The sequence below is a fragment of the Aegilops tauschii genome, chromosome 6, assembly GCF_002575655.3.
Source record: "Aegilops tauschii subsp. strangulata cultivar AL8/78 chromosome 6, Aet v6.0, whole genome shotgun sequence".
Taxonomy (NCBI): domain Eukaryota; kingdom Viridiplantae; phylum Streptophyta; class Magnoliopsida; order Poales; family Poaceae; genus Aegilops; species Aegilops tauschii.
The window spans coordinates 106,918,219-107,062,397 of NC_053040.3; the positions used below are offsets into that span (position 1 = coordinate 106,918,219).

Below are 144,179 nucleotides of genomic sequence, written 5' to 3' on the forward strand. Positions count from 1 at the left end.
AATGCTTCATAACATGCTCATGTCAACATTTTCATAAAAATTGCATAAACTTGTATATGTCATCCGCATCATGATAACAACATTTAAAATGTTTAAAAATTGTGTTTGTATTAAATTGCTATTTGACATGAGGATTTATCGGAATTGTTGTTTGATATTTCCGGCCTCATTTAAACCTGCCTAAATAGATAGTTTATTATGCTTCACCTCTTGCCATGCTTAACCACAGTTAATTTATTGGGTACATAAACGGGAGAGAACAAAGTAATTGATGTGGTGTTTTGTCAATATGCAACTCGTTGCATATTGAGCTCCACTTAAATTTGTAGTATTGTTTGTTGCATTTTCCCATGCCATGCCTCATTTAAACCGGACATGCATCATACTTGACTGTGCATCATGCCATGTTTATGATTGTGTGTTTACCATGTTGTTTGCTTCTTTCCGGTTTGCTTCTCTCGTTAGCTTCGCTTTCGTTCCGGAGTTGCGAGGGTTCGTTCGACTACGTCTGTTTGTCTTCTTCATGGATTCGATCTTCTTCCTAGCGGGATCTCAGGCAAGATGACCATACCATCGAAATCACTTCTATCTTTGCTTGCTAGTTGTTCGCTCTATCGCTATGTTGCGCTACCTACCACTTGCTATATCATGCCTCCCATATTGCCATGTCAAGCCTCTAACCCACCTTTCCTAGCAAACCGTTTTTGGCTATGTTACCGCTTTTGCTCAGCCCCTCTTATACCGTTGCTAGTTGCAGGTGAAGATGAAGTTTGTTCCATGTTGGAACATGGATATGTTGGGATATCACAATATCTCTTATTTAATTAATGCATCTATATACTTGGTAAAGGGTGGAAGGCTCGGCCTTATGCCTGGCGTTTTGTTCCACTCTTGCCGCCCTAGTTCCCGTCATACCGGTGTTATGTTCCTTGATTTTGCATCCCTTACGCGGTTGGGTGATTTATGGGACCCCCTTGATAGTTCGCTTTGAATATAACTCTTCCAGCAAGGCCCAACCTTGGTTTTACATTTGCCACACCTAGCCTTTTTTCCCTTGGGAGTCACGCATCCCGAGGGTCATCTTTATTTTAACCCCCCCCCCCGGGCCAGTGCTTCTCTAAGTGTTGGTCCGAACCGAGCAGCCTGCGGGGCCACCTCGGGGAAACTTGAGGGCTGGTTTTACTCGTAGTTTGACTTATCCGGTGTTGCCCTGAGAACGAGATATGTGCAGCTCCTATCGGGATGTCGGCGCACTGGGCGGCTTTGCTGGTCTTGTTTTACCATTGTCGAAATGTCTTGTAAACCGGGATTCCGAGACTGATCGGGTCTTCCCGGGAGAAGGAATATCCTTCGTTGACCGTGAGAGCTTATAATGGGCTAAGTTGGGACACCCCTGCAGGGTATAAACTTTCAAGAGCCGTGCCCGCGGTTATGTGGCAGATGGGAATTTGTTAATATCCGGTTGTAGAGAACTTGACACTTGACTTAACTAAAATACAGCAACAGTGTGTGTAGCCGTGATGGTCTCTTTTCGGCGGGGTCCGGGAAATGAACACGGTTTGGGTTATGTATGAACATAAGTAGTTTCAGGATCACTTCTTGATCATTACTAGTTGACGACCGTTCCGTTGCTCCTCTTCTCGCTCTTATTTGCGTATGTTAGCCACCATATATGCTTAGTGCTTGCTGCAGCTCCACCTCACTACCTTCTCCTACCCATAAGCTTAAATAGTCTTGATCTCGCGGGTGTGAGATTGCCGAGTCCTCGTGCCTCACCAGATACTTCCAAACAGTTGCAGGTGCCGATGATACCAGTGCAGATGGCGCAACCGAGCTCAAGTGGGAGTTCGACAAGGACCTTGGTCGTTACTATGTTTCGTTTCCTGTTGATCAGTAGTGGAGCCCAGTTGGGATGATCGGGGATCTAGCATTTGGGGTTTTCTTCTTTTCTTTTGGTTCCGTAGTCGGACCTATGTGTGTACTCTGATTGATGTATGATTTATTTATGTATTGTGTGAAGTGGCGATTGTAAGCCAACTCTTTATCCCATTCTTGTTCATTACATGGGATTGTGTGAAGATGACCCTTCTTGCGACAAAACCACAATGCGGTTATGCCTCTAAGTCGTGCCTCGACACGTGGGAGATATAGCCGCATCGTGGGTGTTACAAAGGGTCACCCACGCCAGGGAGGGGCTGGAGCTACCGCGACGACCCGAGGGGATCGCCGGCGAGCTCGAGCTCGGGGACGGCGGCCCGCGGCCTTCCCGGCTAGGCTACGGTTTCCTACGAGGTTGTGGAGTGTGTGGGAGTGGAGGATGATGCTCGAGGAGGCTGGGGAGGGCTCCATTTATAAGCGAGCACTGAGGGGGGTTCGGACTCCGCCGGTGGACACCTGGACATGGCGCCCGGTGACGAGCGGCGTCAGTGAGAGAGGGAGAAGGCGATGCAACTCACGCGGGAACTGTGGGCGAACGGGGACGAGCACAGGATCGAGAGGAAGGCGACGAGCACAGTGCAGAGCGCACTGTTGCGTTGGCCGGACCGCGCCCGTGCTCGCTGTGGCGAGCTCCGGCGTTGGCGAGTGCCAGGGGGGTTAAGGGGGTTGGGACGAAGATGGTGGCGAGGTTTGGCGCGCTTTGGCAGTCGGGGAAGCGAGCACGCGCGAAACAGAGCGCTCGGCGGCACTCAGAGCGCGTTGACACGCAGGCTGGCATCATGTACACGCGTGGTCACCGCGTGAACTCTGCCCTCAGGCCGACCTACGTCCAAAGTTCATGTCTGGCTTGTTGTTCGTGGTAGTTTTGAAGATTACCATGCTTTGGTTTGGATCCAGAAGTAGTAGAAAAGATTTCACAAGCCAGGTAAGTTTCTGATCAGTAACATTGAGAGGTTACTGAGGTCAAATGGCTGGGAGTTGGGGGCTGTGCTTTGGAGGCTAGCAATCATCTACTAAGATGATGATGCACAAGAGAAATCAGCCACAATGGAGCAAGTAAAATGGTAGTTGCTGTAGAAACCACCATTTCTGTCTAGAACAAAAAATATTTTTTATAGCAAAAATATTCCAAAAAGTGGTGCAATATTTTTGCTGAGGAAGGTGCCCTAGGGTTCAAAGAATATTTGTGAATTTTTTTCAGATTTTTCTGGGCAAGAAAAATTGGGGTTGCTTTGGAGCACATTGAGCTAGCTAGGGTTTTAGAGAGGAAAATGAATATTTTTCATTAAAGAAAAACATTCCAAATATTATTTTGGGGTGAACCAGAGAGGGAATGATGATTAGGGAGGGAAATGAGGCACTTGGGTGAAAGCCAAGGGTACCCAAGTGTTTAAGTCCATATGAAAAGATTCAAAAACTCCAAATTTCAAAATCAATCCAAATGAAAATCAGGCAAATAAAGGAGGGCAAAAACCAGGCTGTCACAACACATGAATCGGAATTTATTAGAATACTGTATGTGCTTCACTTATATCTTTTGAGCTAGATAATTTTTCTCTAGTGCTTCACGTAAATCTTTTAGAGCACGGTGGTGGTTTTATTTTATAGAAATTATTGATCTCTCATGCTTCACTTATATTATTTTGGGAGTCCTTTAGAACAGCATGGTAATTTGCTTTGGCTATAAAATTAGTCCTAATATGATAGGCATCCAAGATGGGTATAATAAAAACTTCCATATAGAGTGTATTGAATACTATGAGAAGTTTGATACTTGATGATTGTTTTCAGATATGAAGATGGTAATATTAGAGTCATGCTAGTTGAGTAGTTGTGAATTTGAGAAATACTTGTGTTAGAGTTTGCAAGTCCCGTAGTATGCACGTATGGTAAACGTTGTGTGACAAATTGGAAGCATGAGGTGTTTCTTTGATTGCCCTCCTTATGAGTGGCAGTCGGAGACGAGCGATGGTCTTTTCCTACCAATCAATCCCCCTAGGAGCATGTGCGTAGTGCTTGGTTTTTGATGACTTGTAGATTTTTGCAATAAGTATGTGAGTTCTTTATGACTAATGTTGAGTCCATGGATTATACGCTCTCTCACCGTTCCATCATTGCTAGCCTCTTCGGTATCGTGCATTGCCCTTTCTCACCTTGAGAGTTGGTGCAAACTTCGCCGGTGCATCCAACCCCCGTGATATGATACGCTCTATCACACATAAACCTCCTTATATCTTCCTCAAAACAGCCACCATACCTACCTATTATGGCATTTCCATAGCCATTTCGAGATATATTGCCATGCAACTTTCCACTGTTCCGTTTATTATGACACACTTCATCATTGTCATATTGCCTTGCATGATCATGTAGTTGACATCGTATTTGTGGCAAAGCCCCCATGCATAATTTCATACATGTCACTCTTGATTCATTGCCCATCCCGGTACACCGCCGGAGGCGTTCATATAGAGTCATACTTTGTTCTAGTATCTGTTGTGGAACGTAGTAATTTCAAAAAAATTCCTACGCACACTCAAGATCATGGTGATGCATAGCAACAAGAGGGGAGAGTGTTGTCCACGTACCCTCGTAGACCGTAAGCGGAAGCGTTATGAGAACGCAGTTGATGTAGTCGTACGTCTTCACGATTCGACCGATCCAAGTACCGAACGCACGACACCTTCGAGTTCAGCACACATTCAGCTCGGTAACGTCCCACGAACTCCGATCCAGCAGAGCTTCGAGGGAGAGTTCCATCAGCACGACGGCGTGATGATGGTGATGATGATGCTACCGATGCAGGGCTTCGCCTAAGCACCGCTACGATATGATCGAGGTGGATTATGGTGGAGGGGGGCACCGCACACGGCTAAAAGATCAACTGATCAACTTGTGTGTCTATGGGGTGCCCCCCTCCACCGTATATAAAGGAGTGGAGGAGCGGGAGGGGCCGGCCCTCCTAGGCGCGCCCCAAGGGGAGTCCTACTCCCACCGGGAGAAGGACTCCAACCCTTCCAAGAGTAGGAGGAGGAGAGAGGGAAGGAGGAGAGAGGGGAACGGAAAGGGGGGCGCCGCCCCCCCCCCCCTCCTTGCCCAATTTGGACTAGAGGGGGAGGGGGCGCGCGGCCTGCCCTGGCCGCCCCTCCTCTTCTCCACTAAGGCCCAATAGGCCCATTACACTCCCCAGGGGGTTTCGATAACCCCCCGGTACTCCGGTATTTGTCCGAACTTGCCCGGAACCCTTCCGAAGTCCAAACATAGTCATCCAATATATCGATCTTTATGTCTCGACCATTTCGAGACTCCTCGTCATGTCTGTGATCATATCCGGGACTCCGAACTACCTTCGGTACATCAAAACACATAAAATCATATTACCGATCGTCACTGAATGTTAAGCGTGTGGACCCTACGGGTTCGAGAACTATGTAGACATGACCGAGACTCGTCTCCGGTCAATAACCAATAGTGGAACCTAGATGCTCATATTGGCTCCTACATATTCTACGAAGATCTTTATCGGTCAAACTGCATAACAACATTACGTTGTTCCCTTTGTCATCGGTATGTTACTTGCCCGAGATTCGATTGTCGGTATCTCAATACCTAGTTCAATCTCATTACCGGCAAGTCTCTTTACTCGTTCCGTAATACATCATCCCGCAACTAACTCATTAGTTGCATTGCTTGCAAGGCTTATAGTGATGTGCATTACCGAGAGGGCCCAGAGATACCTCTCCGGCAATCGGAGTGACAAATCCTAATCTCGATCTATGCCAACCCAACAAGTACCTTCAGAGACACCTGTAGAGCACCTTTATAATCACCCAGTTACGTTGTGACATTTCGTAGCACACAAAGTGTTCCTCCGGTATTCGGGAGTTGCATAATCTCATAGTCATAGGAACATGTATAAGTCATGAAGAAAGCAATAGCAATATACTAAACGATCAAATGCTAAGCTAACGGAATGGGTCAAGTCAATCACATCATTCTTTAATGATGTGATCCCGTTAATCAAATGACAACTCATGTCTATGGCTAGGAAACTTAACCATCTTTGATTCAACGAGCTAGTCAAGTAGAGGCATACTAGTGACACTTAGTTTGTCTATATATTCACACATGTACTAAGTTTCCGGTTAATACAATTCTAGCATGAATAATAAACATTTATCATGATATAAGGAAATATAAATAACAACTTTATTATTGCCTCTAGGGCATATTTCCTTCAGTATCGAGTTGTAATCTTTGAGTTGTAAAAAAATAGAAGTGTGATGATCATCATTAATAGAGCATTGTCCCGAAAAAAAAGAAAAAAAAGAAGAAAAAATGGACAATGCTACTATCCTTTTTCCACACTTGTGCTTCAAAGTAGCACCATGATCTTCATGATAGAGAGTCTCTTATATTGTCACTTTCATATACTAGTGGGAATTTTTCATTATAGAACTTGGCTTGTATATTCCAACAATGGGCTTCCTTAAATGCCCTAGGTCTTCGTGAGCAAGCAAGTTAGATGCACACCCACTTAGTTTCTTTTGTTGAGCTTTCATACATTTATAGCTTTAGTGCATCCGTTGCATGGCAATCCCTACTCCTCGCATTGACATCAATTGATGGGCATCTCCATAGCCCGTTGATTAGCCGCACCAATGTGGGACTTTCTCCCTTTTTGTCTTCTCCACACAACCCCATCATTATATTCTATTCCACCCATAGTGCTATGTCCATGGCTCACGCTCATGTATTGCGTGAAAGTTGAAAAAGTTTGAGATTACTAAAGTATGAAACAATTGCTTGGCTTGTACTCGGGGTTGTGCATGATGAGAGCATTTTTGTGTGACGAAAATGAAGCATGGCCAAACTATATGATTTTGTAGGGATAAGCTTTCTTTGGCCATGTTATTTTGGGAAGACATAATTGCTTAGTTAGTATGCTTGAAGTATTATTATTTTTATGTCAATATTAAACTTTTGTCTTGAATCTTTCGGATCGAACATTCATGCCACAATAAAGAAAATTACATTGAAAATTATGTTAAGTAGCATTCCACATCAAAAATTCTGTTTTTATCATTTACCTACTCGAGGACGAGCAGGAATTAAGCTTGGGGATGCTTGATACGTCTCCAACGTATCTATAATTTTTGATTGTTCCATGCTATTATATTATCTGTTTTGGATGTTTAATGGGCTTTAATATACCTTTTTAAATTATTTTGGGACTAACCTATTAACCGAAGCCCAGTGCAAATTGCTGTTTTTTGGCCTATTTTAGTGTTTCGCAGAAAAGGAATATCAAACGAAATTCAAACGGAATGAAACCTTCGCGAGGATCTTTTTTGGAACAAACGCAATCCAGGAGACTTGGAGTGGAGGTCAAGGAAGCCACGAGGTAGGAGGGCGCGCCCAGGGGGGTAGGCACGCCCCCACCCTCGTGGGCCCCTCGCAGCTCCACCGACCTACTTCTTTCGCCTATATATACTCTTACACCCTGAAAACATCGGGGAGAGCCACGAAACACCTTTTCCACCGCCGCAACCTTCTGTACCCGTGAGATCCCATCTTGGGGCCTTTTCCGGCGCTCCGCCGGAGGGGGATTCGATCACGGAGGGCTTCTACATCAACACCATAGCCTCTCCGATGATGTGTGAGTAGTTTACCACAGACCTTCGGGTCCATAGTTATTAGCTAGATGGCTTCTTCTCTTTCTTTGGATCTCAATACAAAGTTCTCCTCGATCTTCTTGGAGATCTATTCGATGTAATTCTTTTTATGGTGTGTTTGTCGAGATCCGATGAATTGTGAGTTTTGTATCAAGATTATCTAAGAACAATATTTGATTCTGCTCTGAATTCTTATATGCATGATTTAATATCTTTGCAAGTCTCTTCGAATTATCAGTTTGGTTTGGCCTACTAGATTGATCTTTCTTGCAATCAGAGAAGTGCTTAGCTTTGGGTTCAATCTTGCGGTGTCCTTTCCAAGTGACAGCAAGGGCAGCAAGGCACGTATTGTATTGTTGCCATCGAGGATAAAAAGATGGGGTTTATATCATATTGCTTGAATTTTTCTCTCTACATCATGTCATCTTGCCTAATGCGTTACTCTGTTCTTATGAACTTAATACTCTAGATGCATGCTGGATAGCGGTCGATGTGTGGAGTAATAGTAGTAGATGCAGAACAGTTTCGGTCTACTTGTCACGGACGTGATGCCTATGTTCATGATCATGCCTAGATATTCTCATAACTATGCGCTTTTCTATCGATTGCTCGGTAGTAATTTGTTCACCCACCATAATACATGCTATCTTGAGAGAAGCCACTAGTGAAACCTATGGCCCCCGGGTCTACTTTACATCATATTAGTTTCCCGTCAACTAGCTATTTCTGTCGCCGTTTATTTTGCAATCTTTACTTTTCAGTCTATACAACAAAAATACCAAAAATATTTATCTTATTATCTTTATCAGATCTCACTTTTGCAAGTGGCCGTGAAGGGATTGACAACCCCTTTATAGCGTTGGTTGCAAGGTTCTTGATTGTTTGTGCAGGTACTAGGCGACTTGCGTGTAGTCTCCTACTGGATTGATACCTTGGTTCTCAAAAACGGAGGGAAATACTTACGCTACTTTGCTGCATCACCCTTTCCTCTTCAAGGGAAAACCAACGCATGCTCAAGAGGTAGCAGCCATTCGTCCCGGACGCTGTGTTTAAAGGCCGCGAGGGCTTCAGCGTCCATACAATCCACAATTTGGTTCTTTTTAATTAAGAATCTGGTCCATAGCTTCCGGGTTGCTGGACTATGTGACTAAGGTCATCGGCGTCTGGAGGCCGGACATAGGTACCTTGAAAGTTGTCTCTAAAGGCATCATCCAAGTCTTCCCAGCTACCAATAGAGTTTCCTGGGAGGTTGTTTAGCCAGTGTCGTGTTGGTCCCTTTAATTTTAGCGGGAGGTATTTGATGGCATGCAGATCATCACCGCGGGCCATGTGGATGTGGAGAAGAAAATCTTTGATCTATACTGCGGGATCTGTAGTACCATCGTATGATTCAATGTTCACGGGTTTAAACCCTTCTGGGAACTGGTGCTCCATCACCTCATCGGTGAAGCATAAGGGGTGTTCAGGGCCTCTATATCGGGCGATGTCGCGGCGCAGTTCGGATGAAGTCCGTATGCGGTTTTCGGCTCGGGTGAGGTTGTGCCTGTCGCGCCAGGCCTGATGGTCGTCCTCTCGCGTTGGAGCATGCCCCCTTGATCCATAGATTGATCTTGTCTGACCGGCTCTATTGTCCAGGTCCTTGCGTAGGTCATAGGTATAGCCCGGGGCCGCTGCCTCCTTGCCTCGACGGCGGGGTCGCGCGGGCTGGTGTTCGGCGTAAGTAGCCGGTCTGTCCCGTCCACGTGGTGGTCGGCCAGGTTCGTCAGCGGGTTTATACTTTGGCGGTATTGGCTCAAGGCCCTCGTCGTCAAATTGCGGTAGCAGCTTGCGCTTCGGGTAGCTCTTGGTTGGGCGTTCGAGGCCATATTCCTTGGCTGCCAGGACTTTAGTCCATTTGTCATTGAGTGTATCCTGTTCGGCTTGGAGTTGTTGTTGCTTCTTTTTTAGGCTTCTCGCAGTGGTGATTAGCTGGCACTTAAAGGGCTCTTGTTCGAGGGGTTCCTCTGGCACGATGAAGTCTTCGTCGCCGAGGCTCACATCCTCTTCGGAGATCGGTAGGTAGTTACTATCCTCCAAGTCCTCGTTCCCGACTGGACGTCGGGGTTAACTTTCCCATCCTCCCAATCATCCTGTTCGGATGTTGGCTCGACAGGGGCTTCGGGGTCTTCGGCATTCTCCGGAGTGTTATTGTCTCCGTTGCCGGTATTGCTGTCTTTTTCGTGACGGGATTTTGAGCGGCGCCGCTGACGTCGATGCTTTGGAGGTGCTTCAGCAGGCTTGTCCTCAACCGGATCCTTCTTGCCGTCGTCGTCATCCTCTTTGGGTGTGTCCACCATATACACGTCATATGTGGAGGTGGCCGTCCAACGTCCGGTAAACGGCGGGTCTTGGCCTTGTTCATCTCCGGCATCGTAGTCCATGTCGTCGATGTCTTCGGAGGCGTAGTCCACCATGTCGGTTAAATCTTCGACAGTGGCTATGAAGTGGGTGGTGGGTGGGACGTGAAATTCCCCGCTCTCAGCCCCTAGTCCGGGCTGGGCGTAATTCGGGAGCGATTCCTCTGTAATAACGAGGGATCTCATTAAGTCTAGAGCCTCGTTTAAGAGCGAGGTTTGGATGGGGAAGTGAGAGTCCGCTGGGCTGGCCGGGGTGAAAGCTTCCTTGCCATGCTCCCTTGGCGCGGACTTCGAGAGTTCGGATCTGGAGTTCGGGGGCGAGTCCGGCTTCGCCAATGACGCGGTCCCCTCCGGATCTCCGGTAGTGAGCTCCATAATTGCAGATAGTCCGGCAGGCTCTAAACTCCCATCTTCGGACCTGGTAGTCTGCTCTGGATCTAGGGCCAGAGCGGTGGTTGGGGCCGCGAACCCTTCGAAGATCAAGTCTCCTCGGATATCAGCGACATAGTTCAGATTTCCAAAACTGATCTGATGACCTGGGGCGTAGCTGTCGATCTGCTCAAGGTGGCCAATCAAGTTGGCGCGTAGTGCGAAGCCACCGAATACGAAAATTTGGTCGGGGAGGAAAGTCTCTCCCGAAACGGCATTGTTGTAGATGATCGATCGAGCCATCGAACCTTCTGTCGACGGCACGGTGGAACTCTCAATGAAAGCACCAATGTCGGTGTCAAAACCGGCCGATCTCGGGTAGGGGATCCCGAACTGTGCGTCTGAGGATCGAAGGTAACAGGAGGCAGGGGACACGATGTTTACCAAGGTTCGGGCCTTCTTAATGGAGGTAATACCCTACTTCCTGCTTGATTGACTTTGATGAGTATAGGGGTTACAAGAGTTGATCTACCTCGAGATCGTAATGGCTAAACCCTAGATGTCTAGCCTGTATGATTATGATTGCCTCTACGGACTAAACCCTCCGGTTTATATAGACACTGGAGGGGCCTAGGGTTGTACAGAGTCGGTTTATAGAGAAAGGAATCTTCATATCCGAACGCCAAGCTTGCCATCAACGCAAAGGAGAGTCCCATCCGGACATGGGGGAAGGCCTTCTATATCGTATCTTCACGGCCCACCAGTCCGACCCATGTCACATAGCCTGGACGCCCAGGGACCCCCTAATCCAGGACTCCCTCACTAGGCAATGAAGGGGTAAGGAGGGACGAAATGGGGATACAAGGGCAAAGCCCAACAGCCACACGCAGGAGGCCCCGTGCGCACGGGGTAAGTGGAGCCCGTGTGCACGGGCTAACGCTAGGGGTGTCAAGCGACCTGACGCGTTAGCCCATGCGCACGGGCTTGTACCGTGGGCATGGGGGTCCCGTGTGCACGGGGTCCAGGGGCCCGTGCGCACGGGGTATCCTGAAGCTTGCTGTCAGCCTTCTCGTGGACGCCCGTCGACGCATGTGGAACCTCGCCTTCTCCTTGACGGGTCCTTGTCCGTTTCGAGGCTTCTCTCATGGATGGTGTAGGCGCTCGCTTGTGGATGACCTCCTCCATGGCACGTTCATCATTGGCTCAAACCTATATGGGCACATGTAAGATGGTCAAGTAGTATACCATCCTCGAGGGAACCAAGAGGGCACGCATTAAGGATGGAATTCACCTTAGTATGATTGAAGTAGGAGTTGGGCATGCCTCTTACCAATGGAACTCTTGACATGATGATGTTCATAGGATGCTCCGCATTAGGTGATCGACATCGTCGTGCAAAATCATCTCATCTATGTCGGAATCATCCAACGAAGACGACGACGAAGAACTCCAAGCATCCATCTAAAAAAATGAATGTGCGCCTATAATTTTTCTTAAATCTCGCCGCATCTAAGATTAAAACAACAAATTGCCTTTAGCTTACCTTCAGCGGAAGCAATTACGCCAGTCGGAATCAAGTCAGCCGCCCCTTTCTTCTTCGTCGCCGACCGAAGCAAATCGAGCAACCTCTTCTTCACCATGACCCCAAATCCGCGGCGCCGGCGCGCGCGGCTGCCCTTCGGGCGATTCCGAGGCTCACCAGCCTCGGAACCAAACTGGATCAGCCCGCTACAAGGTCACATGGCAAGCTCCAAGGTGGATGCATGGCGCCGGTGGCAGCCGCTCGCCCGCTGAAAAAAATGGGCACCCCCGTCCTCCAACATTGGTGGAGAAGGTGGAGCGGGGGGGTGGTGGAGTACTTGACGGCGCGGTGCAGCGGGGGAAACAAGTGACAGCGAGGGGATGCGGCAGCAGCGGCGGTGGCCAAACGGGCGAGAGCTAAAAGTTCCTTCACGCCAAAGAGTAAGAGGAATAGGGGAACCGACAAAAAGAGGGAGGGAAACCGTAGATATGGCAGACTCGTGTCAGAATTTGCAAGATCCCCCAAAAAGAATTTAGTGAATGGCCGATTATACTAGATCTGTTCCGGGCAAAAACTTGTCCACGTCCGCTATATCGGCGATTATTATAGCAAACGGGATATTTAGCGGATCGGCTAGACTTGCTCTTATGGGCAACCCCAACCACCTGGTTAGAGATATTCCTTTTTGGTTGGGTGGGTGAGGTTAACCCATATTTTGTTGGTAAACGTTTTATGCCAGCGCACCGGCCGAAACGTTCGGCCGGTCGCAGGCGCAACGCTCGATGCCACCAGATCGTAGCCCACATCTCGCTGCTTCCACCCTCTCATTTTTTTCTGTCTTATCCTCTTCTCCACCTCCCTCCCTTATCCTCTTCCTCTGTCACTCCCATCCCCTCCATCTCTCTCTCTTTCTCCAGCGAGAGAAATTCCTCCATGAGATTCAGCAACCGGGAGGAGTGCGCAGCTATGCCCGCTCATCGCCATGGGCCGCCCGCAGCTGGGTGCGCCGCTCTCCATGGCATGCGCAGCCGGATGCGCTAGTCACCATGGTTGAGCTGCAATCGACCTCGTCGACGCCGAGTTTTCGCTACAACCATGGTTTGGTTTGTTGGAACCGGCCCATGTTTTTCTGCCACCCACCCCTGCCTGAAATCTGCTTCCATGGTGTTTTTGCTGGAACCGGCGATCGATTTTGCTACAATCGTTCTGTTTTTCTGTTACTACTGTTGTTTGTTAATTTTTTGTTACATCCCATCTGCATGACATACGAGATCGGTGACTGTGTTTTTGATGTAACCTTTGTCACTTTTTGTTACCACAGGTGTTGACGTCTGCTACATTCATTCTTTCATGAGATGCTACATCTCCTGTAGTTTTTCGGTCGAGTTTTTTGCTACAACCATGTTTTGATTTTGCTGGAACCGAAGACATTTTTTGCTACATCCATGTTTTGATTTTGCTGGAACCGCACCCAATTTTTGCTACATCCACCCACGGCGGTGTTGGTCGACGGCGGTGATGGCTATCTTTTGCTGCAACCGTCTCAGAGTTTTGCTACTACCGGAGATATCATTTGCTACTACCAGAGTTTTTTTCTGTACGAGCGATTTTTTGCTACAACCATAGCTTCAATTTGCTGGAACCAGGTTTTCAAAATGATTCAATAGGGTGCGGCGACATATAGCTGTTTTTTTGACAACTTTTTTTTGTTGCGAGCATCGGCAGCGAGCACGGCATGGCGCGAGCATGACACAGAGCTGCAACCAGCGACTGGCGTTGCCGGAGCCGCGACCATCACCAACGAGGAAGCTGCATCCCACGGGGCGAAGTTTTTGCTGCATGCGTGGATCTCGGCGAGAAACATGAGAAGACGGCGGCGAGCGCGGCAACCGGTGGCAAGTGCGGCATCCAGCAGCACGGGGGCGGCGGAGAGAGGAGGTTCAGGTGAGGGGGTGAAGGCCGGCGGCCGGGAGGATGTCCAGACGACGGGGCTTTGTGGAGAGGAACAGGGAGAGGGGAAGTCAACGTGGGGATAAAGCGGTGATCGAACGACTCGTAGTCGCTGGATCGGGCGGCTGGGGCTAGTCCGGCCCAACTGTTCGGCCGGACTGCCGGCACCTATCACTGCCCTATTTTGTTTGGTTTAAATGATGAAACATGGTTGGGAATAGTCATTGTAGTGTTTGAGTCGAGGGATGAGTGATGAATAAGAATTGTGGTGACTAGTGAGATTACCCAAGTAATTTGCAATTTTTCAACGTAAGGGAATAAAATATGATATGCAAAATAATAATTATAAAATTTAAATATTTCACACCATACCACAACAATAGTACAAAGTAACTTGAACTTCAACATATCATCATATTTTGAGGTTTCAAAAAATCTGAAAACAATACACACCTACATAGAGATGTATACCACATTTCTATAATTTTTCATGATGAAATTTGTTTTGATATGAGCTACGCAAAAATACATCATGGACATATTTCATCATGAAAGTTTACAAGAATCTACGTATATTTGTATTTTTTCAGAATTTTTAGAACTTAAAAATCTATTTTATTAAAAAAAAATCAGACTCCATGGGGCTTAGGAGCAGGAAATCCTCTCTCCATTTTTTGTTACTTCTTTGATGCCAATTATTCATAGGCCCTTGCCAAATTAATTAAATGTAAGTACACTGAAATCATCTATGCACTTACATAAATTTGGAACTGACATTTCACAAAACATGAAATAATTATTGACGAACAGATACCAGTTCTTTCCACCCAAACAGGATAATTTGATCATTTCTCACACTTTACTCCACATTTCACTCATTTACTCCCCAGTGAAACTTTCATGTAGGGTCCGGGTCCACCTTCCAGCTGACATAACACAAGACAAATCATCAAAGTACAATGAAAAGCCAGGACGTATCAAGCCGCGCGAAAGGATTCCACATGATTCACCCGTCCAGAGGATTCACCACGTGCCCAAGAAAGAGAGCCACGCCGGTCCTCTCCTCGACAATGGCGAACAGGAACGGCCGGTCCGCCACGAAATCCACGGGAGGCCGGCGCTTGCGCACTGCGACAAGCACACGGCGGTGGCGGCCGCGGCCACGGTGCCCAGCTCGTCCACCTCGACGGTGGCACTGTGGCACACCCCGGAGATAAACAACCCATTTCCGCCGGTCACCATGCCGGAGAAGTCGCCGCCTCCGAAAGCCCTGGCCACCCCGAGCTCCTGCATCTCCCTTACGCCTCGAACTTGAACCTCGGGACCATGAACCGCCCGACCGGAACCTGGTCCGCCGGCGTGTGCCTCCTGATAAAGTCCGGCGTCGAGACGGCCTTGTCGTAGAGTCCGGCGAGCCCGAGGGCGGCGCTATGATCCGGGACGAGGAGGAGCATGTAGAATAACGCGGCTTGGTGGACGTGTAAGCCGCCGCCGTTCCCGTAGGGAAGCTTGAGGGCCTGGAAGCCGGGGAAGGCGGCGACGTGCTGCTGAAACAGGCTCGTCGTCATGAACGATGCGCGCACGGTGGTGCCGTCGGCGAGATGGAACGGCGCGCCGAAGGTTGCCGACGGGTCGAACGGCTGAGCCCACGTCCCTTTGAAGTAGAGCGCGTTGGCAAGAACGACCACCGTGGACGAGTCGACGGAGCCGACGGGGAGAACCTCGTCGATGAGCTCTTTGGTTTCGTGTTTCACGAAGGTGTTCACCTGCTGCCTCGCCTTTTCCGGCTGCAAGAGAGTGTTCAGAAACGTTAGTCAGCAGTCAACACGTGTTCTTTTTTTTCCCCATCTCAGTCAGCACGTGTTCTTTCATTAATCGGCATGCGTTCTACTCCCTCCGTTCCTAAATATAAGTCTTTGTAGAGATTCCACCATGAACCACATACGGATGCATATAGATGCATTTTAGAGTGTAGATTCACTCATTTTACTCCGTATGTAGTCCATAGTGAAATATCTACAAAGACTTATATTTAGGAACGGAGGAAGTAAAAAATTTAGTAGCACACGTGCAAAAGCACATCGGGTTAGGAAAAATATCAGGTGATACCCAGGGCCGGTCCACATATATACGGGGCCCGGGGCAGGAAGACAACAAGGGGCCTTTTTTTTTTCTTGACACACATGAACTGGAAATATTTTGTATGTCAAAACTCAACACCAAAGTAAATATTCAGTGGATGGAGTATCATAGATGCATTATCTTTTAAATCTAAAACTAACCCTACAATTTATTTATTGACCAAGAGAACTTCAAGCATTTACTATACATTGCCGGTTGCAGTGATTCCTGGAAGAACTACTCGTGCGGTAAAAAATTGTCAACCGATTTTTTTAGGAATTCTACTTGTTCATCTCTATATTTTTTTCTCATATTTTCATCACTACTACTAGAGAAATGCTTTTGACATGACATGTCACCATATAAGGCGCGTAAAATATGTTCAATACCGATCACAAAAGCACCAGGATATCATATGGCAGAATGTGAATTTGTACATGTGCCACAATAGTCAGCATAAATGAGAAGCCAACACCATAAATTGAATTAACTTCTCCCCTTTTCCTAATCTCCTTAATGCTTTCTCAGAACCGATGAAGAGCAGAAGATTGTAAGATGACCATGCCAGTCAACAGATCTGAAGGAGTTAGAGCCAGAGATGGAGAGCAAAGCTATTTGTAATTGAATCATTAAATTAAGGAAGAAAATTACAGGGAGGATGCAGATCTTTGTCATTGGAAGGATCGATGATGATCCGTTAATCGCTTGTCGCGCCCTTGGAATCACCGAAACGGCGGCGTTGTTCACGGATTGTGGATTTAGGTAAAGTTGGGAGGAGAGGAGTCACCGAACACGGAGGAGAACGAGGGACTTGTTTTTTTTAGGGGAAGAATGAGGGACTTGTGGATCCAGTGGAAACAGATTTGACTTCTTCGTGAGTTTAATGGGCTTTACACTTGCACGGTTGCACCTTGGGCCCTTTTTTTTTCTCTCTAGATTTATTTGGCCTGAGACAAAAACACACTGTCCAGGAATCTACCTGGGTCGGGGCCCCTACCTCCTGGGGGCCCAGGGCGGGCGCCCCGCTGCCCCGGCCTATGGGCCGGCCCTGGTGATACCAGCCCTTAAATGATACCATGATACCAACATGTAAAATTCAAATTTAAACATGTAATTTTTTTGAAAAAAATCATGTATGTTCACAATACATATGTTGACAACCCCTAAAAAATTCAGATCAAAATTCGAAATAGAGAAGGAGAAAGAAAAAAGACAAATCCATCATGAATAGTGTTAAAAGAAGACAAAAGTTAGAATGCCACTATTCACATATGAATTTGTCTTTTCTGTTTCTCTTTGTGTATTTCGAATTTCGATCTGAATTTTTTAGGGGTTGTCGACATATGTTTCGTGAACATCCATGATTTTTTTTTCAGAATTTTTTGACATGTTTCAATTTGAGTTTTTCAAGTTGGTATCATAGTATCATGTAAGCAATGGTATCACCTGATCAAAAGTCATTCAGTTTCCAAATATATTTTTCGTTTGAATATATTTTTCAAGTTGGTATCATAGTATCATGTAAGAGGGGATAGAGATATGAATGAAACTGGAGTGGGTTCGGTCGGATAATGATCAAAAGTAATTCAGTTTCCAAATATATTTTTCGTTTGAAAGCGAGACGGTTACATATTCAAATATCGGGTTATGTGAATCCGGTCATGGTATGGTAATGTATTGGGCCCGGATCAAAAAGGAGACATACAACACCTTCATATATCAGGAATATAGACATGAGATGGACATACACCACATGCACAGATCAGAATATACATGTTCCAAGTCGCAAAAAAAAAGAATATACATGTTCCAAGCTAACATTACACATAACAATGAGCAAGTATTAATACATAATTGCATCCTCTCCGGGCCCCGTGCGAGATCCCTGACGGCATGCACCAGTCGGAACACACAATCGCATCCGAGGAGGTTGAATTAGATCGCCGTGCCGTGTGAAAACTATGATCGGCCGGGGCGGGTTAGCCTTTGGATATAGACTGAACTGGTCAACTCATATTAGATATGGTTGATTAGTCTGATTTGCCATTATGGTTAAGTAGTTGTGATGCTTAGCGATTCCTGCAAAAAGACTGCTCGAAAAGCATAGATGCACATGTTTTACATAATATAGTCCTTGCTTGGCCTTGCTCTCAAGGGTGAAAACATATGATCTAAACTTTACTGGTTGGACCTAACACGATGACGCTTACGAGTCATTCCCTTCCCTGGGACATCACTGTTGGAGGGCTTTCTCCTGGTCAAAGAAAGGTGGTCAATTTTGATGTTTGTTATCTAAGGCATCCTTCCCTATGACATTTGGTGAAATGTATTTTATTTTTCTTTCTATATATGTGCATCAGTTTGTCTAATTCACATCTAGATGTTTTTTAAGAATGTCACATCTAAGCTCCTACAAATATATAATGCAGCAACAAAAAAATAAGAAAAAAAATAGACCACAAACAGAATGAACGTCAGCTTAGATGTCACATCTAGATGTGTCCTATATGTGTATAGTTTGATTGTTGCTTTCTTAATATTTGGACGGGCTTTTGACTTAATTCTTCTACACAGGCTTGGCGCATTTGATATCAATTTAATATTAATATTTTTTTATTAAAATATATTCATATCTAGCTTTGAGCTGTTAGGTAGGCGTATACAGCACGTTACCTCTGACCCGAAGTCAACGGATTCCGCGACGGCGGCGTAGACAGCGCCGGCGACCTCCAGGAACTCCGGCCTGAGTGCCCGCCCACGGGCGACCCAGACGCCGCACGCGAAGGACGTCTGCTCGAGACCACGGAGCATGCCCACCAGTCTGATCGCCGGGTCGCCGTGCAGCGCGGCGAGCGACGACCCAGCTGGCCCCACCAGGAAATCCAGCAGCTCCCGCTGCGTCTCGCCCTTCGCGCTAGCGGCCACCAGCGCGAGCGCCGCGTGGAGCGACAGCGGCGAGACGATGAAGTTGCGCCCCCCGCCGGCCGCCGTGCTCCCGACGCTCGCCGCCATGCGCAGGCAGCCTGCATTAGTCGCCGCCTTCCCGACGCCCGCCCCTGCCGTGTCGCCGGAATAGTGGCCACGGGTTCCAGTCTCACGTGGGACCATCGCATGGGCACGGCCCAGGATGGGAAGCTAGGACGCGGCGGAGCAAACGTGGGCGGCCACGGCGCGGTGAACCTGCTGGCGGCGTCGGCGGAGCGGCGATGGCGAGGAGGGTGGTAGGCTTCGGTGTCCTTGATGGGTGGTTGGCGCGTGTTGGCAGCAGTCTGGAACGAGGCGAGACGTCTCGCGATGGCGGCCGCAGGGAACATCTGGGCAGCCTGGCTACCGGGGAAGTGCGGCGGAGCGGGAAGGGTTCCGGGGTGGTCATCGTGGCGTCGACCCCGGCGAGGTGGGGAGCCGTGCGAGCCGGTCGGGCGCCAGAAGCTCATCGTCCGTGGCTACTAGGTAGGTAACGGGGCAGCGTTGTGTGCGAGCCAACGAGTGTGCGATATGCGATGGTACCTTGATAGTTTTGTTTCTTATAAACGATGGTACTTTTTTTTTGTTAACGGGGTATAGAGTACAGACACAGACACTCATGCATGCATACATACACCCACCTCTACGAATGCATACTCGCGCATCGTACCCCATGAGCATCTTCGAGTGATTGAGCCAGCACATTATCTTGAATTGACGAAGTCACGACAGACGCCTTCATAGTCGACGGAAAACGTTTCTTCCCACTGAACGCACATCGCCAAAAAGCCTGAAACAAATTCAAGAAAATGCGAACACCAAGTCTAGGATTTGAACTTTGGTGGGCTACGTTTACCACTATCCACGTAACCATCCAACTACATGTTGGATCGCAAAACGATGGTACCTTGGTAGTTGATAGTATCATCACCATCGTTCACATCATTAAAAAGGAAATTCGGTTTTGCTAATCATTAGGTGCCTAATTTTTTTCCCCACGTCAGTCGCTTTGCACGAGGCCGAAGGTGGGAACGACGTGAGGAGCGACATCGATGAGCGTCGACCAAGCCGAGGCCGAGCCAGGACCTCACTAAAGCCAGGGACGATGCAGCGAGCGGCAGCGTCCCAGGTGGAGGCGAGGAAGAAACTTAAGGGCGAGGGGTGCAGGGTCAACACAATGAGGTTCCTACAGTCAGGTGGGTTTAGAGGGATGGCTAGGGCGGCAACCAACACAGCGGTGAGGGAAGGTCGAGGGGACGGAGGGGCGGCGATAGCAACCGACCACTAGCAGTGATTAGGGTTGTGTCGGGGAGCGGCTACGTGAGGAAGAATATGAACATGGCACACTTGAGGAGGAAGAAGGGACATGAACCGTTGGATTTCATTCTGACGGACAGGAAACAAAGCGACTGAAAAGGTCCTCCTGAAGAAATCAAGAATCCTTCAACTCCAATGAAAACTTCAAACATCCAATAGGAGAATTCAAGCATTTTTAATTAGATTTATAAAATAAAACTTTCAAAAAGTAGCGGATCTATACAGAACTTGCAGGGCCGGCCATGCTAAAGGAAAACACACAAAATTTCAAAATCTGAACCATACTACTTAGGGCCTGTTCGGAAGTGCTCCGCCTCCACGCTTCTCCGGAAGCGGGCGAGGAGCTGGCCGAACCGTTTCCCTCCGTGGAGCCAGCTTCAGAAGTGCCGGTGGAGCGTAGTGCAAATCGGTGGAGCGCCAGAAGTCGAGCTTCTCGTTTTTCAGAAGTAGGAGTTCCTTCATATTACATCCCGCTGCCATCCCGAAGTGATGAACGAACCGTTTTCCTATCTGTTCAAAGCCCAGCCTGGTGGGCCCGAACACAGCGGTTGGCGCAGCTCCACGACGCTGCTGCCGAACGCTCCTGTCTCCCCATGGAAGCTGGCAGCGCTCCATCGAGAAGCTGGCCCCGTTGGGAAGCTGGAGAGCTTCCGAACGGGCCCTTAGTATTCCTCTATTCCAAAATACTTGATGTTTTAAGTTTGTCCTAAGTCAAACTTCTTTAAGTTTGACCATGTATATAAAGACATATATTAATATACATGACATAAAAAATATACAGTATGAAAATGTTTTTATGATGAATCTTATAAAACTAATATGATGTTATAGACGTTGTGGTTCTCCTGTTGATATCCTCAAAACTGGGTAAAAAAGAAGTCTCATATTGATAAGTTTCAATGTTTGTTTTACACAAGCCATACTCCCCCGTGACAATATATATGTACTCCCTCCCTTTCTTTTTAGTTTGCATATAAGATTTGGTCAAAGTCAAACTTTGTAAAACTTGACTATGTTTGCAGGAAAAGATATCAACATCCACACTATGAAATCAATAATATTAGATGCATGATGAAATTAATTTTCATATCATATAACTTTAGTACTGGAGATGTTAATATTTTTCTATAAAGTTAGTCAAACTTTACAAAATTTGACTTTGACCAAATCTTATATGCGGACTAAAAAGAAACGGAGGGAGTACTTCTGTTTAGTGCATGTGAACCTTTCATGTGTGTGTGTGTGTAGTTTTGGTGTTTCTATGCGCACTTTCGGTGTTTTTGTGTATACTTTTCAAATCAAATGACTTTGTGTTTGCGTGTGCATTTTTGGTGCAGTGTGTCTGTGCCTGCGTGCTTGGTTTTTGGTGTCTGCAAGGGAAACACCATGGTACGCTCCGGTACTGGTGCAAATGATATGATTTTTTTTATTGGTTACATAAAAAGTATAATCCTGGGAAAACGATTGCTTTCATCCGGATGATAACGCGCGCGCGTCCGCCGCCTCCCCTGCCAACCACGTGTCCAGGTCAAGGCCCACCGTTGTTTCCTTCCACTTTTCTGAGCGCGTGTTGGCCTTTGAGACGGGCTCACGTGTTTCTCCCTCTATGCCCACTCACTGCATGGCTGCATGCCTGCATGCCCCTGACGAGTAGCACCACTCGTACTGTTTTGTTCAATATTAGTACTATATGGTTAAATTGCTGCCATGCACCAGTCGTAGCTAGTAGTACTAGCTAATTAATGTCCTCAACAAGACACTACGGCTCTCCCGTTCGCGACCTTGGTCAGTTAGTACAAATAGTTGTGCATGCTGAATGGTTGTTGTTGGTTTTGATTTGGTACTATGAAGCTCATGGAGTAAAGGTTGCTTTGGATGTAGCGTCCTTGGCTGCTTTGGCCTTCAAAGCATGCCATAGCAGCAGCATCGGAGCAACCGGGCCCCGTCGCTGCATTGCTGCTCCCGTCAAAACACGCCGTCGCACCATCATCGAAGCTGACATGCATGTCCGTCATCACAACAGTGTCTCGTCCGTGAAACACGTCATTGCAATCATCGAAGTAACAGGGCATCCGTCGTAGCATCGCCGCGGTTGTCGAAGCACGACGTCGCAGCATCGCTATGACTGTACGAAGCACATCGTCGCAACATCGTCGTGGCCGTCGAACCACACCACGAGCACTTGAAGCATGTCGTCGCCGCATCGCTGCTGCCGTCGAAGCACGCCCGCCGCACCATCATCAAAGCTGACATGTCCGTCATCACAACAGTGTCACGTCCGTGAAACACGTCATTGCTGCATCATCGAACTCAAAGTAGCCGAGCATTGGTCGTACCATCGCGGCGGTTGTTGAAGCACAACGTCGCAACATCGCCACGACTGTACAAAGCACGTCGTCGCAGCATCGTCATGGCCGTCGAAGCACACCACAGAAACTCGAAGCATGTCGTCGCAGCATCATCATGGCCGTTGAAGCACATATGGGCATTCAAAGCATGTCGTCGCAGCATCATCATGGCCGTTGAAGCACATATGGGCATTTGAAGCATGTCGTCGCAGCACGCATCATAGCATCACCACGACCATCGAAGCATGCCGTCGCGACATGGTCGCAGCCGTCGAAGCCCGCCACGAGTGTTCAAAGCATGGGCTTCTTTTTTTTCTTTTTCTTTTTTTTTTTGCGGGGAAGGGCCGGCTTCTTTGACGAGCCGAGTTACATATAGGCTAGCTACTACCAGCGGCATGTGAGGTGTGAGCGCATTTTTCTAGCTACTACCAGGATGGATGCCCACGTGAGGTGTGAACGCATTTTCTAGCTACTACAAACACGCGTCTGCGTGGAAAAAACGATTCAAGGTCTTAATCCAACGATCAAAAGCAGCCTAATCGAGCGGTGGGCGAGGCGGCTTACTTTTCCTGGCATCAGCCGGGTGATTTGTAGCAGACGTAATTCTGTTTTCTAAAACAAACTCGACCTACTTTTTTACCTGTATAATTGTTTTAGCGCAACATAAACTCCCGTCTACTCCAGGCAAACGTTTTTTCCTAGGACAAAAACCTTATGAATAGTAACTTATATATAGTGAAATGAAGGACCTTTCAGCTACCGGGCAACTAGTTGGAGAGATCAAGAGTTTGCTTAGGTTTCACCAGGAGTTTAGGGTTGCTTGAGTGTGACGCTCTGCGAATAAGGTCGCACATATTCTAGCTTTTTTTTTTGTTGGTGAGCACATATTCTAGCTTGGGAAGGTTGCTGTAATTTGTTATGTAAAACTTGGTTCTGTGCGGCTCCGGAGTGTGTGTTCTCGGAAATTAGACGCAAATGAAGCTGTGAACTCTGAATAAACAAACAAGTTCCCCTAAAAAAAAGCAACTTATATATAGTGTTGAATTTGTTTTTTTTTCGTTTAGAGCATGGTGGAAAGCATTCCTTTGCAAAAAAAAATTGTACGAATACAACTTTTGGTCATGTATGTTTCCAGATTTTTTTCAGGATTTTTAATTTTTTTTTCCAATTACTACCTTCTTTTTCTAGTTTGGGTGCACCAGCAAGCCACACACTCACGTCCATGTCTGCAAGCTCGTTCTAAGATAGTGTGTTTGCTTATATTTTTTTTAATGTTTATGTGTGTATTATCAGAGTTTTTGTATGTACTTCTGACGTGTGCCTTCATGCGGAAGTTGACTTCCATGCCATGTTTCGCTGCACCCACGCCCGTGAGCTTTGGCGAGTGATGGACTGATGCACCAAGAATGGAGTCTTCTTGAAGAGAATATTTTCACACCATCAGGGCCGGAATGGCTCCTACAGGCGCTGTATGTGATGACAGAACAACAGCGGGCCATGGTCTTGATGGTTCTTTGGCGAATTTGGCACATTCACAATGAAATCACGCACAACAAACCTGCGCCTACAGTGGAGGTATCGACGAATTTTCTGATCAGTTACCTAAACTGATCCCTACTCATCCAACAACACCCGGTCAAGATTTTTATGAATTTTTAATGCGCTAAAGTCGACCGTACCGGTAGGACTAGGAGGCATTTGAAAATACAACTCATTATATAAATTGATGAAAACCAAAATACAGAGATTGGAAAGAGGAAAAGCACCAAGAAGGAAAAAGGGAAGAACCTGAAAAGAAAACCACAGTAAAACTGAAAAAAAAAAGAAAACCAGGAAATAAAAAAGAAGTATTAATATTTTTTGAGGGGAATAAAAAAATAATTAACATTTTTTGAGAAAATACAAAAGAAGTTTTTTTGAGACATAAAAAAGGAAGAAGTAATAACCCGAAGCAGAGCACGCTTGGCAGATCACAATTTCCTGCTGTTGGGCTGCGCGGCTGTGGCCTGTGAACCTCGCCACTGGGCCAGCCTTCTCCCTCCCTCTCTCGCCGCGAGATGAACCGAACCACGGCACCGGCGAACGGCGGCCACCGCCACCTCTTCCTGGAGCAGCCGCGCAGTGATAAAAGGTCAGTGATCACCTCGGCTCGCCCCCCTTCTCGTCCCGCTTACCTGCACAGGCTGACTGCGCGGTGTGGTGCGTGGTATTCGTGGTTGGGGAATCGGGATACTGCCCTCCATGATTACTCATCGCAGATTTCCCAACCGCTCAAGGATTGGCCCAGACTGAGCTCTGGAAATTGTAGACCAGAGCGAATTTAAGAAAACTCCCATGTAGGCTTCAATTCAGAAATCCGAATGCCGTAGAATGGCCATCCCTTTGTCCTCATGTTGACGTTTTACAGACCTAGGCCCTCTAGGAACCCTAACATCTGGGGAAATTTTCGGTGTCTTCCTAATTTTTCTCAGTATTTTTATCTTCCTTTTAAGTGCTTCTAAGAAGCATGTATTATATACTTGCGGTGGTCTTTACATTGCTGATGCGAAGCTCGGTGCTCGGTGTTCCGGTGTGGTTTATGTATACTAGATGACCAGTTGCGCCAATGACGCAAAGGCCGAGAGCAAGCCATGTATTGAAAGAGTGTACATTAATATTATTCGGGCGTGAACAAACTGCAGAATTATATGTATGTATGCAATCAAAACAACACCATATTTGTAGCAATAAAATGGCAACACCATATCTGTAGCAATATATGTATGTAGTCTTATAGGACCTTGTTCAACCAACCGGACTGATGACAACCAACTATGAGCTGGGACAACCGGTGTAATATATGTATGTAGTCTTATAGGACCTTGTTCAACCAACTGCAACCTATCATAGGTGTAGTCCTGTAGGACCTTGTTGTAAAAGGCTCTCAAGTATTTAAGAGCTTCATGTGCCAATCGAGCCTTCTTCGAGTTTTCCATAGACAGATGGATATTGATTTCTTTGGAAGTACCTTGAAACAAAAGCAGAACAAAAGTACAGACAATTCCAAGTCAAATGTAAACATACTATATGAACCGGAGAAAATAGATACCAATGGATTAAATAAGCAATGGATGCAAAAATATGTGCTCTAGGGCTGAACTTATTTAGAAACCTAATAACCGAACTCTATGTGTGAGCTAGTAATCTCTCCCATATAATTTCAGATATACTGAAAAGGAAATATTCTACCTCATATCTTCTTACTATAAACCTCTAAAACATAGGAAAGAGACAGAAGAATATATGACTTACCGAAGGAATTTGATGAACTTGCTTACGCTTTCAATCTTTCAACAACTTTGAAGACCAGATACATACACATGGATAAAATCATCACATATACAATCAGAACAACACCATATCTGTAGCAATAAAATGGCAACTAACATGAGGTTGTGCTACCTGTAAATAAAGCTAAGTATTAAAGTTCCAACCATTAGCTAGTTGCATAATCTATAAGAGTCTGGAGTACATATGACGATTCAAAGAGATAGGGTAACTCTATAATAACAACATGCCAGCAAAAGCTGAACCCAAGAACAATCCCTCAAAAGCAAAAAATATTGTGCATCTCTACTTTTCTTTGATTCTTTTACATCTCCTTTCAGATTTTACTATGATTGAGGTGTGTGTTAATTTGATCAGTCATACAGAACCAAAGAAATGTAGGTGCCCTTAATACTCAAATAAGGATAAATTGGAGAGGTAAGAATGAGCTCCTGGTATTCATTTTAGGTATTAAGAAATAAGCTATTGAGAATATGTAATGAATATAAAGATGGTGAGGACTTCAATAAACATAATGAACATCAGAACGGGAAGGGCCATTTTCATTGACAAATCTAAAGCATACTGTAGAACTTCAATCGTTAGTAGAAAACAATTATTCTAGCCTGAATCATAGATAAGCAATTCCCTGTTAAATAGGAACGCGGTGTCTGGTAGTGCTAAAACAAACAATAAGTTACTCATATGGTCACATACTTATCAAATAAATCAGTAAAATGGTACTGAAACAAACAATAGGTTACTCATGTGGTCACATATTTATCAAATAAATCAGTAAAATGGGACAACAATGCATGTCAATTCCCACAGACCAACCTAGGCGACATATGAAGGACAACCAAATAAGCAGGGTCACGGCTGTCATTGTCAAGGTGCTTACTGCCTCTCCTGCTGCGTCCTGCTCCTCCCAGTCAATAACAATCCCGACGTCTCCTTCCAGGTAGTGTCTGTGGCCTGCACCACATCCAAATCCTAGTTAAGAGAAGCAAAACGACATGGATCTGAGAATAAACAGGGCTGCTATTAAAATTAACAAAATACGACCACTAAATCTGCTACTATCCCTCACACCGGCAAGAGCACAACAATGGCGAGAGCCATTCATAGCAAACCAAGTAACTGAGATAAGCACTGACACAGCCAGAGAATATATGAACAATCAACATGGTGGACATGCTCATTTCGACATAGTCAGTACGTGGTTAACCGAGCAGGTGTGAAAAACCTTCACCACCAAGCCACACATCTCATAGATCAATCAAGTACATCCTACAATCTACATGTGCATCACAAAGGCCGATCGCAAGCCCCAATTCAAGCATGCAATTCTACAATCCAGATCGCACTGAAAAAATCAATCTTCAACAACAAAAGGAAATGAAAACACATGGAACATGGCAAAGTCGATAAGTTCAATGAATATACCTATACATCAGCCAGTACGTCCTACAGCGCTGCCAACCAGAACAATAAATAATTAAATATATTTTTTCGTTTCTTTCTTCCGTAAGCAATGTCATTTCATCCTATTCTCTGTTGTTAGCCAAAATTAATGCGTTCTTGCCGCATTAAATCCCCTGATCAATAAGCTAAATCAACAGACAGTAAGAGAAGCATAGAATATTGGCTCAATAGAAGGAAGCTTCCCAGCAGCAACATGGTCAAAACCATACGTGATTGCAAGTACACGTAATTGGTATGTGCAGATCAGTTGAACCGGTATTTCAAATCCCCTTATTAATTTAACCAGGCAATAAAGAACGCCGCTCTTAGGCTTTCCGATAATGAAACTATGCTAAACAGAATCCCCTGATTAATCCGACGCAGCCATCAGCCCACCAAGTTCCAAACAGCAACAGAAGGAGACAGAGAGAGAAAGATATAGGCGGCATGTGAGTCTTCACCGTGAACTGGTTGAGCTCGCAGCATTATCTCCAGCGGCACGGTCAGAGCACCTGGCGACGACTCCCTGCGACTGGCGTCGATGCAGGGAACCTCGCCGCCTCAGGATCCTTGACCATGCCGCCTCCTGCGCCCATCCACTGGAGCACCACCGCTGTGTGGTGGTGCCGGCGCCGCCCCAGACGGTATCGAGGTCGGGGGAGACAAGGCGGCGACCAGGCGAGCAAGCAACATCGCAGCGCGGTGGTTGGGGGCAAGTGGCAAGCCCGATGTATATCCAACATGAACTCACCATCTTTCCGTACATGACATAAGCCTGGGATAAACATTTGCCAGCTATGATGTTATATTACCCTATTATATTTACTGTGATGTTAAATAATTACTTAATAATTCTATATTTTTTCTATGTTGACACTATGTACTTGTGCACTACTCTGCAATTTCGTTGCTAGCAGATGTACGCTGTCTAGAAGAATAGAACTTCCTCACCCACCTCACATATGTAGGACAAGTCAGGTAAGCAACAATATTTATGAGGATGAAAAAAATGCTTATCAATACACGCCAAAGGATCCAGAGTTAATACTACTGGTGTGAACCATATTGTAAAAAATTATTCCCTGGTTTTTTTGTTGCCAATTCTCATCTCTGTTCCACCGACTACACTGGTAACACCAAAGCCATAACTTAGTTTTTGTAAACTGTAATAAAACTAAGGACGGTCACCACATTGCAGTGTAGGTGCAGATTAGCATTTCTCTTAAGCTAGCTAGAAATCCCAGTGTGGTGAAATCTATATAAGAAGGCTATGCTACAGACATTACATGGCTTGGCAATACCAACGAAATGTAGCATAAAATGTAGCAAGAAGGTCAAGTTTCAGACACCAAGCCTGCCCACTGAGTTGTGCAATTAGATTTATGGTAGCAGGACCAAGTTCCATCACAATTACACCAAGAAACTTTTCGTAATAGTCTCTGATGACTGATCTACGTACAACATTGAGAGCCCCAGTAAAGTGAAGTACAAAGGCAAACTCAAACCAGATTTAGTAATTCAGTGCATCTAGGAACATGCAGCATTCCTTCTGAATGATTAGATCACTAAACTGTTGACAGAAGGATGTAAGTTCAGCGCAACTGTAAAAGGACCACTAAGGATCAATAAGTAGGTTTATCCTTTAGGTTATACAAAAAAATAAATATGTTGATCTGGGGGCCTCTACGGCAGATCGCGTGGGGCGACAAGGCACGGAGCAATGCCTGAACAAATGCTTAGTATAAGTGAACTAAATATACTTAAAACTCGTCTAAGGGATAAGCTGAAAGTATGCTTCTTAGCACATAGAGAAGGAGATGATCAGCAATAGCAAAAGCAAATCTACACATAGTAATAACCTGATAAAGTATAGACTTTATACTAAGTGAAACTGAAAGAAACAATTCACAAAATGTACAAACTTTACTCTACAGACTGCTGCAAGCTATAAAAAAGAGAATATCCTCAGGTGCAGGTTCTTCAAAACAACTTCAATTGGTTGCACCTTAGTCATATCAAATACAAACCAGTAGTTGCATTTGTTCAAAACAAAGAGTGACGCACTCATAGCTTAGCTACCCTTTACTTCAGTTAAATAGTACGTGCTAGCTTGCTTGATGGCTGTGCATTTTGTGATGGGTAAGCCCACAAAATTCAGAGTGAACAACTCGCAATCTGACTCAGACCAAAGAACAAAATCATTGGCTTTTAGTGTGATTTAACCTATGTATTCTGTAATATAGACAATATCTTGCTCTTTGATTTTTCTGTCTTTCTTGTCTACTAAACTGACTGAGACTAAAGTAACATAAGTTTCTCTTGTCGGGGTTTTGGTTATTCCAAGATAATATCAGAAGGTCGAACTTCGGTTTTCCAACCAAAGAACATCCAATTCAGTGAAACAAGCTTTCATAGTTGCACACACAGCCTTGTCACATGCGGCATTATTCAGTGCCAAAACTCCCATGTATATGCCAGTATAATCAGTAATGCACAGACAGGGTGTACCACTTTTATCCACATTCCCAATCATGTTTATTTTCTGCAAACGACGTGAGAAAACTCAGCCTATCTCTTCTGTAGGGTGCTGATTAAATCTAGCTTCTCTGTAAAGTACCAACTAATATTTTTTTTTTCTTCTGGATCTTCTCTATTTACTCAACAAAATGTTGCATGGTTTTCCACAGCTCTACTTGCTGCATGCAATGCAGGGAGAGAAACTATGATGTTATGAACTAATGGTACTTGATGCAAGCAAGCAAAGTCATGGCAAATGCAGCTGCAACCATATGGTTTTGCCCAAGAAGAATGGCAACAAGAAACAAGTGGCAGCAACAGAAAGGAGCACCCCAAAAGGTCCACCAACAAAGAAAGGTAACTCCCAAGTTCATCCTCATTATGCTCATCGTGCTCGCTGTTGTTTGCTCAGTGACCGGGGTCAATGCCAGCCATGGCAGCTATACTACAGTTCTTACATGCCACTGTAAAGTGTGAAGTGCTGGTGTGTATGCTGTGAGAAGCTGCACAGCTGGACTCCAAGCAAAGGTGCTGGTAATCAAGCGGTACTTAACTTACCACTTTTACCAGAACATGTTTTGCAGTAACTCGTTAGTCAGATGCTGGTGGCGTTGAGCAGTTCCGAGTGCTGCGCCACATAGACCAGTGTGTTGGCGACGATGGCGCCGGTGGCCACCACCACGGGCACGCCAATCCCAGGAAACGTCGAGTCACCACGGTAGAAGAGCTGCGGGACCAGCATCGCCTGCCCCTGTTCCTCCGGAGGAACCGCATGTGCATCAGCAGCGTGCCAACCAGCTTCACGTTGCGCTTGTCCCGGCTGAATTTCAGGCCGAGGGTGAGCTCCACGCCTTCCACATCACCTGGAAAAGTTTGCCATGACAAATTTGGTCAGGACAGACAACATGTTACAGCAGCTCACGGACAGTGAAAAAGGAGGGTCCAAACTTTTCCTAAACTTTTTTCTAGAAAGGAGTTCTTTGCTGAACTCTCAACAGCGTTAAAGTGCATCAATTTCTATCTAGGTACTGATTCCGAGAGACCAAGGGAACAAACCTATTATACTGACCATAACAACCTATCAAAGTTCACCCTGTTTACAACATTTGAGTAAGATCTTTCAGAAACTTGCATGTTTTCTATGGCATCCAAGTGAACTAATCACCAAATCACCAGACCCAAAAAAATCACGAAAGAAAGTGAGGGCAACAGTTTAATTTAAGGAGTAATTCTAATTGGGAATGAGGCCAAACTCCTAGAGTCCAGCCGCCGCCGCCTAGGATGCAGGTCCCGTCGCCTTTCCCTCCTTGGCAGCCGGGCGAGCTATCTCCCAAAGCCGCCGCCGTTTGCATCTTCCTCCATCGCGTGAGAGTAGAGCAACAATGGAGAGAGGATAAGAATCTCAGGGCGGAGGGGGAAGGGTTGGACAAAAAATCCATATACCTGCTCCGTGGCGCCGCCGTTTCCATGAGCCGCCGTGGATGTGTGCTGGCCAGATCCAGTTGATGTTACCATGGAGGAGCTCTCCACAAGAAGCTAAGCCCAAGACCACGACCTCCTCCGCACGCGCCGCCACTGGTGCCGCGCGTCGGCCGGCCACGACCTCCGTCGCGCCACCATAACAACGGCCTCCTCCTCACGCATCTGCCCCTCCCTATCCTCACGCCCCGCGAACCCCCGCTCTGGCGCCGACGGCTGATAGTCGTGCCCACGGGGTGGCCGCATCTGTGAAAGAACATGCGGTGCCCCCATGTTTGGTTTTGGTAATTGATGACAATCTCTATGGACTAATGGTTGCCTTAAGTTATATTTGAAGGATTTGTCCATAGGCATTTCTTGAAGTTCATGTGTTGGTTTCAAGGAGTTTATGTGGTGATCAAGGTGTTATTAAAGAATTATCCAAAGATTGGTCATGTGAGAGTTGAGCTTATTGCAAGCATGTCTTGGAGAAGAAGATTGTGTGATCATTCATGTATATCTTCAAGACATCATCCAAAAGAAGAGAGTTGAAAAGATTCAAGGTTGATCAAGACTAAGTCAAGAGTGAATCAACTTGATCAACTCACAAAGCGTAGAAAATGTACCGAGAGGGATCAAGCGATCCCATGGTGTGGTAAGCATTGTCAATTACGCTTTGTGTACTAACCCATGATCTTCGTGAGAGTTCTTTGTGGGGTTAGGTTGCGGTGTGCAAGTTCAAGTGAAGCATCATGAAAGAGATCAAATGCTTGAAGCTTGCCGTCCATTGTGGTGACAATGGACTTGTGGAGATGTTGCGGTGTGCAAGTTCAAGTGAAGCATCATGAAGAGATCAAATGCTTGAAGCTTGCCGTCCATTGTGGTGACAATGGACTTGTGAAGATGTGCGGAAGAGTGGCTCACCCATAGTGGAGTATGGGGGAGCAATCAACTAGTCTTCATCGAGCCAACGCAACCAAGAAAGGTGGTCCAACTTGAGGGAGTCAAGATCGTCATCATCTAGCTCAAGTGGACCATGTGCAAGGCAAAGGTTTGCCCTTGATAGGTTTTCTATTTTACCGGTCTCGTGATGGTAGTTGGGAGACCGGGTTATAGGATCGATTGCCGTACTATCAAGGGGGGCTCTCGATGAGTAGCTTGATCGTATCATTCGTAGAGAGCTCAAACCATTGCATCCTTGCGTCATCTTTCTTGGTTCTTATTTGGTTCTTCTCTTTGTGAGTTTTGGAGCCTATGGTCATCTTGATGACAAGCTCGAGTTCATCGAAAACGGAGTTCACTCGCATCTTCTATGATGTTTTCGATGTTGGAAGGTTATGCCGGTTCTTCTCGGTTGGAGGTTTCACTCCTCTATTTTGTTGGCATACCTTCCTTGCCTCTTCTTACTATAACCAGTCGCTGTTTTGATGCTACTCGTCGTCTTGTATCCAACAAGCTTGAGTTTGCTCATTTCGGAACTCATATGCAGAAGTTATGGCAGTTTTGGTTTCCTATGGAGTATTCTTGTTTTCGTGGAAGTGGCTTTAGGATGGTCCCAGCGGTAGTACCGCGGTACCCAGCGGTAGTACCGCTTAGGGGTCCCAAGCGGCAGTACCGCTGGTGGGTCCTCAGCAGTAGTACCGCTACGGTACCAGGCCCCTACCGCGTCGACTCGAGGGGTCATTTTTCGTGTCGGATAGTGCGGTACTTCGCAGCGGTAGTAGGGCGGCAGTACCGCTCATGAGCGGTAGTACCGCCCAACCACCGCGGCAGTACCGCTCGGGTCTGTCACTCTCCTGCCCTCCAGCTCCACGGTAGTACCGCCCGGGGGAGCGGTAGTACCGCTGTGATCAGCGGTAGTACCGCTGCCTCCTGCGGTAGTACCGCCCTCTGCGGGGCTGTTTTGGGGGTAACGGTTGGATTGTTCCCCCCACTATATAAGGGGATCTTCTTCCCCATTCTACCTTATCCTTTGAGCTCGTGTTCTTCCCCCATTGTTGACCTTCTTCGAGCTTGCTAACTCTCAATCCCTCCATGAATTCTTGCTAGTTTTTGAGGGAAAAGAGAGAGGAGATCTAGATCCACATTTCCACCAATCACTTTCTCCTCTATGTGAGGGGAACCCATTGGATCTAGATCTTGGAGTTCTTGGTGTTCTCCTTCTTGTTCTTCCTCTCATTTTCCTCCCTAGCATTAGTTGCTTCGGTGGGATTTGAGAGAGAAGGACTTGGGCACTCCGTGTGTCCTTGCCATTGCATTTGGTGCATCGGTTTGAGTTCTCCACGGTGATACGTGGAAGTTACAAGTTGAGAAGCTTATTACTCTTGGGTGCTTGGTACCCTTGAGCTTGTTCCTCTTGGGTGCTTGGGCGTCCTAGACGGTTGGTGGTGTTCGGAGCTCAATCATTGTGGTGTAAAGCTCCGGGCAAGCGTCGGGGTCTCCAATTAGGTTGTGGAGATCGCCCCGAGCAATTTGACGGGTACCGGTGACCGCCCCCAAGGGTTGCCAAAGTGTACGGGTTCGGTGACCGCCCCCAAGGGTTGCCAAAGTGTACGGGTTCGGTGACCGGCCCCAAGGGTTGCCATTTGTACGGGTTCGGTGACCGCCCTCAAGGGTCCCTTAGTGGAATCACGGCATCTTGCATTGTGCGAGGGCGTGAGGAGATTACGGTGGCCCTAGTGGCTTCTTGGGGAGCATTGTGCCTCCACACCGCTCCAAACGGAGATTAGCATCCGCAAGGGTGTGAACTTCGGGATACATCGTCGTCTCCGCGTGCCTCGGTTATCTCTTACCCGAACCCTTTACTTGTGCATTTTACTTTGTGATAGCCATATTGTTTCTTGTCATATATCTTGCTATCACTTAGTTGTTTATCTTGCTTAGCATAAGTTGTTGGTGCACATAGGTGAGCCTAGTTGTTATAGGTTTTGTGCTTGTCAAATTAACCGCTAGGTTTATTCCGTATTTGTTCAAGCCTAAACCGTAATTATTTTAAAGCGCCTATTACCCCCCCCCCCCCCTCTAGGCAACATCCACGATCTTTCAATCTGGGCCACTCTACGTCGCCGCGACGGCCGGCGGCACGAAGAGGAGGGAGGGGATCGGGGAAGAGAGCAGACTGGGTGGGTGGGGGCGAGTGCGGGCGGAGGCAGCGGCTGGGGTTTCTCCACGGGGGAGGCTGCGTTTTATATGCCTGCGCGTGAAATGACTAAAATGCCCCTGGCGGGGCACGGAATTTACAGGCGGTGGCACGAGTACTGTTGATAGCATTTAAAGGCGACGTGGCCACCTTCGTCGTGACTACGACTTCTTCGGGGTTTATATGTTCAATTCTCGCCTTATACTCCTATGAGTCAGTGATACTTATGTAAAAGGGCATTTTTCCCAACTTAACAGAATCCTTGTAACATTTAGGGATTTTACGCTCTAACTCTCCACTTATGTGGAATTCTTAAGGAGCATGCTGGATAAGAACTGAGTAACTTCACACTTGTTTACCATGGAGTATATGATAATTGGAGAAAAGGAAGGCCATGAATGAATTACAAACTTTAACCTGTTAGCAGCCATGCAAAAGAATTATAAGATTAGACAGTACTAGTTAGATGGAAGCTACATCTGCCATGTGCAATTGACTACAAGATAATCATGTCTAACCACTTTCTATCTTAACTGAATTTTGTGTCTGCAGCTTGGTGTCTATACTTTCGAGGAAGGAGACTATCTCCTGTATGGTTGGCCTCACGAAAGGATTACAGTGGACACACTTGCAAGCGGCTTCGAGCACCTTCAGCATCTGCTCTTCATACCCTGTGCCCCGGAGTGTAGGATCCAGGACCTCAAGCTGCTTCCCTTCTGATTTCATCTCCTGTACCCAGTTCACAAGTTCTTTTGATGAAGACAAGACCAGGACAGGCCGCCTTCCAGTGAGCAGCTCAAGTAGGACCATGCCAAAACTGTACATGTCACCTCTCAGTGTAGCAATCCATCCTTGTCCATACTCAGGTGGGATGTAGCCCGGAGTGCCAACTAGCTCAGTTGTGAAATGGGTTTGACTGTCAATCAACCTGGAGAGCCCAAAATCTGCAACATAAGCTTTGAATTCTTTGTCAAGCAGGATGTTGCTGGACTTGATGTCACGGTGTACAATGTGAGGCTTGCAGACACCATGGATATAAGAAAGACCCCGGCTTGCTCCTTGTGCGATCTTGAGCCGTGTCGGCCAGTCAAGAAATGAACTTGCATCACCATCCCCATTGTGAAGCCAATCGTCCAGGCTGCCATTCTCCATGTACGGATATATGAGGAACCTTGAATCTCCCTGTATGCCATAACCCCAGAGTGGTACAAGGTTGTCGTGCTGTGCCATTGAGAGTGCATCAACCTCTGCAGTGAATTCCCTGTACATCAGACACATGTCGTCATTAAGCTTCTTGATAGCCAGTTTGAGGCCATCAGGTAAATCGGCCTTATAGACCAGCCCATAACCTCCGCACCCGATGATGTTCTCCTGGTGAAAGTTATTTGTAGCCTTCACAATGTCAGCGAATGTGAGGTTACTTTCTTCTCCCTTTCCTCGTGGCACTATCACTAATGATTCTTCTGAATCAGTCTCGATTGAAATAGCTTCCACATCTCCGTTATTGCTGATCCTGTTTTTGGTTATGAAACTGGTATGCTTGAATGTTGCAAGGAGACCCCCAAGCACAAAAAGAATAGCAGTTCCTCCAAAGAACACACCGAATGTAATTGCCATAATGGATTTCTTGCTCCAGTGTTTTCTGAAGCCCGACGGTCCTTCAGTTGAATCACAAATGCGATGAAGAATATGGCCACACAACTTTGGATTCCCCTCAAAGCTAGAATTTGGGAATGTACTTAGCTGGACTCCATCTGGAATTTTTCCTTCGAGATCATTGTGGGAAATGTTGAATGCTGAAAGGAAGTGCAGGTTCTTCATTGCTGATGGGATTATACCTGTGAGATGATTGCTAGATAAGTCCAGCACCCGCAGATTTATCAGGTCGCAGAGCTGCCGTGGTATCTCTCCTGATAAGCTATTTGAACTGAAGTTCAGTATAACAAGCGAGTTCAACTGACCAATCTCCTCAGGGATCACACCGGTGAACTTATTATTTCCTAGATTCAATACTTTTGGGAAAGCACTGGTTATCCGATATTGACGTGATGGAGTTGCATAGACAGGCAGTTCAAAGGCTCTTGGGTCCAAACGGGGCGCAATCTTATCTGAATTTAGCATTGGCATCTCCATTAAGGCTGTTGGAATTTCACCTGTAATGTTATTACCTGATATATCTAGATGGAACAGTAACTTTAGGCTTTTGATCCAGCCTGGTATTGGCCCACTGAGTTGGTTATCTTGCAAAAATAACATCTCCAGCTTTGTCAGCTTTGATAGCCAAAGGGGTATGTTTCCAGACAATGAGGAACTAGCTATTGAAAGAACCTGAAGATTCTGAAAACCATCAACTATTTCATCTTCTGGCATGGACTCACCCTTGAAGTTGGTCCCCCCAATAAGCAGGGAAGTGAGGTTCCTACAGTTCTTGAGTATCCGGAGTGTGTTTGTGATATTTGTAAAATTGTTGAAACCAAGTGATAGGAAAGTAAGGGATTTCAAACTGGCTATTCTTGGTGAAAGCTGCCCATGCAAGTTGTTGCCAGATATCCGCAGTGCAGCCAGCTTGCTGCAAGAGTATATGCTTTCTGGAATTGTGCCGGTGAAATTGTTGTACAGAAGATCTAAATTCCTTAGACTGAGCAGGCTTGAGAAGTTGACCTTGGTAAGTTCTCCGTTGAACTGGTTGCTCTTGAGATCAACTGTTACGAGATTTGTGCAGTTGCTCAGAGCTGACGGCAGCTCCCCTGACATCTTGTTGTGGTCCAAATGCAACTCCTCTAATTTCTTGAGCTGGCCTATTGAGTTCGGAATCTTGCCGCTGAAATTGTTCCCTCCAAGATTTAGGTTAGCCAGATTTCTGAGTTTGATTATCTGTGCGCCATCTAGCTTTCCATCTAAATGATTGTCCGGAAGCGAGAGGTACTCCAGTAAGGAAGCATCAAAGAGTTCATTGGGGAGAGCCCCCCTGAGGTTGTTGTGTCCAGCCTTGAGCACTCTGAGCATGGAGCAGTTGCCAAGTCCTGGAGGGATGCTGCCTGTAAATTGGTTGTAACAGAGCTCAACCACAGCTAACAATGACGAGCTGCTGCAGAAATGACTCGGTATTTGCCCACTGAAGCTGTTGTTGCTGGCGTTGAGCACGACCAGGTTGTTCATCACTTGCCACGTGGATAGAAACGCTCCTGTGAACAAGTTGCTCGAGATGTTCAATACCTGCAGAGGCCGTGCAGGGGTTGAAGATGGCAGCTCTTCCATGTCTCCTCCGAGACGGTTGAAGCTGACATCAAGAACAATGATGCTGTTGGACGACGCCAGCTCCAGCGGCAGGCCTCCAGACAGCGAGTTGTGGGACAGGTTGACACGCAGCAGGCCGGCGAGGTTGCCCAGCGAGGGCGATAAGAGCCCCTCAAGGCCCTTCGAAGCCAGCGAGACGTCTGTCACTGAGCCATCCGCACTGCAGGCGATCCCTTCCCACACGCAGCAGTCGGTGCTGTTCCGCCTCCACGACGCCGCGAGGCCACCGTCCTGGGACAGCCCAGCCAGGAACTGCAGGAGGGAGCCCCTCTCCTCCTCCGTGCAAGAACTGGTTGAAGAGGCCATGGAGAGCAGCAGCACCACCATAAGAGCAGCAGCACGGCCAAGGAAAGACATGGGGACTCCATTGCTGCACTCCTTGCATGAGGAACGGAGCTGCTGCTGCTGCTGCTTCTGCATGGTTTCCTAATCAAAGCTTTAGCATGAGAACCAGATGATTAAACCTGACCTGGTCAGGAAAGAGGGTGAGGAGGAAGGAGATGGAGGATTGGACTCTCACATTGACCACAGAAGAGAGCAGGTTTGGGTCAAGGATCAGGGGCCGTGCGGGCGCACATCCACACTGGTGCTCTTCACACTTGCCTCGGGCAGCAGCTTCCTGGCTCTCACCCACGCCATCACGTTTCGGTTGAGGCCGCCCTGCAATAAGCCAATAATCTATGAAAAGACCAGACCCTCTTGCGTAAAAACAATTGGTGCTTTTGGTAGCTACCCTTTGATTCTCCGATTATTGAATCGGTAATGGTACAATGATGCATTTGTTTAACGACATGATCTGATAGATACGATATGATATGCCCCATCAGAGAAGTATTATTTTTACCAACTTGACTATGCAACAAGTCTTCACTAATCGCAGCAGGTGGCCACTGGTCAGTGGTGTTCATTCTTGGCCTCTTTTTGGTGTGTTTACTTGGTCGTTAGTTCGTTTCTTCTAGCTTATTCACTCATGTAATGTGTTCCTTGTGAATCTAATTAGGACATTAGGTGCTGGTTGGCTGTCAAGTGTCAACTTTGCATAGTCGAGTCTTCAGTTTCAGAACGTAGGCTTGGCATGCATGGAGATGCAAGACACGTCACCTAAGCAACGAATTGCCTACCACCTAGGCCTTGGGAGTGCCTACGTGGGTGGGACATGGCCACCTTGTGATGTAATGGGCAGAAATTTAGATGGTGATTTGAGTTTCTGTGATATACCTGTAAATTATACTCCTATTATTCAGTGTTCATGTGCACCTAAGACGCATCACTTAAACAACATTATGTACTCATATGGGCATTTTATAAGTTTTGTTGCAACCTTGTTATCTTGTATCCACCTATCAAGCCTTTCCATTTTAGAGAAAATTGCACTGTGGGTCCCTTAACTTGGCACTGAGAGAACAATTTAATTTAACAACCTGAAAGCCGATCAATCGAAAGAAAATCAAAATAGATCTCCGTCTATTTAGAGTCTTTAAAAAACAGAAAACCATGTTTGAGGCCTAGACATAGCTGAAAAGTATGCATTTTTTTAAGTTTGCCTCAAAGATGTTTAGAATGTGCATATTACTTCAAAGATGTTTAGAATGTGCACACATATTTCATCAACATATCCTTTTCACCTGCTTTGTAGAAGAAAAAAGACAAACATGTGGATCAAAATAAAGTTAGTTTTGCTAGTTCATTCACTGGTCTTCGTTGCCTTATGTGTTCCCTGTGAATCTGGCCAACTATTTCAAGTTGATGAGTAAATGAATGATGTAGATCGTCTTCGTAAAAAATAAGGGTGTTTTTCAGAGAAAAGAGTGCAATTACATACAAATGCAGAATCTTCGGGATATGCAGAATCCCCTTCTTGCGAGCCTTTTAGAAGTTTTTTAGATAATTCTAGTAGTTCCCTTGCAAAAGTAGCTACCAAAGTCTTGTTTTTTTACCAAACAATTTGATTCTATTGATAAACTAACTAGAGAATGTCGGTTCAAAGGAACTGATAAAATGAATAGTTACATCAAAGACCTCGGATTTTGAATTCATCGTTCTAGATTCATCTTTTGCACCTTAACATTTCTTCAAAACATTGGTGAAAAAACCATGGTCTTGCTTTTATTTGAGCAAACCATATGCAATTTCTATTTGACGCGTCGAAACGCCTGCAACGGCGTGAATTGGGCCGGCCTAGTTTTGACATGTGTTCCCATTGTTCCTATGCTACAGGCATGCAGTGTTTTTTTTTCTTTTTTGTTTCTGCACCTTTTCTTTTGGTGTTTTCTTTCATTTATTTTTTCCTTTCTACTTTTCATTTCCCTTTTTATTTTCGACCCTTTTCAATTTTTTCTATTTTCATTAGTAAAAATACATGTTCTTTTCCTTTTTCTCTTATGATTTCGTTTTTCTTTAACTTTTTAGAATGAACAGTTTTTAGAAATTCATGAACATTTTGAAAATATACAAAGTAAACATTTTATTAAATTACAGAGAATTTTTTTCTAATACACGATAACCAATTCTTAAAACATGGTCAACCTTTCCCTAATACACGGGATGTTTTTCTAATATATGGTGGGTTTTTTTAAATACCGTGGGCATTTGTCCAATATACAGTGAACACTTTTCCAATGCAAGGTGAACGTTTTTTAAACATGGTGAACTTTTTTAAATACAGTGCAAATAATTTGTAAATGCCAGAATACTCTTTTGATTCTGTGGACGTTTTTCAAATTCCTGATTTTATAAAAATTAATATGTTTAGAAAATTCAGAATAAAGAAACCAAAGGAAAAGAGAAATCCAAACTGAAACCAAAAATGGAAAAAAAAATCGGCACCTAAGCACTAAACTTTGGTAGTAGTGGAAGCTAATTGGGCTGACCCATCATGGCGATCGCTCTGTGTTGTAGCCTTAATTATTTGACTCTAGATCCGACATTTGATGCCAACACACTGCAAGGAGCTTTGGCATAGTTGTTTGAGACGGATCAGGGAATTTTTTAGCGACTGCCAACAACTGTATTGGCAGGTACTCTGATGTGCTAACAGTCAAGGTCACGACTATGAATCATGGGATGAATCTAGCACAATCTATAGTGTAACCGCTTGATTGTCAATTCAGATAGTTTGGATGTAATCTCGGCGCTGAAAGAGAGAGTTGGTTTTGCATGGGTATGTGCGGCTATCTTTGATGATTGCTATCACATAGCTTGTGAGTTTTCGCAAATTTAGTTCAAGCATTGCTATAGATAAGCCAATATTGTTTTTCTACGCGTCAACGGTGTGCTTATCCCACCTGAACCACTTTATTACTCAAACAATGCGAACATTACAAGTGAGAAAAAGAGTTACATATGAGGGGGTGGGAGAGAGGAGGAGGAGGGGGGGTAGCGAGCTAGTGCTTTACAATCTCACGGCAAGGTGGAGCAACATTGCCGCCCAGCCGCGAAGCAGGTCTGCTTCAGAGGCTTTTTGCATCGGTGTGACCACAGCAGGAGATCATCAGCCTTAGCCCGAACAATGTTGTGGAGGCTGTTGGTTTCATTCCGAAAGACTTATGCATTTCACCGTTTTCCAAATATTCCAAAGTAGAACAATGATCACCGCCGTATGAATTTTGTTGGATAACACATCATGCCAAAGTTGTTGGAGATTCTAAGAGGTACTGTCATGTAAGCTGCCCAGCTCATCCCAGAGGGGCCTGAGAACCTAGCAATTGAATAGGTGAGATTGATGCCATCACATTCACTGCAAAGAGGGCATGTATCTGAGGTCGCAATAGATAGACGGAAGTGCCTCTCATTGGTGTATAGTCGGTCCTTGTGAGCCAGCCAAATGAAAATTCTGCATTTGTTTGGCGCGTAATTTGTCTAGATCGCCATGGCCATTCTGTCAGCCGGCCCGAGAGTCTAGACAACTCTGTATGCAAGCTTGGTGGTAAGAGCTTTACCCCCTTGCTGAGTAATTCATTTGTTAGCAACCTGCAAGTTCAAGTTAACCGAGGCCATAGTAATGCGCATAGCAAGCAGTTAACATTCCGCGGTGTGAGAGAGTCTATTGGTAAGCTGAAGGTTTAGGTTGGGGCTGGAAAGCACCCAGGCAACAGAGGCATGCTGCCTGTCAGAGTGAGAGAGGAGTGCTGGAAATTATTGCGCCATGGTAGTTGTAGAGTTCGGAAGCCACAGGTCATACCGGAAGGAAGTGGCGACACAATTTTCAATATTAACCACAGTGATGGAATGGAAGAAGTCCAACCCCTGCATTACATCACGCCATACCGGAGTGTGGGAGTTGTCTAGAGCACCAAGGTCGTGGACCAGGGACCAACCATATTTGGAGACGATGTAGGAGGTGTTCGGAGGGATAGTATCATCGTGAAGTTTGGGGAGATGTCGAAGCAGCAAACATAAGTTCATGAGTTTGAGAGAGGAGAAGCCTAGACCCCCCATATTAGAAAGACGCGCCCACTAAATCCCAGGCAATTTTACACTAGTAAATTTTTTTCTTGTCCAGCCGCAAAAAAAGCCCGGCAACACTTGTCAATCTCATACAACGTCCCCGTGGGCAGCAGAAGAGCACTCATCGCGTAGATTAGCAGTGCCCTAACTAATATCGCTCTTCCGGAAACAGAAAGTTAATATTGTTGCTTATGAATTTGCTAGGCTAGCTAGGTTTGCCGCCTAGTGTGTGCATGGACGATCCACCTGACTCTATTGTTCATCTCCATAAGACCGCGACCTACGACCATGGTCATGATTACCAATGAATGAGAAGCAGAGCCGGTCCAATGTATTTTTGGGTCCGGGGCGATGTAAAATAATTTTTTATATTAAACTTTTATACTTATTTTAAACTAAGTGTACCATATTATAGTTGTAATTAATATTTTTTATTACTTAGCCACATAAAATGTTCTCAAATAACATTTATATTATTAATTAGTACGCATCTGTAATGTATATAATTGAAAATTTTAATTTTACAAAATGAAAATTTTATGATGTAACAAAACTTTTCTTTATTGCTAAGACTTCATATTTTTTTTTCTAATATTGCATAAACGATGTAGTGTATGCACATTTGCATATACATGCGTGTGTTCATATATCTTTTAATATTATATTGAATATTATGATAGAGATTTATAAATTATAGACACACTAACAAATATTTTTATAGCGATTTATAATGTATATTAGGTAGTCATATTCATGGAAACTTCTACGGCATAGAAAATGTGGATTGAATGTTAGGTTTAGTAATTCGAAGAACCAAAAATGTTGTTGATTATACTTTTATTCGATTACCTAACATGCTCGTCCAGATTCACTTGGTTTGGTTTGGTGCAAATGAGATGCCTACACGTTTATCGAATTAAAAATTATGTATTGATTTAAACATTGAAATCCAGATACCATAATTTTCATTATGATACTAAGAAATGCATCGTAAAAGAGACTAATGTATTTGAACTCAACTCCGCCGGTCAGATTGGTTTGCCTAAGCGTGGTATAATTTATCAATATGTGGTGTGAACTTATTCTTCTGCAAATTGAGGCTCTATTTTATTCATTTAATAATCTTTCAGATGTAATGTATACTTGAATAGATCTTACTGATGTAAGTTTTAGTTTTTTTAATGGTTGTAAGTTTTAGTTGGGCCCCTCTCCTCTTGGGGCCCGGGACGGTCGCCCCTTTTGCCTGGCCTATGGGCCGGCCCTGATGAGAAGGAAGGATACTTTTTTTTAAACGTCTCCAAACCCGACATGGCCGAGCCGAAAGCAGGAGAAGCTTCTGTCCACAGACCACAATCCACGGCCTTGAGCTTCCTCCACCCTACCTGCAACAATATTGTCTCCTCCGCCCCTACCGCCACCGTACGCGCGCCGCGTCGTCGCGTTGCATGCTCTCTTCCACCCAATGGCCCCTGGGACTATCCCTCCGGCTCAATGTCGTCCTTGGGAGCCGTCGTGGAAACGTTACGCTGCCGTGTCGGCAGGAGCGCGGCGCGCTCAGGCTGTTCGGCGAAATGCCGACCCGGTTGACGTTTCTTGGCCAGCGACCGCGCCCATGGCCCCTTAATCCGGTCGGGCAGGACAGCTTGTAGATCAAGCTGAGGGCACGTTTTTCCCGTGTACGTGTATGTGCTGGAGGGCGGATCTCCGTGCTGCAAAACAAGGTCCGTGGTCTCTTGAATGCGCGACATGGTCGGTGCTTCTGATCGCCATTCCTCTCTGCTCTGATAGTGGCTCTGTATCTGTATAACACCCTAGTTGTATTCGTTAGATTCCAAGCTTGGACCAAAACATCTACTCCCTCCGTTCCAAAATAGATGACCCAACTTTGTACTAAAGTTAGTACAAAGTTGGGTCATCTATTTTGGAACGGAGGGAGTATATATCTACCAATCCAACTCTGGTGGTTTCCTGCTATTCCCTTAATCTGAAGCAAACAGCTGACAACACGTAGTATCTGCACTTGATGTTGATGGAAACCATTTTTACTCTCACTGAACGAACAAGGCAATCGTCTTACTTGTTTATTCCTTTTCCCACTCCTGTGAAGCTTGAACATACATAACACTTCAAGAAACACCATAAAGGAAGATGAACTAGGAAAAAGGCTTTCCCAAAAAAGTACATTAATTCAAAATGGCAATCTGTTGGGTGCTCTACAAAAATAAACTGTAAGGCTAGTCAAAACTCAGAATTACTACTTATAGTGAAGCTGGGAAAACTACATCTACCCTGTGCACCAAAAGTACAATATTATCTGTCATGCGAAATTCATCCAACGTGGCTGACAGCTTCTATACTGGCCAGGCAGGAGACTACTTCTGTGATATCTGGCCTCCTGACTTGATTGTTATCGACACACTTGCAAGCAGTTTCAAGCACCTTCAGCATTTGCTCTTCATACCCTGCTCCTTGAAGTGTTGGATCAAATACCTCAGTCTGCTTACCCTCAGACCTCATCTGTAGAACCCATGGGACAAGTTCTTTTGATGTAGACAGAACAGGAATAGGTCGCCTTCCTGTGAGCAGCTCAAGGAGGACTACCCCAAAACTGTATATATCACCTCTCAACGTAGCAACCCATGCCTGCCCATACTCAGGGGGAATGTAACCCATAGTGCCAACCAACTCAGTAGTAACATGAGTTTTATTGGGAAGGATCAATCTGGCTAGCCCAAAATCTGCAACATAAGCTTTGAATTCTTTGTCCAGCAGGATGTTACTGGATTTGATGTCACGGTGGACAATTTGAGGTTTGCAGACATCATGGATATATGAAAGGCCCAGGCTTGCTCCTTGTGCGATCTTGAGCCGAGTTGGCCAGTGAAGAAATAAGCTATCGTCATCATCCCTGTTATGAAGCCAATCATCCAGGCTGCCATTCTCCATGTAGGAATATATGAGGAGCCTTGAATTTCCATGGACGCAGTAACCCCACAGAGGTACAAGATTTTCATGTTGTGCCATGGAGAGTGCATCAACCTCTGCACTGAACTCCCTTTCCATCAGACACATTTCACCGCTGAGCTTTTTGATTGCCAGCTTGGTGCCATCAGGTAGCTCTGCCTTGTAGACTAATCCATAGCCTCCACATCCAATGATGTTCTCCTTGTCAAAGTTGTTTGTAGCTTTCAGAATATCAGTGAATTTGAGCTTGTTTTCTTCTTCCTTGCCTTGTGGCATCCACATAACCACCAACGTTTGCTCTGAACTTGAGTGGATTGAAGTTGCTTCAACATCTCCGTTACTCTCCCTTCCATTTTTTGTTGTCAAGCTCTTCATCCTGATTAACACAAGGAGACGTCCCAGCAACAGAAGAACAGCGATGCCCCCAAAGAACACACCAAATGTAATTGGAAGAGTCTCCTTCTTATCCCGATGATTTTTGGAGATAAGAGGTGTTGGAGCTGAACCACATTTGTGAGTTAGCAGAGAGCCACACAGCTTTGGATTCCCAATATAACTAGAATTCTGAAATGTATTAAACTGGCCTCCAGATGGAATAGGCCCTTCTAGGTCATTGTTAGAAATGTTGAATGCTGAAAGGAAGTGCAGGCTGTTTAATGCAGCTGGGATTGCACCTGTGAGATCATTGTTGGACAAGTCGAGCACCTGCAGGTTTGTGAGATTGCATACTGTTTGTGGGATCCATCCTGTCAAGCCGTTGAAACTGAAATTGAGAGAAAAGAGGGCTTTCAAGTGACCGATCTCCATGGGGATCTCACCAGTGAATGTATTGTTGCTTAGATCTAGCACTTTAGGGAAAGCAATGGGTATGCGGTATTGAAGTGATGGATCTGTATAAACAGGCAACTCAAAGACACTTGGGTCTAGCTGGGTTTCAGTCCATGACATTAGCATTGGCATATTCATCAGTGCTGTTGGAATTCTCCCTGTGAGTCTGTTGTTTGATATATCTAGGTAAAAGAGTTTGCTTAGGGTTTCAATCCAAGCTGGTATTGATCCATTGAGTTGGTTTTGATGTAAGTCTAACAGCTCTAAATTTGCAAGGCTCGATATCCAAACAGGTATGTTTCCAGTCAAGTAACATCCCGAGATGCCCAAAACCCGAAGATTCACAAAACCATCAATTTTGTCATCCTCTGGCATGATCTCTCCCCTGAAGTTGAGAGCCATAAGCAGGGTGGTAAGGTTCCGGCAGTTCTTAAGGATGTGAAGTGTATTTGTGATGTTATTGAAATGATTGTTTGTAATTGAGATGAAGGTGAGGTACTTCAGCTTGCCCATTTGTGGTGACAGCTCCCCACTGAAGTTGTTCTCAGCTAGCCGCAGTGCAGTCAGATTGATGCAAGAGTATATGCTTTCTGGAACTGTGCCGATGAAGTTGTTGAAGTAAACATCTAATGTCTTTAGATTTGGCAGGTTGGAGAAATTGACCTTGCCGAGCTGTCCACTGAAATTGTTTTTCTTGAGATCAATTGCTACGAGATTCGTGCAGTTGCTTAGATCTGATGGCAGCTCCCCTGACAAATTGTTGTTGTCCAGATGGAACTCCTCCAGTTTCTTGAGCTGGCCGATGGAGTCTGGAATCTCGCCACTGAAGTTGTTCCCTCCAAGATCAAGTGCTACTAGATTTCTGAGCTTGGTTATGTGCACACCATCAAGAACTCCATTTAAATGATTATTACGAAAAGACAGGTATTCCAACAAAGTTGCATTGAAGAGTTCATCTGGGATTTCTCCACTGATGTTGTTGTACCCGGCCCTGAGCTCTCTCAGCTTGGAGCAATGACCAATTTGTCGGGGGATTTTGCCACTCAATTTGTTTAAACACAGGTCAAGCACAGCGAAGGACGGTGAGCTGATACAGAAATAAGTTGGTATGTGCCCTGTAAAGCTGTTGTTACTGGCATTGAGTGCTCTCAGATTCTCCATTGCTTCCCATGTGGTGGATGGAAACTGTCCAGCAAATAAGTTGCTCGAGATGTTGAGTACCTGGAGAGGCCGGGCAGGGGTTGGAGATGCCAGCTCGTGGAGTCTTCCATTGAGCTGGTTAAAGCTGACATCAAGTATGGTGATGCTGCTGGACGACACCAATTCCAACGGCAGACCACCGGACAGCGAGTTGTGAGAGAGGTTGAGGTACTGCAGCACGGGGAGGTTTCCAAGGGACCCCGAGATGTGCCCCTCAAGGCCTTTTGAAGCCAGCATGATATTGGTGATCATGCTATCTTGCCTGCAGGTGATCCCTCTCCACTTGCAGCAATCGGTGCCATCCTGCCATAAGGTAGCGAGGCCGCCGTCACGCGAGAGCCCAGCAAGGAACCGGCGAAGGGAGGTCTTCTCATGCTCCGTGCAGGAACTGGTTGGACAGGCCAAGGAGATCAGCAGCACGAGAGCAAGGCCAAGGGAAGGTATGTGCAATTCCTTGCTCTGTGTTTTGTTTGGAAACTCGAGTATCTGCATGGTTTCCTGGTGAAACTAGGATGGAAACCACAGCTTATGTTGTGCCCCGGTTTGATAAGACATCAATGGTGGTCTAATCCTGAAATACCATGAGGGGAAAGAAAGATCTTTCTCCCATTATGTTTTGGTCCTTGTAGTCGTAGTCAGCACAAAGAAAAAAAATGGCTGGTTCACACTATGACGTTTCACTCATGGCTGCCTGCTATAATCCACTGACAAGTCCATTTCCCAATCTTACTGAATACTGATCTCACAAAATATCGCTTTTGTAGGCATCCACTCATCTTGACTCAATCTGTATATAATTATTACAGCAGGCCATAGTTTCCTTGACCTGACATCACTTGTCTTACCGGCTTAGCTTCAACTAACGAATCTCACCTTTCCTCACTATTACTAACAAAAAAAACCAGTTCTTGATGCATCCTTTTGTGAACAGGAAAAAGTGTGTCTTCGAGAAAGAAACAGTTCGTGAAGATTTTGTAAAGATTCTACTGATGAGATAGTATGCCAGGAAGATTTTACTGGTCGTGGAGGAGCTAGGGAAAGCTCGTATATCATGCTGAGTGTGCATTTTTGCTGTGTATATATGTGGGATAGTGATTCTGCGGGCTGCAATACAAGATCCGGGGATTCTTCTCCGCGTGAATACTTTAACATGGTTGGTGCTTCTGTTCATTTAGTTGTGGTATTGTGTTGTGTTGTTATATCCATTCAATTCACGCGTGGACCAAACGTCTGTACACTCCAGTATCAACCAATCCAACTCAAACTCTGGTGTTTTGTGAATCAGTTAATCCGAAGCAAACAGCTGATAGAGCATAGTATAGTATCTGCACTTGAATGCAAAGCACTTTTATTGTTTCACTGTGAAAACAAGGCAATCATTTTACTTGTTTATTCTTTTTTTACACTCTTGGGAAGCTTGAGCATGAATAATGCTTCAAGAAACATCCAAAAGGAAGATGAACTACAAAAAGAGAAGCTTTTCTAGAAAAGTAAATTAAGCTCAAAATAACAACCTGTTGGGCGCTGTAAAACCCAACTGTAAGGTTAATAATAAGTATTGGCTAGCTTTTATGTCCGCAGGTCAGTGTCTATACTGCCCAAGCAGGAGACCACTTCCATGATAGTTGGCCTCCTGAACTGATTATGATTGACACACCTGCAAGCAGTTTCAAGCACCTTCAGCATTTGCTCTTCATACCCTGTTTCTCGAAGTGTTGGATCCAGGACCTCAATCTGCTTGCCCTCAGACCTCATCTGTAGAACCCATGGGACAAGTTCTTTTGTTGTAGACGAAACTGGAACGGGTCGCCTTCCTGTGAGCAGCTCAAGCAGGACTACCCCAAAACTGTATATATCTCCTCTCAACGTAGCAACCCACGCTTGCCCATACTCAGGGGGAATGTAACCCATAGTGCCGACCAACTCAGTTGTAACATGAGTTTTGTTGGGAAGGATCAACCTGGCTAGCCCAAAATCTGCAAGGTAAGCTTTAAATTCTTTGTCCAATAGGATATTACTGGATTTTATGTCACGGTGTACAATTTGAGGCTTGCAGATATCATGTATATAGGAGAGGCCTAGGCTGGCTCCTCGTGCGATCTTGAGCCGAGTCGGCCAGTCAAGAAATGAGCTAGTGTCATCATCTCTGTTATGAAGCCAATCATCCAGGCTGCCATTCTGCATGTAGGAATACATGAGGAGCCTTGAGTTTCCCTGGACGCAGTAACCCCAGAGTGGTACAAGATTTTCATGCTGTGCCATGGAGAGAGCATCAACCTCTGCACTGAATTCCCTTTCCATCAGACACATTTCACCGTTGAGCTTTTTAATTGCCAATTTGGAGCCATCATGTAGCTCTGCCTTGTAGACTAACCCATAGCCTCCACACCCAATGATGTTCTCCTTGTCAAAGTTGTTCGTAGCTTTCAAAATGTCAGAGAATCTGAGCTTGTTTCCTTCTCCCTTGCCTTGTGGCATGTGCATCACTACTAGTGTTTGCTCTGAACTAGAGTAGAATGAAGTCGCTTCAACATCTCTGCTATTCTTGCTTCCATGTTTCTCTGTAAAACCCTTCATCTTGACTGAGAGAAGGAGTCGCACCAGCAACAACAGAATAGCAATACCTCCAAAGAACACACCAAATCCAATTGCGAAAGCAAATTTCTTATCTCGTTGTTTTCTGGAGGACGGGTGTATTGAAGAATCACATTTGTGAGTGAGAATAGAGCCACACAGCTTTGGATTCCCATCGAAACTAGAATTCTGAAATGTATTGAACTGGCCTCCAGATGGAATAGGCCCTTCTAGGTCATTGTTCGAAATGCTGAATGCTGAAAGGAAGTGTAGGCTATTCAATGCAGCTGGGATAGCACCTGTTAGACTGTTGCTGGACAAGTCTAGCACCTGCAAGTTTGTGAGGTTGCAAATCGACAGTGGGATCTGTCCGGATAACATGTTGAAACTGAAATCAAGTGCAACAAGCACTTTCAACTGACCAATCTGTGGGGGAATCACACCTGTGAAGTGGTTGTTGCTTAGATTCAACTTTGCTGGAAAAGAAGTAACAACACGGTATTGAAGTGATGGACCATTGTAAACAGGCAACTCAAAGACCCTTGGGTCCCAATGAGTTGCGTTTTCAATTGATTTTAACATTGGCATCTCCGTCAAGGTTAACGGGATTTGTCCTGTAAGACTGTTGTTTGACACATCCATATAGAAGAGATGGCTTAGGGAGTTGATCCATCCTGGTATTGGTCCAGTGAGTCGATTTCTATTCAAAAGTAACATCTCCAAATTTGTGAGCCTTGATATCCATAGAGGTATTTTTCCTGACAACTGGCAATCTTCGATGTCCAAAACCTGGAGCTTCTCGAAGCCATCAATTCTGTCATCCTCAGTCATGAACTCTTGCTTGAAGTTATCGCCGATAAGCAGAGTGGTAAGGTTCCTGCAGCTCTTAAGGATTTGGAGTGCGTTTGTGATATTTCTGAAACGGTTTGTAGAAAGTGATAGGAAGGTGAGGCTCTTCAGATCACTTATTCTTGGTGAAAGCTGCCCATCTAATTTGTTGGTAGATACCCGCAGTGCAGTCAGATTGCTGCAAGAGTATATGCTTTCTGGAACTGTGCCGGTGAAGTTGTTGTAGTAAACATCTAATGTCCTTAGATTTGGCAGGTTGGAGAAGTTGACCTTGGTGAGCTGTCCACTGAATTTGTTGCTCGAGAGGACAAGTACTGCAAGATTTGTGCAGTTGCTTAGAGCTGATGGCAGCTCCCCTGACAAATTGTTGTTGTCCAAATGGAACTCCTCCAATTTCTTGAGCTGGCCTATGGAATCTGGAATCTTGCCACTGAAGTTGTTCCCTCCAAGATCAAGTGTTACTAGATTTCTGAGCTTGGTTATGTGCACACCATCAAGAACTCCATTTAAATGATTATTACGAAAAGACAGGTATTCCAACAAAGTTGCATTGAAGAGTTCATCTGGGATTTCTCCACTGATGTTGTTGTACCCGGCCCTGAGCTCTCTCAGCTTGGAGCAATGACCAATTTGTTGGGGGATGTTGCCACTGAATTTGTTTAAACACAAATCAAGCAGAGCGAAGGACAGTGAACTGTTACAGAAATAAGTTGGTATGTGCCCTGTAAAGCTGTTGTTACTGGCATTGAGTGCTCTCAGATTCTCCATTGCTTCCCATGTGGTGGATGGAAACTGTCCTGCAAATAAGTTGCTCGAGATGTTCAGTACCTGGAGAGGCCGGGCAGTGGATGGAGATGCCGGCTTGTGGAGTGTTCCATTGAGCTGGTTAAAGCTGACATCAAGTATGGTGATGCTGCTGGACGACACCAATTCCAGCGGCAGGCCACCGGACAGTGAGTTGTGAGAGAGGTTGAGGCGCAAGAGGCTGGTGAGATTGCCAAGGAATGGTGAGATGATCCCCTCGAGGCCTCGAGAAGCCAGAGAAACATCAGTGACCGTCCTATTAGGACTGCTGCAGATGATCCCTTCCCAAGTGCAGCAGTCCTTGTTCCTCTGCCACGTCGCGGCGAGGCCGCCGCCCCACGAGAGCCCAGCGTGGAACTGGAGAAGGGAGGCCTCCTCATGCTCGGTGCAGGAACTGGCCGGAGAGGCCAAGGAGATCAGCAGCACGAGAGCAAGGGCGAAGCAAGGTATGTGCAATTTCTTGCTCTGTGTCTTGCTTGGAAACTGGAGTGTCTGCATGGTTTTCTGGTGGAACCAGTATGGAAACCCGAGCTTATGTTGTGCCCTGCCTGGATAAGACATCAGTGGTGGTCTATGCATGAACACCATGAGGGGGGAAGAAAGATCTTGCTCCCATTATGTGTTGGTCCTCGCAGTCGTAGTCAGCACGAAGAAAAGAATGGCTGGTTCACACTGTGTGACGTTTCGCTCACGGCTGCCTGCTATAATCCACTGACAAGTCAATTTCCAAATCTTACTGAATACCGACCGCACAGAATATTCTTTTCGCAGGCGTCCACTCATTCTTGGACCAATCGGTCTAGAATTGTTACTTCAAGCAATAATTTAGTTGACCTGACATCACTTGCCTTACCGGTTTCACCAAACAAATCTCAGCTTTTCCCACTAATACTAATGAAAAAAATATCAGTTCTTGATGCATCCTTTTGTGAACAGGAAAGAAAAGCTGGGCATCCGGGAAAGAAGCAGTCGGTGAAGATTTTGCGAAGATCCGAAGGGCAAGATAGCACGCCGGGAAGATCGTACCGAATGGCGCTCGCGATCGAGAGCAATCATGGTGGTCTCAGTCAGTTGTGTAGACAAAGGCCAAGCCCAAGTGGAGGGCAGGAAGAAAGTGCAGTTTCCTGGCTTCCTGGCTTAATGGACGGGGTGGGTGGTTGATCCGTGCGGTCTCCTCCATCTTCTTCTTGACTTGGGGTGGGCGTTTACTTGCCCTTGTCACGCGTGCGTGCGAGCTTCGTCTGATGTTTACGTTTGCTCTTCTTTTTCCATTCTCCTGGCTCCACTGGCGCACTATTATTGCGGACCATGGACAGTGACGCTTTTCTGGCTGTCATCTGAATTCTCAAGCGGTTCAAGTAACTTGGGGCGCTGGCAATGGTGATGCTAAATACTCCCTCTGTGAACTAATGCAAGACCATTTAGATCACTAAGATAGTGATCACGGTCTTATATTAGTTTACAGATGGAGTAGTTTTGTATTAATATTGTTGAATACAACGGTGATGTTGATTAGTTTACATAGGGAAATATCAGAATGAGACACTTTCCTTAAGGATTTCGATAGCCAGCGAACGTTCACTGGGAGAGCATGTCAAATCAAACGTTTTTCCATGGCAATTTATGTTGCTCAAGGATGGTAATTTTCTTTAGCAAGCATGTCTAATCCATCCAGTTTATTTTTTTGCCGGGATTTGCCATGCTTGTCAAAGACCATCCTCACGACAACGTAAGTTGCCATGAAAAATGTTCGATTTGCCATCCTCGAGACAATGTAAATCAGAAGAATCAGAAGATTTCCTACTGGTTTTTCTTCATGTGGTTTTTATTTCGGTTGGCCATGCCATGTATGTTTTTTCTCGCTTTCCCTTTTCCCTTTTAATTTTTGTCCATTTTCCCTTTTATGTGTTTCTTTTGCAACTTTCCTTCTTGATTTATTGATTTTCTTATGTTTTTATAATTAGATTTCTTTTTTGCTTTGGTATATGAACATATATTCACACGTGCATGACCAAATTTTTTAAACACACAATTTTTTTAAAAAATACATGACAAACAATTTGTAAACATGTGATTAGCACTATACATGACGAACATTTTTCAAGTACGTAACGAATATCTTTTAAGTACGCAGAATTTTTCTAGACCAAGTACGCAGATTTTTTCAATAAAATGGAATAAATATTTTCAAATATGTGACGAATATTTTTAAATACGAGACAAACATTTATATGAACAGTTGTAATTATTTTCGAAATATTTTAAACTTTTTATCATTTTTATTTTTAAAATTTAAAATTTTGTTTTTCAGAATCCCAAGGCATTTTTTTCTATCTTTTTTTTCTAAAACCAAAGGAAAACCGGGCGAAACCGAAAAACTGAAAAATACCCAAAAAAACCCTATCTAAAACCTGAAAATGTGTATAGATAAATAAATAAAAATCCTGAAAGAGTGCCCATCACATGACATGTGGCGACGACTAGACGCACCACTTAACGCACTCTTAGCCCACTGAAATGACCCCTGCGGGCTACCCCTTAATTAGTTGCTCTCAATGAAAGAAGATTTCCTTTCACCAACTCTCATTTAGTGCTTCATGGGAAGTTTAAAGGACATGTGTACAAACGCGCACAAGCCCCTCCCCTCAATAGATTCTTTATTGGCCGGCTTGTATAAAGCACCAACAGGAATCGTCCCTGCCCTGGTTTTGCAAGCTTCTAGAAGCTTTCGTCCCTTTTTTGTTCATTTTTGGTATTTTGAATGGTTTTGTCTCCTTTTCTTTTTCTTCCCTTTTCCCTTATCATTTTCTTCTTTTTTAAATGTGTGAACTTTTTAATTCAAAAACTTTTTTTAAACTTGTGAACTTTTAAACAATCCGTGAACCTTTTGTCGAAACCACTGAATTTTTTCAAGTCCACGAACTTTTGTCTCAATCTATGAACTTTTTTTGAACACATGAATGTTTTGAAATCCACATACGTTTTCTGGATTTATGAACATTTTTTAAAATAAGTGATTTTCAGAAAATTGATGATCTTTTTTCAAATTTTTTGATTATTTTTTCAAAATCCATGATTTTTTGCAGTCACGAACTTTCAAAAATGCGCGTTGGGCTGGCTCACGCGAGCGTGCACGTGCATGCTGCTTTCGCTAGGCGGCTCACGAGCAGTGAGGAGTTCTCTTTCCTTTCGTCGTCCTGTCGCCATCGCTCCGCACAACTCTGTAGCATTGGGTACTCTCATCGGAAGTGCCCCCTCCTCCTCTCGTGTCACTCTGTTGCCTGGGGTTTCTGAAAAACAAAATTATGATTTTTTTAAATGACAAAAGTTCAAAATATTTTGAAAATAATTACAACTGTTCATATAATTTTTTATCTCTTATTTAAAAAAAATTCATTACATATTTCTAAATATTTCTTCCGTTTTATTGAAAAAAATAAAGATATTCATTACGTACTTGATGAATGTTTGCCATGTATTATAGAAGTACTAAACGGAAGCAAAAAAAATCTAATTATAAAAACATAATAATAATAATAATAATAATAATAATAATAAATCAAGAAGAAAAAGTGAAAAAAGAAGAAAATTTGTGCTTCTCGTGAAAGGAAAAAGCATGGTTTTTTCACCTTTTCGAGAGGCACAGATGTGCTTCTCGCGGATGTAAATTTGTGCTTTCACGAGAAGCAAATCCGCACTTCCATTGGAAGCGAAAAAATTGCGCAATTTTTTTTCTACTTTTTTGTATAAAACCAAAGGAAAACCAGGCGAAAAGCTAAAAAACATTAAGAAAAACCTATCTAAAAACATGAAAATATGTATAGAGAAATAAATAAAATAAAATCCTGAACGAGTGTCCATCACACGACACGTAGCGGCGACTGGACGCACCACTTAACACGCTGTTAGCCCACTAAAACTGACCGCTAAGGGCTCTGCAGGGTACCCTTAATTAGTTGCTCTCAATGAAAGGAGGTCTCCTTTCACAAACTTCTATTTTGCGCTTCAGGCGAAGTTTAAAGGCCATTTGTACAAACCACACACGCCCCTCCCGATTATTATTAGTCGGCTTGTATAAAGCACCAACCCCGGTTTTGCAAGCTTCTGGAAGCTTCCGTCCCTTTTTTTTTGGTTTTTCATGGTTTTGTCTCTTTTATTTTTATTTCCTTTTTTTACTTTTCCTTTTTTTATTTTTAAATTGTGTGAACTTTTTGAATTCAAAATCTTTTGTAAACTAGTGAACTTTTAAAAAACCTGTGAACTTTTAAAAAACCCGTGAACCTTTTTTTCAAAACCGCTGAACTTTTTTTCAAGTTCATGAACTATTGTCCGAATCTGTGAACTTTTTCTGAACACATGAACATTTCCAAATCCACATACATTTCTAAATTTCTGAACATTTCTCAAAATGAGTGATTTCAAAAAATTCGATGATCTTTTTCCAAATTTGTGTTTATTTTTTCAAAATCAATGATTTTTTTCAAAGTCATGAACTTTCAAAAAGGCACGTTGGGATGACCCACACGAGCGTGCGCGTGCATGCTGCTTTCGCTAGGCGGTTCACGAGCGCTGAGGAGGAGCTCTCTTTCCTTTGGCGGCTCTGTCGCCACTCCGTTGCGTCGGCCACTCTCACCGGAAGTGCCCCCTCCTCCTCCCTTACCCGCGACGCATCCTCGCTTCCACGCCCATTCTAATTTCTATTTCACGCGAGCGGCGCCGTCCATCCCTCCGATGCAGTGCCGGCCTTTCGTGCCCAGCGCCTGCCGCTGGGGCAGCAGCGCGCTCTGGTCGTTCGGCGGAATGCCGACCCGGGTGCCGGTTCGTAAACCGTTACGGTGGCCATCGAGAGGCTGATTCGGGCTCACAGATCAAGCTTGGGACGCGTTCTGACGCCTCTTTGTGTGTGCTGGTGGTCTTTCGGCCGCGTCAATCCCTGGACATGGTACGTTGTTGGTGCTTCTGACCACCATTCCTCAAGTGTTCTGCTAGTGTCGAAATACCGCTTGTGTCTGCTGAGTTATATGTGTTTCAGAAGCTAGTCGTATTATTAGATTCTCAATTTCTCATTCCACTCCATTCTCCATTCGACTTGTGCACATTTTGGAGATGACAGTAATATTAGTTCCTTAATTTCTCAGTCAACTCCAAACAGTTTCTGTAGCTAGTAATTTGGTGATTCACCGCCAACTCTGGTGGTATGTAAAAACAGCTGACATTATAATTGACATCTGCACTTGAAACCATTTTCAATCTTTCACAGCTAAAGCAAGATAGTCACATGTGTATACGTTGTCCATGCTTGTGAAACTTAAATGAGTATTACTATACTAAAACGTGACTTGATACATCCGTATTTAGACAAATCTAAGACAAGAATTTTGGGATGGAGAGTGTACTAAGAGAAACACCTAAATGTTCTTGCAAAAGAAAAAGGAACACATCTAAATGAAGATAAATTTTACAAAGATTTGTCCCTAAAGAAGCACGTAAAGCTCAAAATGTCATCTGTTAGGCTCTGTACAAAGTACAAAACAAAATCTTATGTTTATCAAAGTAGTAGTCCCACTGAAACTATAAACTTACAAGTACACAAGATGTTTACAAGATTATCTATCTTGTGTTGTTCATTGTATCATGACTGGTCTTTCCATCTGTGTTCAGCGTCTATACTGGCCAGGCAAGAAGCTACATCCATGATTGTTGGCCTCATGAATTGATTGTGGTTGACACATTTGCAAGCGATTTCAAGCACCTTCAGCATTTGCTCTTCATATCCTGTGCCTCGAAGAATTGGATCCAGGACCTCAACCTGCTTTCCCTCAGACCTCATCTCCAGCACCCATGGGACAAGTTCTTTTGATGTGGATAGGACTGGAAGTGGCCGCATTCCAGTAAGCAGCTCAAGCAAGACTACTCCGAAACTGTAGATATCGCCTCTCAACGTAGCAACCCATGCCTGTCCATACTCCGGGGGAATGTAACCCATCGTACCGACTAGCTCAGTTGTGACATGAGTTTTGTTGGAAAGGATCAATCTGGCTAGCCCAAAATCTGCAACATAAGCTTTAAATTCTTTGTCCAGTAGGATATTACTGGATTTGATGTCTCGGTGGACAATTTGAGGGTTGCAGACTTCATGGATATAAGAAAGTCCCAGGCTTGCTCCTTGTGCGATTTTGAGCCGAGTTGGCCAGTCAAAACATGAGCTAACATCATCATCCCTGTTATGAAGCCAATCATCTAGGCTGCCATTCTCCATGTAGGAATATATGAGGAGCCTTGAGTTTCCCTGGATGCAGTAACCCCATAGTGGTACAAGATTTTGATGCTGTGTCATGGAGAGTGCATCAACCTCTGCCCTGAACTCCCTTTCCATCAGACACATTTCATCGTGGAGCTTTTTAATTGCCAGCTTGGAGCCACCAGGTAGTTCTGCCTTGTAGACTAATCCATAACCTCCGCACCCAATAATGTTCTCCTTGTCAAAGTTGTTCGTGGCTTTCAAAATGTCACTGAATTTGAGCTTGTTTTCTTCTCCATTGCCTTGTGGCATCCACATCACCACTAATGTTTTCTCTGAACTGGAGTAGAATGAAGATGCATCAATGTCTCCATTATCCCCCCTTTGATTTGTTGCTGTAACACCCTTCATCCTGATTGAGACAAAGAGACGCCCCAGCAACAAAAGAATAGCAACGCCTCCAAAGAACACACCAAAAGCAATCCCAAAAAAGGCCTTCTTATTTTGTTGTTTTGGGGAGATTAGAGGGGTTGAAGCTGAACCACATTTATGAGCGAGTACAGAACCACAGAGCTTTGGATTCCCGTCGAAGCTAGAATTCTGAAATGTATTAAACTGCCCCCCAGATGGAATAGGCCCTTTGAGGTCATTGTTAGAAATGTTGAATGCTGAAAGAAAGTGCAGGCTGTTTAATGCAGCTGGGATTTCACCTGTCAGATTGTTGGCCGACAAGTCCAACACCTGCAGTTTTGTGAGATTACATATTGATTGTGGGATGTGTCCCGTCAAGTGGTTGAAGCTGAAATTGAGTGAAAGAAGGGCTTTCATCTGACCGATCTCCAGGGGGATCACACCAGTGAATTTGTTCTTGCTTAGATCCAGGACTTTAGGCAAAGCAGTGGGTACACGGTATTGTCGTGATGGACTACTATAAACAGGTAGCTCAAATACCCTTGGGTCTAAATGGGCTTTACTCTTCTCTGACTTCAGCATTGGCATATCCATAATTGCTGTTGGAATCCTCCCTGTGAAGCTATTGTTTGATATGTCCAGATAGAACAGGTTGCTTAGGGTTTTGATCCAGACTGGTATTGATCCATTGAGTCGATTGTCAGCCAATACTAATATTTGTAAATTTCCTAGCTTTGATATCCAGTGAGGTATTTGTCCAGACAATTCGCATCCTCCGATACCCAAAACCTGAAGATTCTCAAAACCATCAATTTTGTCATCCTTTGGCATGATCTCTCCCCTGAAGTTGAGTGCAATAAGCAGGGTGGTGAGGTTCTTGCATCTCTTAAGGATGTGAAGTGCATTTGTGATATTTTTGAAAGAATTGTCAGTAAGTGACATGAAGGTGAGGTACTTCAGATTGCCTATTTGTGGAGAAAGCTGCCCAGATAAATTATTGCCAGCTAACCGCAGTGCTGTCAGATTGCTGCAAGAGTATAAGCTTTCTGGAACTTTGCCGCTGAAGTTGTTCAAGAAAACATCTAACGTTCTTAGATTGGGAAGGAGGGAGAAATTGACCTTTGTAAGTTCTCCACTGAAATTATTGCTCTTGAGGTCAATTGTTATCAGATTTGTGCAGTTGCTCAGAGCAGATGGCAGCTCCCCTGACATGTTGTTGTTGTCCAAACGGAGCTCCTCCAATTTCTTGAGCTGTCCTATAGAAACTGGAATCTTGCCGCTGAAGCTGTTCCTTCCAAGATCAAGGGTTACAAGATTTCTGAGGTTGGTTATATCTGTACCATCGATAGCTCCATGTAAATCATTGTTAGGAAATGACAGGTACTCCAATGATGTTGCGTTGAAGAGTTCATTTGGGATTACTCCACTGAGGTTGTTGTATCCAGCCCCGAGCTCTCTCAGCCTGGAGCAATTACCAAGACTTGGGGGGATGCTACCACTGAATTCGTTGAAACACAATCCAAGCACAGTGAGGGATGGTGAGGTACTACAGAGTTGAGTTGGCATCTGCCCAGTAAAGCTGTTATTGCTGGCATTGAGTGTGACCAGTTTCTCCATTACTTTCCATGTGGTGGATGGAAAGTGTCCTGCAAATAAGTTGCTTGAGATGTTCAGTACCTGCAGAGGCCGGGAGGGGGTTGAAGAGGGCAGCTCGTGGAGTGTTCCGTTGAGCTGGTTAAAGCTGACATCAAGTATGGTGATGCTGCTGGATGACACCAATTCCAGCGGTAGGCCACCGGACAGCGAGTTGCACGACAGGTTGAGGCGCAAGAGGCTGGTGAGGTTGCCAAGGAACGGCGAGATGGACCCCTCGAGGCCTCGAGAAGCCAGTGAAACATCAGTGACCGCCCTATCGGGACTCCTGCAGGTGATCCCTTCCCACTTGCAGCAATCCGTGTCGTTCTGCCATGAAGCAGCGAGTCCACCGTCTTGCGAGAGCTCGGCGAGGAACTGGAGAAGGGGGCCCCTCTCATGCTCCGTGCAGGAGCTGGTGAGAGAGGACAAGGAGATCAGCAGCACAAGGGAAAGGGCAAATGAAGGCATGTGTGTCTTGTTTAAAAACTGGAGTGTCTGCATGGTTTTCTGGTGAAACTAGTCTGAAAATCTGAGCATCAATGGTTGTCTAATCATTGAAGAGCTTGACGGGAAAGAAGAAGCTCCCATTGTGTTGTGCTCCTTGCAGTCGTAGTTAGCACAAAGGAAAAACGGTTGGTTCAGACTCTGACCACTATACTGAATACTACTAGTATTTCTGACTTTTGTAGCCGTCTACTATTTCTCTGACACTAAACGGTTGGTGCAAAAGCTTTCTTTTGTAGCCGTCTACTATTTCTGACTCAATCCGTATAGAATTTTTACCACGTGCCATAATTATTTCGCTGATCACTTCTTGATGCACCCTTTTGTGAACAGGAAACGCCACGCATTCAAAAATGAAACAGTTGGTGGAGATTTGCAGATATCCGAAGGGCGAGATAGTTCATGGGGAGATCATACCGAAAGGTGGGCGTGATCGGGAGGAATCATCTGCGTCTCGGTCAGCCTGTGGCGGGGCGGGCGATCTTTGGTCTCTTCCATCCTCTTGACCTTATCACACGTGCTTTGTCTGATGGATACATCTGCTTGTGTTTTCCGTCCTCCTGGCTCCACTGGCACACTATTGTGGACCATGGATTGTGACGCTCTGCGGCCATTATTTGAACTCTGAAGCCGTTCAAACTTGACAGTAAACTGGGGTGGCGTGTGAGGCTTGGCAATGGCCCTTGGTTCGGATGCTTGCGCACGACGGTGACGACGCACATGACGATGCGGCGACGGCGAGCTTGAGCAGCTGGCGCTGGAGCTAGAGGCAGAGAGGCTGGTGTTGTGCTGGGTGACATTGCAGGGCGGTCTCTGCCGGGGGCAAGCCGCCGGCGCTACCGCCGGAGGCGAATAAGCCGCTGCTTGGATTGTTTTATTGTGCAGATACTGGGGTGGACAGGAGCAGGTGAGAAATAGTCTTTCCACCACGATGTAGCATATCCGACATTTCTCCCGCGATTGTTTGTCCGACGCCTTGGCTTGGAGCCACCATGAGTAGAGCATTCACCTGCTCATGCCCCTCGCGGTCTGCGAATGACAGCAAGAATGAGTTCGTCCTTGCTAGATGAAGAAGGCGTCGAATTCATGTGCATATCTATAACGAATTTGCCATCACCCCTCGCGATGTGTGAGAGTGGACAGATAGATTCGGAGAGGGAAACATAAGAAAATCCACAACCCTGGAATGTTGGGTGATGGGAGGGGAGTGGTATGTTTACACCTGGAATTATAACCGTTTAAAAGATGGCCGTCGAAAAAATAGCCGTTTGAAGTATTACCGTTAAAATAATAGCCATTGAGATGTTTAGTTGAATTGATAGTTATAAAATATACTTAAAATATCTGAGAAAGAATATGTGCAGAGGATGTGCATATAGACTACCCGCTGGAGATGAAAAGGATACAAAGGAGGAATCTTGTAAAACGATTGTCTATATATCTCCTTCATCTTCAGCAGACAGTCTATATTCACATCATTTGTATTATTTATTTTATATTTTAATAATATCTTATGACTACCAGTTCAACTGCTATAATGGAAAGGGCTATATAACGAGAGAGGCGTTTTGGAGGCCGAGCTCCATGGAGGCCTTTATTTCTGAAAAATTCAAATTCAAACTTTTATGGTTCAAAAAATTCTGAAAAAATATATGTGTATGTAAGGATGTAACCCACATGTGTGTAAAAATTCATGATGAAATACCTTGAGTTGCGACCTGTACAAAAAAGACAAATTCATGGCCTGGGAGGATGAATAGTATCATGTGTTAAACAGCCCCAGATTTGTCTTTTTTGCACAGCCCTCATTTTAATGTATTTTGAGCTAAAAATTTACACACATGTGTGTTATGCCTTCATTTATATCCGTATTTCTTTTCAGAATTTTTTGATATATAAAAATATGAATTTTGATGAAATTTCAAATTTGAATTTGGAGGCCGAGCTCCAAAAGGGATTTCCGTTGTATAACTGGTCATAATTCAAATGACTACTTTTCAATGGCTATAATTCTATGTGTATATATACCACTTCCTCCTACCTACCATCAACATTCTAGGTTGTGGCTTCTCTTATCTCTCTCCTAAGTCTCTGTCTCCCACACCGCAATGAGTGATAGCAAACTCTTTATGGATATGCTCATGAATTCGTTGTCATCTTCATCTAACGTGGAAGAACTCATTCTTGTAGCATGCAGAGACCACGAGAAAGATGAATATGTGAATGCTCGATGCCATGGCGGCTCCAAGCCTAGACATCCGACAACCAACATGCTCCAGCAACCACCGCCCTGTGATGCTACCCTACACAGCATCACAACGCCGACCTCTCCGCCTCCAATGCTAACATCGGTTGCTCAAGCTTACCGCGGCCCACGCTGCGATGCTATCAACCACGCATGTGTCACTATGCATGTCGCAACCACCACTCTCTGGCTGAGCACAAGCAACCACCCTCCCTACTCACCACCTCCACCACCATGGAGCGCCGCTGCCACTCACTCCGCACGAAAGCGTACCTCTGCCGGCTGGATCCACAACAAAAGCTTGTGGCAGCGGCTGGATCCAGCACGACGCACCCCTAGCTTCTAGAACTACCTGATATCCCCAACCTCACCTTGGGACGGTGGGTTGGCACACAACAGCGATTTCAGGGTGGTGGTGCGACGCCTTCCTCCTTCTCTAGTAGCTTTAGAATTGGCGGGTTGACGCATGACTGTGACCTCTGGAAATTTTACGAGGCTTGCTTTTTTTTCATGGACCCTGAAGAAAAAAAAATTCAAGGATTTGAATGACAATTGTTTTATAAATATTCAGTGATAGTAAGGCAAAAAAGATGGTTATTGCTTAAATAACTGCCGTTCAACTTCAAAATGATGGTTCTTGCTTTATAGTGGGTGCCTCGGCGGTTAAAAACTTCTAAATTTCACTAGTAATATGACAATAATATTTAGTTGGTGAGATGAAAGACCTCGTTCCCTAATATATCTATACCTAATAATAAAGGGGCTATTGCTTCTGGCGGTACGTCATCGAAATCACCCTTAGAGTTGCACAATATTACCCATCGATGGCACCTATAAGTGGTAAAAAAACATTTCACACAGGGGAATCGCTGCTTGGGATGGCCCATGTGATAAGAACCTTCTATACTGCGCTCTGCGTGGTGGTAGAAGACACGGCGTGCCTGTTCGGGCCAGCCCATGTCCGGGTGGCCTGTTTTTTAAATTTCTTTTTTATTTTTTGTTTTCCTTTTATGTCTTCATTTTTTTCTACTTCAAATAATTTGGGACTTCAAAAAGTTCTGAAATGTGAATTTCGAAATAAAATGTTTAATAATTCATAAATGTGGATTCAGAAAATGTTTGTGATTTTTAAAAAATGTTCACATATTCAAAAAAGTTCGCAATTTTGAAAAAAATCTTCAGGAAATAAAAGAATGTTCATGATTTGTTTTGAAAAGTTCATGTATTAATTTTTTAGTGAAATTGAACAGAATTTCGCCAATTAAAAAAATGTTCATGAATTGAAAAATATACTAAAAATTCAAAAAACTGTTTGTGACTTACAAAATAGTTTTATTGATTCGTAAAATGTTCGTGAATTAAAAAATGATCATGCATTTCAAAAATGTTAGTTAAGTCCAAAAAATGTTCGTGAATTTCAAAACTTGTTCCACTAATTTCCAAAAAATAATGTTCGTTGATTCTAGAAATGTTCGCATATTCAAGAAAAATGTTTTAAAGAATGTTCACATTTTTTAATTTTTTTTGCAAATAGTACTAAATCTTCATGAATTCAAATTTGTTTCACGATTTTAGAAAATGTTCGAAAATCTGTAAAATATTCACGAATTTGAAAAATGTTCATGATTTCAAATATGTTTACGAGTTAAAAAAAATTCATGATTGTCAAAAATTGTTCACGATTTCATGAAAATGAGAGTGATAGTGTATCTCGGGCATGGCCATTGGAGATTATAATTTTTTCTGTCATTGCAACACACGGGCCATTTTGCTAGTGTAATGCAAAATATTACACAAGAAACAATATATGGTATCTGCTTAAAATAGAAAAAATGTTTACAAAAGAAAGTTCAAAATAACTTACGTTATGTGCTCTACCTTGTATTGTGCCCCTACCTCCTACGAGAACACCAGAACACGTGCTAGTTTGGTCGACATTGGCATTCCATACACCTTCAGAGCCATCTCCTTGAGGAATCAAATCACTTCTGATGCAAGGAAAAATGGAATGGAAATGTAGGAAGCTTTGAAGTGTTGATAGATGAGAGCATGGTGCATCTTAATTTTTTTTTAGAACGAAGGCTCAAGAAGAGCCCGGCTTTGAATTAACAAAGCCATCAACCGGCCAGGATAACAACTCCAAATATACCACTCACCAACTAAAGCAAAGAAAACAAACAACAAAGATACAGGGGCGCCAAGGAATAGCTCACAATGCACATACTACAAGCTAGTTAGAAATTGGCGTAAAGCATATAGCTTGGAGATGCCACTATCCTCTTGCACGCCGAAAACCAAGGCGAAAGCGAAATCCTGGTCAGGAGAGTGCACCGACGATGATGCAAGGCACGCCGTTGCCAAAACCTGGGCTTGAAGAAAGACACATCCATCCAGATCCATCGTCAAAGAAGGCCCCTGCCTCCTCGCCTGGCTCGAAGGCGCCGCACCGTTGAGCGATGGACATGCTCACCCTAGAGCCTAGATGGATGGCCTCGAAGAAACCACTTGGGCGGAACCAGGCGTTCCCGACATGCCGACGATGACTCACCTAGAGCAGAGCAACACCATGCCAAAGTTCTGACTTGGAAGAGGGCGAGCGGTCAGAATGCAGAATTGGGCAACAGCGAGGGCCAAGACCAAATTGGGAGCTTTGGCTCGCTCGACGAGCTGAAGTGCAGCCACCGTAGGAGGGGAACCCTATCCCCTCCCGTCCTGGAAGATCCAAGGGCACCGGAGGAATAAACTGCAGCCCGGCGAAGAGCACCATAAGAACTTGACCCAGCACCCAGGAAGACACCGCCACCGCTGGACGCACGCCGCCGCCGCCGACACACTCCACCTACACCACAACAAAGCCCACAACCCATCTTTGTTCCCAAAACAGCGCCTTCAAGAAGGTTACGGTGCCAAGGGCGTCGCCGCTGCCCAACAAAATTGAGGATTTCTCCCGGGAGACAAAGGGGAGGGGGATGGGGAGCAAGACCTGAACGGCGCCTCCGGGAAGGTGCGCGGCGCCCGCGGGCGTCGCCGCCGTCGCCGCCGGCATGGCTGGCTGGGGTTTCCCCCGGTCCTACATCCTGACACCCACTCCCACCCGAGCAGACCGAGGCCCCTCGACGAGGCAGGCCGGATCTGGGGAGGGGAGGAGCTTGCTGGAGAAGAAGGGCAGTGGGGGCGGCCAGATCTGATGCAGCCGGATCTGGTGCATCTTATATAGTACCAGAAAAATAGAAGAGGAACGAATTTTGTGTGTGGAGGTTACTACGTGCATTAAATGTAATCTTTATAGATATCTCTTGCTTCCAAAATAAGCGAGCATTATGGCCACATTATACAGATGCAACAAATATCTTTTTGGTACGGAAAGATCATCACAATGATCTATTCCTCCAGAAATAATGAGGAAAGGTTACTAAAGAAACATATGGACTACTAAGCAAAAAGTTAGTACCCGAAGAATGCGATAGACTATTAAATATCACTTAGTAGGTACATTGAAAGCAAATATTTTTAGAGATTTTTTGCTTCCAAAATAAGCAAGCATTATGGCCGTGATATATGGATGCATCAAATATCTTTTTTATCATGGACATTGAAGATATCTTACTAGAACAGGGCGAAGTGAAAAGTGAGTATTATGGGCGTGATATGTGGACAAGGTAAACAACCTCTTTTTATCAAGGAAGGCAGATGTTGCCAAAGTCTCCCCTCAAAAGGCTGATGAAAAGTTAGTAACTATATGGGAAAGTATCTGGTGATACGAGAGTTTAGGTGCTCCGATGTGCCCTCAGCCGTATAGTTGTGATCCAATGGCCAGCAACATAGAGACGTGGACCAAAGCGTCATTTCGAGAATGTTGGGGGAGATCCAATCCGACGTCACATCAGAGCATGGGAGTATGATCATCCTCGGGGGCACCTGATATTCTTGAGTAACTGCATGATGCATCACATTGTCTTCTACTTTCTAGGTTTTGGGCTTGTCTTCTAGTTTCTAGTTTTTGGGAGTTGCCAAGTACTTTGAATGATGTGACTGGTACGGTTTCATTCTATGAATGGAAATGCCCCCCTAATAATAATTATCTAAAAGGAATATGTGGACAAAATTGGTTGCTTGTGTGACATATATAATTCCAATACTAAACAAAAATAATTACCAAGATAGAATGAAACACATTCATTTCTTGAAATATAGAGGTGTATCTTCTTATATTTACTAATTGGAGGAACCGTACAACACTCCACGTTAATTTTCCTCGTTTTAGTTCTCACTTTGATCATTGATGTGATGCCCTCGATTCAATCGTACACTAATCATACACGCAAATGTGTACGATCAAGATCAAGGACTCACGGGAAGATATCACAATACAACTCTAGACACAAATTAAAATAATACAAGCTTTATATTACAAGCCATGGGCCTCGAGGGCTCGAATACATAAGCTCGAATACACAAGAGTCAGCGGAAGCAACAATATCTGAGTACATACATAGGTTAAACAAGTTTGCCTTAAGAAGGCCAGCACAAAAACATCTACGATCGAAAAGGCAAGGCCTCCTGCCTGGGAGCCTCCTAACTACTCCTGGTCGTCGACGGTCTCCAGTAGTAGTAGGCATCGACGGTGGCATCTGGCTCCTGGGCTCCGACATCTGGTTGCATCAACCGGAAAGAAGAAGAAAGGGGAAAAGGGGGGGAGCAAAGCAACCGTGAGTACTCATCCAAAGTACTCGCAAGCAAGGATCTACACTACATATGCATTGGTATCAATGAAATGGGCTGTATCTGTGGACTGAACTGCAGAATGCCAGAAGAGAAAGGGAAAGCCTAGCCTATCGAAGACTAGCATCTTCAAGCGTCTTGCAGCATCAGAAGAGATAAGAGTAGCATAAAGTAAGTAGTAGTAGTGTTATCAACCTCGGCCAGAGATCCTTTCTCGACTCCCTGCGAGAAAGCAATCCCAGAGCCATACTATCCAGTCATCACCTCAAGTATCACTACAAAAAAAAGACACATCCGTGACACTTTGGGCCGAACGAATTTTTTTTCTGTCATACTTATGACACTTCTATGACGATAATTGTCACAAAATCCGGTATCATCATAGATGTGGTGGGGTCCTACTTCTATGACAAAAAATCATGACAGAAAATGGGCTTTTCGTCCTGGGCGGGCCGGAGATGCAGCTGCATGATATTCTTTGGGCCGTCCATGACGAAAAAACCGTGGTAGAAGCGAGGGCGAGGAAAATATCGGGGTGTTCCCGGTTAGGGTGGGTGGTCGGGGCCGAGCGATGCGCGTTTCTCTCGTACACGCACGCGCGTGGGTGCGAGGCGTTGGGCTCTAACTAAACCCGAGCGAGGCGTTGGGCTCTAACTGAACCCGAGCGTTTGCACTGCAGGCTACGCGTTACTGAACCCGAGCGATCGATCGATGGCTGTTAACTGAACCCGATCGAGCGATTCCTTCGCTACTGCTGCTAACTGAAGCCGATCGGTGCTGCCTCTGGATGAACAGTGAGCGTTGCTTGGGGGGGGGGTTGGATGAACAGTTCCCGGTGGGGGTGGATGAACAGGACCCCATGGTGTCGCCTCTGGATGAACAGGACCCCGATCGATCGAGTCGGTTGGGGCTGGATGAACAGGACCCCGTGGAGGGCTGGATGAACAGGACCACCCCGTGGAGGGCAGGATGAACAGTAGACGGTGGAGGGCTGGATGAACAGTATACCATGGAGGGGTGGTTGAACAGGAGCCCGTGGAGAGGGCTGGTTGAACAGTAGCCGGTGGAGTAGCGCGCGGTGGAGGCTAGATGAACAGGAGCCCGTGGATGAACAGTCGCAGGTGGAGGCTGGAGGAGGTCGACGGTGGATGAACAGTAGCCCGTGGAGGCTGGAGGGGGTCGACGGTGGAGATGAACAGTATCCCGTGGAGTCCTGTTTTGCGGTACGCCACACCCCTCCCGATGAACAGGACCCCTGTTTCGATCGTAGCGCTCCAACACAAGTCCGTTTCCTCCGTTTTGCGGTACGCCACACCCCTCCCGATCAATAGGACCCCTGTTTCGACCGTAGGAGGTCCGTTTCCTCTGTTTTGCGGTACGCCAGACCCCTCCCGTTGAACAGGATCCTGTTTCGACCGTGGCCGGTCGAACACAAGGCCGTTTCCTCCGTTCTGTGGTACGCCAGGCCTCGTTTCCATCGGCTGTTCCGTCCAAGACCTCTCGATGAACACGACGACGCATTCCGTTCCGACCAAGCCGGTTGGCTCCCCATGAACACGACGACGACGCAGTTTCTCCGTTCCGACCTAGCCATGTACACGAGCCCTGGCCGTACGTATGCGCGAGTAGGCGTTCGAGACCCTGCCCGTATGTACGTACGTGGCCGTATTTTCTTTCTTGCACACTGGCCGCTGTACGTACGTGTACATGCTACGTGCGCGCCTTGCTACCTCTTGAGCACTGCGTTGGTTTTCCCTTGAAGAGGAAAGGGTGATGCAGTAAAGTATCGTAAGTATTTCCCTCAGTTTTTGAGAACCAAGGTATCAATCCAGTAGGATACCACGCTCGAGTCCCACGCACCTACACAAACAAATAAGAACCTCGCAACCAACGCGATAAAGGGGTTGTCAATCCCTTCACGGTCACTTACGAGAGTGAGATCTGATAGATATGATAAGATAATATTGTTGGTATTTTTATGATAAAGAGTAAAAGTAAAGAAAGCAAAATAAACGGCGCCAGAAATAGCTTGTTGACGGGAGATTAATATGATGGAAAATAGACCCGGGGGCCATAGGTTTCACTAGTGGCTTCTCTCAAGAGCATAAGTATTACGGTGGGTAAACGAATTACTGTCGAGCAATTGATAGAATTGAGCATAGTTATGAGAATATCTAGGTATGATCATGTATATAGGCATCACGTCCGTGACAAGTAGACCGAAACGATTCTGCATCTACTACTATTACTCCACACATCGACCGCTATCCAGCATGCATCTAGAGTATTAAGTTCATAAGAACAGAGTAATGCTTTAAGCAAGATGACATGATGTAGAGGGATAAACTCATGCAATATGATATAAACCCCATCTTTTTATCCTCGATGGCAACAATACAATACGTGCCTTGCTTCCCCTGCTGTCACTTGGAAAGGACACCGCAAGATTGAACCCAAAGCTAAGCACTTCTCCCATTGCAAGAAAGATAAATCTAGTAGCCAAACCAAACTGATAATTCGAAGAGACTTGCAAAGATAACCAATCATACATAAAAGAATTCAGATGAGATTCAAATATTGTTCATAGATAAACTTGATCATAAACCCACAATTCATCGGTCTCGAAAAACACACCACAAAAGAAGAGTTACATCAAATAGATCTCCAAGAAGACCAAGGAGAACTTTGTATTGAGATCCAAAGAGAGAGAAGAAGCCATCTAGCTAATAACTATGGACGCGAAGGTCTGAGGTAAACTACTCACACATCATCAGAGAGGCTATGGTGTTGATGTAGAAGCCCTCCGTGATCAATGCCCCCTCCGGCGGAGCGTCGGAAAAGGCCCCAAGATGGGATCTCACGGGTACAGAAGGTTGCGGCGGTGGAAATAGGGTTTTGGCTCCGTATATGATGTTTCCAGGGTATATGGGTATATATAGGAGGAAGAAGTACGTCGGTGGAGCAACATGGGCCCCACGAGGGTGGAGGGCGCGCCTGGGGGAGGTGGGCGCCCCCTACCTCGTGCTCTCCTCGTTGATTGCTTTACGTAGACTCCAAGTCCTCTGGATCACGTTTGTTCCGAAAATCACGTTCCCGAAGGTTTCATTCCGTTTGATATCCTTTTCCTTCGAAACACTGAAATAGGCAAAAAAAACAGCAATTTTGGCTGGGCCTCCGGTTAATAGGTTAGTCCCAAAAATAATATAAAAGTGTATAATAAAGCCCATTAATCATCCAAAACAGAATATAATATAGCATGGAACAATAAAAAATTATAGATACGTTGGAGACGTATCAAGCATCCCCAAGCTTAATTCCTACTCGTCCTCGAGTAGGTAAATGATAAAAACAGAATTTTTGATGTGGAATGCTACTTAGCATAATTTTCAATGTAACCCTCTTAATTGTGGTATGAATATTCAGATCCGAAAGATTCAAGATAAAAGTTTAATATTGACATAAAAGTAATAATACTTCAAGCATACTAACTAAGCAATTATGTCTTCTCAAAATAACATGGCCAAAGAAAGTTCATGTAACGCCCCGGACACACCCGCCGGTGGTCGTTACTCCTGGCGGGATCTAGACTGGCCCCACAGATCAATACTAGTCTTTTCTGCGCACTTTGTCCTCACTCGTGCGCACCCGAGAGCAACTTCTCGTTCGGTCACCCATCCTGAAATTACTCCAAGCTGAGCATGCTTAACTTTGGAGTTTTCTCTGAATGGGCTTCCAGAAAAGAAGGAATTCCTTATTGATATGAGTAGTCTATCATCCCTATTAATCCAGGCTAATACATACACCCCCACTCAGAGGAACCGATGTCCTCATCGGGCCACAGGAACGTTCCCTCTTGGCACATACGTCTATGCATCCAGTCCGGTACATGTGCCATGTCGTGTGCCACGACGGGTCACAAACGTCATGAACAACATGACCACGCACCTGTCCGCAAACATCCGTGTAACCGCGAGGGTCGGCTCTGATACCAACTTGTAACGCCCCGGACACACCCGCCGGTGGTCGTTACTCCTGGCGGGATCTAGACTGGCCCCACAGATCAATACTAGTCTTTTCTGCGCACTTTGTCCTCACTTGTGCGCACCCGAGAGCAACTTCTTGGTCGGTCACCCATCCTGAAATTACTCCAAGCTGAGCATGCTTAACTTTGGAGTTTTCTCTGAATGGGCTTCCAGAAAAGAAGGAATTCCTTATTGATATGAGTAGTCTATCATCCCTATTAATCCAGGCTAATACAGTTCATCCCTACAAAATCATATAGTTTGGTCATGCTCCATTTTCGTCACACAAGAATGCTCTCATCATGCACAACCCCGATGAAAAGCCAAGCAATTGTTTCATACTTTAGTAATCTCAAACTTTTTTCAACTTTCACGCAATACATGAGCGTGAGCCATGGATATAGCACTATGGGTGGAATAGAATATAATGATGGGGGTTATGTGGAGAAGACAAAAAAGGAGAAAGTCTCACATCAACGCGGCTAATCAATGGGCTATGGAGATGCCCATCAATTGATGTTAATGTGAGGAGTAGGGATTGCCATGCAACGGATGCACTAGAGCTATAAATGTATGAAAGCTCAACAAAAGAAACTAAGTGGGTGTGCATCCAACTTGCTTGCTCACGAAGACCTAGGGCATTTGAGGAAGCCCATTGTTGGAATATACAAGCCAAGTTCTATAACGAAAAATTCCCACTAGTATATGAAAGTGAGAAAACAAGAGACTATCTATCATAAGGATCATGGTGCTACTTTGAAGCACAAGTATGGAAAAAGATAGTAGCATTGCCCCTTTTTATTTTATTTTTTTGGGCCTTTCTTTTGGCCTTTCTCTTTTTTTGGACAATGCTCTATGAATGATGATCATCACCCTTCTATTTATTTACAACTCAATGATTACAACTCGATACTAGAACAAGGTATGACTCTATATGAATGCCTCCGGCGGTGTACCGGGAAGGGTAATGAATCAAGAGTGACATGTACGAAATAATATGCATGGTGGCTTTGCCACAAATACGATGTCAACTACATGATCATGCAAGGCAATATGACAATGATGAACGTGTCATGATAAACGGAATGGTGGAAAGTTGCATGGCAATATATCTCGGAATGGCTATGGAAATGCCATAATAGGTAGGTATGGTGGCTGTTTTGAGGAAGATATAAGGAGGTTTATGTGTGATAGAGCGTATCATATCACGGGGTTTGGATGCACCGGTGAAGTTTGCACCAACTCTCAAGGTGAGAAAGGGCAATGCACGGTACCAAAGAGGCTAGCAATGATGGAAGGGTAAGAGTGCGTATAATCCATGGACTCAACATTAGTCATAAATAACTCACATACTTATTGCAAAAATCTACAAGTCATCAAAAACCAAGCACTACGCGCATGCTCCTAGGGGGATAGATTGGTAGGAAAAGACCATCGCTCGTCCCCGACCGCCACTCATAAGGAGGACAATCAAAGAACACCTCATGTTTCAAATTTGTTACACAACGTTTACCATACGTGCATGCTACGGGACTTGCAAACTTCAACACAAGTATTTCTCAAATTCACAACTACTCAACTAGCACAACTTTAATATCACTACCTCCATATCTCAAAACAATCATCAAGCATCAAACTTCTCTTAGTATTCAACACACTCATAAGAAAGTTTTTACTAATCTTGAATACTTAGCATATTAGGACTAATTTCACAATTAAAGTAAATTACCATGCTGTTTTGTAGGACTCTCAAAATAATATAAGTGAAGCATGAGAGAACAATAATTTCTATAAAACAAAACCACCGCCGTGCTATGAAAGATATAAGTGAAGCACTAGAGCAAAACCATATAGCTCAAAAGATATAAGTGAAGCACATAGAGTATTCTAATAAATTCCGAATCATGTGTGTCTCTCTCAAAAGGTGTGTAGAGAAAAGATGATTGTGGTAAACTAAAAAGCAAAGACTCAAATCATACAAGACGCTCCAAGCAAAACACATATCATGTGGTGAATAAAAATATAGCTCCAAGTAAAGTTACCGATGGACGAAGACGAAAGAGGGGATGCCTTCCGAGGCATCCCCAAGATTTGGCTTTTTGGTGTCCTTAGATTATCTTGGGGTGCCATGGGCATCCCCAAGCTTAGGCTCTTGCCACTCCTTGTTCCATAATCCATCAAATCTTTACCCAAAACTTGAAAACTTCACAACACAAAACTCAACAGAAAATCTCGTGAGCTCCGTTAGCAAAAGAAAACAAAACACCACTTCAAGTACTCTATTTAACTCATTTATTTATATTGGTGTAAACTTACTGTATTCCAACTTCTCTATGGTTTATAAACTATTTTACTAGCCATAGATCCATCAAAATAAGCAAACAACACACGAAAAACAGAATCTGTCAAAAACAAAACAGTCTGTAGTAATCTGTAACTAACTTAAACTTCTGGAACTCTAAAAATTCTGCAAAAATAGGACGACCTAAATAATTTGTTTATTGATATGCTGAAATTGGAATCAGTATTATATCACGTTCTGATAATTTTTAACAATTGTTTTCGTGAACAGAAAGTTTCTGGAATTTTCAGTAAGATCAAATAACTATCATCCAAGAAGTTCCTATAGGTTTAACTTGGCACAAACACTAATTAAAACATAAAAACAAATCTAACCAGAGGCTAGATCAAATATTTATTTCTAAACAGAAGCAAAAAACAAAAAACTAAAATAAAATTGGGTTGCCTCCCAACAAGCGCTATCGTTTAACGCCCCTAGCTAGGCATAAAAACAAGGATAGATCTAGGCATTATCATCTTTGGAGGGCAATTCTTCAATAAGACACCTATAACCCCTAGGGGTTTCTTTATTTTTATTAATTTATCAAACTCCTAGGCACAAAATCAAGAAAATCGTTCGTAGCAAACGGTTCCTTAATGATAGCAAAAAGATTGGGATGAACACTTATTGATTTTTAAATCCGCAGTTTCCTTACTAGAGGATTCACCCTTATTTTTAGGAACATAAACAAGCTTGGCAATTTTGGTAGGAGGATTTGGAGTATTTTTAACGGAAGAAAAAGCGGACCCCAAGTTGGTGATAATTCCCTCAAGTTTATCGATTCTAGTAGAATCTTGATCTATTCTTTCATTAACTATGGGTTCTTTTTCCTTAAAACTTTTCAGAGTAACTCCCACCTTAGATCCATATTGGGTAATTCGGTTGTGGATCTTTTTATCCAAATTCTCAATCAACTCTACAGTAGCAACTTTATTTTCAATAATTTCAAGCCTTTGCATCACATGTTCCAAAGTTAACATAGTTCCATTAACCAAAAGAGGTGGTGAGCCAAACAAATCTATCATAGCATTATAAGAATCAAAAGTATGGCTACCCAAGAAATTCCCTTCGGTAATGGTATCAAGAATATATCTGTACCAAGGAGTAACGCCTACATAAAAATTGCGGAGAAGAACGGAAGTAGATTGCTTCCTGGTAGATCTATTTTGAGCATTGCAAATTCTATACCAAGCGTCTTTTAGATTTTCTCCCTCCCTTTGCTTAAAATTAAGAACTTCATTCTCGGGAGACAACGGAGAAGATAAGGGACTAGCCATAATGACAAGGCAAGCAAGAAAGCGACGAACGGAAAGGAGAGGGCGAATAAAACGGCAAGGGTGAAGTGGGGGAGAGGAAAACGAGAGGCAAATGGCAAATAATGTAATGCGAGGGATAAGAGTTTGTGATGGGTACTTGGTATGTCTTCACTTGTGCGTAGACTCCCCGACAACGGCGCCAGAAATCCTTCTTGCTACCTCTTGAGCACTGCGTTGGTTTTCTCTTGAAGAGGAAAGGGTGATGCAGTAAAGTAGCGTAAGTATTTCCCTCAGTTTTTGAGAACCAAGGTATCAATCCAGTAGGAGACCACGCTCGAGTCCCATGCACCTACACAAACAAATAAGAACCTCGCAACCAACGCATAAAGGGGTTGTCAATCCCTTCACGGTCACTTACGAGAGTGAGATCTGATAGATATGATAAGATAATATTGTTGGTATTTTTATGATAAAGAGTAAAAGTAAAGAAAGCAAAATAAACGGCGCCAGAAATAGCTTGTTGACGGGAGATTAATATGATGGAAAATAGACCCGGGGGCCATAGGTTTCACTAGTGGCTTCTCTCAAGAGCATAAGTATTACGGTGGGTAAACGAATTACTGTCGAGCAATTGATAGAATCGAGCATAGTTATGAGAATATCTAGGTATGATCATGTATACAGGCATCACGTCCGTGACAAGTAGACCGAAACGATTCTGCATCTACTACTATTACTCCACACATCGACCGCTATCCAGCATGCATCTAGAGTATTAAGTTCATAAGAACAGAGTAATGCTTTAAGCAAGATGACATGATGTAGAGGGATAAACTCATGCAATATGATATAAACCCCATCTTTTTATCCTCGATGGCAACAATACAATACGTGCCTTGCTTCCCCTGCTGTCACTTGGAAAGGACACCGCAAGATTGAACCCAAAGCTAAGCACTTCTTCCATTGCAAGAAAGATCAATCTAGTAGGCCAAACCAAACTGATAATTCGAAGAGACTTGCAAAGATAACCAATCATACATAAAAGAATTCAGAGGAGATTCAAATATTGTTCATAGATAAACTTGATCATAAACCCACAATTCATCGGTCTCGACAAACACACCGCAAAAGAAGAGTTACATCAAATAGATCTCCAAGAAGACCGAGGAGAACTTTGCATTGAGATCCAAAGAGAGAGAAGAAGCCATCTAGCTAATAACTATGGACCCGAAGGTCTGAGGTAAACTACTCACACATCATCGGAGAGGCTATGGTGTTGATGTAGAAGCCCTCCGTGATCAATGCCCCCTCCGGCGGAGTGCCGGAAAAGGCCCCAAGATGGGATCTCACGGGTACAGAAGGTTGCGGCGGTGGAAGGGTTTTGGCTCCGTATATGATGTTTCCATGGTATATGGGTATATATAGGAGGAAGAAGTACGTCGGTGGAGCAATGTGGGCCCCACGAGGGTGGAGGGCGCGCCTGGGGGAGGTGGGCGCGCCCCCTACCTCGTGCTCTCCTCGTTGATTGCTTTACGTAGACTCCAAGTCCTGTGGATCACGTTTGTTCCGAAAATCACGTTCCCGAAGGTTTCATTCCGTTTGGACTCCGTTTGATATCCTTTTCCTTCGAAACACTGAAATAGGCAAAAAAACAGCAATTTGGGCTGGGCCTCCGGTTAATAGGTTAGTCCCAAAAATAATATAAAAGTGTATAATAAAGCCCATTAATCATCCAAAACAGAATATAATATAGCATGGAACAATAAAAAATTATAGACACGTTGGAGACGTATCACGCCTCTACTACGACACGTGCGCGCCTCTACATCGACCAGTATGTACGTACACGTTCGCGACCAGAATGACAACGCTACGTACGCTTCGACCAGGTGGGTCCAGATTGTCAGGCACTTCCTTGGGTGCGAAGATGTAGCTGGTGGGTCCCAGCAGTCAGGAGGGCGAATCGTTTTTTTTGCCCGGACACACTTCCTTGCGTGCGAAGATGTAGCTGGTGGGTCCCAGCAGTCAGTGGGAAACGTTTTTTTCGCGAAATACGGTGGCCCGTCCAGTGGGTCCCCGCTGTCAGGTGGAGGAATAATTATTTTGCGTGTAATAAGGAGGCACTTCCTTGCTGTGGCCGTGGACCCAGCTGTCAGCCTCTCCACATACAGTCCACGTCCGATGGAAGCCATTCCTTGAGCACGTTGACCACGCCGCGCCGAGAGCACCAGGGCGGTGGACGACGGCGAGGCCTAGGAAGGGGACGACGCGGAGCCGGGGAAGACGCGACAGTGGAAGCCCGCGCGGAGAGGAGTACGAGGGTTCACTGGTTTGGCTGCGGTGTGAGGCTACTGTCGCCGCAGGGCCTAGCCAGCGGTGGGAATAGTAGGGGGCGGTGAGGCCTCCGCGGCAGCACAGCCGGCCACGGGAGGAAGGAGCATGCGGCACGACCAGCGCTGCTTTGGGCGGCTGGAGCAAGAAGACCAGAGGTTGAAGAAGCACTACGGCCCTTGGATGGACATCGTACGGTCACTAGAGCTAGAATAGTTCATATTGACTAAGTTGACAAAGCACTCCATCCCCGTCAACTTAGTAGGCCCACAAGTCAGCCTCCCACCAAGGTGGGTCCCAACCAGTAGGGGGTGTATTCATTTTTTTATGCGTAATAAGGAGGCACTTCCGGTGGGTCCGAGCTGACAGCGGGGGGAACGTTTTTTTCGCGCAATACGGTGGCCCGTCCGGTGGGTCCCAGCAGTCAGGGGGAAAATGTTTTTTTCTTCATGAAATACGGTGGCCCGTCCGGTGGGCCCTGCTATCAGGTGGAGGAATCATTATTTTCCACGTAATAAGGAGGCACTTCCTTGCTGCCGTCGTGGACCCAGCTGTCAGCCTCTCCACGTACAGTCCACGTCCGATGGAAGCCGTTCCTTGACCACGTTGACCACGCCGCGCCGAGAGCACCAGGGCGGTGGACGACGGCGAGGCCTAGGAAGGGGACAACGCGGAGCCGAGGAAGACGCGGCAGTGGAAGCCCGCGCGGAGAGGAGTATGAGGGTTCACTGGTTCGACTGCGGTGTGAGGCTGCCGTCGCCGCGGAATAACAGGGGGTGTGGGTGAGTAGAGGGATGGCCTGGCCAGCGGTGGGAGTAGTAGGGGGCGGTGAGGCCTCCGCGGCATCACAGCCGGCCAAGGGAGGCAGGAGCACGCGTCACGACCGGCGCTGCTTTGGGCGGCTGGAGCAAGAAGACCAGAGGTTGAAGAAGCACTACGGCCGTTGGATGGACATCGTACGGTCACTGCAGCTAGAATCATTTATATTGACTAAGTTGACAAAGCCCTTGGTACGCGTCAACTTAGTAGGCCCACAGGTCAGCCTCCGAAACGGTGCGCCCCAGATGTCAGGGGGAGGAATCATTTTTTGGGCGGCTAAAGCAAGAATATCTGAGATTGAAGAAGAAGCACGACATCCGTTGGATGGACATCCAACGACCACAGCTGCCAGAACCGTGTGCTGTTGATAAAGCCTTGTATACGCGTCAACTTAGTTTTTTTAGGGGACGCGTCAACTTAGAAGGACCACAAGTGTGTGGTAGAGAACATATAGCCCATTTGCGATTTGTAAGAATGTACAGCCGATCTTTTAATTATAATGGAATTTACTACAGCCCATTTACAGTTTGTTAAAAGTACAACCCATTTTCTAGCTAGGACAACGATTAATAATTTCAACCAACCGCTCAAAACAGAACTAAAAAAAATTCCCACATTTTTATGGGATCCGAAATATTTTTATCCAAAATTTCTAGTCAGATTAAATATAATTTCAAAATAAAGTTGTATTACGTTAAAATCCAGCGAAATATTGCGCGCGCAACAAGTAATGAAATTAAAAATTTCAAATTCCAATAATAATATTTTTTAAACTAATTACGTGTTTGGTGCATTTTTTTATAGTTACTGCCCAGTTATTATAATTACATCCCATTTATTATTTCTTAAAGTCTATTTTCTTGTTAAGCCTAATGCATACCTCCTAGGAAAGTTTGCAGCCCAGCGGGGCGGAGAATAACAAATTGACCCGGATATTGTGTACAATTGTCGGCCTAGTTGCATTGCTGATGTTGAAAAAAAGGCCTGTGTAGTATAGTACAACCTAACATGGCTACTCAGCCCATATTCAGCGACGCCGGAAAGGCCCAAACAAGGCTTCTGTACAACTTTTTGAAGTCACTGAGCTCAATTAATATCTTAAGAAAAAAGTTAGATTACAGTGGAAGCTAATTAAAAGTTGTCACGAGCAAAGAAATAATTCAACGGGTCCCACTTGTGCGTGTGTGCGTGTGTGTGTGTGAGAGAGAGACCCATCGGTCGATGCTCGTAAATACATCTTTCAGCCATATGCATTGCTGATGCTCAGTAAAAACTTATATAGTTGTCACAATCATATAGAACATCATATCACACTGAACTTGCATACAAAAATTTCACGCAGGCGGCACAATCAGGATGGAAGCAGTGGATCGCTACGGGTAGGGCTATGTTGAAACCAATGAACTCGTACATAATGGTTCATCGTCTTTATCGATGACAGGGAAATATCTTGAATGCTGTGCAAAGAAAACAGACAGACAACACAATAAGTTCTGCTAGCACATTAAGTTGACGTACAACCCTTTCTAAAAAAAGTTCACGTACAAAATTAGAATAGGTCACAATCAAATGTACTGGCACATCAGTGCTTCACACCCATAGCTCGGATTTAACTAGTATCTGACAAGATTCAGTTGTTACCTCAAATTAGAGCACATCCAGGCAGCCAGCCCTGCCTCTTCTCGCAAAGAAGCAGTGGCCTCCGCCGCGCGATGGAGTAGGCCCTGTGCCATCCATCGTTCCGAGCAACACGGGGAAAGTCTGACGTTGACTCCTGTAATGGACGTCGTCGACGGACCCTGGCACCAGCGGCGGCGGCAGGACTTCGATAGATGGATTGACCACTTCTTCGACATGCACGAACACTCGATACGGGTACATCCGTAACGTGGTCCGCGGCGGCCTTGGTGGCGATGAATAGTACAACCCCGGTTCCTGCACCGGTATCTCAAAACCAATCACCTTCGGTATGGTGGACGGCTTCTTCATCCATGCCATAACCGGCAGAGCCCAGCTGTCTAGAGGAACAAACATACTTACGAGCTCACCTCCAAGGTCGTTGATAAGCTCATTCATGGACTCGCTGTTCCAAGCACGTCGAGGCATGCCGTGGAGGGTAAGCTTTGTTAAAAACTCAAGCTCAGAGGGCACCGAGCCCCATCCTGGGTGCCACCGATCAAAGCTCACCAGCGCGCCATCGCAGAACAAACGCCGGGAAGATTCGAACACACGACTGTAGTCGAAAGTTGTCCGGAACCTGACGAAGAAATCAGCCGGTGGCGGACAGACTTCCACGAGCAAGTCACTTATTTGGATGCCGTGCGCAATGCCAAGAGCTTTGACAAGGTCGTCTGGTGAGACAGGAGGCCGGTCGCCGTTGATGGTTACCATCAGCACTTTGCCGGCAAACTGGTCGTCAAGCGCCGCCATGCCACTGTTGAGCGACAGCACGCAGCGACCGAAGGCAGGACGGACCTCAGGATCTCCGGCTTGGAGATCCGCGTTGACCGGCGACATGATAGTGAGCTTGAGTACAGGGAGTACAGGAGGGGGATTTGGGGGAACTGGAGTAGGAATCAAGATTCCAGAGGTGGGGGGGGGGGGCGGGAGATTGGGGATGAAAAGGTAGCTTGAATTTCGAACATGCGCCAATATGCTCTCGGTGCGCAAGCGCTCGAAAACGCCAGTGGTGCCCACATGTCGGCCTAAGTGTCCTTATTCTTTCTTTTTTGGAGAGCCTGGCCTTTTTTTGAGGATCTTTTGAGAGCCCGGCCTGAGAGTCATAATTGACCTGTTTGGCATTGCGTTACTACTCGACCCATATTCAACGACACCTCATTGGCCCAAACAAGTGTACATCATCGAAAAGACACTGAGCTCCAATTATATAACTTGAAAAAAGGAGATAACGACACCTCACTGGCCCAAACAAGTGTAGATCATCGAAAAGACGCTGAGCTCAAATTATATAACTTGAAAAAAGGAGATACACTCTGAACACTGGAGAATGGTGATGCCCTCATTTAGCCCACCAGTAGTTCGAGACAATAAACAGTTCGAAACAACGATATATACAACATTCAAACACTGACTAGCGACTACTACTGACATAAACAGCAAGACATGATAGTTCATAAGAAGTCTTGCTACACCACCAAAACGCACCCATTTGCAGCGCTCAGACTCTCGTGATCCAGACGAGAATGACATTGTAAACAGAGCCAACTATTACATAGTAAGAGTGACATAGACGAGGATGACCAAATGACAAGGAATATGCATAACAAAAGAAAGAACTACCCATCCAGAACAAGCAGCAAAGACAACAAAGTCATTCGAAGAGATGATCCAACGCCATCATAATTTGCAGCCCCGCTTCAGCGACCAATGATCCGGAGACACCAGTACTCCACCCTTTCGACGCAATAGCCCAATTACCTATCAACCTGAAGGCTTGAACCACATCACTGCCTGTCGTAATTGAGGCATCCAAGGATCAAAGTTAATCCGGATGCCTTTGTCATTCTCACCTTCTTTTGGCTGCAGGCTGTATCGTTGACAATCAGGGGAGTTTGCTTCCGAACTCCTAGGGCTCGCCGTGCAGACACAGTTTTCCATAGCAAACAGAGCCTCTTTGCCATCAAGGTCCTTGCCAACAGTGATCTCCTGGTTAATCAGATAATTGAGTCCGAGAAACAGAGAGTGTGAACCAAGGCTGTTTACCCGCCTCCAACTAAAAAATCCTGAAGGCCCCAACAAGCTGGTATCCTGCTCATAGACGTAACATCCACTATCCTGATACTCACGTATTTCACGGTGCTTGTATACAGTGGGGTTTTTGCAATATAACTTTTCCGGCTCATGTGTCCGAATGATCATCAGTCTTTTGCCGTCATCTGATCGAGCGAGGAACCAGTTGTGCTTCCCTGTTTTTGGCAAAGGTGGTGTGATTACAAAGGGCAGTAACTGTAGGGACACTACATCATATCAAAAAGGACAGGCATTATTGATGTAAGATCAGCATTGTTCAGAGTATGAGTAGGATAATGCAAGAAACAACATTGATATGTCCCTGTTGGAACTGGGAGGAAAATACAGGGAAATGTATACTGGGTTGAAAATTATAGAAGTGCCATGCATGGTTATACTCATGTTATCTCGCAATCGATTCTTCACAGAAAACTACCATGTCATGCATGTTATGGAATCATGTTCTGTCCTCACAAAAAAAATCTTCAAGGTAACTAACAGACCATGCATTGTTATATACTCGTGTTCTGTGGGCAAAATTTTTGTGAGGATATCATTCTAGCCATTGATTGCTGAAGGGCGAATATAGGTATGTACACATGGTAAGCATTACAGGATTTCACTACTTCCAAATATAGAGTTCTCCATATGCACATTTACTTCCCTAATGTATGGTTAGATGAAACCAACAGTGTGGTGCATGTTTCTACATAATGAAAATGAGGAAACTAACATGGCCATTGATACACACGCATATTTAGTAGTAGTATATAGATTACTGTAAAATAAGGAGAATATCTATATATTCCTAACCGTTTGATTATTCAGGGATACAAATTGGCTGTAATGACATGATCACAATCGCATGAATTAACTCATTCCAAATATAGCTGATTTACGGCGTCTCTAATACATTGCCATAGTTCTACTCAAATTCTGCTCAAACAGAGATATGCCAATCATCACAAAAAGTTCAAACAGTGTCATGGCGTCATCATTAACATGAGACGGAAACAACTTACACGTGCCGTCCCAGCAATACGTGGTGCCATCTGCTTTGTCGATCGCGTAGATGATGCCATTGTGTTCAATAGCATCACAGAAGTGTGTATCAGCTTTGATGATGATCCACTGCGAGCTGAGTTGTCTCCAGCTAAAGAAGGCACCGGCGTAAAGATAGGCGAGTCCGCGGTCGAACAAGGCAATTAGCTTGAAGTCTGCGTAATTCGCGTGTCGTGTGGGCACTTGGCAGATTACAATCTTCTGCAAAACAAGGTCTGTCCAACTGACGTGGTAATCTAGATGACTAGGACCGCAATGGTAAAACTCTATATAATCCAACGGAGGAAGGATAATCTCATGGGAGGTCTGGAAGTTCACGAGCACCAACTTTTTACCGTCTTCTCTGAAGGCAGCCATCCAGTGGGAGTTCATGACGACCCAGTACATACCTGCCAAGAAGTTTCGGGCGATGGTGATCGGATCGAAGTCGAGGGAAATGATGTACGGCGACCCACTACATACCTGCAAAGAAGTTTCGGCTAATGGAGATCGGCTTGAAGTCGAGGGGCATCATGTATGCCTCCGTATCATGGTGAGCCAATCTCGCAAGACCAGATAGCAACAAGCAGGGTGTCTTGAAAAGCTTAAGCCTCGCTTCAACGATGGCCATGTGCATGCCCCTCGAGCATGCAGCCAGCCGCAGGGCGCTCAACATATCCATACACAAACAACAGAGGTCGAGGACGTCATTGGGGAGATAGCTCCAATCGCGGCTCATATGGATCCTGCGCGGTTCACGTTCGGCCATGGTAGAGTTTGGAAGGTGGGGTTTTGGGGGGCTTGATTTACGGGGGAGAAGGCTGTCGGTGCTGGAGCGGCTAGCGAGGGAATAGTGGTACTGAGGGAGGCGAGCCAGGCGAGGGTATGCGGGGGCACCGTGAGATAATGAAGAGTGACCTCAGGATCTCCGGCGAGACGGAGATGGAGATGGAGTGGTTAGGGGAGAGGGAGACGAGGCGAGGCATGCTATACAACGGCGGTGACAGTGACTGCGCAATGCACAAGGCGAGGCTGACTTTGGTAACCCGGACATGCTGCCTGGACTGGTGTCACCTCGGGCGCAGGGTCTTGTCACTTCACTATGAGGACCAGATGAATAATAGTATTTTGACCATCAAGTGTACCACATTTGTACTACTACTACTAGTAGGAGTAGTAGGAACATGAGTACACTCCCGTGCTAGCATGCCTCTGGGTTCACTTCATCCTCCAGCTATCATCCATATTGCAAGCAGAACCAAATTCTCATGCATGCGGAAGCGCGAAGGACTTTTCTTTTTTGAGGATAACCGCATATTCCTTAACCATAGTAGGAACATGAGTACTACTCCCTCCGTTCCTCTTTTGTCTGCGCATAACTTTTTTCAGTATTTCTCTAATTAGTCCGCGTATATACCCTTTTGCATGCGCCCGTTTCCTTCCATGCCCCGCATTCACAACATTAATTAGCGTACGCATGAGCAGCCGCAGCCAGACTCCAGCCAATAAACTGCAGCATGCAAGTGGGCCACTCTGTGCGCGTGGGAGAGAGAAAAGGCAACCGAAGAGCCCGTCCAATCCATTGCATGCAGCAGTCAAACCACCGCACCTCTCCTCATGCATGCGCATAAGTTCTCCCATTTACTTCTCCATCGGGAACCGATTTTCCTCGGCTTTTTCACTACTCCTTGATCTTCATTTGCATCCAAACCACACTGCATTCACATTGTTTTAACCTCTTCACATCCTCCTGGAGTAATTCCGAAGCCCCTATAAATAATCATCTTCTTCAGTTAGACTAGCCATCTAATCCTAATTCTCCAAACCATAGCCCTCCGGTCCAGCGGTTCCAAATGGCGAAAGAGATCGAGATGCAGGTTTTTAGCGTCCAACATGTCCTCGTCGAAGGCTCGTTGAGCATAGTTGCCACAGTCACCGACCACCCAAGGGTTGTTCGGAAGTGGATCAAAAATGTATCCAACTCCCTCCAAAAGGTGGAGATGAATGTCATCGGTCTCGACGCAGAGTACACGGAGCGTGCCACTGGGAAGATCCAACGCGCCGTTGTCCTTCAGCTGTGCCTCGAAGATGATGTTTTGGTGTACCACATCATACAACAAACAGAAGTTGGAGCCGTACAACCTTGATTTGAAAAGCATTGCTGACCTACAAACTAGAATAAAAATTTCTGTAGAAGATTGTGATAAACCGACACCATCTCTATTCAACGTAGCAAATTTTGTGCTAGGAACAAATCTTCAGAAGGGTGACGAGACGCTGGCATTAAGGTCGTCTGGATGGGAGAATTATCCCTAGATGTACGAGCAGATAAAATATGCTACCCTCGATGCCTGTGTGAGTTCCGAGATAGCTGCAAGGTCCAGAGAGCTTGCTGCGAAGCCGTCTCCCACAGAAAATGAGAACAAGAAGAAGAAGAAGAAGAAGATGCTGCACCAGTAGCAGGGCATTATGGATGGATGAACTATTTCCTCTCTTGTAAAAAAATATTCCCTCTCTATGTATATTGATATAGATGGACTATTTCGATGGTGTGCATGTCTTTGGAACAAGTAGTAGCGTGGGTCCGCTTGACTATAAGGAACTATTTATCTGCCTAGCTTTCTCTACTACTCCTCCCAGTGATCGGTCTGCAATGCATGTGTCCGTAGACATGACAGCTTGTCCATGGAAGTTCAACTACGGCGACCATCATGTTTCATCCACTGCCACTCGCGATTCCCACGACGCCGCTCCAACCCACGGCACCATGTCCCCCGACGTGTGCCTCACCCCTCTCGGCCGCACCGCCCCTCTGCCTTTGTGTGCATGACATGTGGGCCACCTTAAACGCGGCGAGCATCAAGTTTCTACCACAGCCACACGCGATTCCCACGACGCCGCATGAACCCATGACACCACTCGTCCCGCACCATCGAATTTCCATCCAGTGGCTGTGACACATTTCGTCCCGGGCATCAATCCTCAGCTAGAGTACTTCTGTACTACAGGTAGTACCCGCCGGTGTGTCCATCTACGCCTCGTAACGCCCTGACGCCCAGCTGTGGCACCCTCGCCACGGCCACGCCACCACCGGCCGGTTCATCTCGAATGAGTGAGTCGCGAACCACACCACCACCATGAGAATGACATGTGGGCCAACCGCATTTAAGGTCCGCATGTCATTGACTCATAGGCCGGGCACTAAGACACTGAAGTTCGGTCTCGTGGGCCCCGAGAGGGAAATGTAACTCCTGCGGCAGGCCTTGTTGTGCTCCCGCAGTACGAGCTCGTGCCAAACCTAGAATTTGTTTCTTACTACTACCAACTACCAGTAAGGTACACGTGCATTGCACGCATGAGATTCTGGTGGTTTGTGCATTATGCTTCTACATGTGGAGTCTTCTAGATTCTACATGTGGCAAAATCTGGTGGAATGTAGATGATATCCAACGGCCAGTAGTGCTCGGATTTGCCATCTTTGTACCGTCGGATTGGCTTCATCCAACGACCAACTTTAAAAGTTATGGTTTGGTTTGCAGCCTACGGTTGCCACGCCTAAGCTTAGGCGTGCCAGCATGTGTTTGGTTCATTGCTACACTTGTGGCTTGCCACACTTCTCTAGCTACATGGTCCACTCAACTTCTTGCCAAATCTTGCCACACTTGTGGTGGCCATTTTGTTAGCCACATTTTTTTGTGGCAGACACACTTTGCCTAAGTTTAGTTGTGGCAAAGTTAGTCATGAATGAAGTTCAACCATGGAGTCTTCTAGATTCTACATGTGGCAGAATCTGGTGGAATGTAGATGATATCCAACGGCCAGTAGTGCTCGGATTTGCCATCTTTGTACCGTTGGATTGGCTTCATCCAACGACCAACTTTCAAAGTTATGGTTTGGTTTGCAGCCTAAGGTTGCCACGCCTAAGCTTAGGCATGCCACAAGTGTGTTTGGTTGCGTTCTCGTCTCAGCATAGTTGTTCCCTCTTCATGCATGCTCAACTCAACACCCCTCTTCATGTATGCTCTCTTCATGCATGCTTCTAGTGTGGACTCATGCACCCTCCATACACTCTACCAAACACCCAAAAATGGGTCGAGAAGGGAACTCTTGGGATCATGCACCCTTCATACACCCTACCAAACACACCAGGCATGTGTTTGGTTCATTGCTACACTTGTGGCTTGCCACACTTTTCTAGCTACATGGTCCACATGTCATAGACTCAACTTCTTGCCAAATCTTGCCACACTTGTGGTGGCCATTTTGTGCCACATTTTTTGTGGTAGACATACTTTTCCTAAGCTTAGTTGTGGCAAAGTTAGTCATGAATGAAGATATAGGGGGTATAGATATAGATGTGCCGGCCCGTTGCAATGGATCCAAAGTATATCTGTTTAGTGGAATGCACTCTTAACACATTATCTATTTATTTTTCTCTAACCTTTCGTAGCCATGCAACCAAGCCACATAAGCTTCATGGGTGCCCCCCACATCATATTATTCATACTACGTTGACAGAAAAAAAGATAAATCACCCAAAACAAGATCTTCCCGTTTTTTGTTCCTACGATGCTGTGCCGTGCACGTACCTACTAGTTGTATAGTGGTAGTACTAGTTGTATAGTACAAACTTGGTACTAGTAGGAGTAGAGTCGTACGGAATGCTCCTACTCTATCAACGAGCCCCATCTGACACCAAATTTCTTGGCTTCCGTGCTACAGCTAGATCTTCCCCTCGTTTCTGTTTCCAACCCGGCGGCGGGCGGGGTGCGGTTTGCCAATAGTCGGTTTGCTCAACGGCGGTCCCACATGAAAGTGAAAATGCTAGGCAACACGCCTTCCCTAAGCTATGTGTCGTGCCGGACGGGCCGTGGAGTACTCCCGATTCCCGGGCGCGTGTGGGGGGAGTGCGACGCGAACGCGGCAGGCCTTTTCCTTTTACTAGCAATGTGCCCGTGCGTTGCGACGGATCCAAAGTAGTAGAATAGTAGTACTTGTTCACAAACTTGAAAGAAATCACTCTTGTTTTGATATACTCCTAATATATTACTCCCTCCGTTCCTAAATATTTTACTTTTTACAGATTTCAAATGGACTATCACATACGGATTATATAGACATATTTTGAAGTGTAGATTCACTCATTTTGCTCCGTATGTAGTCACTTATTGAAATCTCTAGAAAGACAAATATTTAGGAACAGAGGGAGTAATTTTCACTCAAAATATATTTCTCAGGCTGTTTTGATGAGGTGAGGGAGGGATGTGGTTGCTTTCAAGATAATAAGGGGTTTTCTGCAAATTGGAGCAGAGAAGTGGGCTATTGTTGCAAAAATACCACAACTTACCTCACAGCCATTAGATGCAGATCTAATGGTCAGAAACGACGGATGGCAGACACACCACCATCACCAACTGAGTCTTTTATAGGAGTATATATATATTTCTCAGGCTGTTTTGATGAGGTAAGGGAGGGATGTGGTTGCTTTCAAGATAATAAGGGGTTTTCTACAAATTGGAGCAGAGAAGTGGGCTATTGTTGAAAAAATGCCACAACTTACCTCACAGCCGTTAGATGCAGATCTAATGGTCAGAAACGACGGATGGCAGGCACACCACCATCACCAACTGAGTCTTTTATAGGAGTAGGAGTAGAGAAACATGTATAAATTGTAACATTTCGGTTCTGCTCCTTGGCACGATCGATAGATAGAAATAACGATTGGAAACGCTAGGGCGGGGCTATTTCCGCCAGATAAGCAGCGTATGTAGTAGCTAGGTTGGCGCATCGTCGGTTTGGTCACACGCGGTCCGACATGTTCTAGTGTTTCTAGCAAGATGCCCGCGCGTTGCACGAAGTTGATGGAAAAGGTAAGCACAACTTATAAATTGACGGATGGAGTACTAGTTACAGTGATGCATATAATTAAGCAAAGGGATCGCACATGTCGGTATTGACTGGAACGAGAATGCAACATCACAACAAGAATTAAGGCCACGATGATGATGCGATCGCAGTGGTGGTTTTAGAAGGCAAGAAAAAAGATGCATCCATCAACGTACGACCTCCTCCTCCTCAACTTAGTGCACCGGGCCACCGACCGGCGGCTAAGGAGCGGGGGCTTTTGTGGCGAGGTCGAGGTGCTTCTCAGCAAAGGCATCCAAGGCTTCCAGCCGGTTGAGGAAGGCCAACGTCGTAGCGTCCTCACTGGCCTTGTAGATACCTATGTACACGATTTGCTCATACACGTGGATGTGTAGGTCGACGAATTCTTGCAGGACGAGGCGCCTCGCGGCGAGCACGACCTCCAGGTGGACATTCTTCGTGGCGTCGGCGGGCAGTCGCAGGGCCATCAGTGCTTGAAAGAGGTTCCGGTCATGGAGGCCGATTAGGGTGGCAGGCAATGAGGAGCCCGGGCGCGTGGGCTGGAGGAGTACGGCGATGTCGTCCGCGAGCTTCTTGAGGACGGTGAACTTGTTGGTGGTGGCAACGATCATCTGGTCCAATTGAGAGTCGTAGTTGGCGTCGACGGCGGCCATCCACCAGCTGGTCTCCAACACCGTCTGGAGACGATCCTCGGCGCCATGCCGCAGGCCGACGTCGTGGACCATCTGGCACAGCCGCTGGCCGCTAGCGCATCACCGCCATGGGTCTGGAGTGAGCTCTTTTGTGCTTAGTGTAGGTGCTTAGGCAAATGCTTAGGTGCGTACGATGTGGTAGATGCATTGGAATGGAGGGGCGCCTTTATATGAGGGCAAACTATGTTGCATTCACGTTGTGTAACCTCTTTTCCCGGTCCTCCTCCCATTACTTCCCTCATGCATTAATTGAAGGAGGATGCATTGGCCGTTCAACATTCCGGGAACCGCTACTCCCTCCCTCGTCTGCATTAAAGCCGTATCGGGAACTGCGCCGCCCGCTGTCAAATCAAATAGTACTGCGCCGCCCGCTGCACGCCCGGCTGAACACGCCTCCTCGCCTCCATTAAACCCGCATGCAAACCGAGAAACCCACTCCGGCCACACGTCCGTTCATGAGCGGGCCGGAATTAAACGCAACACTGGCCGAGCTCCTCCCGTCTGCCCTCAGTTTAAACGAGGCCAGACGCCGGCCAAGCTCCTACCGTCCGCCCTCTATTTACACAAGGCCAGACAGACAGCGGGCAAGAATCGCACCCCTCCGCTGCTCCCCCATCTCCTCCTTCACCATTTTCTCCACTCTTCTGATGGCTTCTGAGGAGCCATTCTCCGGCATATTGCCCGGCTGGGTGGCCCGCCGAGCCCTCCGGATACGGGCGAGGCCGCTCGGTGCTTCACCAACCTCGCTTGGCCCGACGGAGCCAGTTGCCGCCCCAAGCAGGCGCGTGGTCCAGCAACTCGCCGCTCCAGTTTAGCTCGATGAGGAGTGGCGAGTTGCTCCACGCCGGCACGGCGGCGAGCACACCGGTACGGGCGTCATTCCTGCCGCGTCGTACCGCGCCTCCCGTGTCTGTGGGCGCGCCTCCCGTGCGTGCGGCAGCGCCATGCAGGCAGAGACAGAAGCCGGGTGCATGGACAACGACGAGTCGATGGCCAGCTTCTCCGTGTTCGCCACCATCATCGAGGAGAAGTAGAACACGGGAGGCCGCCGCCATGATACGTCTCCAACGTATCTATAATTTATGAAGTATTCATGCTATTATATTATCTGTTTTGGATGTTTATGGGCTTTATTAAACACTTTTATATTATTTTTGGGACTAACCTATTAACCCAGAGCCCAGTGTCAGTTTCTGTTTTTTCCCTTGTTTCAGTGTTTCGCAGAAAAGGAATATCAAACGGAGTCCAAACGGAATGAAACCTTCGGGAGCGTGATTTTTGGAACGAACGTGATCCAGGAGACTTGGAGGTTAAGTCAAAGAAGCTTTGAGGTGGCCACGAGGCAGGGAGGCGCGCCTGCCCCCCTGGGCGCGCCTCCACCCTCGTGGCTCCCCTGACCGACTTCTTTCGCCTATATATGTCCATATACCCTAAAAACATCAGAGAGCAGAATAGATCAGGAGTTCCGCCGCCGCAAGCCTCTGTAGCCACCAAAAACCAATCGGGACCCTGTTCCGGCACCCTGCCGGAGGGGGGAACCCTCACCGGTGTCCATCTTCATCATCCCGGCGCTCTCCATGACGAGGAGGGAGTAGAGGGAGTAGTTCACCCTTGGGGCTGAGGGTATGTACCAGTAGCTATGTGTTTGATCTCTCTCTCGTGTTCTTGAGGTGATAGGATCTTGATGTATCGCGAGCTTTGCTATTATAGTTGGATCTTATGATGTTTCTCCCCCTCTACTCTCTTATAATGGATTGAGTTTTCCCTTTGAAGTTATCTTATCGGATTGAGTCTTTAAGGATTTGAGAACACTTGATGTATGTCTTGCATGTGCGTATCTGTGGTGACAATGGGATATCACGTGATCTACTTGATGTATGTTTTGGTGGTCAACTTGCGGGTTCCGTGACCTCGTGAACTTATGCATAGGGGTTGGCACACGTTTTCGTCTTGACTCTCCGGTAGAAACTTTGGGGCACTCTTTGAAGTACTTTGTGTTGGTTTGAATAGATGAATCTGAGATTGTGTGATGCATATCGTATAATCATACCCACGGATACTTGAGGTGACATTGGAGTATCTAGGTGACATTAGGGTTTTGGTTGATTTGTGTCTTAAGGTGTTATTTTAGTACGAACTCTATGATAGATCGAACGGAAAGAATAGCTTCATGTTATTTTACTACGGACTCTTGAATAGATCGATCAGAAAGGATAACTTTGAGGTGGTTTCGTACCCTACCATAATATCTTCGTTTGTTCTCCGCTATTAGTGACTTTGGAGTGACTCTTTGTTGCATGTTGAGGGATAGTTATATGATCCAGTTATGTCATTATTGTTGAGAGAACTTGCACTAGTGAAAGTATGAACCCTAGGCCTTGTTTCCTAGCATTGCAATACCATTTACGCTCACTTTTACCGTTTGCTACCTTGCTGTTTTTATATTTTCAGATTAAAAAAACCTATATCTACCATCCATATTGCACTTGTATCACCATCTCTTCGCCGAACTAGTGCACCTATGCAATTTACCATTGTATTGGGTGTGTTGGGGACACAAGAGACTCTTTGTTATTTGGTTGCAGGGTTGATTGAGAGAGACCATCTTCATCCTATGCCTCCCACGGATTGATAAACCTTAGGTCATCCACTTGAGGGAAACTTGCTACTGTCCTAGAAACCTCTGCACTTGGAGGCCCAACAACATCTACAAGAAGAAGGTTGTGTAGTAGACATCAAGCAGTTTCTGGCGCCGTTGCCAGGGAGGTGAGTGCTTGAAGGTATATCTTTAGATCTTGCAATCGAATCTTTTAGTTTCTTGTTTTATCACTAGTTTAGTTTATAAAAGAAACTACAAAAAAATGGAATTGAGGGTACCTCATATGCTTCATCTTTTTAATATCTTTCATGAGAATAAGGATTCCGAAAATTGTGCTCAAGTACTAGAAGAAGAATTACATAGAATGCTTGGCATAAAATATGTGAATGATGAGCATGATTGAAATGTTGTTAGTATGAATTCTTTGAATACCCATGATGCTAATGATATGCAAAGCCACAAGCTTGGGGAAGCTATGTTTGATGAAGATGATATTTTTTGTCCCCCAAGCTTTGATGAGCAAATTTACTATGATGATAGCATGCCTCCTACTTATGATGATTATTGTGATGATACTTATGCTATAAAAAGTAGTGATGATTATATTTATAAAACTTGTCATGATTATGATTACCCTTTTTCTGAACATTACTCTTTTAATGTGGAAACAATTTATAGTATTCGAGTCTTTTATGATACTCCCACTATTCTGAAAGAGAAGAATTTTGCTTATGTGGAGAGTAGTAAATTTTCTATGCTTGCAGGTCATGGAAAGAATGCTTTAGGTGCTGGTTATATTGTTTAATTCATTCATGATGCTACTGAAAATTATTATGAGGGAGGAATATATGCTTGTAGGAATTGCAATAATATCAAGTTTCCTCTCTATGTGCTTAAAGTTTTGAAGTTATGCTTGTTTTGCCTTCCTATGCTAGTTGATTATTGTTCCCATAGTTGTTTGCTCACAAAATCCCTATGCATAGGAAGTGGATTAGACTTAAATGTGCTAGTCATATTCTTCATGATGCTCTCTTTATGTTTCAATTCTTATCTTTTGTGTGAGCATCATTGAAATCATCATGCCTAGCTAGGGGCATTAAACGATAGTGCTTGTTGGGAGGCAACCGAATTTTATCTTATTTTTTTGCTTTTTTGGTTCTGTTTAGGAATAAATAATCCATCTAGCTTCTGTTTAGATGTGGTTTTGTGTTTTAATTAGTGTTTGTGCCAAGTAGAACCTTTGGGAAGACTTGGGTGAAGTCTTTATGATCTTGCTGTAAAAAAACAGAAACTTTAGCGCCCACGAGATTAGCTACAACTTTTTACTGGAGAGTGCTATTTAGTTTATTCTTTTTGCAGATGATTACTAGACAAATTCCTCAGGTCCACCAATTTATTTCAGAATTTTTGGAGTTACGTAATTATTCGAATGATACAGATTACTACAGACTGTTCTGTTTTTGACAGATTATGTTTTCTATGTGTTGTTTGCTTATTTTGATGAATCTATGAGTAGTATCGGAGGGTATGAACCATAGAGAAGTTGGAATACAGTATATATTACACCAATATGAATTTAGAATGAGTTCACAACAGTACCAAAAGTGGTGATTTATTTTCTTATACTAACGGAACTTACGAGTTTTCTGTTGAGTTTTGTGTTGTGAAGTTTTCAAGTTTGGGGTAAAGATTCGATGGACTATGGAATAAGGAGTGGCAAGAGCCTAAGCTTGGGGATGCCCAAGGCAATATTCAAGGACAACCAAGAGCCTAAGCTTGGGGATGCCCCGGATGGCATCCCCTCTTTCGTCTTCGTTCATCGGTAACTTTACTTGGAGCTATATTTTTATTCACCACATGATATGTGTTTTGCTTGGAGCGTCATGTCATTTTATTTTGTTTTGATTGCTGTTTGAATAAAGTATCAAGATCTGAAATTCTTAAAATGCGAGAGAGTCTTCACATAGCTACATAATTATTTAACTACTCATTAATCTTCACTTATATCTTTTTGGAGTAGTTTGTCATCTACTCGTGTGCTTCACTTATATCCTATGAGTAAATGGTGGAATGAGTTGAATATCATAATTCTGAAATTATATATGTTTCATATGCTTATCCCATGGGGAGTAATGACTTTACATATAAGAAGTAGAGGTGGTAAATTTATTGAAGGTTAGCAAACATTGTATTGGTCACTTGAACAATTCATGAAAGGATATTGAAGGAAGAGAGATTTCACATATAAATATACTATCTTGGACATCTTTTGTAATTGTGAGCACTCATTAAAATATGACATGCTAAAAGGTTGATGTTGGACAAGGAGGACAACGTAATGGGTTATGTTTTCTTATATCCGAAATAAAGTATATTGTCATGGATCGCCCAACACGTGAGCTTGCCTTTCCCCCTCATGCTAGCCAAATTCTTTGCACCAAGTAGAGATACTACTTGTGCTTCCAAACATCCCTTAAACCAGTATTGCCATGAGAGTCCACCATACCTACCTATGGATTGAGTAAGATCCTTCAAGTAAGTTGTCATCGGTGCATGCAATAAAAATTGCTCTCTAAATATGTATGATCTTTTAGTGTGGAGAAAATAAGCTTTATACGATCTTGTGATATAGAAGCAATAAAAGCGACGGACTGCATAATAAAGGTCCCTATCACAAGTGGCAATATAAAGTGACATTCCCTCGCATTAAGATTTTATGCATCCAACTATAAAAGCGCATGGCAACCTCTGCTTCCCTCTGCGAAGGGCCTATCTTTTATTCTTGTCTTTTACCTTATGCAAGAGTCATGGTGATCTTCACCTTTCCTTTTTACATTTTATCCTTTGGCAAGCACATTGTGTTGGAAAGATTCTGATATATATATCCAATTGGATGTAAGGCATCATGAGCTATTATTGTTGACATTACCCTTGAGGTAAAAGGTTGGGAGGCGAATCTATAACCCCTATCTTTCTCTGTGTCTGATTAAAACTTTGAACCCATAAATATCGCGTGAGTGTTAGCAATTGTGAAAGACTAAATGATAGTTGAGTATGTGGAGTTTGCTAGATCAAAGCTCTGACATAGACTCTTCCTGAAAATAAGATGAATTGTAATTGTTTGATGACTAATAACACGGTTTGTTAGTTTTCAAGAAAGTTTATGATCTATACTTTAACATGTGAATAGCTTGTTACTTGATCATGAGAAGATTTATGAGATGAGCTACTGTTATGATATATAAGGATGCTAGAAAAGGTAATTGAAATTATCATTGATCAAACTTGTGCACCTGCTAGCATTCACACTTCATAAATTATTTCTTTTATCATTTACCTACTCGAGGACGAGCAGGAATTAAGCTTGGGGATGCTGATACGTCTCCAATGTATCTATAATTTATGAAGTATTCATGCTATTATATTATCTGTTTTGGATGTTTATGGGCTTTATTAAACACTTCTATATTATTTTTGGGACTAACCTATTAACCCAGAGCCCAATGCATGTTTCTGTTTTTTCCCTTGTTTCAGTGTTCCGCAGAAAAGGAATATCAAACAGAGTCCAAACGGAATGAAACCTTCGGGAGCGTGATTTTTGGAACGAACGTGATCCAGGATACTTGGAGTTGAAGTCAAGGAAGCTTCGAGGTGGCCACGAGGCAGGGAGGCGCGCCTGCCCCCCTGGGCGCGCCCCCACCCTCGTGGGCCCCTCGTGGCTCCCCTGACCGACTTCTTTCGCCTATATATGTCCATATACCCTAAAAACATCAGAGATCAGAATAGATCGGGAGTTCCGCCGCCACAAGCTTCTGTAGCCACCAAAAACCAATCAGGACCCTGTTCCGCACCCTACCGGAGGGGGGAACGCTCACCAGTGTCCATCTTCATCATCCCGGCGCTCTCCATGACGAGGAGGGAGTAGTTCACCCTCGGGGCTGAGGGTATGTACCAGTAGCTATGTGTTTGATCTCTCTCTCGTGTTCTTGAGGTGATAGGATCTTGATGTATCGTGAGCTTTGCTATTATAGTTGGATCTTATGATGTTTCTCCCCCTCTACTCTCTTGTAATGGATTGAGTTTTCCCTTTGAAGTTATCTTATCGGATTGAGTCTTTAAGGATTTGAGAACACTTGATGTATGTCTTGCATGTGCGTATCTATGGTGACAATGGGATATCACGTGATCTACTTGATGTATGTTTTGGTGATCAACTTGCGGGTTCCGTGACCTCGTGAACTTATGCATAGGGGTTGGCACACTTTTCGTCTTGACTCTCCGGTAGAAACTTTGGGGCACTCTTTGAAGTACTTTGTGTTGGTTTGAATAGATGAATCTGAGATTGTGTGATGCATATCGTATAATCATACCCACGGATACTTGAGGTGACATTGGAGTATCTAGGTGACATTAGGGTTTTGGTTGATTTGTGTCTTAAGGTGTTATTCTAGTACGAACTCTATGATAGATCAAAGGGAGAGAACATCTTCATGTTATTTTACTACGGATTCTTGAATAGATCGATCAGAAAGGATAACTTTGAGGTGGTTTCGTACCTTACCATAATCTCTTCGTTTGTACTCCGCTATTAGTGACTTTGGAGTGACTCTTTGTTGCATGTTGAGGGATAGTTATATGATCCAGTTATGTTATTATTGTGGAGAGAACGTTATTATTGTTGAGAGAACTTGCACTAGTGAAAGTATGAACCCTAGGCCTTGTTTCCTAGCATTGCAATACCGTTTACGCTCACTTTTACCGCTTGCTACCTTGCTGTTTTTATATTTTCAGATTACAAAAACCTATATTTACCATCCATATTGCACTTGTATCACCATCTCTTCGCCGAACTAGTGCACCTATACAATTTACCATTGTATTGGGTGTGTTGGGGACACAAGAGACTCTTTGTCATTTGGTTGCAGGGTTGTGTGAGAGAGACCATCTTCATCCTACGCCTCCCACGGATTGATAAACCTTAGGTCATCCACTTGAGGGGAACTTGCTACTGTCCTACAAACCTCTGCACTTGGAGGCCCAACAACGTCTACAAGAAGAAGGTTGTGTAGTAGACATCACGCCACTTGGGTCCCATGAAGGCCACCGCCGAGGCGACGACTGCGCATTCAGGTGGTTTCTTTGCTTCTTCGTCTCTTCCGAGGACCTTCGTCGACCCTGCAAAGTGTCTGCCGGACATGAGGAAGACAAAGGGATCCGCGGGCGGCCATTTAGATTATGTACTCCCTCTCCAGCTGGCGGGAAATATTTGTTCTAAGAATGGATAAATTGTATGTATCTATAACTTAATAAGTCTAGATACATCCATTTCTAGGACAAGTATTTCCGGACGGAGGGAGTATTAATTATACCAAGAGAGCCGGATTGGCACCGCTTAGTTCATGTAAATGTAATGAAATCCATCATGTTTATATGAAGATCCGGCTTTTTTATACGAAATCCTTCATGCTTATATGAAATCAGTCCGTGTTTGCACGAATTTCATCTGGTTGGTTAGAGTTGTGAAAATGTATGCCACTGGCATTTGATGTCGTCCTCCGCGGAAGGAAGCGGGAGGAAATTTGCCGGCTGCCGTTGGAGATGCTCTTATGCTAGAAATAATAGAGTGACATCCAATCCATTTGAGTTAATTGCGTGTATGATTGTCCCTCTATAAAAAGTTAATTGCATGTACAGTGTACACGTGACTTGCAGGGTGGCTACAGCTTCGTACAGAAAGTTAAAAAGAAACAAGTCCATCCTTAATCTTGTATTCTAAGTAATCTATGGGTTTCACTTCAGTACAGTAGCAAAAGTAGTATATATTAAATAAGTAATATATAATATAAAAATCTAAAGTTAAAGACAGAATTCGAACTCATGTCATCGCGTTGCGAGCATCCGGCGCTAACCAGTCCAGCACATTTTTGTTGTAGACCATGCTGGAGATATATCTCCATGTCTACTCTTATACTCCATCCGTTCCTAAATATTTGTCTTTTTCAGATTTCAAATGGACTACCACATACGGATGTGTATGTAGACATATTTTAGAATGTAGATTCACTCATTTTGCTTCATATGTAGACACTTGTTAAAATCTCTAAAAAGACAAATATTTAGGAATGGAGGGAGTAGAAAACAGAGTTGGTGATGATGGTGTGCGTGCCATCCTGCAATATAGGCCGTCGGATTTATATCTAATGGATAGGAAGAAAACTATGGCAATTTTGCAAAAATATACCCACACCCATCTCCACGTTCGCAAATACGGCCTTCCCTCGTTCATCCTTTTCTCTCACAAGATAAACTACTCATACAAATGCATCTTGATGTTCCGTGCAACGCACGGGCATCTAGCTAGTTTCTTTTAAAATTGTTACTGCGATAATTGGGTTGAAGTGATATATTTTATGTCTGCCCCGAATGATTTCAGATTCACTAGTAGTAACAAAGAAAAGGTTGCCTTGTTAATTAACAGAAAACAGGGTGAAAACTATCACATGAGGCCGGTAAAAACGAGGCACACTGGGTTCAGCGTCATCGTCACTTCAGCTGTGCGCGCACGAGAAGTCTACATATCGAGGGGCTACTGAGCGAGGCATAGAGACACAATGTTCGAGAGAGAAACCAATTGACAGATTACGATCAGATCGAGTTGTCACCCTTCTGCTGTCATTTTTGGGGTGGGGGGAGGGGGAGGGAGAGAAAGACGTATCGAGAGTGTGCGCGGTAGGCACAGAGGCACAACTAGCGAGTGTGTGTGTGTATGTGTGTGTGTGTTTGAAAGAGGAGTAGATAGATTACTATCAAGATCGAGGTGCCGCCCTACTCCTTCGGTGTCGGGTAGTGTGTGTGCGTGTGTGTGTGTGTTTGAGAGAGAAGCCAGTCGATAGATTAGTATCAAGATCGAGGTGTCACCCTACTCCTTCGGTGTTGGGAAGTGTGTGTGTGTGGTTGTGTGGGTGTGGGTGTGTGTGTCGGGGGGGGGGGCAGTGACACTTACATATCCCTACTCTTATAAAAAACAGAGTTGGTGATGATGGTGTTCCTGCCATCCTGCAATATAGGCCATCCGATTTATACTCGACCAATAGGAAGGAAACTGTGGCAATTTTGCAAAAAGATACCCACACCCCTCTCCGCATTTGCAAATAAGGCATTCCCTCATTCATCATTTTCTCCCACAAGATAAACTACTCATACAAATGCATCTTGATGTTCGGTGCAACACATGGGCATCTTGCTAGTAGGGAGAAGGAGTTTGTGTGACACATATCTAGCTATATTAAGGGATAGGTAGATAGCATTTGTGCGAGGCATACTTAAAGCATCACGAAGATAAACAAAATTGTGTGCATGAAAGTGCCGGAAAAAATGAAGCGAGAAACAATGTGTGTGTGTGTCACGCCCAATATGCGATTCTATCCTAAAGAGACTCGAAGGTCCCACCAAGGATAGAACCGCATATTGACACGCTTTTGCAAGGTGGATATCATTACATCAACATTACATAATAGATGGGGATACATACAAGGCATACAAATGCCGCAAGAATACATCAATACATCATACATAAGATCAACATCCGACTACGGATGAAACACAAACAGAAGCTCAAACGACATCCACCCTGCTAGCCCAGGCTGCCGACCAGGAACCTATCCCTCGAACAAGAAGAAGCAGAACAAGAACTCCAAAACTATAAACATCGCTCTCGCGTCATGATCATCGCATAACCTGTACCTGCAACTGGTGTTGTAGTAATCTGTGAGCCACGAGGACTCAGCAATCTCATTACCATGGGTATCAAGACTAGCAAAGCTTAATGGGTAAGGAAGGGGTAAAGTGGTGAGGTTTGCAGCAGCGGCTAAGCATGTATGGTGGCTAACTTACGAATACAAGAGTAAGATGAGAAGCTACGCAAGAGGTCGCCAACTAGTAATGATCAAGAAGTGATCCTGAACTACTTACGTTCAAACATAACCCCAAAATTGTGTTCACTTCCCGGACTCCGCCGAAAAGAGACCATCACGGCTACGCAACGCGGTTGGTGTATTTTTAATTGGGTTTACTTCAGGTCCTCTACAACCGGATATTAAAAAATTCCCATCTGCCACATAACCGCGGGCACGGCTCTCGAAAGTTTAAACCCTGCAGGGGTGTCCCAACTTAGCCCATTATAAGCTCACGATTCACGGAGACAATCCTCCATCGCGGGACACCCGATCAGACTCGGAATCCCAGTGCACAAGACATTTCGACAATGGTAAAACAAAACCAGTAAGACCACCCGAATGTGCCGATAAATCCCGATAGGAGCTGCACATATCTCGTTCTCAGGGCACACCGGATGAGCCAGACGTCGGGTTGGCATAGACCCTGGTTGCCCAGGGGGCGCCGGACATCGCTCGGTTTGGACCAGCACTCAGAGGAGCACTGGCCCGGGGAGGCTAAAATAAAGATGACCCTCGGGAGAGCGACTCCCTAGGGAAAAATATAGGTAGTGGTAGGCAAATATAAAACCAATGTTGGGCCTTGCTGGAAGAGTTTTATTCAAAGCGAACTGTCAAGAGGGTCCCATACCCCTCATCGTGTTAGGGACGCAAAATCAAGGAACATAACACTGGAATGACAGAAACTAGGGCGGCAAGAGTGGAACAAAACACCAGGCATAAGGCCAAGCCTTCCACCCTTTAACAAGTATATAGATGCATTAATTAAATAAGAGATATTGTGATATCCCAAGAATATCCATGATAAAACCATGTCCCAACATGGAACAACCTGCAACTAGCAACGCTATAAGAGGGGCTGAGCAAAAGCGGTAACATAGCCAAACAACGGTTTGCTAGGAAGGGTAAAAAGGTTAGAGGCTATCATGGCAATTTGGGAGGCTTGATAACAAGTGATAGGTAGCGCGACATAGCGATAGCATCGAGACAACTAGCATAGCAATGATAGTAGTGAGATCCAAGGTGATGATCATCTTGCCTGAGATCCCGCTAGGAAGAAGACGAGTCCATGAAGAAGATGAAGCCACGTCGATGAACCAAGCGTAGTCGAACGAATCCTCACGATCGCAACAAAACAGGAACTATCGAGAAGAAGCACAACCGGAAAGAAGCAAACACACGGTAAACACTCAACACATGAACAAGGCATGATGCTCAACCAAGTATGATGCATGACGAAGCTATATGATGCTACTCATGGCAAGAGATGATGCATACAAGAGCAACACATCAAAGCAAGTTTAAATGAGGCCGGGAACAACATATAACAATTCCGGAAAGACCCCATATGCAAATTTCGAAATTGGTCCAGATCTGATTAGAACAAATTGTTCAAGTTGTTAAACATCAATTTAAAATGCATCAAGATGATCTACACGGCTTTCTAGTCAAGTTACATATAAGGTTCGTTTAATTCAGAGCTACGGCCTAGAAGATATGAGCAAAACAAGTTAAACATGGCATTGATGCAAAATGCATTCAACACATCAAGCAAAGACATTAAAAACATGGATGCAACAAGGCAACATGAAACTATATGCAAAACTAAGCAAGTTTCATATAGAGCACACACAAAACGGAGCAACGGTTCAACACATACACATGAAACAAGTTTAAAGGACAAGCTGTCCAAAACAATAACTAGGCATCTAGCAAGCATCAAAACAATACGCTACAACATCTCAACATGAAACAAAAAGGCATGGACATGATGTACAGTTAAAGCATGACAAAACATGAACACTGAGCTATCTCCAGAAGTCACTAGAACATACTCAAAAGGACATGGCAAGATTGCAAATAATAACAGTTTCACAGACTTAGCAGAAATCACTGGACATGGCAGAAATAACATCAGGTTGCAATGTTTAGAGCCATCAAACATGTTACAGGAAGCTATCATGGCAAACTTGAGAATGGCATGCTATTACTAAAAGCACTTAACAAAACTCCCTTACTGAACTTATTCCAAAGATCAACATAAAAGATGGTAGCATCCATGCAACCATGGCAAATGATATGACAGATTCAGACGGTGGAAATAACAGTACATGGCAGGAACAACGATAAGTAGGCATGTTGGTGAGCTTGCACCACTCACCACAAGGCATTTCATGGCATGTGAAGTCAACCAACAGTAGGATGACATATTTATGAAGCTAAGATTGTCAAGAGCAAGTTCATAAGATGCATGGACCACTAGCAAAACACATGGCAAAACTGAACTTAATGGTAACAGGCTGACAGCAACATTATTTAGCAAGTTTGGAGCATGATAACAACAAGATACATGAGGCTATAAATGCAACCAAGGGCATTGACGGATAGAGCATAACATCTAGATCAAAACATCCTTAGTGAACATCTCCAGATTAGGCACAGAATGACTTGTAGTAGCAGGTTTACATAGAATCACAATGTAACAGACTCAGACTTGGCAGAAATGACTTAAGTCACAGAAATCAACAAACATCATGGAGGCTACTTTGCAAGCTTGTTTCAATCAACACATGGCATATCATGAAGAGTGGATTGCACCACTGCAAAGATGGCATGTTGTAGCTCATGAAACGTGTAGACATAATGCTCAAAAGAAAATCACACAAAAGATATAAAAATGACAAATGAGCAAGTTATAACAGTTTCCAGCAGACAACATCATATAGCACTCTTACAACAATGATTAGGGCATCAATATGGACTCAAACAAGCATGACACAGTACAACAATATGAAGAGCATCACATAATGAACATTTTGATATATCATATGCATGAATCAGAGCACCGAGCATGAAGTTACGGCACGTTGAACAGGGCACCAGAAAAAAAGGATTTCGGGGACTTGGGCGAAAAATACCTCCCAGATCTAGATCTAGGGTTCGTCGGCACGCTTCCAGAGGTTCACCGGAAGGTCGCCGGAGGAGCTTCGCGCGGCGGCCAGGGATGAGGGAGAGGGCGCCGGGGATGGGGTTGCTTGCCGGAGGGACGGGGCCGGCCAGATCCGGCCGCAGAGGACGGCGACGGGCGGCGTGGGCGGCTTGCCGGCGAGGGACGGCGACGGGCGGTCGGCGGCAGAGGTCGATGGAGGCGGCGTGGAGGACGGCGGCGAGGGAGTGCGCGGGCGGCGCGGAGCTCCGGGCAGCGCGGGGCCGCTGCAGAGCTCCGGCCGCGGGCGACGGGGCTGGAGGCGCTCGGGCGGCGAGGGCAGTCGGCGGCGGAGCAGGCAGGCGGCGGCGCGGCTCCGGTGAGCTCGCGCGGAGGCCGGCAAAGGCGCGGGCGGCGGCGCGAGCTAACGGCGGCGGTGCCCGGCGATGGACGGCGGCGGAGGCACGCCGGCGGGAAGGCGGCGGGCAGCGCTGCTCGGTGAGGGCGGCGGCGGGCGAGCGGGCGAGGCGCGGCCCAGATGTGGCTCGGGGCGGGCTCGCGATGGGTTTCGGCGGGCCCGCGCGGCTGGGGCGCTGGCGGGGACACGTGGCGATGTGGGAGTGGTGAAGGGCGGCGCTGGGATGAGGTGGAGAGCTCTGATTGGCCGGACGATGTGGCTGCTGGCGATGGACACGTCCGGCGGCGGGGTGGACGCGTCCGGCGGCGCGAGGAGGAAGGGGGCTAGGGTTTAGACTGTGATTTTGAAGGGGCGAGGTGTTTATATAGGTAGAGAGAGCTAGTAGAGTCCAAATGAGGACCGGTTTTCGGCCACACGATCGTGATCCAACGACCGAGAACATGGAGGGGGTTTGGATGGGCTTATGGGATGTGGTGAAGAGGTGCTGGGCTGCACACAAAGAGGGGTTTCGGGGTTACACGGTTAACCGTTAGGGCGTCAAACGAACTCCAAATGGAACGAAAATTGACAGGCGGTCTACCTACTCTACAACAACACCGCACGCCAAGTTTCATCCCATTCCGAGAACACTTTATGCCACTCACAAGACGAGGTCTGAGAGGTGCAACGGGTGCGTGTGAGTGTGTCGGATCGCGAAACGGACAACGGGGAAAAAGACCGGATGCATATTTTGAAAATAAGAGGATGCAATGCAGATGATGACATGGCAAAATGCAACACGCAAGCAGATGGCATGGCAAAGACGACGAATAACTGGCAGACACGTGGCGCATCGGATTCGGGGCGTTACAGTGTGTGTGTGTGTGTGAGAGAGAGAGAGAGAGACAGAGAGACAGAGAGAGAGAGACAGAGCGAAATCTCAAAACAAAAGGTGCTTTATTGGAATCCCATTGTATGTATTCATATGGTTCCGGAACTCGAGTTAACCTTAGGCATATGTGTGAGAGACATTATTATACTTTGAGACATTAGTGGCTGTGGGTGGGCGGAATTAAAGGGGTGGGCGTGTTCGACAGAGAGAGCGTGTGTGTTTCTGTGTGAGAGACTTGTAGGACGGTGAGGGAGTCCTGGATTAGGGGGTCCTCGGACTGCCGGACTATATACTTTGGCCGGACTGTTGGGGTATGAAGATACAGGATTGAAGACTTCATCCCATTCCGGATGGGACTCTCCTTTGCGTGGAAGGCAAGCTTGGCCGTTCGGATATGTAGATCTCCTCCCTTGTAACCGACTCTGTGTAACCCTAGCCCCCTCCGGTGTCTATATAAACCGGAGGGTTTAGTCCGTAGGACAACAACAATCATAATCATAGGCTAGCTTCTAGGGTTTAGCCTCTACGATCTCGTGGTAGATCAACTCTTGTAATACTCATATCATCAAGATCAATCAAGTAGGAAGTAGGGTATTACCTCCATCGAGAGGGCTCGAACCTGGGTAAACATTGTGTCCCCCGCCTCCTGTTACCATCCGCCTTAGACGCACAGTTCGGGACCCCCTACCCGAGATCCGTCGGTTTTGACACCGACATTGGTGCTTTCATTGAGAGTTCCACTGTGCCGTCACCGTAAGGCTTGATGGCTCCTTCGATCATCGGCAACAATGCGATCCAGGGTGAGGTTTTTCTCCCCGGACAGATCTTCGTATTCGGCGGCTTCGCACTGCGGGCCAACTCGCTTGGCTATCTGGAGCAGATCGAGAGTTACGCCCCTGGCCGTCAGGTCAAGTTTGGAAATTTAAACTATACTGCAGACATCCACGGAGACTTGATCTTTGACGGATTCGAGCCTATGTCAGGTGCGCCGCACAGTCACGACGAGCATGACCTAACTCTGCCGTCGGGCGGTGTCCAGGAGATCACACCTGTGGCTACTCCGGCCCTAAATCCGGAGCAGAGTGCGCCGTCCGAGGACGGGTGGATGGACCCCGCCACGGAGGCCGCACGCTCAGTGGCGATAGAGCCGAATACTAATCTCACGTCCTATGAGACGTGTGTTGCCGGACACTTGGATTCGTCCCCGGCCACGGGCTCCGAACCGCCTGCGTCCGTACCTATCGAATCTGATTGGGCGCCGATCATGGAGTTTTCCTCCGCGGATATCTTTCAGCACTCGCCCCTGGGCGACGTGCTAAATTCATTAAAGTCTCTCTCCTTGTCAGGAGACCCTTGGCCGAACTATGTCCGGCTTGAGTGGGAAGCGGACGACGAAGAAATTCGTTCCCCACCCACCACCCACTTGATAGCCACTGTCGACGACTTAACCGACATGGTCAATTTCAGCTTCGAAGACATCGACGGTATGGACGACGATGTAGGAGAAGAACAGGAACCACCGCCCACAGGACGGTGGACTGCCACCTCATCATATGATATATACATGGTGGACACCCCCAAGGAGAGCGATGGCAATAAGGCAACGAAGGATAATCCCCTCGAGAAGCAATCTAAGCACCGGCGTCATCGGCGCCGCTCTAAGCCCCGCCATAGCAAAAGCAGCGATACCGGCACAAAAGACAATAACGCTGCGGATAGTGCCGAAGACAAAGACAATCCCCTCCAGCCAAGCTTCGAGCAGGAGGATGGGCAAGCTAGCCCTAAGAAACAGGCAACAGACGGAGAATCAGAAGATGACACTTACATGTCCCTCTCCGAAGACGAGGCGAGCCTCGGCGACGAAGAATTTATCGTGCCCAAGGATCCCGTCGAGCAGGAGCGCTTAAAGCGCCGGCTTACAGGCACATCAAATAGCCTGAAGAAAAAGCAACGACAGCTTCAAGCTGACCAAGATCTGCTAGCGGATAGATGGATTGAGGTCCTAGCGGCTGAGGAATACGAACTCGAGCGCCCAAACAAAAGTTACCCAAAGCGCGGGTTGCTACCCCAACTCGAGGAGGAAGCATTAAAGCCTACGCTTCCAGCGTATGATGCGGCTGACCGGCCACCTCGTGGCCGAGACAAAGCGGCGTATCAGGCCGAAGTCCAGCTCGCACCCCGCCGCCAGTCAAACAAAAATACTAAGACCCAGGGTAATGCGAAGGACCTGCGAGACGTATTGGAAAACAAAGCAGGACATGCAAGATCGATCTACGGATCACGGGGGCACGCCCCAACGCGTGACGACAACCGTCACGCCGGATATACCAAAAGCAAATCCGGTCGGGCCGAACACAGCAGACAAGACTCGTATGAACTGCGTCGTGATATAGCCCGGCACAGAGGCACCGCACATCCCCTATGCTTCACTGATGAAGTAATGGATCATGAATTCCCAGAAGGGTTGAAACCCGTAAACACTGAATCATATGATGGCACTACAGACCCCGCGGTATGGATAGAGGATTTCTTCCTCCACATTCACATGGCCCGCGCGGATGATCTACACGCCATCAAGTATCTCCCGCTAAAACTCAAAGGACCGGCTCGGCATTGGCTGAATAGCTTGCCGGCAAACTCCATCGGAAGTTGGGAGAACCTGGCAGACGCATTCCTGGACAACTTCCAGGGCACTTATGTGCGGCCACCGGATACTGACGATTTAAGTCACATAACACAACAGCCCGGAGAGTCAGCTAGGAAATTCTAGACGCGGTTCCTAACTAAAAATAACCAAATTGTCGACTGTCCGGATTCCGAAGCCCTAGCGGCCTTTAAACATAACATCCGTGACGAGTGGCTCGCCCGACATCTCGGCCAAGAGAAGCCAAAATCCATGGCAGCCCTCACGACACTCATGACCCACTTTTGCGCGGGCGAAGATAGCTGGTTGGCCCGTAGCAACAACACATCAAGCAACCCTGGCACAACAGAGGCCAGAGATAGCAACGGCAAACCCCGACGCAACAAAGACAAGCGCCGCAAACATGGTGAAAACGCCGAAGATACGGCAGTCAATGCCGGATTTAGTGGCTCTAAGTCCAGCCAGCGGAAGGGGCCACTCCAAAATAATAATTCGGGTCCGTCCAGTCTGGACCGCATACTCGACCGCCCATTCCAAATTAATGGCACCCCGGGAACGCCAGCCAATCATACCAACAGAGAATGCTGGGTCTTCAAACAAGCCGGCAGGTCAGGCGCCAAAAACAAAGATAAGGGGTCTCAAAGCGATGATGGCGACGAGGAGCCCAGACCACCGAGTACAGGAGGGCAAAAGAAATCCCCCCCCCCCCCCCCCCCCCGCGCGCGCAAATCCAAACGGTGAACGTGGTAAACGGCACCCACACTCCCAACCCGGACTGGACGCGTACCCTTAGGGATATCGACTTAATGGAACCAGTCGTCCCACAATATAAACTCAGGCCGATCACCTTCAACCGCATGGATCGTCCGGTTAACACCAATCAGGGCAATCCAGCTACACTAGTCCTAGACCCAATAATTGACGGGTTCCACCTCACACGAGTCCTTATGGATGGAGGCAGCAGTCTAAACCTGCTCTACCAGGACACAGTGCGCAAGATGGGCATCGATCATTCGGTGATCAAACCCACTAAAACCACTTTCAGAGGTATTATACCAGGTGTGGAGGCCAGTTGTACAGGCTCCATCGCCTTTAAGGTAGTCTTCGGATCACCAGACAATTACCGTGCCAAAGAGTTAATCTATGACATCGTCCCTTTTCGCAGTGATTATCAGGCACTGCTCGGACGAACCGCGTTCGCTCGATTCAACGCGGTGCCACATTATGCCTACCATAAGCTCAAGATGCCCGGTCCGCGCGGCGTCATCACGGTTAATGGCAAGGCCGAACTTTCCTTTGGTACCACAGAGTATACCGCTGCTTTAACAGCGAAAGCAACAAGTGGCACCTTTTCAATCGAACCTTGAGTCGATGGCCAGGCTCCCGGACACCGCCAAAGGACTCCGAACTGCTCCGCGACAGCATAAAAAGGCTCGTCCAGAGCTCAATTAAAACACCCCGGCGAAGGCTGGCACAGGCCACATACCGCGGCTCAACCGCTCTGCGGCACACAAGCATTTTTTCCATTTTCCTTGCAGGTTCAACTTTGCGCAGACCAGGACTGGCGATATGGAAGCAGCTTGAATGTGCAAGGGAATCCTTAGATATTCCCCGCGATGATCATCCGACTATACCCCGGATCCGCACACGGCTTCTTCCCCCCTGGTCTCAGCAGGTTCCACAGTCACATTTCTTTTTTATCACATTACCTGTACTTATACGCATCGACGTACTATTCAAATACAATATGTGGATTTACACGATGCTTATGTACTAGTATTTCTTATTGAAATTCTTTTGTCAAGTGGCATACGTACACCTCGATATGCCCTAAATATGCCAGGGGCTTCGTTTTACCCATAATACGACAATAAAGTCTGAACACCTTCATGGAAGTTCGGCACCCCAAACTTATAGCATTATATGCATCAGCTCCGAATCATGTCTTGGGTCAAATGTTGGGTTTACCCGGCTCCCATGTTTTGCTGCCTTACGTTCCACTATATCGGCTAAGGTGGCACTGGGAGAACTACTGCGATTGTGTCCCGATTCTTCCGGACGAGCACCTCAGTAGAGAAAGCGAAAACTGACTGTCATGATACGGCGAGAGCTGGTCAGCTATTCGAGAGGTTCTAAAATCTTTAAGGATTTCTTCCGCATAATGCCATAACCAATGCAGCGTGTGATGGATTGGTTTTTCTTCTGATAAGGTGCCTATAGAGCCCCTCGTGCGGTCTTCCGAACACCAGGGGTTGCGCCTACCTTCCTAAAGCTCCTATGGCTAAGTGAGAGTGATAAAGCCCTATAGTCCGATTGCCTGGTTCGTTGTGCTGAACACCTCCTTCGAAGGACCCAAAACTGGGACAAAGAGTGATCAGGTTTATCCCGAACACCCCCGTACTTCCTACATGGTGGCAGAAGCCGACGACTGGCCAACTCTCAGGATTAATACATAAAACGGCCGCGTAGGAGGATAAACTTTTATACAACAGGCAATAAATGATGACCTTGTCCAAACATTACAACATGCTTTGCATTCATGGAAATATAATGTCCTTAGTGCATTGCTCCGCCGCAAGGCAGGATCCTTTCAGGACACTTTCATAATATAATTCAGGCTTGCGGTGCTCCTTCCCCTCGGGCGGTCCCTCGGTCATCAGCTTTTCAGCATCCATCTTCCCCCAGTGCACCTTTGTGCAGGCGAAGGCCATTCGCGCACCCTCTATACAGACCGACCACTTGATGACGTCAAGTCGAGGGCAGGCACCCACAAGCCGCTTCACGAGCCCGAAGTAAGTGCTTGGAATCGGCTCGGCGGGCCATAGCCGGATAATCAAATCCTTCATGGCTAGTTCGGCCGCCCTATGCAGTTTGATCAGCTGTTTCAGTTGGTCGACGAAAGGCACCGGATAATTCGGTGCCAGATACTGCGACCAGAAGAGCTTATCCGCAGTGTTCCTTTCTTCGGCTCGGTAGAATTGGGCGGCATCCGATATGCTGCGGGGCAGATCTGTAAACACCCCTGGAGAAATCCGAACTCAAAATTAGAAACATGATTTTCTCCTCAAATACTTGATTTACATGGCAAAGAGCCTTACCAGCGGTGATCTTCCTCGCCTCTTGGATCTCCTGCAGGGCGCCTTGGGTTTCCCCCTGGGCATCGCGCGCGGCCTGATGAGCCCTCGTGAGTTTGGATTCTTTCTCCGTTAAACTCTGCTCCAAGGTCTCGCATTTCTTAACGGCCTCTTGAAGCTTTTGCTCAGCTTCAATAAACCTGGCCTCGTGCTTCTCACGAAGAGCCTGCTCTGCGGCTGCCTTTTCCTCGGCCTCAGCCACAGCCTTCTTAAGAGCCTCAACTTCGGTCATCGTCCCTAGAGAAAATCATGGAACATATTTTATCATACTGGAAATTCGTTCGCGCCAAACGCGAACAGGGCTTGCGCATACCTTGCTTCTCTTCCAACCGCCTTTTCAACTGGCCAAGTTCTTCTTTGGCCCGCCCCAGACTTTGATTCAGTCCGGAGACCTCCGCAGTATGAGAGGCAGCGGCCGCTGCAGACGCCTTCTTATAAAAGAGAGATAGATGTCACCAAATGAGTCTTCCCGCGAACATAAAATTTGATCCTCTGTCCGGTTCTCTCTTTCACCGAATAGTGTATCAGGGGCTACTATCCATACTATGACATTCTTCGAAACCTCATAAAACATACCTCAAAGCCTCTTATAAGGCTGATGCAGGCTTCATTCAGTCCACTCTCAGCAAACTGAATCTTCTCAATCACCGCACCCATAAGGGCACGGTGTTCGTCGACGATGGAGGCGCTCTTCAGCGCCGCCAACAAAGCATCTGGCACCTCTGGTTGGACAGAGATTGCCGGTGGAATAGGCACGCCCCCTCCATCCGAGGGAGGCCGCCTGCCTGATTCTAGAGCCGTATTGGTCTCCGGAATTGCGTCCGGCTGGGAGCCGAATTCAAGATGGCTCCCGCCGATGACTCCCATGGGAATCTTTTCCCCCATGTCTCCGGCCCCTGAAGTTTGACCTCCAGGCGCCGCTTTCACGATCTCTTCCTCCCCTCCTTGGCCGGGGTCCTTCTGGGACGAAGGCTCGGTGTTATCCACATGTTTCAGGGAAGGGGCCTTCGGGGGCGTCCTGCTCTCCATAGCATCCGAGCTCAGCAAATCCTCTGATGAGGGTTGTTCGGTGCGGGACCTCGCCGGACTACAAAAAATATGTCTCAGGTCAAAATATTACGCTATGATGAGACTGGACGCATAAATGTGTTCGGATTTTATACTCACGAGTTCACCAGGGGCTAGGCCCTGGGATCCCATGCCGGGCTGTTGTCGGCGGCGGCAGTGGACTCTTCTGGAAGAGGAGCTTTTCCCCTTTTAGGTGACTCGGCCTCCAAGTGTATTGAGGCCGCCCTCTTCTTTCTTCCCCCTGCTGGGGATTCGTCTTCCTCCTCCTCCTCGTCCTCTTCGGAGGCAGAGCGGGCATTGGAACCTTCGGATATTGTGTCTGAAGTGCCGCGGCGACGAAGGCCACCCCGGCTCTTTTTGGCCTCCTTCTCGGCCTTCTTCTTCGGCGCCTTATACGGCGCCGGGACCAGCATCTTCGTTAGAAGTGGGTTGGCCGGTCCTTCGGGCAGCGGGGCCGGACAGTGGATCCGCTCCGCCTTCTTCGTCCAGCCCTAGGGGAGTTCAGGAAAACACACTATGCATTTCCTTTGGGTTATACGGATAAAACATAAAATAACTTACCGAGCTTGCAGGGCGGGACAGTTGGTACCCGCGGTCCTCGGCTGAGTCTGCCTATGATTTGCCGGACTTGAAAAGCACCTTCTAGATGTCTTTGTGCGAGGAGCCAAAGCGCTCTCGCAGGGTCTGGTGCTTGGCTGGATCGAATTCCCACAGATTGCAAGTCCGGTGTTGACAAGGCAGGATTCGGCGAACTAACATCACCTGGACTACATTGACGAGTTCGATGTTCTTGTCTTCCATATCCTTAACGCGCGTCTGGAGCACCGACAGTTCATGGGACGAAGACCAGTTCAGGCCCTTCTTGGGCCAGGATGTAAGCTGCAGAGGGGCTCTAGATTGGAACTCGGGAGCAGCGGCCCATTCCGTGCCGCGCGGCTCAGTGATATAAAACCACTGTTGTTGCCACTCTTTGACGGAATCATTAAAAGTACCTGTTGGCCATATAACGTTGGGCATCTTGCTCACCATAGCGCCCCTACACTCGACGTGCTCGCCGCTCACTACCTTGGGCTTCACATTAAATATCTTCAGCCATAAGCCGAAGTGTGGCAAGATGCGGAGAAAAGCCTCACACACGACGATGAATGTCGAGATGTTGAGTAAGGAATTGGGGGATAGATCATGAAAATCGATCCCATAATAATACATGATGCCGCGAACGAACGGGTGGAGGGGAAACCCTAGCCCACAGACAAAATGAGGGAGGAATACAACCCTCTCGTGGGGTTCCGGAGTAGGGACGATCTATCGCGCCGTCGGGAGACGGTGGCCGATTTTCTTGGCCAGGTACCCGGCCACCCGAAGCTTTTTGATATCCTTCTCCCGGACGGTAGAGGCCATCCACTTGCCTCCAGCTCCGGATCCGAACATTTTCGGAAGGCCTTTGTGGGCGGAGAAGATGAACGCTTGGGCGCTGTAGCTCGAGCGGAGGGAATGAATCGGGAAGTAGAAAACGTGGGTGCGAAAGGGAGTCCTTATCCCCTTATAAAGGCAGCAGGGATCCCGCGCCTCCCCACTGGCCCGATAAACTCGCTTATTCCCCAAGCGCCGTGATTGATGGCGCGGTTGGGGTACCCACACCCGTATTGATGAGAATCCCGTGGTAAGGGGACACGATCTCTGCTTCGACAAGACGTGCCAAGAAAACTGCCTCGCAATATGTGCAGTAGCTGGTTGAGAAAAACGGTTCGAATAATGACCGGGCCGTGGCGTGATGTCTCGTTATGAGAAGTTGTCAGCAGATTAGATTTGTGGAAATATTATACTCTCTACGGTGGTATGTGGAATTTGTTTTGCAGAACCGGACACGATCCTTGTGTTCGAAATCTTCTATGGAGTATTCGGAGGAGGAACCCGCCTTGCAATGCCGAGGACAATCTGTGCGCCGGACTCATCGTTATTAAAGCCTGGTTCAGGGGCTACTGAGGGAGTCCTGGATTAGGGGGTCCTCGGACTGCCGGACTATATACTTTGGCCGGACTGTTGGACTATGAAGATACAGGATTCAAGACTTCGTCCCGTGTCCGGATGGGACTCTCCTTTGAGTGGAAGGCAAGCTTGGCCGTTCGGATATGTAGATCTCCTCCCTTGTAACCGACTCTGTGTAACCCTAGCCCCCTCCGGTGTCTATATAAACCGGAGGGTTTAGTCCGTAGGACAACAACAATCATAATCATAGGCTAGCTTCTAGGGTTTAGCCTCTACGATCTCGTGGTAGATCAACTCTTGTAATACTCATATCATCAAGATCAATCAAGCAGGAAGTAGGGTATTACCTCCATCAAGAGGGCCCGAACCTGGGTAAACATTGTGTCCCCCGCCTCCTGTTACCATCCGCCTTAGACGCACAGTTCGGGACCCCCTACCCGAGATCCACCGGTTTTGGACCGACAGACGGGGTAGAAAGACAAATTCTAACCTTGACGGAGGGAGAGAAATACACGAAGTGCGCGTGTGTGATTCCGGTGCCCACAGGGAAATGAGATATGTATGCGTGTGAGAGAGATTGCACAATTCATTCACGTATCACTATCTAGCGATCGTGGACGTGCATCGCTTGAACATAAATCAATATCTACTTCGTATCGTGGCCAAAGGTACAATATCGATTCAACGCTATAAAGATTGGACACTCACATATCACATTTTTCTATTTAAATAAACCTTTTCAATTGTGCATGCCAAAGTTACAGTGATGTTTCTTCAAACAACCAATGTAGCTATCATGTACATGCACCATTGTTACTCTTGCATTCAAAATTATTAGTCTTGGATGATTTAAGGTTCTATTATGAAGTAATATATGTAATATTCATATATGAATTCAACGGGTATGCAATTATGAAATAGAGGCTATGTAATCATATGAGGTAACACTTTTAAGTAGCAGACTACAATATCCATTTCTTTTTGTGCGCCTCTACACTAACACGTCAATGCATTATGTTTAAAGTAAATAACCAATTGCAGTAAATTATCTATTTACACGAGAAATACATAGGCTGAGCGTTTGATCCCTTTTTTTGTGAACGCGCCACTACACCTGTACGATTGGCCGCGCCCGTGTGAACGTCCAAGTTATCGGCGCATCATCCCGAGTTATTGTCTTTTTTTCTGGGGTGAACTTCACACCAGTTATTAACTGTTGGCGCGTGCCCCGTGTACACAGTCTCGCATGACCTTCCCGCTAGCACGGTCCAAAATTAGTTGAAACTGGATACGAACGATCCCGCGGGCGGCAAAATCTCCCACCTCCTTCTAAAATTTCCGCCACCTTAGTCTTTAGCATGCGAAATTCCCCTTTTGTCCTTGGTGCACGGAGACCAATAGTTACAATACCGCCCTTATCTACATAATAGGTTGGGGCTGCTTTGGTAACTTCTGGTTCCCCCCACTACACGGCACCCCCATTTCCTCTCCCCCTCCCACAAAAACGACTAACTCCACAGCACCAGAGCATCTCACATCACGCCGTCCGTACTTCATCAGCCTTTCTCCCCTCCCCTCTCGAAACCCTAGACTGCTCATCCACCGGCGTACCAGAGCCCATTCACTGCCACCAGCGTCCACCTCGCCGGATCTACTTCTGCGGCCGCATCTACCCCTCCCACCTCCCCTAGAAACAAGTATTCTGCTCATCCACCACTATACCACAGCCCATTCAGTGCCGGCCTTGTCCATGGCGCCGGATCTGCTTCACCGGTACTCTCGTCAACCGCAGCGCATCTGCAGCGGCTCATTCGTACTCCCCACCGGAGACGCTTCGTCCACACCCCCCCCGGAGCCGCCCCACCGACGCCCCGGTCGACGGCCTCTGATCCTCTTCGCCGACACCTTCCTCAACCCTGCCGGAGCCGCTTCGCCGACACCATCGTCAACCCCACCGGAGTAGCTTCGCCTATACCATTTTCAACCCTACCGGGGCCGCTTTGCCAACTCACAAGTCCACGGTCTCAGATCCGCTTCCTCGCACCCTCATCCAACCTACCGGAGCAGCTTCTGACGCCCCGTCCACGGCCGCAGATCCGCATCGTCGACACCATCCTTAACCCAACCACCGGAGCAGCTTCACCTACGCCCTCGTCCATGGCCACAAATCCGCTCCGCCCACACAGTAGTCCACGCTACCGGAGCCGCTCCACAAACACCCTACTCGACGGTTCTAGATCTCCTTACCGGACCCCGACAGCCAGCGCAGCGTCATCACCCTTGACGATTCTAACCTGATTCCCAACGTCTGGCAAGATGCCAAGCACCCGCCACGGCCTAGGTACTTGTCACCTTTAAACCCGTCCAGCATCACCTGCCCGATGTACTTCAAATATACTAACAGGTCGCCGTTACCTGTTATGCAGTTGGCAAAAACTACAAGGACGATGTTTCTTCTGGATCTAACAGCTTGGCCAACCAAGATCCTGGACCGAGGCATTGCTATGATCTTGTAAGCATGTCTCTCTCTCTTGTATTGTTCTGTGCCTGCCAGCTTTCTTTGCTAGGATTTTCGACCAGTAATCCTGTCGTGGAATTGTCACGGCAGATGTCCCCGTGCTAGGACTTAGTCGTGGAGCCATCGCAACTAGGAAGCTTAAAGGGGTTAACGGGACAAGGAACACGAGGGTTATACTGGTTCGGCCCCTTACGGTGAAGGTAAAAGCCTATGTCCAGTTGGGGTGGTATTGCTTATGGTTTCGATGACCAGGGAGCTAATTACTATGCTTGGCTTTCGAAGAGATCTTCCTTGTCCCTGAACCGCCACCGGGTCGTCCCTTTATATAGAGAGGTTGACGCCCTCCGGCTCTCAAAGTCCCAGCCGGCTCATAACAGTGTCCGGCTCGGACTCTTATCTATTCTTGCCTTACACTACAAGTTTACCCTAACGGCGGCTAATGCTACGGGCCTTAAGCCATCTCCGGGTCTAGGGCCCGTTATTGACCCGCCGTCTTCATCTTTGGTACTGGGCTTCGCGTAGTAACCATCATGAGTAACCCGGCCCTTCCTCCCCGGGTGACTCTAATGGTTATATCCTCAACATTAGGCCCCAGATTGATTTGAACCGGTTCATGTCAATCTTCGATTCTTCTGAGAGAAAAAATCTTCCGGCTTATTGTCGTGTGAAGGCTATAACCCGCCGTGACGTCATCTTCTGGATTCTTGGTGACCCGTCGTGACGCCATCCTCCATTAAGTCCATTTTTTACTCCACCGTATCCGCAACGGATCTTATCCTTAACTGCCATCCCGAAAATCGAGGCGTTTTTTTATGGTGAGATAACCGCGCCGTGGCCTCCTCGTTTCTCGCGCCCACTTATGAGCCTCACCTTATAAATAGCCCGGCCCGATGAGCCTCCAGTCACTCGTCTTCCTCCTCTCGCCACTGTTCCTCCGCTCGAGCTCCGCCGCCGCCGCCGCGGGTTCCTTCATCTTCTCCAACTCAGGCCGCTGCATCACCCTGACGTGACCAGAGAAACGCGATGAATCTCCGCCGTAACTCCGCACCTGTAAGTCCCTGCACCTCTCCACCGTAGATCCACGTTAGGGTTCCACTGTTCTTCGCCGTTCTTAACTGTTCTTCGCAAGTTCTTCGCAAGTTCTCTGTAGTTCTGCCACTATGGTCATGTTTCGATCCAAGATTAGCACAGAGCTCCTGCGATAGTTGTTGCTCATCCATTTTGACACTGGTAGATCCCCTTTGTTTGAAAGAAGATCCCATTCTGAATCCATGGACTTCTTCTGCGTCTGCTCTAGGTCTAGAAATTTTTTCTTTTAGCCAACCGTTTGATCCAAAATAGTTACTGCGATCTGTGAAACTTGTTTTCGCCACACTTAGTCAAAAACTGCATCTGCTGAGCTATGGCGGCTCATATTTCCGGCTTAAGAAACCACATGCCGTAAAATTTCTGGCTCATTTATGATAAGCTGTAGACAATTTTGAATTACTCTCGATACTTGCAGCGGGTTAGATAACCCGATGCACTTAACCATATGTCATTAGGCCCCTTCATAAGCCGCCACTTTGAACATTGAACTGTAAATTTCCTCCGGCTTATAATTGAACCGGACATTTCCTGTTATCATAGGCTTCCGACTCTCACCATGCCTCCCAAAGCTCCCAAGGCACCCATTACGTGCAACTGGATGCGATCCACTGTTACTGACGAAACTTTAGCGGACTTCGTGAAGACGGGTTACCTGCCCAAGAAGGATGTCATGTCTTACCGTGCCCCTGACCCGTCGGAGGAGAGACCTCAACCTAGAGATGGCGAGGTGGTTATATTTGCCGACCACATGAGCCGGGGCTTCGCACCGCCTGGCTCAAAATACTTTAGGGATGTGCTGAATTTCTTTGATCTGCGGCCGCAAGACATAGGACCCAATTCCGTGTCAAATATTTGCAACTTCCAAGTATTCTGCGAAGTCTACCTTGGAGAAGAGCCCAACCTGCTGCTATTTAGAGAGTTATTCTATCTGAACCGCCAGAACGAGTGCGCCAACGGGCCGAGCCTGGAGCTTGGTGGGATCTCCATCCAACGCCACAGAGACTGCCTTTTTCCTTATGCTGAGCCACCCAGCCATCCAAAGGACTGGAACCAGACCTGGTTCTACTGCCAGGATACTTCACCGGCTGACGAGAGCCCTCTGCCCGGCTTTCGTGCTTTGTGTCTGGAGCCAAGTCACCCCCTGCCAGATAAGCTAACTCAAGCCGAGCGTCAACCTCTGATCCCCACCATCAACAAAATTAAGGCTCTCCTGGGGAATGGCCTCAACGGTATCGATCTGGTCCCGGTCTGGATCTCGTGGCGGGTGATCCCCTTAAGCCGCCGCCCCGGCTTAATGTGTGATTACACGGGCCGGAAAGATGACCCCCTGCGACACAGCCGCAACGATCTTCCTGAAGACGTTGTTGAAGACATGACCAAGGCCCTCTTGAATGAGAGCTTGGCAGACTGCGGGAGGACCGGCTTAAGCCCCTTCTGCAAGACCAACCCGGCCCCAGAGGTAAGCCGCTGATCTGAACATCTTATTTTCTCCTTAAATAGTTTTCATCTGAACCTTAAGGAGTCTTCATTGTATTTTTCAGGCTGATGATAAATTCTGGAAGGTCACGTATGGCCATGAGGCGGCTAAAAAAGCCAGAAAGGCTAAGAAAGCTGCCAGGAGAGCCGCTCCCCGCAAGAAGGGAAGCAAGCCTACTGCCTCAGAGCTGCTTCAGCTAAGTGACAGCTCTGAGGCAGAGGTAGCCCCTGAATCTGTAAGCTCTTGTTTTGTTTCTTGTTTATTTCTGTCCACCTTATCAATACTGTTCATCAGCAGGATGACACCGGAGCAAGTAACCCGGTGACTGAAGAGGTAATGACACTTTCCTCCGACTTGGAGCCCTTGCCAAGGCTGAAAGTCTGAAGAGTAACCCGGAAAGTAAGATTTTCACATCCTTTAGCTTATCAAGATCCTCAATTTCTTTTGAAGCAACAGATTCATGAGAGCCGGCGGCACACCCGGACCAACAAGGATGCTGACCTCTCCTCCGGCTTACCTGAGGCGTCAAGGAAGCGCCGGACCGAGGTTATCTCCAACTTATATCCTTTTCATCCTTTGGCGGGTGTTATACGTCAACCGCTCAATTCTTCTGATTCGAATTATCAGGAAACTTCACCCTCCTCTGGCGACTCTATGCAATCGAACCTGCCGGCTTTCAAGACCGTACCCGGGTAATGATGATCATCTCTTGTTGTGCTTATCTTTACTCATACCTTTGTACTAACTTTTTGTCCTTTCAGTGCTCAAGCAAAGCTCAGTAAAAGAGCAAAGAAGAATAAGCCGGTCGAAGAGCCGGTCGTGACTGAGCCGGAGGTTTCAGCTCAAGAGCCGCCAGCTGTCTCTGCTCCTGAAGCCACCGCTCCAACCGACGAGCCAATCACAAACACTTCTGCTAACCCGGAAATCTCCAACCCGGCTCAGCCGGCCGATGACCCGGACATGGTAATTACCCGGACGGAGTTTGTCGAGCCGGGGAGACCCACTGCGCTGGCTAAGTGCTCTGCCAAGGAAGAATTGCTAGAGCGCCGCAGGGCCAAGCTGGACATCACCAACTATGCTGACTTGAGCATTGGAGAGATCATCTCCGGCTATGTCAATCAGGTGCATAGCAGCCGGGACTTGGAGATTGACATGGTGAAACAGATACAGCAGAAGTCTGAGGTACCACTCTATTGCTTACTGTATAGTCATCTTTACCATACTAGCCCCCAAGTCTACTACTTATGATAGAATATGTTGTAGACTTAATTTCCGGCTTACTTCCATGAACCGGTAATGTGTAGATAGAAAACTTTCGACATGCATTAGCCCCCAAGTGCCAAGTATCTTTGCTTGGAAAGTGCTTGGGACTTTTAAAATTGCATAATAATTATTCATACTATAACCCGGAAATTGTACAGGCTGCTTGCAAGAAGCTTGAGGCTGATATCTCTGAGCTGAAGAACCGGCTAAAGACTCAGGAAACTGAGACCCGGAAGGCCAACGCCAAATTTGAATCCAGTATTGCTGCTCAAGAGAAGCTGAAGAAAAAGTTTGAAGCTGAAAGGAAGACTTGGGCCGAAGAAAAGGCTGCTCTCGTAAGCCGGGCCGAACAGGCGGAGAAGACTCTGTCGGAGAGAACCGCCGAACTCTCCGGCTTAAAGCGCCACGTGTCACAGATGGTTGCCGCAATCTTTGGTAAGTCATTCTGCAGACTTTAAACAAGTTTACAGTCTTTATGTCTCATAACTCCCATCATTGAGAACGGCTTATCTTACTTTATTAAACAGGTCCCAGAAGCGCCAACCTCAATCAGAATGTGCTGACCAAGCTGAAGGCCGTGTACACCCTGGTGGAGCAACTCTACACCGGGTCACAGCGCGCTTTAGCCGTGGTGGCCCTATCCAATGAGGTTCCGACTCACCTGGCGGAAGTACTTCGCCGGCTTGCCGTTCTTCCTCAGCGTGTCCAAGAGCTGCGACGGGCCTCAGCAAGAGCCGGAGCCATAGCTGCTCTGAGCCGGGCCAAGGCTTTCCTGCCAGAGCTAGACCCGGCTGACATCGCACTTGGATATCCCAGCTTGAAGGAAGACGACACCCCCTTCGACCAAAAAGACTTTGCCGCCTGTGTGACGATCGTACGCCCGGTGGCCACCCTGATTGGGAATGACACCGATCTGACCAAGTACCAGCCGGGCTACGACGCAGAGAATCAGAGGATCCCCACTCCGCGTTATGAAGCCATCATCTTGGTCCCGCCGACTCGTAAGCACACCTTTGCCCCGGAAATTGACCCGGCCGGGTTAATTGACGAGGAAGCTCAATTTGAAGCTTTGAGCGGCATTGACTGGAAATCGTCAACCTTCCAGGTCTTGGGAACAGCCGGAGGAGCGGAGAGGGATGAGCCGGAAGCTTCGACCCGGCAAGCATCTTGACTCTTTAGGCGGCTTGTTTAAACAATGCTTCACCCTTTTGGACTCGGGGAGTCTTGTAATAGAGTAGGACCAACATTTTAACCTTGTCGTGCCATCGTGCACGTGTTGAATGCTTAACTCCATTGAAGTTGCTTCCTTATATGCTTCCGGGTCATAATTGATCATTTATTTTCCTTAAGCTCAAATAGCTGTCTTTAACTATCCTGCATAGAAAAGACAAGCCACAAGTCTCTAGGCGGCTTACCGCGCTGAGAATCATAATCTCATACATATAACCCGGAATATGAATCTAAGTCAGCAAAGACTGGTCCTTAATTATGTCCTTGACGTAACCATAATAGTATACTTACAGGCCTTCAAGTATGCTTCCGGTTTATGTAACCCGGATAATAAGGCTTGGTACCTCAACTCCGGTTTACTAGTCTTGATAATGCTGATTGTGTGTGACTAACACTGTAAATCAAAGTTAAGTCGGCGGAATAAGAACCGCCGTGTACACTGTTGATACAACCAGAAGAGTTTGTTATAAATCAGAAAATCAAAACTTAGGGGCTTCCGATTCGAATACGACCAGAGACCCGTCCCAAAGGGGTTAAGCTAAGATTCGAATGCGATCATATAGCCCCCAGTGGGTTTGGCGATGCCGATCAAGAGGGTACCGACATCTATGTTCTCTTTGGTTCGAATACGACCCATGTTTGAACAGGAAGCCCCCAAGTGACCTTAAGAGTTGTTTAACGACGCTGATTCGAATACGATCCACGTCGGTTCCCAAAGGGGGTTGAGCTATGATTCAAATATGATCAAAGAAAAACTCCCCAATGAGCTCGGCACTTTGCCAATCAAATGGGTATCGACAGCTATGTTCTCTTTGGTTCGAATACGACCCATGTTTGAACAGGAAGCCCCCAGGTGATTATATTGCGTATGGCTAGATTCGAATACGATCATAAGCCGGATCCACCTCCAAGTGACTATACGATCTTGTAATGGAAACAACACATTTACCTTTGGAGGAGAAAAAGGACAGAGGTCCTGCTTTATTGCTTATCATAATATATACATGGCTTATAGAAATATGTACATTATGAGAACTGGTGGCTCAAGTATAGTAAGGCCGAAGCTGAGCTATGTTCCACGGCCGACGGGTCTCCTCCTCCGACTTACGTGAGTCTTTATGCTCCCGAACGTCAATAAGGTAGTATGACCCGTTGTGCAAGTTCTTGCTGACCACAAAGGGCCCTTCCCAAGGCGGGGATAGCTTGTGCGCATCTGTTTGATCTTGGATGAGCCGGAGCACCAGATCACCTTCTTGGAAGACCCGGGACTTAACCCGGCGACTGTGATAACGGCGTAGGTCTTGTTGGTAAATCGCTGAACGAGCTGCTGCAATGTCACGTTGCTCGTCCAACAAGTCAAGAGCATCTTGGCGCGCCTGTTCATTATCCGCCTCAACATAAGCCGCCACTCGAGGCGAGTCATGACGGATGTCACTTGGGAGGACTGCTTCCGCTCCATAAACCATGAAGAAAGGCGTGTAACCCGTCGACCTGTTAGGAGTAGTATTGATGCTCCATAACACGGAGGGTAGCTCCTCCACCCAACAACCCGGCGTCCGTTGTAAAGGGACTAAAAGCCGGGGCTTAATGCCCTTCAAGATCTCCTGATTAGCTCTCTCAGCTTGACCATTGGATTGAGGATGAGCCACTGAGGAAACATCAAGTCGAATATGCTCCCGTTGACAAAACTCCTCCATAGCGCCCTTAGATAGATTGGTGCCATTGTCAGTTATAATGCTGTGTGGAAAGCCAAAGCGAAATATCACCCTTTTCATGAACTGAACCGCCGTGGCTGCGTCACACTTGCTAACTGGCTCGGCTTCGACCCACTTTGTGAACTTGTCAACTGCCACCAAGAGGTGGGTCTTTTTATCCTTGGACCTTTTAAAAGGCCCAACCATATCAAGCCCCCAGACCGCAAATGGCCAAGTGATTGGTATCATCCTCAGCTCCTGAGCTGGCACATGAAACCGTCGCGAGAACCTCTGGCAACCATCACATTTACTGACCAGGTCCTCCGCATCAGCATGAGCCGTCAGCCAATAAAAACCATGACGAAAAGCCTTGGCCACAAGGGATTTTGAGCCGGCATGATGGCCACAATCCCCTTCATGAATCTCACGCAAGATCTCTTGACCTTCCTCAGGGGAGACACAACGCTGGAATGCTCCCGTAACACTGCGGCGATGCAACTCACCATTGATAACAACCATTGACTTAGACCGCCGGGTTATTTGTCTGGCCAGAGTTTCATCCTTAGGCAAGTCTCCCCGAGTCATGTAAGCCAGATAGGGCACTGTCCAGTCCGGGATGATGTGGAGAGCCGCCACCAATTGTGCCTCCGGGTCAGGGACAGCCAGGTCTTCCTCTGTAGGCAACTTAACAGAAGGGTTATGCAAGACGTCCAGGAAAGTATTAGGCGGCACCGGTTTTCGCTGAGAGCCCAGCCGGCTTAAAGCATCAGCCGCCTCGTTCTTCCTGCGATCGATGTGCTCTACTTGGTAATCCTGAAAGTGTCCAACAATAGCATCAACTTCACGGCGATAAGCCGCCATGAGAGGGTCCTTGGAATCCCACTTGTCTGATACTTGTTGAGCCACTAAGTCTGAGTCGCCGAAGCACCTTACCCGGCTCAAGCTCATCTCCTTAGCCATCCGAAGACCATGGAGCAAGGCCTCATACTCAGCCGCATTGTTAGTGCAAGGAAATATCAACCGTAGCACATAATGAAACTTGTCACCTTTAGGGGAAGCCAATACAACTCCAGCCCCCGAGCCCTCCAATTGCCTGGACCCATCGAAGTGAATAGTCCAATATGTATTATCCGGCTTTTCCTCGGGCACTTGTAGCTCTGTCCAATCGTTGATGAAATCCACCAAAGCTTGAGATTTAACAGCAGTGTGTGGCACGTATTTTAGACCATGAGGCCCAAGTTCTATAGCCCACTTAGCCACTCTCCCTGTAGCCTCTCTGTTTTGGATGATATCTCCAAGGGGGGCAGAACTAACCACAGTGATAGGGTGACCCTGAAAATAGTGCTTAAGCTTCCGGCTTGCCATGAATACACCATAAACAAGCTTCTGCCAATGTGGATACCGCTGTTTAGACTATATGAGCACTTCGCTGACGTAATAAACCGGCCGCTGAACCGGATGCTCCTTACCCTCTTCCTTGCGCTCCACCACCACAACCACACTGACGGCCCGTGTGTTAGCAGCAACATACAGCAATAAAGGCTCCTTGTCAACCGGAGCAGCAAGGACTGGGGGCTCTGCCAGCTGTCTCTTCAAATCCTCAAAAGCAGTATTAGCAGCATCATTCCAGACAAAGTCATCAGTTTTCTTCATCAACTGGTATAATGGCATGGCCTTCTCACCCAAACGGCTTATAAACCGGCTTAAAGCAGCGATACGACCCGCCAGGCGCTGGACGTCGTTTATACACGCCGGCTTAGCCAGAGAGGTGATTGCCTTGATCTTCTCCGGGTTACCAGAGAGGTGATTGCCTTGATCTTCTCCGGGTTAGCTTCAATGCCTCTGTTAGAAACCAAGAAACCCAAGAGCTTGCCTGCAGGAACACCAAAAACACACTTGGCCGGGTTAGGATCATCTTGTAGACCCGGAGATTATCAAAGGTTTCCCTCAGATCATCTATCAAGGTTTCCTTCTCCCTGGACTTAACCACAATATCATCCACATAGGCATGAACATTGCGCCCAATCTGGTTATGAAGACAGTTCTGCACGCAATGCTGATAAGTCGCCTGTGCACTCTTGAGTCCAAAAGGCATAGACACATAGCAGAAGGCTCCAAAGGGAGTGATGAATGCCGTCTTCTCCTGGTCCTTAACTGCCATTTTAATCTGATGGTATCCAGAATAAGCATCCAAGAAACTTAAGCGCTCGCAACCCGCCGTAGCATCAATGATTTGATCAATACGGGGAAGAGCAAAAGCATCAGCCGGACATGCCTTGTTTAAGTCCGTATAGTCCACACACATCCGCCAGGTGCCATTCTTCTTGAGCACGAGCACCGGGTTAGCTAACCACTCTGGGTGAAAGACTTCAACAATAAACCCGGCCGCCAAGAGCCGGGCCACCTCTTCACCAATGGCTTTCCGCCTCTCTTCATTAAACCGCTGAAGGAATTGCCTGAACAGCTTAAATTTCAGATCAACATTGAGAGTGTGCTCAGCGAGTTCTCTAGATACACCTGGCATGTCAGAAGGTTTCCATGCAAAGATGTCCCTATTCTCACAGATGAACTCGATGAGCGTGCTTTCCTATTTTGGGTCCAGATTGGCACTGATGCTAAACTGCTGAGATGAATCACCTGGAATGAAATCAACAAGTTTAGTCTCATCAGCCGACTTAAATTTCATTGCCGGCTCATGCTCCGTGGTCGGCTTTTTCAGAGAGGTCATATCTGTCGGGTCAACATTGTCCTTGTAAAATTTCAACTCCTCTGTTGCACAAACAGATTCTGCATAAGCCGCATCGCCTTCCTCACACTCCAAGGCCACCTTCCGGCTGCCATGAACCGTAATGGTCCCATTGTGACCCGGCATTTTGAGCTGTAAATACACGTAACACGGCCGTGCCATGAACTTGGCGTAAGCCGGCCGCCCAAATATGGCATGATACGGACTCCTTATCTTGACCACCTCAAAGGTCAATTTTTCCACCATGTAGTTGTACTCGTCTCCAAAGGCCACTTCCAACTCGATCTTACCAACTGGATAAGCCGACTTACCCGGCACCACGCCATGGAAAACAGTATTGGACTGGCTGAGGTTCTTATCAATCAACCCCATACGACGGAAAGTCTCATAGTAGAGGATGTTGATGCTACTGCCTCCATCCATGAGCACCTTAGTGAACTTATATCCTCCCACCTGAGGAGCCACTACTAGGGCCAAGTGACCCGGATTGTCAACCTGGGGAGGGTGATCCTCCCTACTCCACACAATAGGCTGCTTAGACCATCTTAAATAACGTGGAACCGCCGGCTCAACAGCATTCACAACCCTCTTATAAAGCTTCTGATCTCGCTTACACAGACTGGTGGTAAATACGTGATATTGTCCACCGTTAAGCTGCTTTGGATGGGTCTGATAACCCCCCTGCTGCTGTTGATGACCCTGGCCAGACTGCTGATTAAAGCCCCCTTGACCGTTCTGAGGATTAGAATTTGAGCCGCCGCCCGGGCCATGAAATCCGCCAGCGCCTGAGCCGCCGCCTGGGCCATTGTTGCCGTTAAAGGCATTGGAATTCTTAAAGGCCTTCATGATTGCACAATCCTTCCATAGATGAGTAGCTGGCTTCTCTCTAGAACCGTGCCTTGGACAAGGCTCATTCAACAGCTGCTCCAACGTCGGGCCTGACCCGCCGGCTCGGGGAGGTGGCCTCCCCTTGCGTCGCTGGTTAGTACCCTGTGAGCTGGCGTTGGCCACGAACTCTAGGCTGCCGTCGGCCTTACGCTTGCCACCTCCTTGGTTCCCCGGGTTATGCTGAGGACCCTTGCCATTGCCGTTCTTCTTTCCCTTCCCTGTCCTTTCATCATCTGAAGCGGGGTCCTTGGTACTATCAGAATCGGCGTACTTGACGAGAGCCGCCATCAGCGTACCCATATCATTGCAGTCGCGCTTAAGCCGCCCGAGTTTCATCTTCAGGGGCAGGAAACGACAATTCTGCTCCAACATTAAGACTGCAGAGCCGGCATCCATCTTATCAGATGAATGTATTATCTCTTTGACCCGGCGAACCCAATGTGTCGTAGACTCACCCTCCTGCTGTTTACAGTTAGTCAAATCCACAATTGACATAGACTGCCTACAGGTATCTTTGAAGTTTTGGATGAACCGGGCTTTCAGCTCAGCCCAAGACCCGATGGAATTCGGTGGTAGCCCTTTCAACCAAGTGCGGGCAGTCCCATCTAACATCATGGTGAAATACTTGGCCATCGCCGCTTCACTGACCTCCAGCAATTCCATGGCCATCTCGTAACTCTCGATCCAGGCTCCGGGTTGTAAGTCAGCCGTGTAATTAGGCACCTTCCTAGGCCCTTTGAAGTCCTTGGGTAGACGTTCATTGCGGAGAGCCGACACTAAACAAGGGATACCTCCAGTCCTCGTAGGGATACCCACGTCGACGGAAGTCGTCGGATAAGCCGGGGGTGTCTGGTAAGCCGTCAACTGAGGCACCTGCTCCGCCTCTTGTCGCGCTCTGTCTTGGTCTGTTGCGTGAAAGGCTCTGTTATGAGCCGGGCCATGGCCAGGGGGCAAGTCATGGCATCGGACATTACTTGAGCCGGTCACTGAAACCATGTGTCTGCTATAACTCGGGCTCCGGCCTGGACGAGGGGTTGAATCGATCCTGTCCCGGCTGTAAGAGTACGCCTCTTGCTGCGCCAGCGCTGTCTGAAGGAGTTCTCTGACCCGGCGGGTTTCAACAGCCGTTGGAGAGTCGCCGTCAATTGGGAGAGCCGCCAGCCGTGCTGCCGCGGCGACCATGTTTTCCAGCGGGTTAGCATAGTGACCCGGTGGTATTGGCACATACTGAGGCGGGGCAGGGTTCACCCGGGGAGGCCCCATCACTTGTGGCTGAATAGGTGTCCCGGCCCCGGGCACTATGACCTCCAGTGGGTTACTAGACCCTGCACCTGGCGTGTTGAAGAGATTTCGAGGATCGTAGACCGGAGGGAGTCGCGATTGGGCCTTTTGATGCCTCCTTCTCATGACCTCATTAGACGCGTTCTGATCCATCGTGAGCCGGAAGGACTGCGCCTGAATCAACTGAGTCTGGGCGTCGAGAGCCGCCCTCTCCGCAGCCATCCTGATCCCTTCCGCTGCCAGATCCTCCTTGGCTTTTACCAGATCTAACTTTAACTGCGCCACCTCCGCGTCATGCTGAGCTTGATCCGCCGGGTCAATCGTGGCGGTCAACAGGGCCGTCATCTTGTCCGTGAGATCCATCAGCACCTGAGCCGGCGAGGGTACCGGGTTTCCTGACCCAGCTGCAGGGTTTTGAACAGGCTGTGCACCGGCCATGAAGATTCCAACCCGGCTCGGCGGCTCAAAGGGGTCCGGAATACTGTCACCATCGGAACAACCCCTGAGCCTGCCATCCTGAAGTTGGTACAGCGAGTTTGACTCATCTGTGGACGACTCGCCGTCAGAGCCGGCGGCCGTCTCATCACCAGATCCAGACCCTACAGAGAATCCTTCATGAACACATCCCACAAAAGCATGCTTCAAGGCAGGTAGAGCCCGGGCGGGTCGTGCACGCTGAGCCGTCTCGATGAGACCGGCGCAGAGATCCGGCTCAGGGCCCGGCTCACCAATCTTGCCAATGAAGACATGAATTCCGCCAAAGGGGACCCGGTACCCGTACTCAATTGAGCCGGCGTCGGGGCCCCAGGTTGCATCGTCGATGTAGAGCTTGTCGCGACGACTCTTGGTCATCCGGCCCACAGCGTATCCCTTGAGCCCTTCGAAGCTGCCCTTCAAGAACTCAAATCCACCGTGCGCAGGCCCCACGGTGGGCGCCAACTATCGTGGAATTGTCACGGCAGATGTCCTCGTGCTAGGACTTAGTCGTGGAGCCATCGCAACTAGGAAGCTTAAAGGGGTTAACGGGACAAGGAACATGAGGGTTATACTGGTTCGGCCCCTTACGGTGAAGGTAAAAGCCTGCGTCCAGTTAGGGTGGTATTGCTTATGGTTTCGATGACCAGGGAGCTAATTGCTATACCTGGCTTTCGAAGAGATCTTCCTTGTCCCTGAACCGCCACCGGGTCGTCCCTTTATATAGAGAGGTTGACGCCCTCCGGCTCTCAAAGTCCCGGCCGGCTCATAACAGTGTCCGGCTTAGACTCTTATCTATTCTTGCCTTACACTACAAGTTTACCCTAACGGCGGCTAATGCTACGGGCCTTAAGCCATCTCCGGGTCTAGGGCCCGTTATTGACCCGCCGTCTTCATCTTTGGTACTGGGCTTCGCGTAGTAACCATCATGAGTAACCCGGCCCTTCCTCCCCGGGTGACTCTAATGGTTATATCCTCAACAAATCCCTTTGTGCAGACAATGATTTCTACTACTGGCTGCTAAATTAGATATGTAGATGTCATACATGATACTACCTCGTACCTCCGTTCCTAAATATAAGTCTTTCTAGAGATTTCACTATAGGCTACATACGGAGCAAAATGAGTGAATCTACACTCGAAAATGCATCTATATACATCTGTATGTGGTCCATAGACATATACTTAGGCACAGAGGCAGTACATTACACAAAATCGTAGGTGGCATGTAGGAATTCCAGTACACTACATTAGGCTCCCTTAGAGTGCCTGCTAGTCCAGCACACAGAGTCATGGCTAGTTTATGCTACGCACACAATCATTAATAGGTGGTTTAAATATGCGCAAGGGATATGCAATGTATTATCATGTAGAGATGTCTGAAATTAGCCGTGTCAACTTGCAGATAGGGTTACACAATGAAAAAGTACAATATGTATGTGGCAATTTCATGGAACATCGCAAAAAAAGGAGAGCCAGCGGTGAGCCTATACAGTGTGCTATGCTACGTCACTCCTCCATTGCAATCATCGTGACATGTTATTTGTATGTCAGTTCTATTGGCCAAGTTTCTTAGGGATAGTTATTACGAGTTATCCTAAGAAAATAAGCACCTGTGAATATAAGCTCCATGTAATAAGGCAACCAGTTCTTTTCATTGCGTTTTCAGCTTATCTTTGGTATGATCAGTGGAAAGTCTAGATTGCATTATATTTTTCATTTTACTGCCCATATGAAAATTAATTTGACTTGCAAACATCACAAATTGAACCCAGTGTAGTAATTAATATGATAGGAAAACAGACCCATCACTATTTGCTCAAAATGCAAATACAAAGATACCATCTACTTGGCACAATCTACTTTGGTCAATGTTTTCCACAGAGACCCCATTGCCTAATTTAAACAAAAAACGCATGACCCACATTTAAATGAAGAACAATTATTTATTGAAATTCGATGGTCCAAGTGGCTGGTTATTATCATATAGCAGCACCACCTGAAAGCATCATATAGCAGCAGCAGCAGCTCATAGCAACTCATCATACAGCAGCAGCAGTGTGCAATTCATCATATACCAGCAGCAACTCATAGCAATTCATCATATAGCAAAAGCAGGAGCAGCTCATAGCAATTCATCATATAGCAGCAGCAGGAGCAGCTCATAGCAATTCATCATATAGCAGCAGCAGGAGCAGCTCATAGCAATTCATCATATAGCATCAGCAGGAGCAGCTCATAGCAATTCATCATACAGCAGCAGCAGGAGCAGCTTATAGCAACTCATCATATAGCAGCAGCTCATAGCAATTCATCATATAGCAGCAGCAGCTCATAGCAATTCATCATATAGCAACAGCAGGAGCAGCTCATAGCAATGCATCATATAGCAGCAGTAGAAGCAGCTCATAGCAATTCATCGTATAGTGGATCAGAATGAAAATTTGGCAAAAAAATCAGAGGAGATCCTCACCTTGTTGGATGAGCTCATCCTTCAACAGCACCTCAAGGCCACGGCCTGGGAGGTGGGGAGGGGGAATAAGGTGCCTTCTGCCGCAGTGTGGCATCAGCCGTAGTTGTGCAACGCCTGCCGGACTAGTGCATTGGACGAACCACAGTGGAGCAGCTGCTGGAGACCATGAGAATGAGGGGCGGCACCAGAGGGAGGAGCAGCCAGGGAGATTTGCCCCTACCCGCCGGCCATGTAGCCTAGCTGGAAAGTGCATCGTCGAGGACCAGGCCAGATGGGACCAGTGGCGACGGCTTGCTGGTGGAACCCTAGTGCTGCAGGCAGGGGATCGAGGTAGAGGGAAAGGGGAGAGGAGATGCAAGCGGGCAGGGCAATGAACGCTTGCGTGTTTATTTTTACTTGAGGATGAGGTGTGACGCGGGCGTCACCAGTTGCATTTTGAGTGTAATATAGGTAGACAACAGAGTCATTTCACTATTCCCCTTCCCTTCAATTTTTAGTGAGGTTCTATCCGAAACACCCCCCTCCAAAGCAAAATTAGTTAAGCCCAAGCCCATAACTAAAAAATGACTTCTTTACATCTTTTATGGCTTATTTTGACAATAAGCCGTGAAAAGGCGGAATAGAACTGGCCCTTAACCTGCAATTCAATTGTGCGTGCAATGATGAATCACTCCTGCCTGCTATAGTGTACATTTAGGCATCATCATACATGGCATAACCTAATACATATGCATTCCATTGTAGAATCTGGAATATGCAATGTATATGTTAGTTCATACATTGCACATGATGTTTAAATGCCCCTTAAATCCGGTCATTCAAGTGATGGTCTTTAAGCCTCCTTCTTTGCTTCTTTTCTTGATATGTAAGATTTGCTCACACATCTGTTCAATTGCTTGTTTGCATCAGCCAGCCATACTACGACTGTTTGCTTTGATTACTTGTCGTTCTTGACCTAACACTCTAACAGAGCTTGTCAACGATTTAAACACTAAGGGCTGCTGTAGTGGGGCCTTTTCTAACTCATAGGTGACATAAAGGTTTGGGTGTACACTAAAGTAGGCTCTCCAAGAGTACCTGGAGATCCAGTTTGAAGGTATGCCTAGTTTTTACATAGTGCAGACATAGTAAATGCTCATTTCATTGTGTGCAAGTGCAAGAGATGCGGCATGTTTCATTATGTGGTGTTATTTTGTTATAATCTCATCCTTTTGTGTTCACAGACTGGAAAGTATGCATATTTATCTTCCAAGGAGATGAGTAACTAGTTTGTGTCACCTTGCAGAGGGGGTGCAATGAAGATAAGATTGAGGATTTCCATGTACAAGATGTTAGGAAGGAGCCTTGCAAGAGAAGTAGGAGCTGCGCTGAGCCTCTTCAACCTATTAAGGTAAGTCATTGTATCCAACTCAACAGTTCAATTCCTTGTTTGTTTCAGGCATAGTTAATTTGCTCTTTTCAATTGCTTTATTTGTCCTCAGTTAATGAGATGCCCAAAGAATGATGCCTGATGTTGGGTACTTGTATAACTATTACTTGACATAATTAAAGGCCTTACCATTTAATTACTCTGCCAAAGTGTGCCTGAAGCTTTGAAGTCTATTAACCAACTATTATTGAATGAGGCTCACAATCTAGTTTATACTAGGCTAATGATTGCATAGTTTTGCTTGTTGTAGTATGTTTGTATGAAATGCTCTGCTATTCATTATGCTCCCTAAGACTTTAATTGAGCTACAGAATGGACAACTGCTTGCTTACTTCTACGCAACGTGCTGTCTAAATTTTGTAACATGTCTGTGTTTTGGATTGGGCCCCCAACATCATGCTCCTCTGGTGAGCTAAGAGAGATTTCTGTATGTAGGCTGCACAGACTACCTTTTTTATAATTTTTAAAATATCACTTGCTTATGCTTCATGACGTGTAACATTATTGTTAGTCCTGTTTTGCCATGTAAGAAATAGTCTGTCTTGCTCGCTTCACTGTTGTAACTATATTTTTGCCCTAGTCATGTGTACTTACATAAATATTTCAGGATGAAGTGACATCAACACAAAGATCTGCGAGCAGTGCGTCATGGCCGTTACCGAATGATTATGGATTGGAATTGGAATGTGCTGATGTTCTCGAGCATCAACTAGAGGTGGCAAGACAACGTGTACATGATTCTGAACGTACAATCAACAAGTTGAGACTGGACATGCAGGTATTAGATGCAGGAGTCAAAAAAATGAAACAAGACACTGAGGTAACAACGAAGGAATTGGAGATTTTGCAGACTGAAATTTGTGCTATCTAAATCCGGCCAATCCTATTTTCTGAAGAGATTATAGTTCAAATGGTAAGTTATGTTGATGCGCGTCCATGATGTATGAGCTGTATTTGCCCAGTGTATGTAATTTGCTGTTTGTGTATGCTTTATTATCACTGGTGCCGAACCATAATGCCCAGTGGGTATAATCGATTGTAATTTCTTTATTGTATAGTGTAGGATTATTCTACGTTTCTATGCCTTAGTCTCTTTATTGTATAGTGTATGTTTTTTAGAGGTGATAGTATAGAGTAGGATAATTCTTTGAATATGCTATATCGTTCAAACGAGGCCCAACTCGCCCAAACGTTGTAGTGACCATGGCCCTCCACAGGCCATACGATCCATGGGCCATCTACGGGATGGACGATCCATGGCCTTCTGGGTTGTCGGATCCATGGGCCTTCTATCGGCTGTCGGATCCATGGGCCTTCTATAGGCCAGCGGATCCATGGGCCTTCTATGGGCCGTCAGTTCAGTGGGCCTTCTATGGGCCGTCGGGTCAATGGGCCTTCTACGTCCTGTAGGATCCATGGGCTTTCTACGAGCCGTCTCATCTATGGGCCTTGTATGGGCCGCATAAGGGGCCGTAAATGGGCCAGAGTGGAAATCGTACGTTTTATGGGCTGACCATAACGGGCCGTTAATAGGCCGTATTTGATGATGCTATGAAAATGGCCCAACAGATTAACGGGCCACAAACGGGCCGACTGTATCCACGGGCTGAATTTGGCCCACAAGCAGAAAAGGCCAGTAACGGGCCATAAGTAACCGAATGCTGGAAATGAGCCCAAGAATAAATGGGCCCTCAGAAGGCCGAAAGGTAACACGGGCTGGAAACGACCCAATGGAATAATGGGTCGCTAATGGGTATAAAGCGATACATTGTTCATTACGGGCCGGTTTCACCACGGGCCATTAATGGGCCAAGAGTTACAAAGGGACTCATATGGGCCGAAATACGTCATGGGCCATGCGTGGGCCGGAAGTTAAAACAGGCTGGAATTATATTGGACGGCCCAGATGGCGCTACTGGGCCTAATTCGGATAGGCCGTAAACGGGCCCTGGGTTAGCGGGCTGTAAATGGGCTATATGCGAATAGGCCGTTAGCAGGCTTGCCATGTGGCGGCCCGCCACCTTTTGACCAAGTCAAACGGGCCGGCCTTTTCACAGGAATGAGCCTCTGTTGGGCCGTGCCACGTGTCGACGTATCATAGGCGCTTTGGGTCCAATGAGTGGATGACATCTGTCCCAGCGGTGAGCCGACACGTGTTTCCTCCAGCCAATGATGGTTTTACACGTGAAAAATCCCCATTGGTCGGGGCTGTTAACGGGTTATCGGATCCAAAACCGGACCCGATAGCTTAACGGCGTTCCGTTACGGTGGATCCCATGTGTCGATCACTCTTGACGAAAGCACTTCTGTGACGCGCGATTTATCGTCATGGAAGTGGACACTTCCGTGATGATAATTTTGGTAATGTCATGGAACACTTCCACGACAGCACATGTATGCCTATCTTGATTCTGTCATAAATTTGTCATGGATGTACATGCATGACAGAAAACGTGACCTACTGTGACAAACACGTAGCATCACGGAAGTGTATTTTTTTAGTGTATCCAGTTCTAGTTGTATCGATCGGGATACAACTCCAAGTGTCCGTTACCATAGGACAGGCTATCGATGGTTGTTTTCTTCCCTGCAGGGGTGCACGAACTTACCCACCACGCTCGATTAACTCCTGCCGGACACACTTTCCTGGGTCATGCCCGGCCTTGGCCAAACAATACGCCGCTACCCGACCTAGGCTTAATAAAGAGGTCAGCACGCCAGACTAAACCTATGCCCCCAGGGGTCTTGGGCCATCGCCTTGGGAACTCCTGCACGTTGCGAGGGCGGCCGTGAGCAGACCTAGCTACCTCCTTAAAAAGGCAAGTGCTTACGCAGTCCAACCCGGCGCGCGCTGCTCAGTCGCATGACGTCTATTAAGCTTCGGCTGATGCATACGACGCAGAACGCCCATACTATGCCCATGCGATGGTTAGTGCTATTAGGCAGAGGCCCCTCGGATCAAATATCCAAATCGTAGTGGATTAGGAAGGCGTGGTAACAAGCAGAGACTCACGAAAGATGTGACCCCGTTGCCCCGTCTCGAGGACTTGTGGCAAGGGCTAGGAATGCCCAGCCACGCCTCGTAATTATCTCGCGGGCACCCTCTAGGTCAACCCGTCTCCACATCACTCGCGAGTACCCCTCAGGGTCGACCCACCTTTCCAAGTAACAGTGTAAAGTCCAAGTATCCGTGTGTCCAAACATCAAGGGCAAAACCCGAGGAATCACCCCCGGTGAATTCCACTCAATATAATCATCAAGGTGAATGTAAGAGGAACCACCCTCGAGGTTCACACTTGAGGGGTTGCACGACAGTCGTATCGGAAGTGGTTAAGGAGAAAATCACCCTCGATGACGACGACCGGATAGCTACACTACAGAGATCTCATCAGGAGTGATGTATGAGGTTCCATCCTCGGCACTCGATGGTAACTCTGCAGAGTCGAGCAACAAAAGGGGTGTGATGTGATGTGAGTGTCGGGGTCTGGTCGTCGATCACGTTGATCGAGTCGTCGATGATGAAGCAGGGGCAACATGGACCAGGTGGGGTCACTGATGGATCACTAACCAACCTATACTAAGCAGTTTAGGATAAGCGGGTAAGGTAACAATAACCAGGTTACAAAAGCAAGCTATGCATCAGAATAGGAGCAAACAATAACAGTAGCAAAATCTAATGCAAGCATGAGAAAATGGAATGGGCGATATCGGGATGATCAAAGGGGGGGCTTGCCTGGAAGATCTGCTGAAAAGGAAGAAGGGTCGTTGTCGACGTAGTCGATCATAGGGGCAACATCAGTCTCGGGGTCTACCGGAGAGAAGAGGGGGAAGAAACAGTAAATATAGAGCAAACAATACATCACAAGGCATAACATGGCAATACGCAACGCTAGGAGTGTTCTAACGTAGTGCTGCACGATACAGGTGAAGGGGAAATTCAACCGGGAAGGTATTCCCGGTTCCGGACCTATGTCAGACAGATGACCGGAGGGGGAATGTTCCATGTTCAGATAGTTAGAGGCATCTGACAGGTAAACAGACCGCGTATTCGGATTCGTTGGATTTTTCTGAGCAACTTTCATGTAGAAAACATTTTCATCCAAATTACAGTTTATTTACTACGAATTTCTAAAGATTAAAGTATTTTCTGAAATTATTTTTATTAACAGAAATTCATTATGACGTCAGCATGATGTCAGGGTGAGGTAAGCAATCAACTGACACGCTGATTGGTCAAACTGACCAGTGGGTCCCGCCTGTCATTCACAGTGGGTCAACCTGGAGTTAAATTCAACTAATTAGGTTAATTAGAAGGAGGCCCCATCTGTCAGCAACTAAACTAATTAGCAGAACAGTTTAAATTAAATTAGTTTAATTAAACACGGGGGGCCACATGTCAGCGATTGGGGGTTGCCCAGTCAGCATGGTTGACTGGTCAAACCAGTCAACAAGGGTCGGCGGGTCCCAGTGGCGGCGCCAGAAAATGAAGGCTGGGTATTCATCCAAATTTTATTTTGCTCTAAATGTAGTATATGAACCAAACGTCCTTCAGATTTAGTTCAATTTCAGTTTACACACAAATCTTCAGATTTCTTACAAAATACACGGCAAAAAATACCTTGGAGCTGGCCAGCTGGAGGAGACGGTCAGCCGTGGAGGGAGTTGAGTCAGCAGGGGCCACTGGAGGCCGGAGGCCGGATCTTGGAGGCGCAGCACCTTGCGGAGGAGACGGCCGGACGGCGGTCGGCAGACGCGGGATCGGGACCGGCCGGCGGCGGGACGCCCTGACCAGCTGACCGGCGAACGCTGATGGGAGGGGCGGAGCCGGAGGCCGAGGCCCGAGCGGAGGGAATCGCCGCCGCCCACCGCCGCTAGGTTTGGTATTGGGAATCGGGGGAGGGAGACTGAGAAGTGGGAACTGCTGGGGCTGGGAGAGGACGAGAGGCGCTCGTCTGCTTGGCTTCTCGCCCGCACGAGTCGCGCGACCAACCAGACACCGCTCGGTCGTCTGTCTGGTTTGCTGCGTGGCTCGCTTTGTCCTCTGTTTGGACTGGGCCAATACTAACATATGTATATTGAAAAAAAAAATTGGGCCTAAATCTTGGGTATTCCAGGGAATACCCAGGAAGACCCCCAGTGCCGCCGCTGGCGGGTCCATTGGGGGCACAGTCAGCGACTGCGAGGGCGGCCCTGGGCGGTGCCACATAGGCGGGGCGCCGGAGAGAGCTCCGGCGAGCCTCTCCCGCGGCGGCTCATCGTCGGAGACGGCCGGAAAACGAGCACAGGGCTCCGTTTGATATCCGGCTAGGTGCGTTCGAACGCCTGCGGCAGCACGCATCGGGCGGCGGTCGTTGCGCGAGCAGGGGAGGACGGGATCGACGGCGGTGGCGAGCACGGGCGGAGGCGGCGTTTGGGGCCTCGTCGGGATCGCGCTACAAGGCGCCAGAGAGTGCGTGCGATGGTGCGCTCGGACACACGAGTCGGGCAGCGACGACTGGTGGTGGTGATGGCCGCCAAGGGGCACTATGGCGACGGCGGCGAGCTCGCGAGCGGCGGCCGGCATCGGGACTCGTCGGGGCGGCGCTAGGGGGCACGTGAGGGGGTGTGCGTGTGTGCGTTGTGCTCCTGGGAGCACCAGGAGCACGATGGTGGCCTCGGGTGACCACGACAGCTACCACAGCACCGGCGACGAGTTCAACAGCGGAGCAAAGCTACGACAATGGTACGGTGGCGGCGACCGAAAGCTACGGCGAAAAGCAGGCGGCCAGAGGGAGAGGAAGAGAGGGAAATGCTCACCGAGCGGCTAAGAAAAGCCCTCGACAGGTTAGGAGCAGCAGAGCGGAGCCGATCGGCTGCGGCGGTGCGTCGGGATCCGAGGAGGAAGAAGGCGGCTTGCCGGTGATGCAGGGCTCCTCGTCCCTCGTACGTGGTCGAGGAAGAAGTGGCCGACGTCGGCGAGCCCAGAGGACGAGATGGAGAGACGAATGGGGCGTAGTGGTCGCGTGGACGACGGAGAACGGCGGCGATGGTGCTCGGGCGCCGATGGGGAACGAGGGGTAGAGGAAGTGAGCGCCTGATGGATCTAGGAGGAGGGCAGGCGAGTGGGGGAGTGGCAGTGGCGGTAGGTGAGGGGGGACTCGAGGCGTCCAGGGGCGACGACCTTATCCCCTCACGGGGGCGTCGCCGGCGAGGTGGTTCGGCAGCGACCGCGCCCGCGGTCGCTCGAACAGGAAGGCGACCGGGGGAGCGTGGGAGGCTGGGCTGGTTCGGTGGGCCGAGGCTCGGGCCAAGCACTGTGCACTTGGCCCAGTGCACAGTGGCCTGTGCTCTTTCTCTTTCCTTTTTTTCTTTTTTAACTTTTGCTTTTTCTTTCAACAACTTTCTGTTATAGCTATTTTAGGCCATTTAGACACTATGCGAAAATGTTGGTTCACCACCAATATTACCAGAAGAATACTTTCCACATGATGAACATTTTAGTTTTCCTGTTTGAGCATTTTTGAATTTCACACATAATTTGAAATTGAATTCAACTGGAATTTGAAATGGAATATTGATCAAAGTGACTAAGCACTGTTATAGAAAAATGATTAGCTTGATCTCAGGGATTACTGTAACATCATTACACCGGGGTGTTACAGCTCTCCTCTAAAAGAAATTCTCGCCCCGAGAATTAAGAGGTAGAAGGGAACAGGTCGGGGTATTCATCCCGGAGGCTTCGCGTTCCCAAGTGGCTTCCTCTTTAGTATGATTCGACCATTGCACCTTGAGGAACTTGGTAACCTTCTGGCGGGTTCGACGTTCAGCTTCTTCAAGAATGCGGATCGGATGCTCTTTGTATGTGAGATCATCTTGAACTTCAATCAATTCCGGATCCACTTCACGTTCCAGATCCTTGAAGCATCGACGAAGTTTCGACACGTGGAAGACGTCATGGACGTGAGAGAACTGAGGTGGCAATTCCAATTGATAAGCCACCAGTCCACGACGGGAGAGAATGCGGAAAGGACCAATGTAGCGCGGAGCTAGCTTGCCCTTGACTCCGAACCGATGAGTGCCTCTCAAAGGAGTGACACGCAAATAAGCTTGTTCACCAGGTTGATAAGTTGAACCCCAGTGTTTCCGGTCATAGTTGCTCTTCTGGCAGAACTGGGCCGCCTTGAGATTATCCCGGACAATGCGAACCTGCTCTTTAGCTTGTTGAATAATGTCGGGACCAATGAGCGTCCGTTCCCCAGTTTCTGACCAATTCAGAGGGTTTCGGCACTTACGTCCATAAAGCACTTCAAAGGGTGCCATCTTCAAGCTTGCTTGATAGCTATTGTTATAAGAGAACTCCGCATAAGGGAGAGATTCTTCCCACTTCTTGCCGAAAGAAATTACGTAAGCCCGAAGCATGTCTTCCAGAATTTGATTGACTCGCTCGACTTGCCCTTGGGATTGGGGATGATAAGCAGTGCTCCAGGTAATATGAGTTCCCATTGCCTCTTGGAAACTATCCCAGAACTTCGAAGTGAAAATACTTCCGCGGTCTGAACTGATCTCGTTCGGAATGCCATGGAGTGACACAATTCTGGAGATATACAAGTTTGCTAATTGACTAGCAGTGATTGTCTCTTTGACTGGCAGAAAGTGAGCAACCTTCGAGAATTGGTCGATGACGACAAAGATAGCATCGTTACCTTTCTGAGACTTGGGAAGGCCAGTGACGAAGTCCATTTGGATCTTATCCCACTTCCATTCAGGAATCGGAAGCGGTTGTAGAAGTCCAGCCAGTTTCTGATGTTCTGCTTTGACGCGACGACAAACGTCACATTCTTCAATATATCAAGCAATGTCCTGCTTCATCTTAGACCACCAGTACTTCTGATGGATGCCTAGATACATCTTGGTACTTCCTGGATGAATAGAGAGAGGGGTGTCATGCGCTTCTTTCATCACCTTCTCTGTCATAAGCTCAAATCGGGGTACCACAATGCAATCTTTGAAGTATAAGGTTCCATCCTCACCAAGTGAAAAATCTCTGGATTTCTCTAAGGCAAGATCCTTTTTCATCAAATCAACGTGAGCATCTTTAGCTTGAGCAGACTTAATTGCTTTCAGAAGAGTTGGTTCCAGGACAAGGTTATTCAGAGAACCCTATGGAACTAGTTGAAGGTTTATCTTGCATAGCTCTTCATAAAGGCGGGGTTGAGCTTTGTAGACCATGTGATTATTGCAATAAGACTTGCGGCTCAGGGCATCGGCCATTACATTAGCCTTGCTAGGGGTATAGGATATACCACTGTTGTAGCCAGCAATAGCTTCCATCCATCGCTGCTCACGGAGCTTCAGATCCGGCTGAGTAAACAGGTACTTCAGACTCCGATGATCGGTGAAGATCTCACAACGATTACTGAGAAGGTACTGTCGCCGTAGCTTCAGTGCAAAGATAACCGCAGCGAGCTCGAGGTCGTGAACTAGGTAGTTCTCTTCATGAGGACACACTTGACGGGAGGCATTAGCAATCACTCTGCGCTCTTGCATTAGGACACAACCTAATCCTTGTCGTGAAGCGTCGCAATAGATGACGAAGTCTTTGCGAGAATCAGGGGGAGCAAGCACTGGGGCAGATGTCAGCTTGTCCTTGAGTGCCTGGAAACTTTCCTGACATTTGTCTGTCCAATCGAACTTAACGCCCTTGTGAAGCAGATTGGTCAGTGCCTTGGCGATCTTGGAGAAGTTCTCGACAAAGCGGCGGCAATAGCTGGCTAGTCCGAGAAAGCTTATGACTTGCTTGACAGTCTTCGGAGGGGTCCAGTCAAGAATAGCCTGAACTCGCTCTGGGTTGACAGCAATACCATCCTTGGAGATGACATGACCAAGGTAGGTGACTTCGGGTAACCAGAATTCACACTTGGAATACTTGGCATAAAGTTGATGTTCTCGAAGCTTCTCTAGAACAAGTCGAAGATGTTCAGCATGTTCTTCTTTGTTCTTCGAATATACCAGGATATCATCCAGATAGACTACGACAAACTTGTCGAGGTAATCCATGAATATGAAGTTCATCAGACGAGAGAATGTGGCTGGAGCATTGGTCAAGCCGAAAGACATGACGGTGTACTCGTAAGAACCATAACGAGTGACGAAGGCGGTCTTTGGAATATCCTCTTCACGAACACGGATCTGGTGGTAACCCAACCTCAAGTCGAGTTTAGAGAATATCGACGAACCAGCCAGTTGATCATACAGATCATTGATCCAAGGAAGGGGATATTTGTTCTGAATTGTAGCTTGGTTGATAGGACAGTAGTCTTGGACCAAATGATTCGTTCCATCCTTCTTCTTCACAAAGAGAGAAGGTGCTCCCCAAGCAGAGGAACTTGGACGAATAAAACCACTGCGAAGAGATTTGTCTATTTCCTCCTTAAGTTCAAGGAGTTCATGAGGCGGCATCTTGTAGGGTCGTTTGGCGATAGGAACGGTGCCTGGTTTCAAGTCGATGACGAACTCGACAGCCCGAGCAGGGGGTATTCCTGGAAGTTCTTCTGGAAAGACGTCTTGGAAGTCGCGAACGACTGGAATCTTTTCAATTCCCTCAAGAGGTGCTGCGTTCAACGCATTCAAGACATAAAGTCGTGCTTCAGCGTTTTGAACCAGACGAGCATTGTAGCTTACCATCTCATCTGAAGGGTGCAGAAGGTGGATGGTTTTAGTGGCGCAAACGATAGAAGCCGTATGTGCTTTCAACCAATCCATTCCCAGAATGAGGTCAATATTGGAAGACTTCAGAATAATGGGAGAGGCATGGGACTCTAATCCTTCAATCTCAATGACGACGTTGTGGCTAACCATGGTGGTTCGACATTGGCCCGCGGGGGTGTTTACCACTAATGGAATGTGCATCTCTTCGTATTTAATACCATGCATGAATGCAAAATCTTCTGATATGAAAGAATGCGATGCTCCTGTATCGAATAAAACAGCAGCTGGTACTGAATTAACAAGGAGAGTACCCATCACAGTAGCAGGCTGGTCTTGAGCATCATTCAGATCAATGTTGTTAGCCTGCCCACGACCATAAGGCCTGGCATTGTTGTTGCGGGGCTGATTGTTTCCACGGGCATTAGAAGGTAGAGCCAGTTGTTTCTGATTGTGAGGACAGTTCCTGGAGCGGTGACCTGGAAGGCCACACTTGAAGCACAGACCATCATTGGGATTGGGAGCAGGAGCTCGAGGTGGTACAGTTCGAAGAGGCTGCCTCTGCGGGGGTGGAGGCAGATGCGGTACGGCATAAGACTGTCTTGGTGCAGGTGCAATTGGACGATACATGCTATGGGGAATCCATATCCGACGCTTTTGCGCTGACGGGCCCGAAGATGAGCCAGCGTCACGGTTGCGCCTGAGGGATCCCTGGTGTTCCTGAAGACCAGTCTCAACCTGAATAGCCTTGTTCACCAAAGTGGCGAAATCAGCAAAGTCATGAACGAGCAGTGCTAGCTTGATATCCGGGTGAAGTCCGTCATGAAACTTCTCTTGCTTACGAGCATCAGTTGCAATGTCTTCTTCAGCATAACGTGACAAGTCCAGAAATTCCCGCTGATAAGAATCTACAGTCTTATTGCCTTGGGTGAGGTTGTGGAACTCGCGCTTCTTCTTGTCCATGATTCCCTGAGGAATAAAACAAGCACGGAAGGCAGCTTGGAAATCCGGCCAAGTGATGACCGTTCCAGCAGGTAGGGTACGCCTGTGACTGTCCCACCATTGAGCAGCGGGACCCTTCAGAAAGAATGATGCAAAGGTGACATAGCTAGCAAGGGCCACACTAGCAGACTCCATTTCATACGTGATGTTGCGGAGCCAGTCATCAGCATCAAGGGGCTGAGTTGAGCTGCGGTAAATAGTTGGGTTGAGGCGCATGAAGTCCTGGAGAGTTACTCGGGCTGGCTGCTGATTCGTATTCGGATGAGGAAACTGAGCCAGCATTCCTTCCATGAACTGGCGGTTCATCTCAAATTGTTGTATCATTCCGGCAAAGCATTCGGGTGGTGGTGGATCGTTGGCACCACGGCCACGACCAGCGGGTCTAACCATCCTGCTAACATGTAACAGGGGTAGTTCAGCATCGAGCATTTGTAAATACCAAGGATCATTCATGATGAAACATGCATAATGAAAGAGGTACGATGGATACCACTTAGTAGTCAACACGACAGTGTGTGCACTACTCAAAATACTATTCTAAGGAATAACTATGGCTTATCCAACTTTGGGGTGAATGTGGTCACGGGATCCTAATGTTAGAGTTAGTAAACTCGTTTAACCCGAATGGAAGAGAGATTAGAGTCCCAGAGTATAGACGAGGAGTAAAAGATCCTAATACCACCCAATGGGGACGTGGGCTCGTAAGACACACAGCCAGTGTTAGTAAAAGTTTTTCAGTGACTAGACACAACTTCGCCAAGGAGTTGGAAAGGGGGCTACCTACAGGCAGTCGGCTCTGATACCAACTTGTGGCGACCTCGATTCAATCATACACTAATCATACACGCAAATGTGTAGGATCAAGATCAAGGACTCACAGGAAGATATCACAACACAACTCTAGACACAAATTAAAATAATACAAGCTTTATATTACAAGCCATGGGCCTCGAGGGCTCGAATACATAAGCTCGAATACACAAGAGTCAGCGGAAGCAACAATATCTGAGTACAGACATATGTTAAATAAGTTTGCCTTAAGAAGGCCAACACAAAAGCATCTACGATCGAAAAGGCAAGGCCTCCTTCCTGGGAGCCTCCTAACTACTCCTAGTCGTCAACGGTCTCCACGTAGTAGTAGGCATCGACAGTGGCATCTTGCTCCTGGGCTCCGACATCTGGTTGCATCAACCGGAAAGAAGAAGAAGAAAGGGGAAAAGGGGGGAGCAAAGCAACCGTGAGTACTCATCCAAAGTACTCGCAAGCAAGGATCTACACTACATATGCATTGATATCAATGAAATGGGCTGTATCTGTGGACTGGACTGCAGAATGCCAGAAGAGAAAGGGAAAGCCTAGCCTATCAAAGACTAGCATCTTCAAGCGTCTTGCAGCATCAGAAGAGATAAGAGTAGCATAAAGTAAAGTAGTAGTAGTGTTATCAACCTCGGCCAGAGATCCTTCCTCGACTCCCTGCGAGAAAGCAATCCCATAGCCATACTATCCAATTATCACCTCAAGTATCCAGTTCTAGTTGTATCGATCGGGATACAACTCCAAGTGTCTGTTACCGTAGGACAGGCTATCGATAATTGTTTTCTTCTGCAGGGGTGCACCAACTTACCCACCACGCTCGATTAACTCCGGCCGGACACACTTTCCTGGGTCATGCCCAGCCTCGGCCAAACAATACGCCGCAACCCGACCTAGGCTTAATAGAGAGGTCAGCACGCCAGACTAAACCTATGCCCCCAGGGGTCTTGGGCCATCGCCATGGGAACTCCTGCACGTTGCGAGGGTGGCCGGTGAGCAGACCTAGCTACCTCCTTAAAAAGGCAGGTGCTTATGCAGTCCAACCCGTCGCGCGCCTCTCAGTCGCATGACGTCTATTAAGCTTCGGCTGATGCATACGATGTAGAACGCCCATACTATGCCCACGTGATGGCTAGTGCTATCAGGCCAGAGGCCCCTCGGATCAAATATCCAAA

General features: G+C 46.6%; 3 protein-coding genes, 3 long non-coding RNA genes and 1 pseudogene across 6 annotated transcripts; 3 read left to right on the forward strand and 4 right to left on the reverse strand.

Moving 5' to 3' along the window:
• Positions 1 to 14,613: 14,613 nt before the first annotated feature.
• Positions 14,614 to 19,487, reverse strand: LOC109756517 (putative serpin-Z12; annotated as a pseudogene).
• Positions 19,488 to 22,949: 3,462 nt separating this feature from the next.
• Positions 22,950 to 39,109, forward strand: LOC141025555 (uncharacterized). The gene is made up of 3 exons (XR_012187300.1): positions 22,950 to 24,731; positions 30,058 to 30,244; positions 38,782 to 39,109. It is a non-coding gene; the product is annotated as an uncharacterized lncRNA (long non-coding RNA).
• Positions 34,842 to 38,788, reverse strand: LOC109756513 (tyrosine-sulfated glycopeptide receptor 1). Its single transcript, XM_040392054.3, has one exon. It carries the CDS (start codon positions 38,199 to 38,201, stop codon positions 34,998 to 35,000), a length of 3,204 nt encoding a protein of 1,067 aa, XP_040247988.2. The 5' UTR covers positions 38,202 to 38,788; the 3' UTR covers positions 34,842 to 34,997.
• Positions 39,110 to 43,549: 4,440 nt separating the features above from the next.
• Positions 43,550 to 52,808, forward strand: LOC120966217 (uncharacterized). The gene is made up of 2 exons (XR_005759530.2): positions 43,550 to 43,948; positions 52,383 to 52,808. It is a non-coding gene; the product is annotated as an uncharacterized lncRNA (long non-coding RNA).
• LOC109756522 (tyrosine-sulfated glycopeptide receptor 1-like) lies at positions 44,288 to 52,366 on the reverse strand. Its single transcript, XM_020315377.4, has 2 exons — positions 50,509 to 52,366; positions 44,288 to 47,607 (listed from the first exon to the last, which is right to left on the reverse strand). Exons 1-2 carry the CDS (start codon positions 52,032 to 52,034, stop codon positions 44,556 to 44,558), a joined length of 4,578 nt encoding a protein of 1,525 aa, XP_020170966.2. The 5' UTR covers positions 52,035 to 52,366; the 3' UTR covers positions 44,288 to 44,555.
• Positions 52,809 to 55,554: 2,746 nt separating the features above from the next.
• Positions 55,555 to 61,528, forward strand: LOC120966219 (uncharacterized). Its single transcript, XR_005759533.3, has 2 exons — positions 55,555 to 56,388; positions 60,571 to 61,528. It is a non-coding gene; the product is annotated as an uncharacterized lncRNA (long non-coding RNA).
• On the reverse strand, positions 56,953 to 60,362 carry LOC109756514 (tyrosine-sulfated glycopeptide receptor 1-like). Its single transcript, XM_073501134.1, has one exon. It carries the CDS (start codon positions 60,232 to 60,234, stop codon positions 57,079 to 57,081), a length of 3,156 nt encoding a protein of 1,051 aa, XP_073357235.1. The 5' UTR covers positions 60,235 to 60,362; the 3' UTR covers positions 56,953 to 57,078.
• Positions 61,529 to 144,179: the final 82,651 nt, after the last annotated feature.

Bases quoted from the DNA above. Each gene is read 5' to 3' on its own strand.
- LOC109756513 (XM_040392054.3), bottom strand. From the start codon at position 38,201: ATGCAGAAGCAGCAGCAGCAGCAGCTCCGTTCCTCATGCAAGGAGTGC.
- LOC109756522 (XM_020315377.4), bottom strand. From the start codon at position 52,034: ATGGTGTTCATGCATAGACCACCACTGATGTCTTATCCAGGCAGGGCA. The intron at 47,608-50,508 runs GTTACTTTTGAA...CTGTCCAACCAG, and splicing joins AGGCTCACAAATTTGGAGAT to TTCCTGCACGGAGCATGAGA.
- LOC109756514 (XM_073501134.1), bottom strand. From the start codon at position 60,234: ATGCAGACACTCCAGTTTTTAAACAAGACACACATGCCTTCATTTGCC.